Genomic DNA, 144,179 nt, shown 5'->3' on the forward strand with positions numbered 1-144,179 from the left:
ACAAGGAACCAAAAAAACAACCAAAGGCTCCTTCTTATATCATTGTCAGGAAGTCTGATCAAATTATTGGCTGCAGGAGATATTAACATGTTGGTGTCAAACAGCAGAAATGTAGCACCCTCAGGTCTAGACGGTGGCTAAGCAGCAGTTCTGACTGCTATGAGCACCAGACAATTACTAACATACTTAGTCCAGATCTGGCAAAGCACCTTAGGCAAGATCATAGACTAGTCTTTGTCAGAGCTGGGAACACAGTCTCATCCCTTGGGATTCAGTCTGTTTCTTTAACCACATAAATAAGCTTACTGTTTTCCTGCACCCCTTTTTCTTGAATTCTACTTCATTGAATTTTTCATGCCTACTTTGTTTCTGGTCGTAGGGAAAAAAACCCACCCCCTTTCAAATTCATATTGCGCCAAACGAGAAACAGATTCATGATCTAAGATCCCTAAAGCCTTTCCTGTACTAAACATCTGTGAAATATGTTCTTTGGGTGTCCATTAATTACAAAGATTGTAAGATGGGAATTTTAAGTACAGTAATAAATCTGTCCAGCTAAATCATGGCGCCGAGGATTTCAGCCAAGCAAGGTTTTATGCCATTAAATTACAATAAAAGTTTTCTGAGACAAGAGTGTCTTCAAGACTTCAGTGTCTTCAGTGATAAGGCAGTGAATGTGATGATGCCCTGTGCAATGTGTTTCCACTGGGCACAGAATTATGGAATCATAGAATCATTAACCCATTAAGATGATCTACTTCAAACATGAGGAGGCAAAGAGGAGGAATATGGTCCAAAAATACTGCAGCTTGGGCACCAAGGGGCTGCAGGTTGGCTGTGAAGTGGTTTTGACTAGCTAGGGACTAAGAGATCCCCTAAATTAAGCAAAGTCAGCTGTGAGAACGTAGTAGGTAGAATGATGTCAGACAGAGATTAAAGAGTGATCTAAAGAAGTGGAAAGCTATGGCCAGTCAAGCCTTAGTGAAGACACAATTCTGCAGTCTGGACTTTTCATGCTGTTCACTACTCCAGCCCTTGCAAAAAGACACAGTTTATTATATGTTGTTGGAGCTAAGTGCCTTCATATAGACATTGATATACATTTTTTGTCACTACCATGATGGCTGTCATCATGTTCTCTCTTGAATTTTCACCCCTCCATGGGGAAAGAGCATCATGATAGCTTTTCCTGTGGCTTCCCCCAGGCCCTCCTTCCACCAGCAGTTTAATTAATTTGCATGCAAAATTCAGCAAGCTACAAGGAGAAGGTGATATTCTTCATCTGTCCCAGACCTTCATGTCTTGCAAAAAGACATGAGGCTCTGAAGCACCAAATGTGCACATTGCTGTTTCACATCTCACCCGCACAAACCTTGCTGTGCACACTCAGAGTACCTTTTGTCTTCTCTTGGAAGCAAAGCTCTCACGAGCACAGTTTTAGATGCCCTCCTTTCTCTCTGTCCTTGCTCTCTGACTCTTGGCGTTTTCCATCTGTGCTATTTCAGCCACTCTGCTGTGTGTATTTCCAGTCCGGTAGGGATGAACTATAAAAGGGATCTGACTATCCTCCATCCTTTGGCTCACAGCCTTGGGCTATACACAGCTCAGCTCAATCATTCCACGCATTCCTTTCTCTCCCGCGGAAGAGAGTAATTCATTGCAATGGCTTTTTTCACCATGCCCTCTCAAGACAGAAAATTCTCCACTTCACAGCTGCCTTGACACGTAGGTCTTGGGATGAGTTTATCTTAAGAATCTGGTGTGCAGGGAGGTTTCGTTGCAGCGGCAAATAATAAACAGATCTTGAAAGTGTATGCAATGAGCACACAGCCAAGAAAATGCTCTGCATTCCCTGTGTTTCTAGAGAGACATTTCCACCCTGGTCTTCTTCCTGCTGCCATTACCCAGACAAAAATATATGGCCTGAACTATTCACACACGGATGCTGAAATGTCAGCATTTTTAAAAACCTGCTGCATTTATCATTCAGTGGACTATGATCCACCTCACTACAAGAAAGACGTTCAGGCACTGGGGCAGGTTCAGAGAGGGGCAGTGAAACTGTGAAGGGTCTGGTGCACAAGTCTGATGGGGAGAGGCTGAGGGAACTCAGATGGTTTCAGGGGAGACCTTATCAGTCTCTACAGCTCCCTGAAAGGAGGTTGTGGCAAGGTGGGGGTGGGCATCTTCTCCCAGGTAGCAGCAATGTCATGAGAGGTGATTGATAGCATCAGTTGAGCCAGGGGATGTACAGGTTGGATATTCAGAAGAATTTCTTCTCTGAGAGAGTGATAATGCATTAGAACAGGCTGTCCAGGGAGGTGGTAAACTGTCCCTGGAGGTTTACAAGAAAAGAGTGGATGTCACACTGAGTGACGTGGTCTAAAGCTGCCAATAGCATGGGCTGATGGTTGGAGTAGATGATCCTGATTGTTCTTCCAGCCTCAGTGGTTCTATGATTCCATGATTCCATGATCCAGCTGCCCTTCCCACCATTCCCAGGTGGTGGAGTTGCCATCCCTGGTAGTGTTCAAGAGGCGTCTGGATAGGGAGCTAGGATATCTGGTTTAGTGGTTTTCTATAGGTATGGTAAAGGGAGGACAGTTGGACTGAATGATCTTGTAGGTCCTTTCCAACCTTGTGATTCTATGATTCTATGAATGTTTCTGATGAGCTTATGTGTTGTTATTCCCAGTCAAATGCATGAGGTCACGTTGCATTAAAGTCACCTCCAGTTCCATGGGCGAGGAATAGCCACAGTCATACCTTTTATCTGCAGAAATTTGTAAGATGCAAACTCACAAAAGCACAGTGATGCCAACAGATTGTCTTGAAATTGGGTCTCAGGCTTAAAAAGGGTATTTGCCTGACTTTTAAAGGCCCAGGCAGGCTTCAAAAGCCAGTTACTTTACTGAAGCAAGTCAAGGGGACCACAGAGGGGCTAAGGGTTGCTCCTTGGAGAGCTTCAAAAGCCATTTGTGTGTGGTGCTGGACACCTGACTCTGGGTGTTAGGCCAGATGCACCCGGAGATGCCTACAGCCTCAGCCATACAGTGATTCAAGCAAAGGAAGTGATTCAAGTGAAGCATTCCATGAAGCAAAGCTTTAGAGCTGGATCACTGTTAAGTATAAACTGCATTTTTTTTTGTGTGAATGATCAGGGAAGTAGGACTGGAAAAACTCAGAGTGCTGTTATGGTTCAATACTGACAGCATTCTGAAGTCAGAAACAAAACTATGGACAAAATAAGCCAGAAAAGCCTTTTGAGAGTAACATGTCTCTTTTCTAGAAGATAGTCACATATATTTATCCATTCACGCACAGTGGTTTTTGCGTGTTCAGAGTGGTAACTGAATACGTTATACAACAAACACACATCATCTCTATGGCCGACAGATTTGGTTTGCTGGGAATTTGGAAAGACCATTAAAGCATCGTGCCTTTATGATCTTTTGTATTTCAGACTATAGATAAATATTTGGCTCTGGGTAGCTTCTGGAATGCGGCTGTTAGCTTTGCAAGGATGTGAATACTTGGTTGGGGTGGGAGGGCATAGCCTTGCTCCAAAGGATCTTGTAATCAGAAAACTAACTTCTTGAAACAGCCTTTCCACTGTGAATCGACTATGCTGGGTAGTCCTGTGAGGATGTCCTGGAAGAAATGGCCTTTCTCAAACAGAGAAATACGACCATGCATTCTGAGCTTCTCACTGAATAAAAGATGATGGGATTTTGAATGAGACTCTCAAGCAAGGAAGGAATGTTTTGTTTATTTTCCGGTCATCTCTTCCAGAACTATGGGGCACATCGTGTCCAAAGAGTCCAGTGTGAGTCAGCAAATATCTTAATTTCCATTTGAAGCGTGGAGGATTTAATGCGTCCCTCCCTGCTTTGCTAGATTCGTCAGAGGATTGAGCATGTACTCAGAATTTTGGTGACTTCAATGAGAAAAAGCTTCTAGGAGTCTGCTCAAGCGATGACTAATTAATCACAGACATACTAATCTAGATGTTTAATGCTGTAGCTTCAAGCCAAATGTGACTGTCGTATTTCTTGCTGCTGACTCTATCATCTCCATTTCTTTTACAAGTTGGTCATATGAATACGAAATAATAGATAATAATCTAAGGTTCCAAGTTTATTGTCTGAAGATAGTACCACCACTGATTTATATCACTGATATCTGAAAATTCTAATGTTCAGTGTTGTAAACCAATCTGTTTGGTATCAAGGGAAAAAGAGAGTATCTGGGAAGATCACAAAGTGCCTGGATTTGCAGACCCTGCTCCAGGAACTCTGGCTGTGTTTGAGAGAACTGGATCTCCAGGCAGTGAAGGATCTGTGTTTATTGCCTTGTCAAGTCATTTATTATCATCCCATGCTTTGTGGTCTGGCTTTTATAGGCAACATTTCACATGAGTTAAATAAATTCATCAGTGATAGAAGAACACACGGGAATCTGGCCACATAAATGGGCACTGGGTATCGTGCCTTCCCATAGAAGTAATTGCCAGATGTGTGATCTGTTATTCCACAGTAAAAACAAAAGAGGCAGCAAAAGAACTCAAGTTGGGAACTTCTTCCTAATGGCAAAACTTACTTAATTTCTGTAATCCTGTTAAAGAGATTGATTGGTATGAACATCAGGAGAAGCCTAATGCTGAAGAAAAGTCACCTTGTACTCAAGCCCTGGTTTTGAATTGGCATTTATTGTAGCAACTGGTTCCAGGTTCCTCATCTAAGCAATATCTAATCCATGCATTGGAATATGGCAAATGAGATGTTTCCTCATTGGTTTTGTGGAGGAGACCACAGCTAGAGCTTTCCTTCACACTGCTTGATTACAGCCAATGCTACTGCTAACCTACTCTGTAAGATAGGCACATTGTTCATTATTATACTGGGAATGACTGAGTAAGCATTAGCATGGGACACACATTAATTTACATATATTAGAATGCCATTTAGTTTAGATAAGAGAGATGAGACTTGCACAAAAGGCAGTTTAGCACATAGCCTGATACCACTTCTATATGGACAGGACAATACACAGAAATATGGAACATGCATTTTGAATCAGTAAATCTCCAAAAAGCCTGTTAATAAAAAGAAGAGTCCTCAACAGCCACCCTTTATGGATGAGTAAGTCAATGAAACATGCAAAGAGGTGTCCGAAAGTACCTAGTAGGGTGCATCGTTGTACCCTACACATGATGGTGAGAACAACCCATCCAGCAACCCTGTGCTGCCGTTCTGCAAACTATCAGTGCTACAAGTTCAGAACTGTGGCCAAAAGCCAAAAAAAAAAAGTCTTTTACTCCATTAAAGGAAACAGACATTTTTAAGGCTGTAAAAAAGCTAAGGTCAAGATGACCTGAAAGCCTGGAAAACAACAGAATTTTCCCATAGTATGGTCTTCAGCTTCAGACTTCCTCTGAGTTTTCCATTCAGACTACATACCATTTTGCAGACTCCCTTGTTATATATGCATGCATCCTGTTCTTACAGCATCCACAAAGGTGCTTCAATTACTGCAGCATCCTTTACTCTCACTCTGGCAAATATGCATCTATATGGATCTATTTGTCATTCCCTACACCTTTATGGAAATTATTATGTATGGGCTTGGAGGACCAGGTTCAGTTTCTGTTTAGAATCACAGTGTTAGAAGAGATCTCACTCCTTATGTGATGTTACTCCCACACATTAGTTCCCCAACAACATAAAAAATATAATTCCCACTGTTTCTAACAACTGCTGTTAGTTATGCCTATTTAATCCATGTTTGTACAACGTCTCATACAGCAAAGCCTTTCAGTGACCTTAGATGAAGTCTTCGGACCCCTTTGAAACCTAAAAACAATGACATTGTTTGAAAAATCAGTTCTAGATGGCCAATAATGTGAGCTATTCTGCTGATGAAAAGTGTTTGAAAGTATTTTCCTGGGTTGTAGGCTATGGTGGATAAACTATAGTCAATAGAGCATGGAGGCCTATTTTTTTGTGTAAGGCTGGACCAGGAGGCCTTGGACCCCTGGGGCTTTTTCTATACTTACATAATTTCTTTCCACTCATAATCTGATCGTCTCAATGTTTCGGGGAGGGGGGGGAAAAAAAACAACCAACTGGTGCAAACAATTACAGCCCCACGCAGTCAAGATTGTTTTCATTTACTCCATTACAGCACAGACGAGTCAGAAAATAATTCTTAGTCATGAAACGAATGCCGCATGAAGGGAAATTCCCGGGGAGTGAGTGAATGAACACAGCAATATCTCAAAGTCTGAAACGTCCGCTCAACCTTTCTCAATGATTTGTCATCATTTTAATCTGAAGCCACCGCTCTACGTCCACCTTCTGCTGTGCTGTCTGTACTCACCTTGCCTGTTCAGCATCAGGACCAGGTGTATTTTTGCTGGGAGCAGAAGGAGGTCAAGGTTTCCCTCTCCTTTCAGCCCCTATTAGTAATAGAAGCAAATGGTTCAGAACCTCCCGATGTAATGAAAACCTCACTTCCTGATTCAAGTGGGGGGTTGGATTTATTTCTAATTAAGCTGGATTCATATCTTAGCATCACAAAGAAATCTGGCCTATGTAAATAGCGCTATTTAGACTCAATGTCTTTCTCCATAGGAAGAAAGGCTTTAAGTTACTTTAAATGCATCACAGAAAATCCTAGAAAACAATGCAGGATTCAAACTGTCATTAGAGAACCGAAACAGCCCAATGTCCCATCTTTGATCTTTGTGTATCTGCCGCCCAACAAGTGCAAAGGCAGTAAAAAACACCCTTTCCCATCTCCTCTGGGAAAACCTGAGGACATGTTTATTGAAAGAGCCATAAAAAGCTGGGCTTCCTGAATCTTTCCCAACACCTATTTACAGTGATTAGGGTGGAAATCAATGTGCAAACAGCACTGGAATCTCTTAGATGTGGGGCTCCTGTGGTTTCATTTTTCATCCTTCTGGCTTTTTAAACACTACCACAAATTAATGAGTACGTAACCGTATGTAAACCATTACATCCCACGTTACCTTTCATCACTTCTGAACACTCTGAGTCCTTAATAGCGAAAAACAGCAGCTGACACTTACAACTAACTGCTAGCATTCAAAGAATATGGACATCCATGGAGTGACCACATGGACCCAGGGACGGCTGTAAAGCCATTTTACAGATGGGAGATAGAAACACAGACAACAGAGCTGGGATTAGTCTGACCAAAACCAGAGTGTAACTAAGGTTTGAGTCAGCTTGGATTCTCCTTATAGTCAAAGCAGAGAAACTTGCACTCCTGGGGTGCGATTCACATTCCATGGAAGCAGATATCAGATGAATCAAAACCTTAAGGCACCCATTTCTCTCCACTGACTGTGAAGGGGATTCATGGGTCTGTATTACATACAGATGTGTGGTACAACACACATCCAATGCTCTGTGTGAGATATCATATACACAGAAGTTTGCCCAAGACCTGACAGCCAGTTAGCTACTGCAACAAAATCAGGCTCATTTGAAAGACATCAATTTAACTAACAGGATAAGAAATATATAATTAAGAATGAGATAAAAGAAAGGGAAGGGAAGGGAAGGGAAGGGAAGGGAAGGGAAGGGAAGGGAAGGGAAGGGAAGGGAAGGGAAGGGAAGGGAAGGGAAGGGAAGGGAAGGGAAGGGAAGGGAAGGGAAGGGAAGGGAAGGGAAGGGAAGGGAAGGGAAGGGAAGGGAAGGGAAGGGAAGGGAAGGGAAGGGAAGGGAAGGGAAGGGAAGGGAAGGGAAGGGAAGGGAAGGGAAGGGAAGGGAAGGGAAGGGAAGGGAAGGGAAGGGAAGGGAAGGGAAGGGAAGGGAAGGGAAGGGAAGGGAAGGGAAGGGAAGGGAAGGGAAGGGAAGGGAAGGGAAGGGAAGGGAAGGGAAGGGAAGGGAAGGGAAGGGAAGGGAAGGGAAGGGAAGGGAAGGGAAGGGAAGGGAAGGGAAGGGAAGGGAAGGGAAGGGAAGGGAAGGGAAGGGAAGGGAAGGGAAGGGAAGGGAAGGGAAGGGAAGGGAAGGGAAGGGAAGGGAAGGGAAGGAGATATAGCTGGTATTCTGGTCTGAATTCTGAGTACTTCAACTGAGTCAGACCTTGTTATTTATCATTTTAATATCTCTGTAGCAACGGGAAGTCTAAACATTGTGAACTACAGGATATGTAGAAACTTTCTGCTGCAATAAGATTGCCAGCCACAATGAAAACTATGGGAGATCTCTGGGGGATGCACCTCATGCTTTGTGTACCAGGCATGCAGGAGGTGCAAGTGATTTCACATCCCACAGTATGTTGCACAAAGCGTGGAAGCCTGAAACACCATGACTGGAAAACCTGACCCAAAAATATCCTGGTATTTACCTCTTGTGTTACTTTTCATTCTCACAGTGGCTGCTGCCCTTCTGAGTTGAAAACAGCGATGGAGCAGCTGAATGGCTCTTCATGCTTCCTCCTGGCAGGAGAAATGGAAATCTGACAGATCCCCAAAGGATTTGAGACTTGAGACAGATGGTGTGAGCTCCAGGACCTGAGCACAAACCATACCCAACTGTGCCAGTGGCAAAAGCTGTGGGTTTTAAGAGAAAGTTGGTGGCAGAGAGAGGGTCAGGTCATCTATATGGTCATCATTTCCGCTTTCCAGCATCTAAAAGGGGTCAATAAGAAAGAAGGCAACAGACTCTTTAGCAGGGTCTGCTGTGATAGGACAAGGGGAAATGGTTTCAAACTAAAAGAGGAGAGATTTAGGCTGAATTGAAGGAAAAAGCTTTTTACAATAAGGGTAGTGAAAGAATGGCACAGGTTTTCCAGAGAGGTGGTGGATGCCCCCCCCCTGAAGACCTCCAAAGTCAGGCTGGATGGGCTCTGAGCACCTGATGGTGCTGTGGGCATCTGTGTATGCATTGCAGGGGAGTTGGACCAGATGCCCTTTAAAGGTCCCTTCCAACTCAAATCATTCTATGATACTGTGAACTGCAGATGATCTGTTGGCTTGGTTGTCTCAGGGGATTTCAGCCATGGTCAGGTGCCTGTAAAAAAATCATCACTCCAGGTAATGTTTATCTGGGGCAGTTGTTCTCATATCCTTATCTCAGGAACTGGGGTTTTTTTACTCTTTGTTGCCTGGGTAGCTTCAGCAAGCACAGCATGGAAACCTGCAGGAAATGAGGGAATTCCCAGAGCCTCTGGAGTAAAAACACCAGAAAGCTTGAAATGGTGGAGTGGTGCATTCAACTGAAACACAGAGTAAGAAAGGACCTCCCAAAAGGCTTTCTCTTCACCCTGGTGTGAGCTCTGCTCTTTGTTGGAAAAGTCCCATCTGTGTTCAAACCAGGAGCAGGAGAAATGCTGCAGTGATGCCTCTTTGATTGGTAAAGACTGTGCCAACCCCTGCCTCACTGGAACATGCAAAGAATCAATTAATATAATTATATTTTTCTTATTGTCAGTTACCTTTCCTGGAGGTGTTTTTGCCACAGTTTTTATGGCCAAATTCTTTGGTAAACCCACATTCCCCCATAACTGTTCACAACCACAACGCATTTGTTTCACGAGCTCCTTAATGCACTGAGGTTTGCTTCAGTAACAGTTTACAGTCTCTGCTTTGGAAACTCAAGTTTTACCATGAAAATTTCAGGCAAATGAGTCAAAATTGGGTGCCGACAGCCCCATTTAGGTATTCTGAGAAATGTGATGTCATTCGAAGAAGTGTCAAGATTGCTTTTTTCTGTGCCAATAGAAAGCAGAGGTACTCAGCATCTTTGAAACGCTGTCAAATTTGAAGTTTCTAAGTATAGATTTTAAAGCCTAATTTAAGAACACGGTTTTAAAATGTCAGTGTAGAAAATGATGTGGTTTCAGTTGTCTTCCCCTTTCCACAGAATGTAAAAGGTCTGGTGCAATGAGCTTTGAAATACTGTTGAATATTTCATCTCCCAAGCAGTTTTACCTTATTGGGGAATTTGTGGTAGAGACATCAGAGGCATTTGTTTGAGTTTGTCAAGTGTCAGTTAGGTGATGTCCCACTCCCCTTGAGAAGAGAGCATCTAAATGATTAAAAGGAACCTCTACTTTAAATATCCACACGTAAATTCCTTCAAGATGCAAAATGTTGTTTTACTTTTATTGCATAACAAAGCTGGAATAAATAAATACAAATATAAGGAGACACGGTTCCTTTAATACTATAGAATGTGAGTTTGGGAACATGTCATTTAACCATGAGTTTCACTATATGTTGACAATGCTTTCTTTGCTTTTGAGCAATACACTGAAAGAAACGTGGTAATTTTACCTGTTGCTTATTGATTTACCAGTTGTCATTTGCTTTCACTCAATTATTCTTTCATACGGTCTCACTGCTGGTAGGAAGTTAAAAAATAAATACTAAAAAAAAAAGGTTTATCTCACATGTAAACTTGATTATCTCATTTTAGGATCGGCTATGCTTGTTAACAACCATTTTTCAAAGTTACCATGGCTTTGATTACAGGTGTGAGTTTTCAACAGATACCTGCTGAGCATCTGTATTATCTTCAGTAAAATGACATGTTTTCTCAGGCTCGGATATTTTAAGACATACTAAGACTCCATTTACAATTTACATCACTTTTTCCAAACAAACTGTCCCATGGAAAGTCCCCAGCTGCAAAGGTTTCACACACAAAAGAAGTGATGAACTGGTATTTGGCAACAAACCCAACAGACCATTGTAACAATTAAACTCAAGGGGAAAGGGGTGGGGGTTTCTAGCTTAAAAAACACTGACCAGCTTATGTTGCCCCTCCCTGTAAGCCTACAGTCTTGCTGCACAACCAGTTCCATTCTGCAAAGAAACCTTACTTGGTAACACAGTTGTGTATACAAAAGAATGCTACCACACATCACAGCCGTGATGATGCATCCTGGGCCTGATCCAACACAAGCCAGTGCTGAAAGACGTGCTCCATGTTCTTCTGTGATTGCACACGTCGCTGGGCCAGATGACTTGACCTAAGGCAGCCTCCTGTTCCCTCCCTTCTGAAAAGACATGCACCCAGGTGTTAGTCCAAAGCACTATTGAGATTCCTTACCTACTTCCAAGAGGTGGTGGCATGAGGAGTGTTTCCAGTAGGAACTGTAGCATCATTAAGGCCACAAAAGGCCTCTAAGGTCATCCAGTTCAACTGTCCACCTACCATCAATATTGCCCTCTAAACCATGTTCCTCAGTGCCATATCTCCATGCTTCTTGAACACCTACAGGGTTCAGGACTCCACCACCTCCCTGGGCAGCCTGTGCCAATACATCACCACTCTTCCTGAGAAAAAATTGTTCCTAATATCCAACCTGAACCTCCCCTGATGCAACTTAAGGCAATTCCCTCTCATCCTATCAAAAGGAGACAAAGTAGGGATCAAACCAAGTCCTACAGATCCAACTGCCTTTGCAACAGCAGCCACATACACAACTAGCACCGCCAAAAAGTTGTAATGACCTCAGAACAGCATGCAGTGTGATGAGTTCTAAGCAAATGAATCTGAAGTATGGGAAGAATTCATGAAAGACAAGGAAAGCACGCAAAAGTCTAGTTGGAAGTTCTTTGGGTTTGTGCAACTAATATATCTGGCTCTGCTTTTGGCAGTCTTTGCCAATTCGAGGTGAAAGTGTGAGTCAGTGGTTTGCTTAGGTGGCTTTCTCCCTTCTGGCCTTGCAGTAGGAGCACAGCCCAGGGAAGTGTGGTAAGAAAGAGCAGTTCTGAGAAAGCAAAGACTTTCACAAGATGATTTCTGTTGGCAGCCATAATTTTGCAGAAACGGCTGTTCACTGCTGACACATCCCAACCTCCTCACAGTTTGGAGGGGGACAAAAGGACACTGGAGTTCTCAGCAAAGCCTGACATGGATCCATCTCATGCTAGAGCCTGCAAATGGATGCCTTCATTATGAAGAACTCAAGTGCTCATGGCTTTCAGGCTTCTCCTGTTGCTCTGTGAGCTTCAGAAGTGGTTATTTAAATGTGATAGTGATGGGTTGATGGTTAGACTCAATGAACTTTCGTAGACTTAATGATTCTATGATTCTGTGCTACGCTTCGGCCTCTTTTCTGTTAATGAAGACCTGGGCTCCACTAGACACAGACATGAGATGACATCAGCTATGGCTTAAAATGAGGTGCTGATAAAAACAACTAAATCGAAAGCAACCTCAAAGGTCTCTAGATGAGACTGAAATCAGAACACACCGTCGCAGCAGAGGAAATGAAGAAATGGAAGCAGCCTATGCAATGGGAATCTTAGATCTGAAGGAAACTCCGCATCATACTTCTGGTTGCTCACGCGGAATTTTGGCACCTGTGTCATCCATCTCAGAGCACTGCAGTGAGGGCAGCAGGTCTGGGGGATGTTCTCCCCCTTCGCCTCTGCTGACAGGGTATGTACCGACCGCAACTGGCTTTGTGAGGCTCACAATGAGCCCTCACTGCATGCGAAGGTGGCAGCGGGTTGGCAGATATATCTTGACCTTGTCAGAATGAATCTCACACGTGTCCCTGGAGGCGTTTAAGGCCAGATTGGTTGGGGCCCTGGGCAGCCTGATCAGGTGGGTGGCAGCCCTTCCTATGGCTTGGGGGTTGGGGCTCAGTGATCTTTAAGATCCCTTCCAACCTTAGCCAGTCTAAGGTTCAATGATTCTATCAGAAGAAGTCACACTGAAATCCTGCCAAACCTTTGCCAGCAGCAAGTCCTCTTAGTCAACTACAATTGAGATCACCCTGAAAAACCTCTAGAAAGTCATGTCCACAGTACTGATCACTTTTGCTTTCAATCCCAGTCTTTGCCAAGTCCCCATTCCAGCCACCTCTCCCACCCACCTCTCACACCATAAAGCACCAAAACATCAACAGCACTGCAGCAATGAGTGAAGTGAAGCCTAAATATCTTGGATATTTTTAAGCAGCTTGGATAATGGATATTTGGATATTTATAACCTGCTTGAATGTTTGGCTTAGTTATGTTCATACTTCTCCATCATTCATAGCTCCATTGACCTGCACAAGCTGAGGATGAGATGGAGCTTACCCCCGCCATGCTTTTGGCTGCAGTGTGCTAACCTTGCGGATTCCCCTCCAGATAAATGCTTCATTACTTCATTGTGTGCAAGGTGGGGACATCCCCAGCTTGATGAACAGGCTGGAAAGCACCAGCAGCGGTGAAAACACCGAGGAAGTGCTCAGCTCTGCATCCTGCTGAGGCACAACTCATCCGTGGAGCAGAACAAGGGTAACTCAAAATGCTGACAGAGTTTGCACATGGAGAGCTGAAAAATAGTTCCAAGTCCTTTTGCTCCACAGCATCCATGAGCATTATTGTTCTGGTACCCTTTGGGGCAGAAAAATATCAAACTCCAGTCCCTGTGGGCCTCCACTTGAGCCTCCTACTTGTTTCTTAATGGAGTGAGCTCACATGGTAAAAATGGTTTACATATAGCCTTGGAGCCTGAGGCTACTTTGATAAAGAACAAAAATATCAAGCTGACCAGCATCTCCTCCTACACATTATTCCCACACGATAGATAAGATTTGTCTTTCTGATTAAGAGATGGTGACATTTACAAACCTTCATACAGTGTAGGCTTCCTGATAAATAATTATTTCATCGCAATTCATCTGCTGTTTCAGGTCAAAAGCAAATGTTCAGAGAGAGAAAAAGAGACTCATGAGGCTTTACTACAGTGAGATAGGGCTAAAGGGCTTCTTCTGAAGCCAAGCAATGCACATATATAATTGGGCACAAAGATCTCTGTGTCACTTACTATGAGATGCACGCAGCACTTTAGTTAGACAATGAAACAGTGATAAGGAAAGAGATAGGTAGATCACGTCAGGATGAAGCCCGTGTGCAATAGTAATCTGTAGCTTAGTTCTGCGTTGTGCAATAAGAGATAGTGATGCATGGCACTGAGCAAAACCCCAAAGCGCTGTTAATAGTCATAGTGATGCTACGAGCAATTCCCAGATACATGGAGATTGCTCTGGGAAAGAAAACTCCAGGGTCACTGAGATTTCAGTAAATGGTGATGAACCTTGTTTGGTGCTGAGTGAAGCAGTGGAAGAAATCAGTCTGCTTAGTCATTAGTGAGGCAGTTGTTTCTATCCACAGATCCACCCTGGTTCATACAAAGGATTAGGCCATAAGTATTACATTTTTGGGAAAAAAAACCATACCACAATAGTTTTCATCCCTCTCAGCATCTTTGTATGAGGAAATGAAGGCCATGGTACTAAAGGAATTGTCCTCTTGCTATTATTTTTCAGCCCCTCTGAATCTTAATGCAGAGAAAAGGTTGGATAGTTACGTGCTCTGAAATCCCTGAGCAAGTTCCCTCTGTTGTTGTTGAGCAGGGGTGAGAATAAAGCTGGAGGAGGCATGAGGAGACATCATGGGGTCATCATGGAATCAAAGAATGGCTTAGATTGGAAGGGATCTTAAAGTTCATCCAGTTTCATCCCTATTACGGAAAGGGTTGCCATCAGGGTGCCATCATCCTGAAGATGCCGTGGGGTTTGGGAAAGGAAACCCACTTCTTTCATTGGGGTAGAATGAAATGATGAAATTTAGTCTAGGGAGGAGCTGGGCTTGGGAAATTAATCCCAAGCTATATAAACAGTCAACATTTCATAAGGTCAGAGATGGAGGCTGCATTTGGTTACATCTGGGTTGGACCGAGAAATAAAAACAGCTTAAATCTATGGAGTCATTGTAACCCAGAGGTCACCCACTCCTGACCCTGAGCCCTCCAGCACCCTGTTTTCTACAGGCCAGATCCATGTAGACGTAAGCCTTGCAACAACCGATGGCAGGACTTCTGCCCACCCTTTGAAACTCATACAGAGCTCCAGGAATAGAGTCACGTAGCCCTCTTCCTCTCCATGTGCAGTCCCTGTTAAATCACTGAGCAATTTACAGATGGGACTATTTTTAAAGCTTTGTTACTTTATGACTTCTGTTTATCTTTCTGTTCCATGACGGCTGAAGTAATCCCAGCCTTCAGGAATAAACTCAGTGTTTCACCTGTGTTTAGTTAAAGACCACGAGGTGCAGTGCTTCCCACAAACGCTGCTTGTCAAAGGGGCCATGCATCATGCATTGTGCTGGAAATTGTCTTACCCAAATTTGGTGTCTGTTTGATGCCCTGTGGAACTGGAGGAGATAATATTAAAAGTGCTGGCAGGAAATAAAGGAAACAAGCTCTTATTTTCCGTTCTGCCAAGATCTCAGCTGAAAATCAAAGAGGTCTCCCAGTCCATCTCCTTTTGTTACTGATAGGTGGCTGCAGAAGGGAGATTAACTTTGCAGAAAGAAGCAGTTCCCCCCCCCCCCCCCTCCCTATCCATAAAGGCTACAACAACAACAACAACATCTCCATAAATCTCTACTGAAAACATTACATCTGGGCAAACTACTGGCGTCACTTTCTGCTCTGAGATGGATCTTCATCCACCTCCCATTATGCCTTTTAGCCAAAGCCTTCATTGGCCAAGTGAAGCTTCTCCAGGAAGTTCAAGCCCTTAACCTCCAGTCCTTTTTCTGGCAGCCTCGAGCCTGAATATTTTGGGACAGATGTTCAGGGCCATGGATCATTAAGGGATAAAGATCATTAAGAAATATGAGTTTGCCTTTCTCAGAGTTAGTCTGGAACATTTCATTCAAAGTCCGTTTTGCTGCACACTCCATTTTTCATTTCAGTTTTTAGCTGAGAGATCTGTTACCTATTTTGCAGCTGTGAGTGAAATAAACCACAAAGAATCTCTTTAAAACAACAACAACAACAACAAAACTGTAATAGTGGTCTCGTGTGGACCTCTCAGAAAAAGAGCACATAATAACTGCAAAATATTCAAGGCAACTGGAGAGATTCATACTCTTCACCCAGCAGATGCTGAGTGCAGTCATTCCTGTTCCACAGTTTGAGCTTCCATCCAGTGGCTGCACTGTGCAGACTGTAGAGGGCCCATACTTGGGATATCTGTGTCAGCAATGCTGAAATATCCCTGTTATACCCCTGCCCTGGACAATCCATCCCCCCCTTTCATGCCATAGTTTGGGAAAAAGCACGGGATATCCAGATACCATTTGGTAGGAGCAGTTCCTGTTCAGCTTAACCCAAAGCAAAGGGAGAGTCCAAGTTCATCTTCTGATCTCAAGAAACAATACTTGCACCTTGGGGAAAGGCAGATAGTGATAGAAGAGAAGTTTATGCTTCATCAGGAGAGGTTTAGGTTGGATATTAGGAAAAATTTATTCTCTGAAAGAGTGGTGAGGCATTGGCACAGGCTGCCCAGGCAGGTGGTTGGGTCGTCATCCATGGACATGTTCAAGAACCATTTAGAGGTGGCACTGAGAGACAGTGGTTTAGTGGGTATGGTGGGGATGGTTTGGGGTTGGATGACTTGATGACCTTTGAGGTTCTTTCCAACCTTAACCTACAGTTGAATAACTCACAAAAATTGCAGAGTGTTTAGCTATTTGGGTTGGACATGGATGTTACATCAGAAGATGCTGAGTGAACACAATGAGATCCATTAGCATCCTAATTTTCCCTTCCTTTTGCTCTGCAGTCACCACTTTTTGTTCCATCAGATTCACCCTGGCTGCATAAAGCCAACAGAAAATGATCCAAATGAGCTTTTTAAGTGATTTTATTTGGGAAAACAATACAAAACTTGCATGGGCACAGGCTGATGCTGTCCCTCACGTTATGAGTGTAACACATTCCCAAAGAACCAGTGAGACACTGGCAAAGCCAGAAAACAAACTTAGAATTTGAGTCCTAGACTCAAAGTGTGACCAGCTGAAGAATAAAAGAAAATGCAAGAAGTAGGAAAAAAAACCAAACAAGCAAACAAAAAAAAGAACTTCTGATAACTTTTACATGGAAATGTGGCTGCAGTGGCTGTGAGTAAGTGATAAAAGCACAGACACGAAGTAGGCATGCTGTCCCAGTATTTGCTGGCAGGAATTGTCCACTAACTCCATCCAGACTGCTGAAGGGAGGGAGGGTGAGATGGGAAGGGAGCCTGCAAGCACTGCCCTGAGGAATCGCTATCAACACGCCGCGCTTCGCTTGCGGTGTTATTCCCCCACCTACTCACGCAGTAGGTTTGTGACTTCAATCTGTTTATTTTTAGTGGGAAACATGAGTAGGTAAATATGTGCTCTGAGCTGATATTTTAGGCAGGAAGGTTTAATTATGTATGTGCGCTCACTGTTGTTGTGTTTCTGAGTATTATTGATTTTGGACTCACTCCTGCACATCCCTACACACCAGAAGGGGAAATAAATTGTTTGGCTGATATCACAAACACTTCATGCTACTGCTGTACAAACTGATCAGGGTGCAGCTATTTTTCCCCCGGTTCTTTGCTAGAAGTCAGAGCTGTTCAAAGATGCCAGAAAGACTTTGGGAAGGAAGCCTCCTATTTGTTTGCAGAGGACAGGCATTGAACATGCACTTTTCCCCACATTACACCTGCAAAATGCAGCCACTAAGGTGGCCACAGATGGACTCAGCCTCTGTTCTTGTTCTGTACTTACTTCTTTTGCTGCAAGAATCACAGAATCATAGAATTACAGGGTTTGGAAAGGACCTCTGGGGATCATCTAGTCCAACCCCATGAGACCAGTGGTACCAGCAACAACAGTGGCCAAGAGCTTGGCCCACTCTGCCAAATCTTTTGATAGTTTACATCATATCACATGTAAGAGGTCAGTGAAGAGGATCAGAGCTCAGGACAGTGAGAAACTGAGTATTTCTCCCTCTGCTTGCTTGGTAAATCTGCAGTATGTCCAGCAGTTGTGCAAGCACTTGCTCCAGTCACCCCAAATCCCACAGGCAGCACAAGACCCATCTAGCACGCACAAATGTGTCCCTAGAGCATCCTTACATGGGAACTCTTATCTCTATAAAATGGAAAACTAACACTGAAATTGGGATTTGGGGGGGAAAGTTCATTTGGCACCTAATTTTGTTCATACTCTATGGGTGAAAATCTCCGAGGGTTAGCATTTGTTTTTGCAGATAATCTATAATTCAGTCCCAAACCTGATCCATGTGTCTTGGATCAGATCAGAAAAATAGGATCTTAGAATCATGGAGTCATTAAGGTTGGAAAAGACCTCCAAGATCATCACGTCCAGCTTTCCACCCATCATCACCATGCCCACTAAACCGTGTCCCTCAGTGCCACATCTATCCTTTTCTTGAAACAACGCTAAAGATTTCAAAGCAGACAGGCAAATAAAGGCATAAAAGATAGGCAGATAGTTGTACAAGATGGCACGATTTTGATTAAAACAGAATAGAAATTTGGACAGGAATTTACATTGAATGGCCCAGATGAACTTGCACTATCACCCATCACTATATCACCCATAGCTTTATCCTACATCATGGTTTTTTTTCCAGTCTATAATTCAAACAACCTTAATTAATGACCATCACCCCAAGCAGACATCTCTTCTAATCACACTATAGTGACAATACATATTTGTAGTATTGCAGATGTTCAGGAACATCTTATAAACAGGATGTAAGTGAACATCTATTAAAAAAAAAGTTAACTAGATTGCTGCAGTTGCTAAATATTATTAGATGTTTCATAATACCAAGTGTTTTATGGCCAACATATAAACCAGCAGCTGCTGTTGGACAAGTTTGTTTTTCCACTCATAATCAAATTTTGGCTTGTGAAATGGTGCTATTTACTACCCTTATTCTTTTTTTTTTTTTAATGGGAATTTCTGCAACAAGCACAGACAAATAGAAAAAGAAAAAAGAAAAAAGAAAAAAGACCATCTTAGCTTTTTTCATGAGTTTCTTTATTTTTTTGTGTTTTTAATCCACCCACCTACTTCCCTGTTGATCGCTGATAGCTCTCCTCTGTTGCTTTTTTGCTGCTGGAAATGGCTTACTGCATATGCATCTGCTGCTCAGGGGTTGTCTTCCAGGTCCCATAACTGGGTGGGTGCCCAAGGCTCCTTCTTGGATCTTTACCATTGTGAAGCTGGGCTGTGCACCAGATTTTCTACGTATTATGACTTCCCTACAAAGGAAAGCCTGGAGCATAGCTACATTGCAGCTATAGCAAACAGGTCTGTCATTGCATGGCTAGTAGGTCAACATTTGGGAGAGTCGTTGCATTTCTTACAAGATATGCACAAAGGGTACTTAGAGGTACAAGTATAGAAGAGAAACAATCTCATTTTTCTCAGGTTCTTGAGTAAATTACAACCATGTGAAGATGGAGCATGACTCTTGACATAAATTCATCCAGAGGAGACATCACCAGCAGACTGGCCAGGAAAAGGGTGACAACTCAACCAGCAGCAGCTATAAGAGAAAAATATCTAGCCTAGGATATGACTTTCTCACACTGCAGCACCCTGCAGGACTACATGGGGTCTACCTGGCTCACAGGCAAAGCACAAAGCAACTGGCAGACAGGGGGATGCAGATGGAGGAGTGCTGAGAACAATCAACAACCATCACTGTTCAACAGAAGTCATCAAGGTTTCTGCTCCACTGGTGATGGAGGTCTGCCTACAGGGGAATTGTCCCAACAATGAGAAAAAGACTAGAAAAGCACAGATAGATCTTGGGGACTCTTTTAATAGATAGATAAGTACAGTCACATCCAAGCAGCAGCAGTTGGTCTCTCCACACTGGGTGTGAGAATCATAGCATGGTCTGGGTTCAAAGGGACCTTTAAGATCATCTAATGCCAAGTCCCAGCTACAGGCAGGGACACCTCCCTCTAGGCCAGGTTGTCTTCAAAGGAGAGATGTTCCAGCCCTCTGATCATCTTCGTGGCCCTCCTCTGGACCCACTCCAGCAGTTCCTTGTCCTTCTTCTGTCAACACAGAAGCTTTTCTGAACCTCAGCTCTGGGCTATGACCACTCTGCTCCATGCTGCTCCTGGTTCCCCCTCCTTCCCACAGCAATCTCAGAACCTGCATCTTAAATACAGTCTATTTTGCCACATAAAAAGTTCATCTTCCTCCCAGAACCCACCTCTCCATCTCCCATTGACTCCCATTGATGCTTGACTCTTCCTCTCTTTGTTTCTTGGTTTTTTCCTTGGTTTCTAAGTCCACACTTTCCTCTTTGAGACGAGGAACCCAATAAGGTTTGCAGCCATATACTTGGTCACCAACACAGCTATGCTAGGATCTCTCCTTTTCTACCTTCAGCGATTGTGAAAACCTGTGTTTTTCCTGTAAAGCTCAAGATTGAGACCCTCATTCCAGAGCACACTGCCTTATCTCTATATTCTCATCTAATTTCTCTTTTCTGTCTCTTCACATTCCTTAGCCTTCTGCCTTTGCCCATTCCCCGTGTCCATGTGTCAAACATTCTCTGTTCTTCAAAGCACTGCTTAAAATGCAGCCCTCCAAGCAGCACTCCTCTTCTAATCACTGTTAGCCCCAGATAATCCCCACCATGGAATATTTTCCCATGTGTTTAACTTTGCTGCTTTAGATCTCAAAGCCTCCTGGACAGGGAGTATGTATTATCTGTAATCTATAAAGTACTGTTCACGTCTATGCTTCTTTACAAACCTTATCTAATACCTGGACTTCACTGCAGTGTATTTATGATCAGCCACGAAAGGATGGGGAGGACAAACTGAGATGTGAAGTTAACCATTTAAAGCCTAAAGCAAAGAACCCAAAGACATAGAATTGCTCAGGTTGGAAAAGACCCTCGAGATCATTAAGTCCAGCCTCAACCTAACCATAGTACCCTTACTCTTAACAACCCACCTCTAAATCATGTCCCTGAGCACCACATCCAGATGGTTTTCAAACACGTTCAGGGATGGTGACTCAACCACCTCGTTGGGGAGCCCATTCCAGTGCTTAAACACCCTTTTTGCAAAGAAGTTTTTCCTAGTTTTTCCAACCTAAACCTTCCCTGGCACAAGTTGAGGTCATTTCCCCACACCTTCTCACAAAGAGATGGATTTCACAGGAGATTCTGCTTTGTATTTTAAAGAAAGTTTCATTCACAGCTACTACATGTGAGCAAAGAGTTGGGTCAGCGATCTTTTGCTTCGTTGCTTCCATCCAGAAGGAATTTCCTCTGAATCACAGGTTTGTGAAGGGGTATCTCACGTTGCTTTATTCTAATGGCAACTGCCATGGTGGCAGATAAGGCCTGGACAACCACAGGACCATGCTCAGGACCAAGTTCTGACCCCATTTGGCTTACTGAGAGAGTTGTAGGCTGTAAAACGAAGCATGTGGACTGCCAAAGGTCAAGACAGTATGGAAAAGATAGAAGTGCTTTTTGCAGCTAAGAAGAACATGAGGTGACCTTCAGCTCTGTTATACTCAGTAGAGCAGTACCTCCTGGCCTACATGGCAAGATGATTATCTGAGAATAGAAGGAAGGGCAGCTTAGAGTATTAGACCCCTAATAAATCATGCTTGCGCTTGAACATCACTGCAAACAAACTCAGCAGTTGCCCAGCCACCAACAGTAAAAGGCTTGGCAGAACACACAGCACCAGCTGCTGCATCTTGCACACAAAGTCAACACCTAGGCTGCTGTAGCTTTACAAATTTAAGTTACAACGAGTGGCTGCTCCTAATGTTCTTATATTCCACCCTGAGTGAAGTGGCTCAGCAGAACAACAGCCAACATTGTATATCACTGTATATACATGCATATATTTCTACACATGTATGTGTAATATTACATAAGACATACATATGTATATATATACATAATTTCTTCTATTTTTTTTTCTAAAAGTACTGCATATCTAGTTTCTGGCTATTGGCCTTGAAGAGTCCAGGTTATCCTATAGAGCATACAGATACACGATTCATTTAAAACATGAATCTCAACATGCAATTGATTGGAACTGAGGTTCATAGGCAGGTCTGTGAGCTTGGAGAGTAGCTCTAATCTCTATTGAGCTGATCCACGAGCACTCTGTTTGAACACAGCCAAATGCTCTACACCGGGTCCTTCAAACCACTTTTAACTCATGTTACAACCACAAAAACCAAACCAGCCTTTAACATCACTACATATTTATGTTTGTATAGAATCATAGGATGGTTTAGGTTGGATCTGGTTCCACGGGCAGAGTTGCTACCTGCTAGATCAGGTTGCCACAGTTATAGATGCAACTTCTAACGATGCACGAGGCACAGGTTCTTTCTGAGAGAAACAAAACCTTTCACTGGACAAACTAGGCAGTTCTCAAAGGATAACATTTACAGCATGCAGAGCTGCCTTCGCATCTGAAACCAGCTGTGGAGATGGTGAGTTGGACACTGCAATCCAGAATTTGCCCACATACTTTAGGCAGTTAAGTTTGGCAGCGCCACTGATGGAGGGTGGGTAGATTTCTGCAGCCTAACTCATAATCTTGGCTTGGAATTAGGTAGTAAAGATTATATATCTATGGGTAATAAATGGTAATAAATATGACATCATAGACTGAAAAGTCTGGGGAAAAAACAAAAAGACTGAAAATGTGCACTGCTGTTCCTTGGTGGCACAGGCTTCCTCTTGGGAGATGATAATACAGGGAGGACTCTGGATGAGGACAGCAGGTGTATTTTATTGGTCAAGCATCATCTGAGGATGTTACAGGGTAGGGAGGAAGCGTGCTGGAAGAAGGTGACGATTTGTCAATCAAAAGTTGCTAGTTAAGAAAGAGAGTTGCAGTGACCTGAGGGAAGTGAGGACATCAGATGAGCAGCAAGATTGACAGCTCAGGATGGCAAACTGACCCCGAGGAAAGACACAGCAGTTGGTTAATTACATGAAGGTAGGTGGGGACCAGAGGGAAGACTTAAGAAGATACATTTTTCTCTTTCTTTCTTCCTTTCTTTCTTTTTTTTTTCTTTTGCCCTAAGTCTACGCAGTTTCCAAGCAACTCAGAATTACAAATGGATTTTATCCTCACGCTACCCTGCAAAGTGAGGAGATGGCCAAATGCTTGGGAGCCAAGGCAAAGAGCAGAGCGAGTGATGTATTTGCCTGGGGTCATAGGGACTGTCTAACTCCAGTTTGGCATTCTCACCACCAAGGCATGCTTCCCCTGAAGGAGGGAAGCTGGTCAGCAACTTGCTGGTGTTTGTTTGAGAAGAGTGGCCTGAGGGTAAGAAAAACATTAACAGAGAAGGGACAGAGATTTCTCTCTCACACTCACAGATCACCTTGTTGTTATAGAAGTGGAGTTACATAAGTTTTCCACTGGAAAAAGAATACATGAGCACTTTTTCCTCCTATGCTTACACACTGGAGCAAAGCTTGCCATGCGTAGCTCTGTTGAGTCAGCTTGTGAAAGAGGGTAGTGAGATGGGGGAATCTTGGTGAGGGGTGATAGAGCTCCTCTAAGGTCCTCATCGTGCTTTTTCCAAAGGTCGTATGAGGACAGTCCTTATATCTTTGCTGACATGGAGGCTTCACGTTTCCTCTTCTACCAGCTGGACAACCTGGTGATGGTATCAGTATGTATGTATATGATAGTATATAGAGACACGGGATCCTTTGAGTTGGAAGAGACTTTTAATGGCCATCTGGTCCAATTCTCCTGCAGTGAACAGGGACACCTACAGCTCCGTCAGGCACTCAGAGTCCCCCCAGCCTGACCCGAGTGTCTCCAAGGATGGGAACATGCACCACCTCTTTGGACAACCCATGCCAGTGCTTCACTACCTGTGTTGTAAATAACTTCTCCATGTATCTCTGCGGTTGGACTTGATGATCTTCAAGATCTTTTCCAACCTGAGTAATTCTATGATTCTATGATTCTATCTAGTCTGAATCTAAAACAGCTATCCTTCCTCCATCTCATAAGGACAAATAACAGAGGATTTCCCACAACTATTTTAACCCATCACAGTTTCTTCAGTTTTAGGGCTTCCGAGAACAGTGTGTTCAAGACACTTAGTTTCAAATAATGGCTTTTCTATTCCTCTGTCACATATGAACTGTTTCCCCTTAAGAACTGCAGAAAACATGTAAAGAACTAAACAGGGCCTGATTCCTTCTTTTTACTTTTGGGCATCACTTCAAATATCAAGGAATGAAGAACAGAAGAAGAAATTAAATGCAAGTTGTTGAATGGCATCATTTCTCTCTTCCAGTTGAGTCTGGGAAAGAAGTGAAGAATTCATGTTTGTAATGTCATGGTACATGGTGTGATGAGATTAAAGGATTTGGGGTTTTTCTGGTAGTAATTTGTTGTGGATTGTTGAGCTATTTACTTTGTGAAGTGACCATGAAGGAGACCAGCCTGTTACTAAACTCAAACTGCAACATAAAACAGTGATTAAGTATTATTGTTCTTCACAGGAAACAACACATCTCGCTGTAAACAGTTTGTGCTGTTCTGGTTTGAGTTCCCCGTGAACCATCTGCATAGGGTTGTTTACGCTCCTACAAAACAAGAGGGAGTTTGCAGCATGGCTGGAGAAACGTGGCTTCAGTCCTACAGGGCTTCATGCAGGTGGGATCTGAAAAGACACCTGAGGCTTTGATTTGTCCTTTACTTCAATAAGCATATGTTATTAGGACAAGAAAAAATAAATCACACATTTAAGACGAAGCTCGTGATACTCATCTGCCAGCTCAGCATCCAAACGTGAGGCCATAAAAGAAGAAAAACCGAACACACAATGTTATATGCTCATGTTTTAGAACTGAAGCACCCAGTTGAATACATCAGTCTTTCCCAAGCAGCAATATTTCTCCTTTTCCACTATAATCAGGGTCTATTATTTTGACAAAACCTTCGTTTGGTGAAACAAACTCCCAGTAGCTGATTTTAAAAGCAAACAGAACTGAAGCACAGAAACCCACGTCAATCCAAATGATGGTGGTCTTTTGTTTCTCAGCTCGACCTACTCACACTACACGTGAGCCCCTCACTCTCACAGGCATCAGAAATCTCATGGACTTCTTGCTTTTGTATTACCACAGGCCAGCAGTATCCCACACATTTCAGGAGAGAATGGAAAAAAATAAAATGGTATGATGATATAATGCAACAGCACGAGTTTTCCCCCAAAATTCCTCATCACGGCTCTGCTTGCTGCAGCTGATTACACATATTGCTGGCTTTTGTACCTGCAACACAGCCACTTCTTCAGTCACCTTGACTCTTAGACAGACTCTGGACAATTTGCATGGACCAGCTCCTTGTCATCCCCTCAGGTCCTGTCACTGTCACAGAGAGCAGAGATCAGCACTCCCCCTCTGCTCCCTATGAGGGACTGAAGGCTATGAAGAGCTCCAGGCCACCATGAGGAGCTCCAGGCTGCCATGAGACCTCCCCTCAACCTCCTCTTCTCTAGGCCAAACAACCTTAAGGACTTCAGTCTCTCTTCACACACCTCTTCCCCTCCAGACCCTTCCCCATTTCCATAGACCTTCTTTGGACGCTCCCTAATAGCTTTATGACCTCTCTGGCTTGGAGGAGACGGATCAACACGAGGCACTGTCATTCGGAGATGCTTTTCAGAGACTCTTCCAAACCTGATAGTTTGTGGGTTGAATTTGTACACACCATGACAGCAGAGTTCACTGTCGCAGCCTCAGAGCAGTAAGGCTGTAGCCAAGCCACCGTGCTCAGCACAGATCGTGTTGTGTCAGCACACAGCGAGGCTGGGTCCCTGCCAAGCCAACCAGAAGGTATCCACGCTACGTCCTCTTGGGTTGGATTATTTATGTTTTGGTGTTAAAATCTGACAAATAAACCTAGAAAATTTTTTGGCAAGGCTCCAGCAGCAGCAGCAGCAATAGCAAATGTTATGTTAACACAAGTTGCTGCTGACTGCATTGCAATACACGACACGTCTGGTCAAGGGAAGCAAAAGACAAGCCTGCAAGACGAGGCCAACCAGACAACACGACTAGAACAGGACTATCCTGCTCATCTGTTTTTGTTGGTTTTTTTGCTTTTTTTTTGGCTATATTTTGGTGGCAATGAGGGAAAAACACTGAGTGTCAAGTATAGGTAAGAAGGAATGAGTACCAAAAAATCATAGGATCATTAAGGTTGGAAAACACCACTAAGATCATCTAGTCCAACCATCCACCTATCACCAGTATTCATTAATGACACGCTAAGTACCACAACTACACATTTCTTGAACATCTTTTCCAACCTGAGTAATTCTATGATTCTATGATTCTATCTCCAGGGATGGTGACTCAACCACTTCCTTGGGCAGCCTGTTCCAGTGCCTAACCACTTATTCAGAGAAAAACTTTTTCCTGATATCCAACCTGAACTTCCCTTGGCACAACATGAGGCCATTCCTTCTCATCTTACCCCTGTTACCCAGGAGAAGAGGCCAACTCCCACCTTGCCACAACCTCCCTTCAGGTCATTGTAAAGAGCCATAATGTCTCTCCAGAGTCTTCTCCAGACTGAAACTATCATCATGTTCTGCAGAAATAAATCCAGGCTGTTCAGATGCACCCCTACATTCCAACTGTTTATCATCTTCTAGGGCTCAGAAGTGATCTCAAAAAACAGTGAAGGACCTACTATGACTTTAATGGATATTAACAGAGCACTGTAACAAAAGAGCAGTCCAGTGAATGTTTTTGCAAGATGGACTCATTCATTTGCAGGGAACAGCGTAGTGTAATCAAAAAGCCACAAAAATGTGAAAGAAAGAAAGAAAGCACATTGGAATCCTTGCAGGAGACTCCATAAGATCCTGGGGAATTGCATCATACCTGTTGTCACTATTGTACCATGAATCATAGAACGGCTTTGGTTGGAGTGGACCTCAAAGTCCATCCAGTTCCAAGCCCCCTTCCATGGCTTGATTGACACCTAATACCTCAGGCTGCCCAAGATCCCATCCAACCTGGGCCTGATTCCTCCAACATGGGAAACCTCAGCTTCTCTAGGCAGCAGTGCCAGGGCCTCACCTCCCTCTGAGTAAAAAATTTCTTCCTAACGTCCTCTCCTCTTCTAACTTAAAGCCATTCCCTCTTGTCCCATCATTATCTATCCATGTAAAAAGTCAGTCTCTCTCCTGCTTACAAGCTCCCTTCAAGTACTGGAAGGTCGTAATGAAATCTCCCCAGAGCCTTCTCTTCTCCAGGCTAAACAAAACTAAATTCCTCAGCCTTTTCTCATAGGAGAGGCACTCCAGCCTCCTGAGCATCTTCAAGGTCTCCTCTGACCTGCTCCAATAGCTCCACATTCCTCCTGTTCTAAAGGCCCCAGACTTGGACACAGTACCCCAGACGGGGCTTAATCTCATCACATCCAGGAGTCTTCACTCATCCCATTGGACGGAGATCATAATTTCAAGGTCGATGTCACACAGCTTTTGATGGTGTGACTGACAGCCTGCAATTTACAAGCTATTATGTCTTGATTCATATCTGACCTGCAGAGCTCACCAGACCTGGGCTGAAAAAGGGGCCCTTAGTTGCCTTGTCCTCCTCACTTTCTGTTTCTCACCAGCCCCATGGGCTCCATCTAACTGTAGGGTGGTATCTCAAAGACGATGTAGCATCATGATCTCTGAAGGATAAGAACCCAGGTCTTCTACACTTACAGTCAGGAGGTGGCTTCATGCTTTTCTGCAGGCACCCTAATAAACTGGAACTTTTCCATGCTTTCTATGGGGAATGTCACCCAGATTAGAGCGAATCTCTGTGCTGTAGACATTACTGCAACATGACCATGAAGAAAAGGACAGAGAAAGGAAAAGGTAACCATGCAGCCCTTTGGCAAGCACACAAAGGGCATCCTTTCTGCCAGAACCAAGAACGAGGGCGTGATTCATGATGAAAACAAACCTCACCCTCTTAAGAAAGTTGTTGGACAGGAAAAGCGATTTTTGGTGGCTCTAAGAACTTTAGAAAAAAATATTTTCTAGGTGTGGAAGGTGAGGAGGAATGAAGTAATGGGTCCACCTTGCTCAGGAATTTGATATCTTTGTTTTACTTTGAGAGCCATTGTAAGCTTTACAGACGAGTGTGCCACCACCAAATAAACCATCTTGGTCCAAGATAGGCTAGCCATGTCTCACTGTAATAGATCTGAGATCTGCAGCTCTCAGGGGGGATTTTGGCCTATTTTATTTCAAGACACAACACAAAACAACAAGGTGTTGTTTTGGCTGCCTCGGGCCCCATCTACTGCAAGAGAATTTATTCATCCCTGAGGTCAAATGCAATCTTAACCACCAAATGAGTTTGTATTTCCTCAAGGCACATAGACCAAAATCACTGCTTTACAGCCTAAAAACCTCCAGTATCTAGTAGATTATGGGCTAGCAAAAGCCTTAAGTCAGAACTAAAACCACGCTGTGGTCACCTATGGATCTGTATGTGGAAGACACATGGTGTTCACTAACAACTCCAGTTGTAGATGAATGCAATAGAGAAAACATTTCTAATCATCCAAATCCTTCTCCAGACATTATTTCCAATATTAAAGAATACTAGAAAGTGAGAGATCAGCACAGTGCTTTCTTAGTTCCCAGTGTTACCGTAGTCCAAATGTAAGGATTATATACAAGTAGATTCCGGAAAGGAAAACAAATATCCCTATTTCTGGGAACCCTGGAGCTACAAAACTTTGTTCTCACTAAACTCGTGCTACTTCCTACTTCTTGTGGTTTGTTCTCATGCTGTTTTTAACCTCTTCTCAATCCAATCCGGTATTTCCATTTCACGTCCAAAACAAACCAAGGAAAAAACAGAAGACACAGTGCATATGAAAAACAATTGAACAGAAACCTTTTCATTCCCAAAAGGATTTTAGCCACGATTTAGGTCAGTTCTATTTTTCCTTCTCTTCTAAATGAGTTCACATGTTACTATTTTAGCTTATTACAAAAGCAGCACTGAAGTGTCTGTAAATGAAACATAGGCTCTGTTTTCCCATTCAATAACAAAACATGCAGGTTTGGAAAATAAAATCACCTAAATTTCCAGCTAGACCATTTGGTTTAAAGGTGATTTTCCCTATCTTATTACTACATCCTCTCATTAAGAAAAATAGCTGTGTGGAATGAAAAGGAGATATCATGGAATCACAGAATTGAGTTAGAAGGGACTCCTCAAGGTCATCTGGTTCATCTCCCTTAGAGCGAACAGGGACATCTACAGCTAGATATACTCTATGTGCTTTGAGAACTTGGGAAACCGAGGCAAGCAGAGAGCAAAGACTTCTTTAAGAGCTACTGAAGAACCTTTTCTTGAGTCTTTGAGCACATTCAACCCCAATTAGAACACTGCGCACTCGTATCATCCACATGGAGATCCTACTCTTGCAGGCATCATACACGCCCCAAAGACCTTTTGAGTTCAGTCCTTTCTAGGTTGGGATGCCTTTTCATGATCTCTCATTTTTGAAAGCATGCTGCTTGCAAGAGGAAAAAGGTTTGGGTAAACAGCAGGGTAGGGATAGCAATGCAGGGCGGTACATCCTATCGTTGTGGCAACTGTTGGGCATTTCCATTCAAAAGCAACACAATGAACTGAGAATCAACCAGTCACATTCCCAGCTGCAAGAGTAAGACATGTCCAAGTCTTTGCTGGGATGGTCAAGGGGAAAAAAAAAGAAAGGCTTTGTTCCTTTGTTTCTCAGCAGATATGGACACTAGAAAGAACTGATAAAAGCAGAGGAGGTCCCAAATGTGGAAATGCAGAAGGAAGGACACCTTCATTCACCTGTCAGGACAAGGAGAAGTGCAATTACAAGAGAAAAACTTCACTTTTGGCTCAGGATTAGTGCTACTTTAAGCAGTGCAGCCATCCCAAAAGGCACTCACTCCCTCACAGTACCCCAAAGGAGCTGTTTATAATAAGGGCTCTGCTTCTATTGCTTGTTTCAAAACAAACCTTTGCCATTTCCTGACCAGAAAAGCTGTGCTTTTAATTCTGTGCTAGAGACTTTGAAAGTCAAGAGACTGCTGCTTTCCACTATAAATAGCCTAGGCTTGCTATGACATCTCACTGTGACATTTAGTTCAAATAAAGAAAGAAACCTTGACAGGAAACAAACAAACAAAAAGAGACAGAAGAGGAAAAAAAGCACATGCACACACACAAGAAAAGGAGTTCTTACATCTCTGGGGGACATTCATTTCTGGATAATGTCATAACCTTGAACAAAGTCCTAGTTTCCAATCCTTGAGACACACAGCCACTCCATAGAAGATGTCTGATCTTCATTCTGGAGCGTGCAAATCTTCTCCTCATGACAAACAACAGGACAATTTCCTTCCAGCATCTCTCAATATAATCCCAAAGAATTTTTTAGTATCATTTTCATACTCCCAAAAGTCCATGGTCACCATAGCTCGGAATTATTACTGTCTTTATTTCCCAGAGCTCTGAAAGCAGTGGATGTTGCATCACACGTGGTTGAAACCCTCCCATCAACTGGCACTCAAGGCAGAAGACGTAGGTCCCAAGATGTGCATCTTGCCATAGGCCAGGTTATTGAAATCTTGAAACAGAAGTGGTTTTCCAAGTATTTTACACCCCTAGTTTGGCAACCATTCTGGTTTCTTGAAGTACAAATGAAAGGTGATATTCTCTGTGTGTATAAATACCCAGTGCAGGTGTGGAGTGATTGTGGGGTCCCCACCTCTGAGATCTCCAAAAGCTGCTTGGAGGTGGTGCTGGGCATTCTGCTTTCACCCTTGGATATATTCAGTAACCCCTCTGGACACTGTCCTGAGCAACCTGCCCCAGTTGGCCCTGCTTTGGGTGGGGGGGGGTTGGACCAGAAGACATTCTCCTTCCAACCCCATTGACACACTGGGTGTGTGAAGAACCCTTCCCAGCCTCATGCTACATTCAGAGAAGAAAGGTCTCAGGCACTGGGAAGTTCAATGCAGGGAAAAACTGTATGATCATTAAGGTTGGAAATAACCACTAAGATCATCTAACTTAATTATAAGGGATACAAGCTTCCTCATTTTCCACCTGGAAATTGGGTTTATGTTTCTCTTCTTGTAAAGCAGATAGATCAGCTGGCAGGTCTGAAATAAACTGACAGGGGAAAGCAAATCTCCAAGAACATGGAGAAATGGGAGAACAGAGACCTGAAGAAGCACCAAACAAAAACTACCTTGCTTGCCTTCCTTTTCAAAAAGGCTGCTGCATCAAATAGCACTTCACACTCAGTCTTATACATAGAGACAACCAGCCTGCTATGCATAGCACATGCATTTAACTTGATAACCCAAGGAACCTGAGCTCCTCAACACCCAACCAACTCAGGCAACATGAGGTTAAAGAGCCACTGATGCCAAACTCCTTCTTGCATAGGAACCCACAAACACCTTTAAAAGCAATTCTTCCCTCACTTTCTCCTTGTTAAACTCATCCTAGTGATCTGTAAACTTAACCTAAGCCAAGATTTACATTGCTAAGGGAAGAAATCAGAATCACAAATTGTAGTATGGCTTCAGGACTGACTTTGGATGAGGGAAAATTTCTTCCTTCTATGCTTTGGGACTGAAACTTCACACGGGTTGTTCATTACCATTCTTAATGGGCTTAAGGGAGCAAGTCCTGAGCCTAGTATAGTCATAAAGGCACTGAATATGCTGTATGGCCAATAGAGGAAGGCCGCTAAGCAGTGCAATTTTCCTTGCTCAGTATCTTAATTGCAATCAGTCCTTTCTGGATTGAACTTTCACGGTGTGCCCACGGGGGTTTCGTAACCACCTTTGTCTATGAAACACTTCTTAGTCTTTAGGAACTGTTTATACAGCAGGGGAAAAGACACACATAGAGTCTCACATTTCCCCCACTTTGATTTTTTTGGAGGTCTCAGACTTTGTTTCTTCTCTTTTTATCCTATTTAGTCGTGCGTTCTGTTCAAAGGGTTTTTCACGTGTAAGATGACATTCGTAACATTCGTAAGCCCATTTTGTCACTGGTAGAAAGACAGAGACTAAGAATGCGTTTCTCCTAAGGGTTAAATCTCTCCAGGAAATATGCTGCCCGCTGGGACTAGAAGCATCCTTTAAAGTATTCCTGGCTTCTCCTTTATTTCAAGTACTTTCTCCCAGCTTTATATCAGGTTTTGAAGATCCATATACACACCAGTGCAGCACCGGAGCACATTTACTGAAATGCTGAATTCAAAGCAACTCAAATCCTTTTTTACTTGCTCTCCAACTCTTCCATATCTTCTCACTGTGTTACAACCCAATTAGCTGCCAATTCCTAGGAGCGTAGATTGTGATCATTGCAGCTCACCTTTATTCTGTTCCAAGGGGAATCATCACATTTATTTCAGGAAGGACGATGCAGCTTATTAGGGATAAGGGATATGCAAATGTTAATGCACATGGTGGTGGTTTATTTTTAGGAGCCGAGTGATATTTATAAGGCTGCAAGGAATGGGTGCGGGACTACAGCAGGATGCTCATCTGTAGGGAAGAAAAAGGAAAGAGGGCCACGTGGTTTATCCCATCTTGCACGTTTCTTATTGCTAAAGGTATTTATGAGGTTTAAGTGCTAGAACAATTAATTAATTAAGGGAATCTGAAGCAGCTCATTTAAAAAAGAACGGGAAGAGGAGGAGCTTTAAGTTAACCTGAACACATTGACTTCAAGGGTCTTTTTTTACATGACCCCCAGGTAGCTCCCCATGTGCTTCCATTTGCCAGCCTACGAAACAGCTGCTTCTTAGAGCAGTGCTAAAAGCTTCTGTCTTTCTCGAGACACTGCTGTCTTCAAACGACTGTCAAATGTGTCACTGCAGATCTGCTCATACCTTTGCTGCAAAGTCACTGCTAAAAGTGCAGCCAAAGTTCTTAGATAAAACATCAGATCCAACCAGGACTTAACAATATAGGCAATACATTAGCATTGGTGAATTCACCTTAGGCAGTTTCTTAGTACTCCCTCTTTGACCGCAGAGAGCATAGAATCATAGGATCATTAAGGTTGGAGAAGACCACTAAGATCCCCGAGTCCAACCCCAACCCACACCCTGCTGTGCCCACTGACCACGTCCCACGCTGGTAAGGTTCTTCTTTTAGCTCAACAAATGCTATGTTTTGCTTCATATAAATTCTTGTCCATCCTGAATATTAAGCAGCAGAGAAATCCATTCCAACATAAAGGTGACACAAAAAAGAAACAAAATTAAGCATTTGCATGTTGATAAATTCATCTCTGGACCTTAAGAAAATGTGTGACTTCAGAATCGACACCAATGGAAGGGAAGACAGAAGAAAAATCCTTTTGGAAGTCATAAGGACTTCCTTTAGAATATAACCGAGGTTAGATGAAGAAGCAACAGCACCATCTAGGGGATACTGCATGTTCTGACATACACGGATACATCCAGGACAAGGAAAATCAATATTTTGAGCTTTTGTATTTTCCGTTTGAGAGTTCACTCTAGTTGGAATTTAATCGTTAACTACAGTATGAACAGTAAAATCACAGCTTAAAAAAAAGACTGACGCAAAAGACCGTATTAGACTTTGGATGAAATCTACTTACAGTAGTACTCCAGCACCAAAAAGTGGGCAGTTAGGCTGATAGATGTATATACAATTAAATGATATGTCAAAAGTCTTAAAATGCTTAGTTATTTATAATGAAATCTATACAAAAACAGTTAAAAACGTGTTTTTTTTTTTTATATACATTTTGAAACAAAAAGTATTGTCTTCATTAGCAGAACGTATTAAAACCGGTTCTTGTAACCCACCTGAACCCACACCCCCCTCTCTGTGGCTTGTAACTATCACAGAAACCCAATGTATTGCTTCAACAAGCCAAGTCATAAGGCAGATTTCTGAAACCTACCGCTGTGTACTGAGCTAAGCATCGAAACTCCCCAAGTGGTCACTTTAAAAACAGCACGTAAGAGCAAAATACAGTATTTTTCAAAGCCTTCTAAACGCCGAGGTTCAGCTTTTAAAGACGTGGAACCACTTTATCCCCCAGTTCTGAAAAATGGATATCTAGCAAAATACATCCCCCACAACCCTCTTGTACTCTAGAATTTACACGCCTGCCTGTTTAACAGGAACTTTTTTAAAACAACTCGGACTCACTTTTAAGCTTTAAATAAATAATCAGAGATCAACTAGAGCCAATGAGCATTTCGCGTGCTGATGGCGCAAAGAAGCTGCTCATAGACAGATACCCTAATTCCTGTAAAGCACGAAAACAAAAACCCACGAGCAAATCCACACTGCTCCCAGTTTGTGATTTTGCTTATTTCCAAACATTCAACAACGAGAATTTTAAAAAAATAAACTATATCTTTCGGCTTATGAAAACAAAGAAAAAAAAGAAAATCTCTAAACTCTTTAAGTGAGCGCAAGTGCGAGAAAGCTAACCAATTCCAAAGCTCCTGGGGCTTTTCCAGCACTGTCAGAGACACCGTTTCTCTCTCACATGCTATTTAAAAATACAAATATTTATTACACATTCTCGTCTTTGATGGTGTTTCGCTCAGCAGCTAACAAAGAGACGCAGCGAATTAAAGATCCCTTTTTAGTGAATGCTCTTTCAGTACCTGGGCAAAGGGCTTCAATAGCACGGGCTGTAGAATTCGCTGCAGATTTGCTTGTTAACAGGAGTACATTCCACTGTCATGGGATTACTGTATCTCAGTAACTACACCTCTTTTGGAAACCATTTCTAAGATGCAGTTTTTTGCAATACTGTCTTGTTAAAACACACTGATGCTTCAAGGGTCCAATGAACAACTCTAATAGGCAAAGTGCTCTAAGACATCACAAAACAAGGGCATCTGGGATACTCAAATCCCCAGATAGGTTAAAGTGCACTCCAGTGTCCCCGTTCCTTAGGACTGTTCAGCAGAACTCTGAGAGGGGCTGGGCTCAGTGCCGTCCTCGGCGCTACTGTCCACGTCTTGCTCCACTGCAGTCTCCTCATCATCGAGATGCTGACTGGTGAAGTTGTTGAGCTCCAGGAGCCCGCTGGGTTCCACTACCACGTTGGAGCTGGAGTGACAAGGAATGGAATATCGAGGGATAGTCTGAAAGAAAGAGAAAGATTTAAGTTCTAACACGCGCAGCTTTGGCAGGCAAAGGCATCTGAGCAAACATGAACTCGTGGAAAAGGGCTATTCAATTTTCCAAGAGCAATTTTTCCTAGCTAACGCCCGTTGCAAACATTTGTCAAAGATTCAAAAGACCCTTTCACAAAATGAGATTGTGAAAGACAACACTGGAATGCTCTGTTAAGGCACGGATTGTGGGCTTCGACTTTTACCAAAGGTCTGTGACATAATTCCAGCAAAACAAACAGCAAAACCACTGAGAGCCACCACTCATCACTCTCCAAATGCAAAACAAGAGAGCATACTCTCCAGCCTCTTACAGGCTGAGCATTCAGATCTATGGAACAGATCTATTTCTTTTGCATGATACAAGCTCTGACCCTGTTCAGAGCTGCAGTAGCACGGAGTCTAAGGAAACAAAACAGATCTATGTTATTTATTTCTCTTTGTGCTTTCTCTGGTCCTGGAAATTCAGTCTACATCTTTATACAATTCAAGACCCAGGCGCTGATCTGACTTTGAAAAAGTTTGTAGCATGCCATGAAGATAACCCATGCAGATTTCCTTTTCTCTATTTAGGGCAATAAGGAGTAAAAATTATTTCTACAAAAGCCAAGTTAGCTGCAGTGAAGGTTTTACCAGGTGACAAGAAAAACTTGAATGCTCTGTACAGTTTTCCCCATGTATATGTTCCCCTATAACATGACACACAATTAAAACATTTCAACCCCTGCTATCATTTCTGTAAACGTATACACTGCCAACTTATCTGCAGCAATTCATATATAACACTGCGAGACCTCGGATGACTGAAATACTTCACCAGTTGACTTCCTGACCATGCATCACATCACAAAACATCATGTTTAAGACAGCAAAAATCAAGGAAAATATACATCATAATGTAGGCAATGATTCCAAGCATTTAAAGACTTAGAGTTATTTTTATCTTAAGTGAAAAGTCTGTTTATACACAGTTAACAAAATTCCTTGTGAATCCAGACCTCGTTTGCTGAACTCTCCCATCTGGTGAGCAGAACCCCTCTACTTCGTTTTCTGCCCAAATTAATTTTATACTCATTAAATGGCATAAAAAAAAATAAATGAAATTCTAGATTATAGTTCCATTGTAATCAGTGATGGACACGTTTTAATCATTTCAAAGAGAGGTACTTTGTAACAGATGAACTCATTTTGTTTTCTTAACAGAAAAACAAAGGAAGACACTGAGAACACCATGAATGACAGTGCTGAAGAAATCAAGAGCTCATTTTAACAAGAGCTACACACTTTGAAGCAGTAATCCGTTGCAAGCCTAAGAGTAGAAAAAGCAAAATCTGAAGAAAAAAAAAAATACTTGAACATTGCTCAGCTGCTATCATCACATTAGACAAAGCAAGTTTGCTCTGCTCAATCTTTGCCTTATTTGTTCTGGTCTTCTCTTACCTGGATAACAATTTCTGATGAACTCTCTTCAGCTTTCTTTTGTGATACATTCTGAATGTGTATAAACTGGTTTGTTGTAGGCATTCCTTGTGCATCGAGTTTCCTCTCTGTTATAGTAGGACCAACAGCAGGAGGACTTGAACGGGGTTCTTTACATGTCTGTTGCTGGGGGATGGAAGTTGCCGTCATCCCTACTGCAGCCACCCTCGGCACCTGGGTACAAGGTGACGACTCTGCTTCGCTAGCAGGTTTACTAGTGGACATGGCCTTGAATTGTGGATCCACTATCCCAGTTTCTACATCTGTATCAATCTGAGCTTCCACCAACCATAGACATTCTCAAAATGTCTGCTACTGCTCTCTTCATGGATGCCTGCGTGGGAAATGGTAACTGGCAGTGCCAGTTTGGGCACACAACTGCCACCTGCTACCTTTGAAACAGGAGGTTGATGCCCCTCAAAAGTTATCTTTGTAACAGTGGATCCTTGAGTTATAATTGGATGCTTGCTGCACCTGAAAATCAAATTTTTGTTGTTCACATTACAGCTAGATTATTATTTTTTATTATTGAAAAATCTAATCAGTATTTCCAAGGACAGTATTGGCACAAACAACATACTTGCTATTAAGAAGACAGTTGAAACTCAGTGTTTTAACAAAGGAATTAGCAACGAGATGGCAACAGGTACTTGAAGCCTGGGTTTACGCAGCTCTTTGGGCTGCCAGATAAAGATTGTAGCAGTTTAATATCACAGCAGCCTCGTTTTCCTTTGGGATTTACATCCCCAAGTGGTGTTTGTTAACTCTCTTGTTTTCACACGTACCCCTGAAAGGGACAAAGAATTTGTACTTTTCTGGAGTTAAAATATATCTCTATATTTTTCTTTCCATGTTCCTTAGTTGTTTCATTTTCCCCTCCCAAGGAAAATGAATTTACTCCTGTACATGAAAGCCACTGAACTTCAGGAAGATGTAAACTACAAAGGAAGATGTACAATGGAGAGCCTTAGGAGACTGCAGTGTATTCATCTTTATTTCCACAGAAATAAAAAGTGCTACGGGAACGTAAATTAATAATGTGTCATACCTAAAAAAACAACCCCAAAAACAAAACAAAAGAAAATAATTAGGGACAAATTCCATGCACCGGTGGTGGCAGAAATTCATAAAAACTGTCCAACAAAACACGTTTGTGAGCTCTATGGATTTTTTTCCCCTATAACACATGTGCTTCTCTCCTTCCTAGTGTCAACCTTCAGATGGGGTAATTAATACCAGCGGAATGAGGAGTTCTCTCTTGCCAGGACAAAACACTGCTACAGCGACAGGGTTGGTGTTTAGATTTTTTCCTTGAACAGCGACGTGTATTTTGCATGCTATCAATATTCCGTTACCTGGCTTGCTGGCTGTTTCTCTGAAGAGGCAGGTAGCTGCATTTGACTCTGGGGGGGTTGGGGTTGCATGTAGATTTTTTGTGCCGTTGGTGCCTGTTGCAGTTTGGGCAGCTGCTGTGTGGTTTTTACTGCAAGCACCTGTACTACAGTTTGCTGTGGCTGCGCCACTAAGGTAGGGAGCTGCCTTTCTTTGGCCATCATGTGGTGTGGGGGGTGCTGTGCATCTGGTTTGGTCTGTGCTTGCTCTTGCTGCAGGGGGGTTAGCTTTTGATGCCTTATAGAAAGCTGGGGCATTTGTGGGAGTTTGTGCTGGATTTGGTCGGCCTGCAGGTGGATTGTCTGCTTCTGCTTAGTCTGGAAACATTGCAGAGTTTTCACTTGCAGTTGAGTCTGTTCCAGCTGTGGCTGACTCAGTTTTTGCTGTTTTTGTGCCTGCGATTGTGTCAGGGCGGATCTGTAGAACAGGCCAGTCTGAGGATCTAAGGTGTCCATCTCTTCCACTTCTCCCTCCTCAGTTCCAAGCTGTTCACTCTGTTTGGTGAACGCAGTGTGACTGCTTAAGGCCTTAGGAAGAAGAAGTTGGAGCAAGTTAATAGGGAGAAATCTAATTGATAAGAACACATAATCTAAACATAATTTTTGACGCTTCAATCTTTCTACAACTGATTTTACTGATTCCCATCTCCTGTATACCCTTACACAAAAATTCACGATACCTATGTAATTAATATTACTGTCTCCATGGTTGAAATGTGGCAAGCCCCCATGTGAGAAAATTAACTGTATTAGCTGCTCTTCAGTGGAGAATAAACAGCCCTGGCTCGCATCACACTAGGTTTCAAACCCATTAAACCAACATGGCAGATACATATGAGAAGGTAGGGAGATGAAGAGGTGGTTCAATCACTAGCTTCTTAAAACCAGAGTCCACCTACACAACTTCTTATTGTGCCTCCTGAAAGCCTAGCCATCCTCTCCACGGATTCTGCTGCAGCTCCCAGATATGCCCAGAGAGGTGGTGGTACCCCAAACCCTTCAAGATCAGGCTGGATGAGGCTCTGAGCACTAATAGAGCTGTGGGTGTCACCGTTCAGTGCAGGGGAACTGGACCAGATAGCCTTCGAAGGTCCCTTCCAACTCATACAATTCCATGATTCTATAATTCTTTATATCTACTACTTGTCCCATTTCAGCACAGATCCTCTCTCTTCCTCAAAATGTTAACTACAGTTTTCCTTCTGCATTTCATGGAAGTGGATTGTTTTGGGTTTTTTTTGAGGGAGCAAGAGACCTGTTACTATGCTTTGTGTATCATGGTATAAACATACTATTAAGTGACTTCAGCAGGATGAAGCAGCCTATTCCAACACCAGTGAAAATATGCTCCTTGCAGTGGATTTATAATCCTAACACCACGCTGCCCTGTTCCACAGCTGAGGTTGCTGATCCTTCTACACTAATGCCAATATAATCTGCAATGCTGATCCCTACAACACAGCGATATAGGAAAAAAGCACCTTGTTGCACTCGAGAAGGTAACATAGACAGCAAGAACTAATCTAGGAAGGACTTCTCCAAAGTGACTGTGAATACCTCTTCTAACACTCTCAAGTCTTCCTTTTCAACCCACCATCCTCCCCCATCAAAACAGGCAACGTTGAACTCAGTTACTCATTTGCTCTCACACTTTGCATTTCCAATGACAGCAACATACTCATTCAGAATAAACCCTGCTCCTGCATCATTCACATAACCTACTGCTGTTTTACAGACTTGTTTGCAAAAGAAAGGGTACAACCTGCTGCATGATATGGGTAATTGCGCCTGTGGAGGATGCGGGGATAGATTTCACCACAACAGAAGTCTGCGTTGCTGTCTGTGACTGAGCCACGTGCTGCAGCAGAGTCCTCTGGGGCTGGGATGACTGCTGGTGGGGTTGGGACCGATGACTAACTGAAAGTAAAGAGGTCAGTGGCACTTCTCCAGAACTAACTGCAGTAACTTCAACTATTTGCTTTGCATTTATCCTTCAGCTGAAAGCACGAGTGAAATAAAGAGCTGAGTACAAAATATATTTGACTGTATGACGGCTTCAACTTTTATGTGAAGATCTATTCTGAGAAGCCTCTTAAAATAGCATCTCAGGGGCTTTGCTTTTGTCTCTGATTCCTAAGTCACCACAGTTGGTCCAAATCTCCTCTGGTCTCCTTTTCCCAGCACATCAACTTTGCAAACGGAATTTGTACTCTGTTTTCAGATGGGTTCTTTTTATATAACCCACACAACACAACGCTGTAGAGCACCAAGTATTCTGTCACCTTTACAGGTGCCAAAAGCATCTGCACAACTGACTGCAATTAAGAACGGCAACCCTTGCACACTGAATTTCTATCACTGTTAAATCGCAAGAAATACTCTCTCAAGTCCAAGCTAAATTTGCAAGATTAGCAATGAGAAAATGCTCAGGTATTAAGACTAGCAAGGCTGATCAGAAACCACAGACAAAAATTAGAGACCGTGCCATAGGTCTGTTAGAACAGACACAACCATAAGTTACAGAGCAATGGTTATGGCTCCATAATTCAATAGTGGATTGACAGAAAAGTGATTCCCTTGGCAATTAAAAATATAAAACATCAGTCATTCCATATTGCAGTCACTGATAAAGTATAAATCCACATTCCATGCCTATCCATACCAACATGTAAATAATTGCTTTCATTAACTGTTTGGTCATGCAATACTGAATAACTCAAGGAGAAAAAACAAAGTTTATACTCAGTTATAGTAAAACTGAAAGGTAAAAGACACCAGTGACCTTGCTGAAAGTTAGAAGGAAGGTCAAATTTTGCATCAGTACAACAATTTTACTTTCCCATTGCAGGAAAGGAGTTGGATGATATCAATGATATCAATACCAGCTTGCATGCTGCTCTAGATCCATTACGGATATCCCCCAACAGTTCCTGCACAATTCAAAGCTTCATTTAAAAGTAAAGTTTCTAACCTATGTGGTTGTGTAGATATTCTTCCGAATGTGAACCAAGACAGTGTTGTCTTCCTGAGTCTGCAGACAGACAAAAAACGGTGACACTAAGATGTGTGAACTGCTCCCTTCTCCTCACCAGGAAGTACACTTTGAATCCCAGCTCCCATACAGACAAAAGTGCACCTAATCCTTTGGTTGAAGCACATGCAGGAGATTCCACAATCAATTACAGCTTGCAGACTATCTTAACTACTGAATTTCCTAGCAGAAAATACAACTGTATGGATTACGATGAATCCTGAGAAGCAAAAATTAAACCAAAGGGAAACTCAGAACAAATTACCTGCATTCCCTGGCAGTGTGCATTTAAACTGGGTGAAGGGAAAGGGACAAAAATGTAAGAGCAAAATAACTGGTTTTGTGCTGTAGCAGAGACTGCTGTCAGTCAGCCCAGAGTAGCCTCTATTTCCCTGGCAGATTCCTGTAAACCATCTCAAGCTTTACCAAAAACCACTACTTTAAGCATTAATTGTTTAGGGAAACTTTCAGATTTGTACTCCATGTGATGAAGTCCCTACAGAGATCATGACTTTCTCTCTTCAACTCCCAGTACCCAAAGGGTTTACATCAACTTTTGTAGTAAGACCCAGTAACAAACGGAACTATATAAACACAATGCATGGCATCTATGTCAGTGAGCATGACTGACTTGGAGACTGGAGAGCAGTTGAAGATTATTTATTGTACTTCAGAGCTTGATTTAAAAAGGGTCAAAGAAAGCATCAGTCAAACATTCGAAACCAAAGCCTGATACACTAAGTGTTACTTAAAGAGTAACAATAAGCCCCTCCACTCCCAATTTCCCACAACTTAAATTTGGACTACAGAAGGGAGGGAAGCAAGAAAAGGAGTGTAGGACAGGAAAATGAAAAATGTAAAGAAATTAGATTGGATATTTAACAGTACAAACACTGAAGTTACAGATACATACTTATTTCACTTCCTCAATGCATATTTCAAACTCAACCGTGTTTTTCATTTTGCAAATAAAGACAGTAGGTAGACCAGCAATGAGGAATTAAGAAATTAAATCAAGTCATTTGATCCTCTTGTGTGGAGCCGGCTCGTAAGTAGGATTCTTAAGGCAACAGAGGGCATCCAGAGAGACATGCATTAATTGGAGAGTTGTCCAATGGAAGGGAGTCATGGGCTAAGCCAAATATGACATCCAGAAAGGAGGATTCAAGTGTTAAAATAAAACACAGAAGGTAAGGGTTGTCTCCCAAATATAATTTCAGTTTAAACCATTTGTTTATGAAGTGCAAATTTAGTAGTTCAAATCATTCCAGCAAACAAAGAAGCTGGGGACTACATTAGGAAGCCAAATGTACACCTGGCTGAAGAGCATAACTTTGTGCTTGTAAGCAAGTAGCATTTTGCCAATGTGGATGAAGCAAAAAATAAGTGTAGTTTCTGTAACTTCATTTTCTACTTCTTCCTTACTAGACATTTTCCCTAAAGACAAGATGGGCAGCATTTCCCCACCATCTAATCAGAGGACAGAATGCCTTTTAATTATAATTCTTGAAGCAAGAATCATCTGTTTAACTAAAAAGACTCCTGTATGCCCCAGAAAAGCAGATGCTTTTTCTGCCCCTCTTTGCATACGATCTCTGTAGTGAAAGAAAACACTCATTTACTCACTGGAGTGAAATAAAACTGAAAGAAAACGCCAAAATAAAGTCCCAAGACTTCAATTACAAAACTACAGTCTACTGTCTGAGTTACTTACCAGTTGTGATGTATTCAGCAACTAATTCTGATTCTACAACAGCAATTGAAGGACTTTCTGGAGAGTGTCTCTTCTCTTGGGTCATCTGTATTGGGACAGCCATTTGGCTCAAGTCAATGGTAGGCTGCCTTGGCTTCGATTCTAACTTCTCCTTCACTGCTTTCAAAGAAAAGTAAAGTAGGATGCATTAAAGCATCTTTAGTATAAAAGCAATAGTTTAATACATTATGTATGTTATATAATTGTTTCAAATGAGCTTTTACAGAGTAAAAATGAAACAAAACAAGTTGACTTAAGGTAGGTGCTTCTCAATTACAAATTTACTATAAATGCTGCTGAAGCAAGTAGTTCTGAAGTGACCCTAACCAACAACATGCATTTCCACACCTGTTGTCTGCTGAAGTTCTAGCAAAGCTTTTATTGTGGAAGTAGCCGATTGAGATTCACTGGATACATCCTGGTAAATGATTGTAGGGCTGGTGTCCACAGCTATTTCGTGTTCTGACCAATCTTGACTTCTTGAAGCAATCACATGAACTACAGGCTGAGAATCTGTTGACAAAATAAAACAACACGAGGCACGTGAAGTCATCATGGAACCAAGTGGGTTCAAGGTCCTTTGTCCAACATCTAGCTTGAAACAACAGTTGAGCTCAAAATTAAACTACGTTAGCCATTATTCTTTAGTTCTAAATTTGACAAGGATGCAAAGTCTCATACTGCAATGATTTTGTTTAGTTTTAATCACAAGTGACCCAATGTAAAACACGATTGATGTTATCAAGTTACCAAGATTTTAGTTCTTTATCCAAGCTTTGATAAATCAAAGTTCAGCGTCTCTCTCTTTGTATGCCAAATTCACACTGTAGGTTTTAGCAGTTCAGATTATCAACATGCATTCAGCATTTTGAATTCACACTGCCTACCTTTTGTTAATTTTTTCAGTCTTTTGTTTTCTTTAACCTTTATTGAAAATGACCATATCAACCAAAAGTTACAGTATTATACAGAAAAGGTTACTGACTGATAAATAAGTGCGTTTTACTGAGAGATGTTTCTTTTTATTTAATGCAGTGATACACTCTATGGTCACTTCAGACAAAAGGTCGAGTGTTACTTCATAAATACACTTATTATTTATTCTCTTCTTTCACATGAAAAGCTGCAACTACATCAGAGCTTGAAGGATTGGTGGCTGTACTGTCTCCACAACCAGCACACGAGCAAGTCAGAGCCCAGCAAGAAAATTTCTACTTTTCACAAAGGATAATAATGTGTCTATTAAATAGCTCATAGAAGATGAATATACCTACAAAGGAAGTGACAATGGCACACGGTGACAACAGAGTGGATGAAGAACTGTGCTAAAGAGATGCACGGAGTTACATGAAACTAATTAGCATGTTTGGGAGAAACTCCTCTCATATTTTAGGAAACACTGATACGTACCTTGAGAGCTCTGAGAGGACTCTGTAGAAGAAGAGCTGCTATCAGTGTAGCTTTGTGGTTCTTCTTTCACTTCTGGGAGAGACGAATTTCCTGTCTCTGCTACCCTTGATGCCTGCTGTAATGTTTCAGTTACCAACTGCCTAGTTTGTTCGCTCACAACTGTTGCTTGAAACGTCACTGGCTTTGGTTTTATGAGAACCTGGTTAGAAAGACAGATTGCGTACATAAGAGCGCTCATGAAAACAGATCTGAGCAATTAGAGAACAGTGTGGCACTAAAAGAGATCTACGTACAAGACTCAGACAATATTGATAACTTGCTAAAAGAGGTCTACCTGTAAATTCAGCAACTCTGATTGTTAAAACATGAAGTCCCAGTAAATGGCACTGCACAAGAATGTACTTCTCAGTAATTTTGAGCACTTTACACAATAAAGCACTAAGCAGTCATTCTTCGCAGCTGGACACAATGGTATGGACAAAAGAAAGCTAGGTAAGTGAGCTGGAACATGCACTGCATTGGTAAGGACAAACACCTCTCTTCCTTAGCCCATGATAGCCTTGAATGCTCAAGACATACAGAATATTACAGCTGCTTTTAGCTCTTTCATATACAAAAAGCAACCAGAGAAAAAGTTGAAACTGGGAGCATCCAGACAAAAGCCAGATTCTCTGCCTACAGCCCTGCCAACAATACAAGGCTGCAGGGGAAATGTGAAAATACATCAATGACAGAACAGCTTCAATAAAACTCTCGCATTTGACACAGGACCTACATTCAGTCTCCACATCTTTACTTTTAATGATCTAGTCATTAGCTTTAAGATGTAAGAGGCCTCCAGAGCCATGACCAGGCATCTTAAGTTTCAGCTACGTAATAGGCTTAATAATTCTTTTCAACTTACTCTATGCCTCCAAGAATAGCTAACAAATGCCAACACTGTGCTCAAGAAGCCAGAATCAAGGCCACCTCGTTACTTCCTTAAGTCTCATTCCCCATAGACACATTCTGCATATATTTATCTCGCAATAGTTGTGGCAACACAGTGAAAAAAATGATCTATTTCCCGTTAAAATTTAGGGGTACATTTCAAAACAGAAATGGGTCCTCACTGTACCTGCGTTTTCCCTTGCTGACCATAAACAATTTTAGTTGGGATGATTTTGGTGGCTGGCTGGACCGTGGACCCTATTCCTTTTGGCTGTGTAACAATCATTTTTGTGATGGGTCTCGTGGCAGTGATGATAGCAGGTTTTGCTCCTGCTGGCACTGCCTGAACAGTTTTCTCCCCCTGTAGAGAAGTCAAAGTTTACAGGTTAACTGAGTGAAGTTCTTCAGAGAGACCCACTTCTCTAAAAAAATACACATTTATTGGTGAGTGTGTGTACCACAATATCAACCTACTGCTGTTAGAACTAGATGTATTTAATACAAAGAACATCCAAGAATTAAAAAACCCTATGGTTTTGAATGGAAAAACTACCAAAATCCTCTTTTCCATTACTTTATGTTTCGAGTTGCTCTGAAGGGTCGAGTAAAGAGTAACTAAATGACAGTGTCTAGAAGTCGCTCCAAAGAATTCATCTAAGCTGGAACTTCCCTCAAATCTTCTGCAAATGTTTTTTTAAAGTCTCTTATTTCTACCAACACTAACTCTGGCACAACATCTATGAAACTCGAATCGAGAAACTAAAAGTAAATGACATAAATTTGTGTTATCCTCATGGCCAAGATATTAATTATGTCTGTTTTTTGTTGGTTTTTGGTTTTTGTTGTTTTTTTTTAACTAAAAGTTCATTTATTTTACAAATGCACTTTCACTGTTGTTCCATGGGAAACATTTGATTTTGAAATATTGCTGACGTATAACTAAACTCCTGACAGCTTAAGAACAGCAAGGAAATTGAGCATGCTTTTTTAGTTCTGCACAGTAACAAACTACATGAGGAACCACGTTAGTTGCCAATTCTCTCAGTGCTTCTATGCATTCCCATCAAGTAGATGGAAATTCCAACAACCATACTTTTTTTTTCCCTGAAATATCACCGTATTCTGGCATCTCCTACCACATAACATCATGAGATTCCTTTAGGCTTTGTCGTTCTTTAAGGCAGAAAAGTTGAAATCTCCAAAAGATATTTCCTGAAAGGTTTCAAAAAGATTCCTGCTCAACTAGCCAAGTAAACTTTAAAAGATAACAAGATGAAACCATTCAGTCTCACAGTTCTAGCTATAAATGAAAAGCAGGTTCATAACGCGTGAAGGAAAATCCAGCTGTATCTGGAAACTTGATTCTGTCTTTATTACACGTCATGTTATTCAAGAACTACACCACTACACAATACCCAGGAACAGGAAACCAAGTGTGGTACCTTTACTGTAAAGGAACAGCTTATTTCTGCCCAAAAGACACACTGATGGAAATGCAAGCTTGCAACTGGTCTAAGGTTCTCATTAGAGCACTAAGAGGATAAGATTCTACTTCTGCTTAATCTTCAGTGTTATACAAAAGTAACTGTAGAAAAAAGGGCAAATCATTTAACTCTGGGAACGATCCCAGCTTGTTTTAAAGATCTTTAATAACCCACAAAACATACTTGTTCTCCTAACATCCTTGACATTAAGGCATGCTGTATCTGCTACAAAGCTCATGCAAAATTTGCTTCTAATTGGGACTTTAGCAGAAAGAGCACAGCAGCTAGCACAATCTGTCATTTGGCCATGGATCTTTAGAGTCGAAAGTCTTACTTACCCCAGCATTCAACAACGTTGTGACAACGTTTTTGCCAGGAAGCCCTTGAATTGTGGTTCCTTTTCCAGTAGTTTTTTGCACAACAATCACATTGGGTTTTGATGTCATTGGAATTGTAGTGATTTTGGTTGTAGTTCCTAAATTGTAATGAGAAAAGAAGGAATGTGAAGTTTATCCCACTTATATTTCCTTTCACTTTAGAAGTTGGCTGCATAGAAATCGCTGTATTTAGATCTTACAGCACAACAAAGAAAGCATCTGGAACGGAAAGTTACGCCACTCAACTCAAAACATTAATATCAACTGCTTGCTCTATGAATCTTTCATCTATAGGCATGTGCTGGACAACAGCAATTCATTCTGTATCAGAACAGACAACTTCTTCTCATGAATTACACAGCAGACTAGTGCAAGTTTCTTAGGATAAGACATCTAACTTCTCAAAAGCTAGAGTTAAGGGAGATAAGGGCAACACTAATACTCAAGTCAAGGCCCTACCTGCACAGATAAGAGCTGACTTAAATGACTTCAGAACTCAACAGATAACTTTGGGAGAAGAACCTATGTGTATCAGCAATAGCTGCCTAGCAAAGAGAAAAGCCATCTCTTCCTAGAATTGAGCTGTTGCAATGTAAGTGACTAACAGTGAACTGAAAAAGAATATAAAAAAAAAGGAAAGAAAGAAAAATATGCTACTGTGTTAAAATCAGTACTTGAAAGTTGAGTTCCTAACCATTTTTATTTATTTCAAAGAGCTGTGTTTGCTATTTTTCTCCCTCTCCCAGTATGTAATAAGATCCATTCCCTGCATCAGGTTATCTTGGCAATACTAGATCACCCTCTACAATCTACAACATTACCCACACTCATTTTTACCACCCCTACCATTTTCCCTCTGCAGAAAGTACTGCTCAGTCATAGAATTATAGATTCACAAGGTTGGAAAGGACCTACAAGATCATCTAACCCAACTGTCCCTCCCATTACCATTGCTACCACAAGCCACTAAGTCATCATAGCTGTAATCACAAGAATTCCTCTCATTACCTTCTGCCCACAAGTCATGCCTGCAGATGCATCACTATACAATTCAATACAATAACTGTACTAATTGTGAGAAAAGAAAGACTTGCTGAGACTTGACCATTATTTCCTTAGCTTAGGAAGCCTCTAGCTGGCTGTTCCATTAGCAGAAAAGGAAAAGAATATGAAATAATAAATAAATAAAGGCAAAAATCGCTTTTAAACTTGTGTAATATCAGGACAAATTGGTATAATCCTTATCAAGAAAAAGCAAGGAATTCCCTGCATAGTCTGCTGGTTTGGAAAACAATAATACTCGCCTTCGTTTATAAACTCATTCGTCTACCTAGAAATCTCCTCAAGAACTCATCATACCTGCAACAGGATGAAGAAGTTCCTATATTAGCCCCAAATAAGATTTTGTAGAAATTAGGATTTGAAAAACTGAGGTATGTCTGCCAGACTACACTCCAGGGTGGCTTCACCCCAGTCTCTGCTGTGCCTTTCAGTGCCAGAATCTGGCTGGTGATACTTTGGGTCTCTGCTAAGAACCAGCAGCATGAGCTCTTGAGTTATCTAGGGACAAAAGAACCTATACCTTCTACCTGCTGTTTATATCTTCACTTTCAGCTGTTTTTCTTCTGAGTCAATTCCTCCAATAAAAACCCTGTACATTATTCAAGGATGCAACAGACAGAAAAGCTCTGAACAATTTCAGCACGTATAGACTTGCTTGTGAATTCAGTCCTAATATAAAAAAAACACAAATAAAAACCTCATGTGCCTACCAGAGACAATATTACTGCTGATAATCTTGCCTCCCAGCGTAGCCAGTGATTTTGGTACTACTGTAATGATGCTACCACTCGTGGTTTTCACATAAGTTGCAGCCCCTGGAGTTCCAGCCATCCGAGCCCCTATAGAGGGACTAACTGTTGGCCGTGTGTATGTTGCTTGAGTTCCTGTGTGAAAGAACAAAAGAGAAAAAAAAAACAATAACTGAAGTTTGCTGTTAAAAGACAATTCCCTATTAGTGGTAAAGCAGGGGGGGGGAAAGGGGGAAGCAGTTAGAAGTTAAGCACTAGATTGTGTTCACACAGTCCCTACAATGCAATTTATTACAACTCCTTGTGAACCTACAGGTAGTTTCTAAACACACAAAGCAATTTTCAAGCATATGCAACCTTTAAATGAACATAAAGAGTTTTGTGAAATATTGTACTACGTGCTCTATGACTGACACACTTTAATTCATGTCCTTGTCTCCAGGCTTTTACTTTACAATGGGTGCACAGATTCTGCCTGAATGTTTGCCACTTACTCTGCTAGCCACCCAAGAATTAGTTCTCTGATGAAACTATGAGAACTGATTCCTGTTCCCTTTGAAAGAGGCCTAGACTCCCACTTTGCCCATGAGACAAATCATTTAAGAACATCATCAATTACTCCCCTCAGAGATATAATTAGACCCAAGTATAATTCACAACGACAACACGATTGTATAGATTTAGTATTTAGCTAAATCCCATTTCCTTCTACCTACTGGAAACAAAATAAGATGTGAGTACACAGAAGAACATGCTCAAAATAATAACAGAAGTCAATAGCTACACTAAGAACACAATTCCGTTCTGCTTGTACCGCTGCCAATAATTTGCTATAGACATTAACTGCTAAACATCACAGAGAAAACCAACTTGCTTTACCAACAAAGCCATATGTTCAAATCTAAGAGAGAAGAGCAAGGTTATACAAATTAAAAGAACTGAAAAACTGTTAATTCTTTTTTAAATACTGGGAAATGTTTGTGTGAAGCAGGAGTTAAAGGTTTGTTTCTTTTAAACATATCATTAACCATCAGCTAATAATCCCAACTCATGCTAAGAATTAAGAAAACTGGATAGAGTTGCTTTGCATGTTTTCCTCATACAAGATTATAACTTGCAACACCTGCATCATTTCTGACCTCCAATGAAAAAGCAAACACAAATACAATTAGATCTCCAGAAAAAAAACAATAAATGGGATTTTAAAATTCAGTTTATTGGCAAGACTACGAGCAAGTCATCTGTCTTTAAATTTCATGCATTTAAAATAGAAATGGTGATGACCTACCTACTTGAGGCACCTAAAAAAACCCAACTAAGGTAAACTGCTTAAAGTAAGGTGCTACAGAAGTGCAAAGTATCAGTGTAACTTGCAAAATATAAATGCATATATATTTTGAAATCAACTCAATGAGGACGGAATTTGCATTGTTTTCTGCATTAATTCAAAGAGATCACAAGAGGAGTGAAAGAGCTTAAATCCTTATCTAGAATCATGATCAGGTGTGTGAACGTGATGTTGTGCTCACTGTTTACAAGAGAGAAGTGACTTTTTTTCCCCCTAGCAAATCATGTTTTGCTGCCTGCATGCCTGGGTTTACCCTCCCTTCCCTTCTCAGAGTCATAACTTACCAGAGGGAGTAGTGACCAGTTTAGTTGTCATGACAGTCCCATTACTGCTAACCACCATTATAGGTGAATTGCTACTGCTGGGCAATGCCGCTGTAACTGGTTTGGGAAGGATTTTACTGAGCTGCACCTGTTGAGTGATTATTTTAACACCTAGGAAAGGAGAAAGGTTACTGTTAAAATACAGGCACGAAAAGTTACTTCCTGAAATGCTTTTTCAGACTGAGCCCTAGTGGGCAGATAGCCTCACAAGGCTTCTATTCTGAGCCCATGTATTCTTGATTATGGAAATACTTTTCTTTTTTCTTGGGCCATTTTCTTTAAATCGTTTGTTTATTGTTTTATGGATTATTATTATTATTTTTAAGATTTCTTTGCAAACAAGATATTCATCATCTTTGTTTTCATGTGCCTGTTTCAATTGCTAGCAACTCCTACTGAGCCACGGGATTACATCCCATCACTGAGTTACTTCATTGATTTTTAATCTTTCCAGGTTTGTGACTCAAAAACTAGAATACATTTCCCAGGCCAACAGGTTACAACCAATACCAAATTGTTTCATGTACCATGAAGCATCTAAAAAGGCAGCAATTCTCTATGAAATTAAGTCTGTTAAGTTTTAATGTCTTAAACAGCCCAGCTGAATTCCATCCTTGTGTATATATAAAAAATCTTCTTGCACAATCAGTACGGATGGGTGTAAGGAACTAACTGTGACACTGGCTATAGGAGGTAAACTATTATCTCTTCCTTTGCGTTATTGGTTATCTTGACATTGAGAGGAACTGGGCTGGAATAAACTGAGTAGAAGTAGCAAGGATAGGGACACCTCATTATGGCAATGATTTTGCTCACTTTCACTCAGTTATCGTAGAGAAATGGGAGATGCATGAGATTCACTTCTCAGTTGCAAACCAAAAGGTCACTGTTGTCTGTTCAAAAGTATACCCAGGCTGTGTGCTTCTCAGGTGGTCAAGTTCTGTGTTGTGATTCCACTGTGTTGGTTAAATGCTACGAAACACCCAGCCCTGAATTAATCCTGCCTGAATGTAGGCATTTGTATTTATACATAAATGTTCGTAGGCGAGCAATTTGCAGGCTACAAAACATCCTCCAGAGATGTTTGCTTCTTCTGCACTGATTATAAGCACCATACAAAGCAAGCAAGCTCCAAATCGTTAAAGAAAAAACTGAAGCCTTTCCATGATCCAGACACAACACTGGGTAAAAAGCCAAACTTTCATAAAAATCAGTTCACATCTGCAACAAATAGTATTTCCAAAGAAATTTTAACTAAAAAGCACTCTAAGATCAAAACCATAGCAAATAGCACAGAGTGAAGCTCTTACTGACAAAGTGTTGTTTAGTAATTGAAGGATGGAGGCATCCTATTTGTTTTCATTACAGGGTATTTTTTTCCTAGGCAGTGGTGTTGTAATCCAAGAAGTTTATTAAAGAACAGGGATAGGTTTGTTTCTTCACTCCACAGCCTGTTTTAGTTATTATCATTATTTTTTAACTAAGTAAGACAAACAAAATATAACATTACCAATCACATTATTCACATAAAATATGGATTTAAAAATACTTTGCACTTTCATAGCACTTCTTGTTTCAAAATCTGGTAACTTTGCAAGCATTACTCCTTACCACTTCTCACTAAGAACTGTAGTTTACAGTAGAGTAAAGCCAAGGAAGAAAGATTATGCAACTTGCCCAAAGTCAAATGAATGAATCAACGTCACAAAAAGAACTGAGATCAACTCCCAGACTCAGATCTAATTGTATTTCTGCTGTGACAAGTACCTCAAACATAGATTTCAATTTTTGAACCAGAGAAAAGAATTGAAACATGGATTAACTTTTTTTTTCTCCAGTCTGAACAGCACTTGGATCCTCAGAAAACCGGTGTCTTCATGTTTCAGCTAAATTACTTTTCAAGATAACTACATACCTTTCAATGCCTAATGATAAAACACTTACTCCTAGAGCACGGTATGCAATACCTGAACCAAACAAGAAGAATGACAGAATGAAATTCCTCACTTACTGTTAGCTGACAACATGAAATCATCCTTTTCTATTATTCAATTTTGAAATACAGTCCTTAAGCAGTTATGACTTCACAGCTCCCTCTCTATGTTTGGGACAGAATCCGGCCCCTACTTTCTTGAGGTTTGAGGTTAGACCACAGTTGGAAATATGACTCAAGCTTAACTCCAACTACCTGATTCCTGTTTGATCTGAATGGTGGGCTTGATGCCAGGTGGAAATTGAGATTGCTGTGGCTGCTGTTGAGCTACAGAAGACTGTGCCAGCTGTTGCTGCTGAGGCTGCTGCTGCTGTTGTTGCTGTGGCTGCTGTTGTTGTTGCTGCTGCGGCTGCTGCTGCTGGGTCTGTTGCATTTGGTGCAGTTGCTGCTTGGGGGACTGCTGATGCTGTTTGGGGAACTGTGCTAAGATTTGTGTTGGATTCCCAACCAAACCTTTTGGGGAAGGTAGTCTGGTAGAGGCTACTTTAATCGCTGATGTGGATACACCTATAAAAGAGTAAATGGTTTGAGATTTAACAATGCAATATGAAAGTACGATTTCTTTATATATACTCTTTCATTTAAGCTGTCCTTACTAGTGAAAAATGCAAATAAATAACAGCACTTGCGCCAGAAATGTTCTGTTCAGTGTCAAGGGAACCTCATGCAGACATTCAGTGTGACAGTAGAATATCTTCAGGAAGATAACACAAAGACCACAATCCTAGCCTATTTCCTGCACCTTTTGTAGTACAAATAACTTCATGAATCTTCTCAAAGCCAGATCTTTAATCTTCAATAAAGCAAAATATTTGTAGCGAATAAAAATCAACAAGCTAGGAATGCAGGAATGAGAAATGTCAAATCCAGCATTATAAGGCAGTATCTGTTAGTGAGCAAAAGGTATCTTACAAAAACGAATCAAGTAATGGTCCGTGATTTAGAAAACTATGGAACATGTCTTTTTCTGATAAAAGGTTAAACAATCTTACAAGTAATAGAGTGGTGCAGTCAGATAAAAAAAAAAAAATCTTCTGAATACATAAGGATTTGGGTTATTTCCTTGCACAGCTGGCAGAGGTGTCAGAACACTGCCAGCAAATCTGTGCTTTATCTCAAATTCTGCACCATCCACAAGCACCAAAAAAGCATCACAGAATGGCCCAGGTTAGAATGGACCTCAGGGATCATGAGGTTCCAACCTCCCTGCCATTAAGCAGGGCCACCAACCTCCACATTTAATACCAGCCCAGGATGCCCAGGGCCCCATCCTACCTCGCCTTGAACACCTCCAGGGATGGACGGGGCATCCACAAGCTCTCTGGGCAGCTGTTCCAGCACCTCACCACTCTCTCTGTAAAGAACTTCCCCCTGACACCCCACCTAAATCCTCCCTCCTTCAACTTCAAACCATTTGCCCTTGTCCTGCTGTTATCTGCCCTTTTGAAGAGTTGAGAAAGTCAAAGTCCATGTCTTAATGCTGGCACATTTCAACCAACTCCACGCTGAAGTGGAAGGCATTAATCTCCTTACTTTTCCTCTACAATTATCGATAGCAATAACACAAACAGTCATAGCAACCTACAATTCTGACAATCTAAATAAGCAACCTTTTCCTCACTGCATGATCTATGAGCTTCCCCCTTTTCTTGGTCAGCCATTATTGTTTACTGATGTCATTTCTCCATGGTGGGAGTCATTATCAGTTTGTCACGATGTTTCATCAGTATCTTCCATAATTGCATTGAATCTTTAACCTGTATCAGTTACTTTTGAACTGTAGCTGCCACTTCCAAGACCAAATCCAATTAAAAATCCATGGTTCAATATGAAACACTGCTGTAAGCTCTTTTGTGCTGTAGATCACTGATGTACCTTAAGGACCTGATTCATGGAAGCAATATGGACTGCAGAATACCTCCTGAGCCCTGATTAGGCTGAGCAACATTTTATGGATTGAAAAATGGAATGGGAAATATAGACCCAAGAAAAATGCTATGCAACAATTGTCATTGTCAGGCACAGTAAATGGTGGCCACTGAGATCCTTTCAGTCACTCACACCTTTTCACCCAAAGAGCCAGCCAATGGGCACAGAATGGAATGAATCACGCTAGCAGGCATAGATGGAAAGAGAAACCAGCAACTCAGGTGTTTTAAATTCAAGCCCACTCAGATCTTAAGATTAAGGACCTGAAAGTTAAGCCGTCAATAAAACATGAAAATAAAATGTATAGGCCTTTTATAATACTTCAGGACTATTACAATACTGCGTATGTCAAGCATAAGCTTAATATACTAGGTGTGAACTCTGCATGTTTCTGTGAAGGCATTAAGAGAAGCAACCAGCATTATATTCAGATGATACTAGAAATACCAATTCTTTGTGAATAAGACAGATTTCTCTGAAGACAATCATTCTGGAGCAATGTTTTAAAGCCAAAACAATCTTTTTTTCCCCCCAAACTAAAAGCTGTGCCTCATCAGATTATCTTTATTAACTGAATTTACACATCAGTGGTTGAATAAGGAAAAGAGCTGTGTCCAGTAAGAATTCCTCCGCAGTACCTTGGATTAGTTTCATCAGTGGAGTGTTTGTTTTTTAACAACTCCTCTTTTGAACCCAGCGTACATAAATACAAACCTCATCTCTATGCTGTTCTCAAAGCAAAGCCTCATGTATCAGCAAGAAAGCTCTTACACATACGATGTTTTCACCATACCTTGTGCTACCGTTGACATGACCACGGATGGCGTTGATGATACCACAGCAGTCACAGCAATTGTACTTGCAGTACAGGAGGGAGTGGAACAGCTACTGCTGCTGGTGCTACTGCTGACCAAAGAGGATTGAGAAGCAGTGATAACCACCGGCTGTTTTTGAGTCGTCGAGGCGATGACTGATGTTGGAACAAGTTTCGTAACTGCTGCATAGTTGTGGGACTTGGACAGGATGTTAGGTACAAAAGTTGAGCTTGGAGATGTGGTTACTATTATCACCTGAAAGGAGAGGAAAAAAAAGAGAAAGAAAGAAGAAATTCATGTGTTCTTTGCACTTATAAAGAGCATAAAACTTCTGTAACATATTGGCATATAAGAGCATTTAGTTCGGGGATACACATTTATCAAGACCATTTAAGAGTGTGACTCATGCTTGCTGGCAATTAAAAATTTCCCTCAGTTTGAAAAGACAGTTATAAACATTTCCTTAGAAGGTTTGGTTTTGTTTGTTTGTTTTTTAAAGATACTTCTACTTTAGTTAGATAGCAATTGCTTGTTTGAAGGCAAACAGACAGGAATTAAGTGCTTGGGTTCAGTTAACCAAGCCAGGAAGCCCGAAACCCATTTTAAACTCAACAGCAGGGAGTTGAAGCAAGTTTTAAACACCATTCTCCCTAATCTAGCAGAAATATCAAGAGAGGGCAATGAAGAGAATAAAGAAATGTCTTTTTCTCTTCAACAGCTAACAGCTGCTGAGTCAGTAATGGGAAATGTTGTTGATCCACAAGGATGTAAGCAATCAATATTTCATCAGTGGAAAACCTGTTCTAGGTTCAGAAACAATCTGTTTTAATTATAGTCCTCAGTAACAATAAATTCTTTCATATCTGCCTGAAAACTGTTTGAAGATAATAGGCACGACTCCTAATATGATCTTCGCTTACAAGTCCATGCTCTGATTTGACATTGACATACATAGAAAGAGTTCTGTCCTTATGCAACTGACCTAGAAAACTGCCCATCTCTTACGTTTTTAACATGGGAACTACTTATGTAAGGAGGTTTGTGTTATTCTGTTTACTCCTACCTCCTTGTATTTACAAACACACGGTTGAAACAGAAACACACAGGACAGCAATACAAAGCATTCAGCTTGCCATGCAAGAACTTCAAGAAATGATTTCAATAATCCAATTATCCCCGCATCGTTTTTAAACTTCTAGATTTGTAATAACTTAGTAATGACTTCATAGAACAAAATCAAATAAGAAAAGGTACATAAGGAGGAAATAAAATCTTGACCAGAACAAATTGAAAGTCTTATACTACTTCCCAACACTACTGAAGTCTTGCTCAGAATTGATGGAATGGATGGAATCAAGACAGCAAAGTTCACCACTGTGGTTGCCTCTGCCTCTCCTTTCTCCCCACTATACCTACTTGTATGATTCCTGCTACTTAACTGAGTTTTTAAACATTCAGACATGGGGAAAATCAAATCTTCACTAACTCCCACCGTTGACAGCACGTTAACCACACCTCATCACCACCCAAACGATAAGTTCTCCATACCCACTGCTTTGCCTCCTTATTTCTTACTCCAGGAAGAATGGTTATGCTTTGCCCCCTTTATTTTTGCCCTCTGCCTTACCCCGATTTAATCATACCACTCTTCAGAATCTGCTCCTGGGCTGTGGCCATGAGCCTAATCTTGCACGTGAAAAGACCCTAAGGTATGACTGTGGAGTTTAATTTTGTTTCTTCAGTAGTCAGATGGCACTAGAAATAATTCAGGTTCTTGAATACTAGGGCCAGCTCCATTCCATATTGGATAACTAATTTAGGTGAAGACACAATAAGATGCAGGTTATGAAGGAAGATTACTCATGTTAAACTTCATATGTAATTCCTAGTGCATTAGGGCAACTTAAGCATCTCAGCTAAGTACAAACATACAGGATGCATCCGGGTGGGTATAATCACCACTCCTGAACAGTGTTGTTCTTCAATCAAAGCAAGAGATAAAACCATCAGTTTGAGGTTATTATTTAATAAGACTCTGTTTAATCGTGCAAGGGAAAAAGTCTCGTCAAGTATTACAGTTCAGGATCAACTGCTGTCCTGTGACTAAATAGGTTCGGATCTCTATGTTCTGCTGTATTAACTCTGGGAGAAGAAATGCAGTGATGATTAGTGATCTTCCTGCATGAAATATAACAAGAAAGCAGGATTTTCTGATTTAAAAACAAAAAAACAACTACAAATCCCGAAACTTAAATCACAACAATTATGTTTTTGAAATCCTATATTTTCACATGTCCAAACATTCAATGGCACAGAAATGCACTAGGGAAGGGTCAGGCTGGGTGTGGGGAAAAGGTTCGGCACCAGAGGGTGGTGGGCATGGAACAGGCTGCCCAGGACAGCGGCCATGGCCTTAAGCTCAGGAATACAGGGTTTGGGTTTTGGGTGGTCCTGTGTGGAGCCAGGAGCTGGACTCAATGATCCTTGTGGGTCTCATTCAACTTAGGATATCCTGTGATTACATGTTGTCACAGGTACCAGAACTGCACCACATCTTTCTACAGCAGAAAGACTGACTGGTGACCAACAGCAAGTTGCCTTTTTTGCTTTTATTATAGTAAGATATAAATTCCTTACATTCACTGAAATTAATCCCATCAGCTCACTTTCGAGAAACGTCAAAACCTAATTCCTGAAGAAATACATGAACCAAACTGCCAGAAGCTGAAGCTAGATTCCTTCTGCGTCCTAGACAGAGGATTTTATTATAGGAAGAAAAGCCAGAAATTGGAGCTGTGACATTATTAGTTGTTACGGCAAGTCTTTCTCCAACCCACTGAGATGTCAAAACAATTCTGAAAGCTGGCGTGCAGAAACTGAAAATCTCATTCATATCCAAGAACTTCACTCATACCCAGCTGCACTTGTTTAAAATGGTGCAGTTCCAATTTGAGTCTAACAAGTCTGTCATTTAGTTTAAAACCACTCAGAGGGATTCCTCCCACCAAATTTATCCAGTGTCGTATCTTAACATACACAAATCCAACGAAAGAGGGCAGTGTGACAAGTTCAGAAACAAACACTACTACGGCTCGCTGATGAAACAAAAGATTTTCCCATTGCTGCAGACTGGCAAAGAGTCACACAATGCAAACTAAGACCTAAAATTTCCAGGTTTGAATGAAGCAAAAGCACAACTGCACAAAAGATCCTACTGACAGTCCTTTCTCTGCCTTATGCAGGTTTAGTACACTCCAGCTTTAAACTACCATGCATATTTAATATAACACTATAGATACTTAGTGCAAAGAAAATTCTTCCTGCACAAAAGGTGAGCCTAAGAAGAGCAGCAGGCTAGGTAGGTTAGTCAGGCTCTAAGCTAGCTGTGTGTTTGCTGCAGTGAATGCAAGATGTTCTGTTTAATGATGTATGATCACTCACAGATTTCTATGCATGTCCTCTGAGGTGAAGATTGATTTAGGACGCTGTCAAAGAACAGCAAATCAAATGAAAACAAAGAACTTGGAAATGGAAAAAAGGCCAGAGAGCAAGTTCCTTATTGCATATTACTCCAGCTTCATCATCCTTTTTTTTTCATGTTTCCAAAACCAGGATATGGGAACTCTCCTAACCCAGAGTGATAAAACAATTAACAAGACTAAAGAACAAATACCGTGTGAGGGTATGAGTTCAAGTGTCAAACTCTCACCATTGGACAAAAAATAAATGCTCGTTAATAGCCAGCCTACAACCAGCCTGTCAGTATCAAGGCAAAACTCATTATATTTTTCTCCCTCACAAGTCTTAATAACTGCACCAAGAGTTGACTTGGTCTGAGGCATTAATCTTTTTTAAACCTTCTTAAGGACAAAAAAAGCAGACAGATCTGAAATGTACTGTTAAGCATGGGAAAGTAGTCATGCAATAGAACAGCCACATGAAATCGGAGTCCAATAAAACGTTTCAAAATGGGTAAACCTTCACATACTGCATTCTCATGAAACCTGGGCATACCCAGCTGAGATAATGAAACTGATCTGATCACAGTGCTGTTTATGTAGAATGAGAAACTGCACACTAGAACTAAAAGGAAAATAAAGCCCTCCCCAGTCTTCCATCAGCTCCAATGGCAAGCCTTATAGACCCCCAGCACGTAGTCTCCAGACAAAAGGCATGGCAAGTAAAAGCCCATGCCACCTCTCCTGGAAATCTACTACTGCAAAGAATAATTATAAGTAAGGAAAATAGAAATAAGAAAGATTACCTTTGACCAATAGTTGTTACCATCTGAAGGCTGTTCAGTGGCCTATGTGATCCAGTTCTCAGTGGATCAGTGTCCATATCACAAAACCCAACACCACAAATGGTACTAACTGGCAACCTTGTTGGCAGTCTCACCAGAGAGGCCAAGAATTGAATGAGCATGGAGACTGAATCCCCTCTCATCCCTAGAAGTGGTCCCTTCAGGTCAGGGTTGAGGCACATTGGTGGGGCAGTCTGGGGGAAGCTTGCACTCCCGCTGCCTGTGCTGTACCTGTTCTGTGGATAAAAAGAGGGCTTCAGTCTCCACAGCTGTCAATCCAGGTCCTTTCACACACAGGTGAACTAAATTCATACACGAGTTTGGTTTTCTGTTTGTTTTAAAGAGGGATTACCTTATCCCAAGCATAATCCTTAAAATAAAAACACAACAACCAGCTAGACAGTTCACAGAAAGAAAGAGTCGAACATCACATCTTATTCACCAATAAAACCAAAATAAAGTAACATTTGGCAGCTTCCCCCACATACCTTCTGTGTTGTTGTGTTTGTTGTCTGTGTTGAGGGCTTAGTGAAGGTTATTTTCACTGGCGACATGTGTGGTGGTAAGGAGTTGGCAATGCTCTGCATTATATTACTCATCTTGGGGCTGCCACTTACAGGCACTGTGATAGTTTTAGTGACAGGAGTCACTGCCTTCGGGACTTCTTTCAGGAGAACAGGGGAAGAACTAGAAGAATTAGTTCGCCGTCTTTTGCGGGGCTTTTCATCATCATCTGAGCAGCTGACACCTGGAAGAGAAGTGCTTCTCTAAATTAGTATTTGCCCCCACTTGTGGTTCTCGGTGCTTTCTAGAACCTTTCTCCTTTTTGTGTCAACACAGCATCTCATGTTCTATTTTTATTCATAACATACCTAAACCTCACTTTGCAAGTTTATGCCTGGTGCATTTTGTGCAATAGTAAGGCATCACCTAGCATACAATTACAGAAAACAAATCTAGCCTCAAAGAATTTCACTCATCCCCACAATTGCCTACTGCACAAGTACGAACAAATTGCTGCAATATTCAACTGAGCAACAGATATTTCATTCTACGGCATGAACAGGGGAACTTAAATGCATATAAAGCTTCCTTAAGCAGGCAAGAGGTTCATAAACTGGTATGTGCTGCAGAATGACACAGTTTAACTACCTTGTAAATTCTTAGTTACTAGGTAACATGCATGTTTACCAAAATAGCCAGGGATAAACAAATAAAAAGATAAACAGAAAGGACTCAATGCTCCTCCACAGAACAAGCCTGAAGATCTTGTTTTGTATGCCTGTGGCTTATAGACAGCAAACACTGCCATGGTAAAAAGCAGCCTTGCTGGTAACACAAGGAAACATGGTCGACAGGCAATCTCTAATTAAGGTCAGGATCTAACTACATACGATCTCTAAAATAACTAAGGACTCAGGCATTCAAAAAGTAAAGAACTAGGAATCAACATGGACAATAAAGTGCCTATGTGGCACAGCATAAGGTTTCCAAAAGATGGCATTCTGTATTAGCCCACAACCAGCTCATTGGCAGGTACACAACAGAGCCAAGCAGAAGGCTGATGGTTGCCCCCCCATACACACAGATGGGAAACTGACCTAGAGGAAGGCTTGCATCTTCAAAAATTACCCTTAGCAAATTGAAACATCATGATTAAGCATGGACCTGCAAGTCAAGGCTCCAAACAATTTCCTTTATGTTCCTGAATAAGCCTAAAGGTGAACCTCATCCCTACGATACCAAGAATATCTTTTAGCAACAGGCTCTAGGTACTACACGAAGCACACTTTGTAAACTTGTAATGCAAAGTCACTGATCACACTGAAAGTGGGCAGGAGTTTCAGAAGGAGATGAGAGAAGTACTCAATTCAATTAAAAGAAGAAAAAACAACACATGCAGCATGCATGTTAGTACAAAATTGTTACCTTGGTGCATTACAAAGAAATACTGAAGGTAAAAATGTATTTTTATCCATCCTCTTTCACAAAACAACAACAAAAGTGCAAACAGATTAAGCTAGCTGAACATTATCTTTTCTTTTGTACAGCTCATTTCATTCCTTGTTTTCACTGCTGGGGTTTTGTAAGAATGTTATTCCTGTAATTTCATGCTAGAAGCTGAACTTCTGCCAAGTGTTCCAGAAGCACTTAGCTCAGAAGTAATGCAGCTCGATGTAACTCACGCATGACAAGCAAGGCAGCAGAGGACGGAGAGGTTAATGGCTCAATCAGGCTGCGACTTTGGTGAGGTCACAACAGATCAGTGGCAAAGGCAGGACTATAACTCAGCTCGCCCAAGTTTACTCTTAATTCAAGTTTGTTAAAGCTGCTGTGACTGAATGGAACACACTCTAAAAGATGGGCAGCTCTTTTAAAAGGCAGAACAAAAGTAAAGCAAGTGACATGGGAGAAAAAAAATCTATGAACAGTTAGGATAAAAATGAGAACCTATCCTTACTCTATCGTGAGTCTAGACTGGTTTTATACTCATTACCATGTAATAATTCAGTAAGTCTAAATTTAAGAGGTTAAGAACCTTTTACCCCTCAATCTTTAAACTAAAACTGAGTGATCAGCACAATAAGTCAGAAAAACTGGGGAAAAAAAATCTTAATGAGTTTTGTTGGTTGATACAATCAATACAGATGATCGTTTGCAGGTAACATTGCATTCATGTACAATTTGTTGCCTCTGGCTAGCAGACGTTACACAAAATAACTGGATACAGTAAACACTGTAATCTGTTCAAACACTGAGTTACACCTTAGAAGGCAGTACAGAAATCTCTGCATTCTCTCAAGCTACTATTATTTGAATATAGAATGCCAAAAGCCAAATTCTTAACCAGTGCAAGGCTAGTTTAGATCAAGTGGGGACAAGCATAATAACTCTCCAACTGAAATTGTAGAACCACAGAATAGTATGGGTTGGAAGGGACCTTTAAGATCATCTGGTTCCAACCCCCCGGCAGGGAGACCTCTCACTAGATCAAGTTGCTCAAAGCCCTGTCCAGCCCTGGTCTTGAAACAATGGCACAAAAATATTCCCAAAATAATATATAGATCAGCTGTGAAAGCGGAAGGGAGAGATCTTTCTAACTCAAATAAGCAACTATATGCAATACTTAAGCAGGACAAGGAAGAGCGAAGCCCTCTGTAGAAGCAACCTGCATGGCAACATTGAAAATAACCTCTGAACAAGCTGGATTAGAAATCCAGTGAAATAAAGCAATGTCTATATGTCACTTTAAAAATATTTCACAGTCCTGTTGTCTTTGCCCCTTAGTGCACCCTGCAGCAATTTCCCTGGAAAAAGGAAGCAATTATACCCACTCTTTAGACTAAACTAAAGCATAAAGGCATTAAATGACTTGCCCAAGGCTAGAGCATCTATTTCAGTCCAGGCTTCAACCATAAAATAGGCCTTTTCTTTGCTTTTTGTTAATCAGTTACAATTATCACTTTTGATGTAAACTGGTGGGTCTAGGGGACTACACTGTTGCTACTTTGCTACTTAGAACAAGGGTAGATGTTGGAGTCAAAGTGGTACTTGTGCAGGACTAGCAAGCCACCACTGAAGAGGAGAAAAGTCACCTTCCATGTAACTGAAGAGCAGAAATCTATCGTTCTTTCACTGTCTCAGCAATTCGAATGGAAGCCTAAGACTTACTGTGGGGCATATCCACATACTTGCCTCTGCAATCCTGTTATTGTTGAATACTCCGAAGTTTACTTTCAGCATGGCCATGGAATTAATTGCCTTCAAAGGAGAAATCTAACCTCCCCTCCTCCTACACGCAGAAACTTGTGCTGCCAATTCTAGGGTTCATCCTTTCATCCTCCTTTACAATAATCAGGTGCTTTACATTACAGTTCATTCATTTCTCTTTAATTTTAGCATTCATTCAGTATAATGACCTCTTCCATTTCTGTAAATGTTTATCTAGATTGGTAACTGACATTAGCTGTTAAGATTTGTGCTGCAGATGCTACCAAGGTACACTAAGGAAATCCCTCTTATTTCTATAAATATTGTGCACTAAGCAAGACTTGGATTGTTAAGGCATCTAGCACTAAGAAAACAATTTAAATCATGCACATTTTGTGTAGAACCTCAGCATTCTCTCACCTTCCTTGTTTCCAGTTTCAGCAGGGACCGGAAGAGATGCGTTGTGCTGAACAGCTGCATTGGCAACAGCATTAGCTGTAACAGTGAAAGCTGTTTGTGGAACAAGACGTGGCATCAGCGGCACCAGTCGACGACCTTCTATAGACCATTCCGAAGAGCTGTTTGGCCCAGACATACTAAACAGAAAGGAAAATCTTTAACTTTTCTGCTGACTTTCCTAAGCACTCACTACTCTTAAGTTCCTCTTTTCAACAGTGAAAATTTAAAAGGTTGTTTCTAAAGACACACTAGAGAAATATCTCCGGTCTTCTTCCTTTCATGACAGCCCTTACATTTTTCCCAACTGATGCAGAAATCCTCCCATAGCATATCTGAGAGTTGCTGTTTCTTTTAATATTATCTTTCTTTTAATATTATCTTTTATAAAGCCCTTAAGGGGCTGCAGACGTCATGCTCAGCTCCCCCATATTAGATTATCTACTACTCAGGTATAGCTAGTTTACCCTCCACTTCTGGATGACAAGAATACCTACAGATTCCATAGATTTCATGAAAGATTACCAAAACTGATTGTGTTGCAAGAGAAAAACCTCAGCTTCTGAGGTAAAACAAGAGTTGCATTAACAGAAATTTCTCAGACTGATTGAAGCAGTCCCAAACAAAGTAACAGAACATGAAATGATTTAAGTACACCCTGAGCATCTTTCTCTACAGAATCCAGTCTGCTCCTCCCTGGCCTGCTGTAGAGACTGCTTTGCAAAGGGGTTGGACTCAATGATATCCAGACGTCCCTTTCAATCCCTACAATTCTGTGATTCATCTCATTTTCTCTCAACCTTAGCTCTTATACACAAACCAGAACGCTTCAAGAAATGCTTGTCTAGGTAGAGAGCTGTTCCTGTTTATGACTGTTTCACAGCACTCATTTGAGAAATCAGTAAAATCAGAATAACAGATTATTTTTCAATGCTTTTACGTTGCTCTTAAACAAACCAACCCATCTGATGTATTAATATATTCTGAGAAACAACTTCCCACATGAACTACTGCAAGCAAGTTGCAGTGAAAACTACAACAAATTAGTTCACGAAATGCAGAGAATCTGCTCTGCTGTTAAATCTTGATATGCTTCAGCATTCTTCATACATATTCACATAGTTCAAGCAGAGCTGCGCCAGCTGAGGTAAAAATAAGACTACAAATGTTGCACAAAGCAAAGCTAGCAGAGTCTGTTTTCCTAATGAGTTAGATAATTTAAGCCAAATACTACATTACCAACCATCACTTACAAAGATTTTACCAGAGGAAAAATAAAGAGATGCAGCACTTTACAGTTGCACCTTGCCTGGATTATAATATCTCGTCCGTTTGAAGTTCGATACTTCGGGACAAACTGTACTCTTGCTCTGGAAAATGCTAAAAACAGAACTACTACTTAAAAAGGATACTTAACTCAAGGAAATAAGCCAGAACTTGACAATATAATGCTTATTTTTCTTTTATTATTTGCGCTCTTTCTCTAAAGAAGTGCTAAGAAGTTGGTGGGTTTTTGTTTGGTAAACATTACATTTCTGATTCTTTAAACATGAAGCATTAAACCACTAAAATGTTAAATATCCTGCAGCACTAAAGCAGTATGGTGATCTTGGTAAGTCTACGATCAGACAATTGCTAACTCCAAGCAGCTTGCTAGTTGCATGATTTCCATTTGTTTTTCCCTCACCATAACACATAAGCTACAGGAGGCAAACTGAAAATCAATAGTTATAACACAAAAGTAAATAGGGAATCATCAGAATCCATCCCTCTTTCAGCACTCTTCTTAAGACTATTAACTACCAGAGATACGTAAGTGCTTGTCCTCTTGCTCCTCTCCATCTCTCAAAGACGAGTGGAGCCCGGGAAAGCAAATGGAAGGAGAAACCAGCCCAACTGATGCCAGCACAGCAGCTGCATCAAGCAGGGAACAGTGGACACTGATGTCATCAGACAGCTTGCTGCAGTTCTTTTTTTTCCACCTCGCTGCTGATGCATTGTTTTCCACTAGTCTCTCTCATCTCTTTCCTTCCTTTTGTCTTTCTACATAGACGAGTATCTCTTAATACGACCTTTACAAATGGATTTAAACACAATTAAATTTAAAAACAATTATAAAACAAAGATGAAAAACTGTACAAGCTGCTCATCAAGTTTACATTTTATCTCTTTTCTCTGTTCTGTTTCTTCTGGTCTATTTTACAGAAAGCTGCTCTTGATAATAAGACTTTCCTATGCTGTGCCATACAGTGAACGGGATGCCCTAAGATCCAAAAGGTTAAATCCGTTCTTGCACCCTGAATTAAATCTGATACAGTAATTCTTTCAGTCATACACTGCTCTTTAAACCACCATCAATTTTGAAAGTTCTATCGTTCAGTTAAGACATAATGGATTTTCCAAAGGGTACCTTTGGAAATCATGTAGGAAATGACCTATAACTTACTTGTGTGCAATAGTCGTTAGCCGTTCATCATTTACTGCTCTTCGAACTTCAGCACGATGTCTCTCTGTTGAAATACTATTAAGAAAATACCAATATATTTTAGTCAGAGGGAGACATGAACATTTATTGAGAATTTTCAGCTAAAACGAAACTTATGAATAATCCATTCAGGAGACAAAGGGGGACAGGCATTTACGTTTAAGAGACTGTCACTTAATTTTTGCTATCGCAGTGAGAAAGAACAAATGCATCACTGCACAACAAGTGCTAATGAAGAATAAAGAGAACATTACTGAATGCTGGGTACCACTGCAAAACAGCTAATTTCCAACTTCCTAATGAAAGATGGAAATTTTAAGGTAGAAAAATTTATACAGAACATACAGTGTTCTTCCTTGCTACAGTATGGCCCCAAAGACCTCAAAATCCTACCTTGATGGAACTTGGAGCTAGCAAGCATTCATGAGATAGACGCAGTCACTAGATATCTCAAAAGCCACCAGCAAAACAGTAAGTCTTCACCCACAGAAGCTCAAAACTCAAAGCCAAATCAGAACCAAACACCCGTAAGAAGGAGAATTAAGATTTGTTTTAAAGTGTTAGCAATACAAAAAGCATGTTAAGTTCTTAAAGAGGCCACTAGCTCTTACTTTAAAAAGGTCAGGGTTACCTAAGAACTTTAGAGAGTTCTCCAAGAAGATCCTTCTTCTCCTTCGTAAGATCTCCCTGTGCACGTAAGGCACTGATGACACCTGCATATGCCTCCAGCTCTGAAGAATTAGAGCAAACAGTAGTTCTATTTAATGCTCACAACAAAGGAAAAAAAATGTTATTTTCAGTATTACTGACAGTACTCTTATTAATTTCCAAAAATCATTACAAGGAACATGTCTTTCAATTAGTTAGTGCTTTTCAGAAGAGATTGATGGTTTAGAACTCTTTCAGTCAATTACTCTGCAGCCTACAGCTTTTCTATGAAACAACTGTATCATCACAGAGGATTACCTCGTTTTATAAACCCAAGCTGACAGTTCAACAAAGAAACCTTGAAAAAACAGTCCAGAAATTTGAGTAGTAGCTTGGAACTCTCCAGAAGCAGAAGAAAATATTTAATACATATCACTATTAAAAGTTCCAAGGCTTAGAGAAGAAATACACTATCAAAAGAGTAACAGACTTGTTTTCCCTAGCACTGCTCCTTAATTAGCATGTTGAGCATAAGCTCCATTTTGCTAAACAGGATCATTATTATCTTTCATGCCCATTCACCTGATGTGTACAATTGCTCGAATCTGAAAACAATGCACTGCAGTGAATTACAGCCATACAGTACATCAAACAATCCAGCCAGTCTTAAATGTAAGGCCATCATGAAAGATTAGCATGCAAAAATGTTAACTCGGATGTAACATCAACATGAAATACCAGGTGACTCATGAGAACACCATTCCATCAGTGCTTTCAAAATAACAGCTAAAAGCTAATGAAATATTGGACTGTTGTCCTATCGAGCAGGGTGAAAAACACCTAATGCACATAGATTTGGAGTCCGTTAGCTTGCTATTCCAAGCTTACCACTAAGTGTTAAAGAAAACATTACTAATGGCCGTGCTTTGAACCAACAATACAAATTCTTTTGCTGTTTCTGCAGATGACTTTCATTCAGAGCTCCATTTCAAGAAGCAGCTAACCCACCCCCACAACAGATCCCATTTAGCCAAAAGCATTAAAAAAAAAGAGGCCAGGCCGAAACCTAACAAGAGCCCCAAAACACATCTGAATTTTCCTGCAATTAAAGAAGACCGATCCTGCTCAGACTGGGATTTCAAAAAGCCAATTAACAAATCAAATCAAGGAGTTGTGTTGAAAAGAAGCCCTGCTCTGCTGCCCTGATTAAGCAGGCAAGACACAAAGCAGAGTCGCCTTGGTTAACTCCACAGCCTGCACAGGGATGCTGAGAGACCTACAGAAGCATTTACAGCTTCGCTTATAAAACATTTGCTAATTAATGCAATGGTTATTAGTAATATCAACATTTATTTAGACAACCACGTTACAATATTTAAGATACTAATTATTTTCCTCTGTTAACTACATAAAACAGATACAACTGTGTGATTACTTAGGAAAGAGATTCATTTCTTCCTTTTTTTCCATTTCCAATACAGATACTCTACATTAAGACTAAGGCTTTAAAAGTGCACACTCTGGCTTTCTGCAAGTTAGAAAAGATTACACAGAAGCTGTAACCAGCTTCCTCACCCTTCTGTCTACACAGCATTACTAACTGACGTGCTGTCTTTTCAAGATGAAACCACCAAACAAGCCAATAAATGCTTCAAAACCCGAGTTTCACAAATAAATACCATTATTTCAAGTGCAAGGTGATTCAATTATAAGCCACGAAGGCTGCAGGGCAACACAAGGCACTGCACACCTCAGGATACATTTCAGCTTCCCCTGCACCACTGTATTTTGCCTTGAACAAGATGCTGGGCTGAGAGCTCAACTGATCTGCTTCATGGCTGGCAGACGAGCTATGCTCCATCTACCTCCAGCCTTCTGGTGCGCCTGTATAAACTGAGAGCTCCTCTACTCTAGAAGTGACGCGGCTGCTACAAGCTCTTATCTCTGTTATGCTGGCAGGGCCCTCTGGCGGGGACACAGCTCATGCCAGCAAAAAAAAAAAAAAAAAGAAAAAAAAGATTTTTATTTCTTTTATTTTTTTTCCTGTCAGCCTAGGTTATGTCACTGGAGGAGGTGTAGCTGCAGTTCTGTTTGGCTTAGCTGCACCAGCAGGGTTCTGCCAGCACACCGCCGTCAGCTGGGCTGGAAGGCTTTATTTTTTCCACCCTTCCAGCCAGCAAAAGCTACGTTAGCATAATTTAGTAGCACAGATCCGGTCTGCATTTTTTGGCATCCTGCACTTTCTCTTAAGGTTTTGTGGCCCTCGAGTCTCTCTCTTCAGACCTACAGCTATCACCTTAATGGATGCACGGCTTCATTTTGATGTCGTGTGCAACAACTGCGTCACCGCTCCAACAGAACACATATCCCAGATTCTCAAAGAAGCAAAGTGAAAAAAAGAGCAAGGTAAAAAAAAAATCACATCTCTCAGAACACAACAGCGACGGCTTCACAGTGTATGAGAACCTTTGCATAGCTAAGGAATACAACACACAGTCTTTTAACTTTCAAAACACGAGCAAGAAAAGCTGAGTGACTAACTCGACTGTCACAGGAAGTTTGTGGTAGGCTCAGCTTTCTTCCTGACATCACCTCCTAGAACAAACTCCTCTGAGGAAAGCCTGAAAAGAAATCTATGCTCCTTTTCTTCTAATGCTATGCATCATTTAACTCTGAAAAAGCCCTTAACTTAAATAAAAAAACAAAACAACAAACAGAAAACAAAACAACAGTTTCTTAGGAACACATAATCCACAGTGTAGGATCAGATCAAAGGATCCTCTATCCTATGGTAGCCAAAAGCTTGTCAATATTTTATTAACTTCTAAAACATAATAGGACGTCTCCTTGCACATTTGCAATTAGAGAGCACAAAAAATCTCAATATATATACACACACACATTTGTTGGGCAAGGTACACAGATATTAAGCTAGATTTGAAACAACACAAAAAGCTCCTGCTGTAAAGTTAGAACGCTTCCCACATTTCTCCGACAACTCATGTAAAGTGAAGGTTGAAAGTCACAAAATACCATACAGACTACTTTCTTATTACATTTCAAGTCTGTGCAGGGCCAGAAGCAGAGCTCCATGATTCTCACAGGTCCCTTTCAAGCTGGTATAGGCTACGAATCTGTAAGCCTTTACTACAGAAACACCATGGTATCAAACTAGAACGTTATGCCTCTTTGGTACAAATGGGTGTCTTAACACAGAAATGAAGACCCTCGTCTTGCCCAGACATGATGTCGCACGTTCATAGCCATAAACACTGCAACATCAAAGCAAAAATGGACAGGGGTATCTATGAGAGATTCAGTCAAATGAAAACAATTCTGTTCTATCCCTTTTGCTCAGGCAGAGCGCCTGCCCAACATCATTTTAAGCCACGGCTGTCAGACTAATGACACATGGAAAAAGCAGGAAATCATTTGTAAGTTGCCTGTAGACATAATAAAACATTAAGTGGAAGCAGCAGGCAGGTGTCTCTTAAAAGGGCAAACATACAGACCCACAAATTGCATCTTACTGTACCCAGTTTGCGAAGGATCCTCTTGCACTCATCTCTGCTGAGATCCAGAAGCGTTGGCCACACCACAGGCATCTTGTCTCTGTGCTCCCGCAGAGCTCAGCCTCCCTGAGAAAGGAACAAAAAAACGCAGTAAGCTTGAGCCCCCCTCATCTATCGACCTCCCAAATGCAAAGTCTCCTGGTTGCTCACAACACTACATTCCCTCCCATCCCTGCCCCAACCTAATGGCACGCGTTACCATGCAGGAATTCAGCAGTTTCACAAAGGCGTGGGGGCTTCCTATGCTCTCTTCCCACCAGCCAAAGCCTTTTCTCCTGAGTTTCCTACCTCCTGCCCCAGCCTTTTTTTTTCATGCCGAAACACTCTCCGAATTGATGCTCGAGTCTCCTCCCTCTCTTTATGCACAGAGCACCTATTATAAGAACTCCTCCAGCGATCCGCACGGTCCCCAACCCCCCCCCCCCCCCCAGCATAACGCATTTAGCACCGATCTAAGACAGAAAAATAAAAATAACGTGGAAAATCTGCTTTCCGTTTCCCCTAAAATAATAAAATAAAATTAAAAGAAAAACCATTCAAATACGGGGAAAAAGCCCTACGAAGGTGAAGATCCGGGGGGATATGGGAAGAGGGTGGGAGCATCTCCCCCCCCCCAAGGAGGACGGGGAAGAAGGGAACAAAAGCCCCGGCCCCATCCCCGGGCTTGGAGCTCCCCAGGAGGGAGCCCTCAGGCTGCAGCCAGCTCTGGGCTCCCTCCAGCCCTTAGCGGGGTTCCTCCGGTGCCTCAGAGAGGGGAAGAAGGGCTTTGAAGGCAGAAGGGAAGAGAAGGCCGCGCAGACAGGGAGCGGGCGCCGGGCCCATGAGGGGGCGGCGGGTCCCCGGCGCCCCAAGGAAGGAGAGCAGCTCCGTTGATCCCAAGGGAGAGCACCGGGGAAGGCAAGGAGGTGCTTCTGGGGAGAGGGACTCACCTGCCCGGCCGTGCCCGGCACATCGAAAGACTCCACAGCAACACGACCCCTCCTCCCCCCGCGGTGCCGCTCTCGGGTTTGTTTGGCGGCGGTGGCGGCAGCGCTTCCCCGGCCAAGATGGCGGCGGAACGCACTGCCCATGCGCGGGTTCCGCAGGGCACGATGGGAGTTGTAGTTGCGCGCGCCCTCATCCCTTCATTCAGCCACTCAGCTTGAATGAGGAGATGGAAGGAGCGGGCGCCAAGATGGCGCGAGGAAAGTGCGCCGCGCATGCGCAGCACCGCGAGGCACTCCTGGGAGATGTAGTCCGCTGCGCGTTTGTCTACGCGGTGGGAAGTGGCTCCGGCCGTCCCGCCATAGCCCTGCGGGCGGCTACGGGAGGCGAGAAGGGACAAAAAGCCTCGAGCGTTGCGCTTTGGAGCGGGGGTAGCGGTTGGGCTCTTAGCACCCTACAGCTACACGGCGAAACAGCCATAGGCGTAACGTTCCCATCTAAACGTTTTTACTAGGGAAGTGTGCGGTCTGGTCCTGGGGAAGGGGACTTGAAAAGGTGACAAGGACATATTTTATCTCATAAGGTATAGATGGAAGCTGGACGTGTGTGTGTGTGTTTATTTATGTACGCTCTCCACCCTCATGCAGTGAATTCTCCGCTAACAACGCAGCTCATGCTGGTACCTTTTCAAAGGGAAAGCAGGAATAATGTGTTTGCTCAGCCTGGCTCAGCAGCTTCACTAAACTTAAATGAGACCGGTTAGGTTTTTATTTGCTTAATTCCTCGAAGGGATGGAAGAATGATATACAGAAGCCATGCGTAACCATTGATAACAGCATATCGCTCAGCTTATAAAGAAATGGCTCAATTATATGCATTCAAGCAAAATCCATTCCTACCTACATTGAGAAACACTGTGACCATCGAGGACTCCTATATTGTTTCACGTTCCTTAGGACCGGATATAATAATTCAATTCGCATCAATTACAGGCACTGGGGTCATTCATTACAAGTTTTTCACTTCCCTGTGCCTCCTAAGAACGGAAGGGAGAAGACACGCTGTAGTTTGGAGGCACCAGCAGCCGGATGGAACAGCAGAGGGGAGAAGTGGTGATTTGTCACTTGGCAGAAAGTGATTTGTATGCAGCCCAGGTCACCAGCGACAAAGCCGTTCCTCGCAGTTCTTTGGGGGCTCACACGAAACGAGCGCAGCAGCCTCTCTGCTCTTCTTGCTGGGGAGAAATAGCCGAGGGTTCTAACGGGAGTGAAATCCTTTCTTGGTCTTTTTCTTTCATCGTTGTTTCCATGTGAAATGGTCTAACCAACAGAGTTTCCGCTTCTCTTTAGAGATCATTCAGCGACTCGATACGTTCTCTTGACATAAGCATCTCCATCTTCATTTCTATTCCATCACCCTCAGATGACTTCTAAACTCTCTCCTTCCTCAGACCTTTTCCCATCACATTTTCCTCCAGGCTAAAAGATAGGAACAGAAGCCTCAGCAACATTCAGGCTCCGGCAGCTTGCCAGGGGAGCCTTTTATGCACAGCCTTGTCAGAAGCAGGGATTGTCACAGCGGGCTCAGAACTATTTGTACTCGAACCCACAACGATATTTCACTGGAGAGAGCTTTGCATTGCCAGTTATTTCCCCCCCCCCCCCCCCCCCCCTTTTATTTTAAGTAATGCATATCACATTCAAAACCTTGTATGAAGTTAATTCAGCGCTGGAAGTAGCTAAATAGAGCGAAACCTAACGCGTGGAAACACCACTGGAGTTAAGCTTCTATTTTAAACACTGCAGGGAGGCAAAAAAACTTGATTATATAACCTAAAAACAACATTAAGGAAAACCACTTCGTTGTGTCGTTCTGAGGCATGACAGAGAGCAGCTTAAATCACAGCTTCTGTGATTCAGGGAGGCAGGTGCATACATCCATGGTCTTTGTAATGTATAGTACTAGGTAACAATGCACTGAGAAGGAAGCAAAGGCGCTTCCCCAAACAGAAAGCATGGGAAAAGGATCAAAGTTGTCATTAGAATTGCTAAAAATGCATGCTGGAGCAGCGCTGTATCAGCTGTGATCACTATACAGAGTCTGGACAACAAAAGCAGCTACAAAAGTAGATAATAGGAGAAATAATTAAACGTTGTAACACCTAGTGGCTAATGAAACCAAACATTTCCTCATCTGGATGGCCATGGTCCTACTTTTTCTGAAGACTCATCGTATTGTTGCAGGATATGGATATGTTGCAGGACCTGGATAGACTTGATCGATGGGCCAAGGTGAACGGAATGAGATTCAACAGGGCCAAGTGTCGGGTCCTGCATTTTGGTCACAACAACCCCAGGCAACCCTACAGGCTTGGGGAGGTGTGGCTGGAAAGCTCCCAGATGGAAAGGGACCTTGGTGTGCTGATGGACAGTCGGCTGAATATGAGCCAGCAGTGTGCCCAGGTGGCCAAGAGGGCCAATGGCATCCTGGCTTGTATCAAGAATGCTGTGGGAGCAGGACTAAGGAAGTCATCCTGCCCCTGTACTCAGCATTGGTGAGGCCTCACCTCGAGTACTGTGTCCAGTTTTGGGCACCTCAGCACAAGAAGGACATGGAGGTACTGGAGCAGGTCCAGAGAAGGGCAACGAGGCTCGTGAAGGGCTTGGAGAATCAGCCCTATGAGGAGAGGCTAAGGAAGCTGGGGCTGTTTAGTCTGAGGAAGAGGAGGCTGAGGGGAGACCTTATTGCCGTCTGCCAGTACCTGAAAGGTTCTTACAGTGAGAGTGGGGCAGGTCTCTTCTCACTAGTGACATGTGACAGGACGAGGGGAAATGGCCTCAAGTTGCACCAGGGCAAGTTTAGGTTGGATATTAGAAAGAACTTCTTTACAGAAAGGGTGGTTAGGTACTGGAATGGGCTCCCCAGGGAGGTGGTTGAATCGCCATCCCTGGATGTATTTAAGAGCCGTTTGGATGTGGTGCTCAGGGATATGATTTAGCAGAGGGTTGTTAGAGATGGGCTACTGGTTGGGCTGCGGTTGGACTTGATGATCTTCAAGGTCTTTTCCAACCTGGGTAATTCTATGATTCTATGATCACATAAGTGAATATATATATACAAATATATACATATATATATATACAAAAGTCCTTCTTGGTGATATTGAGGAAAAAAAAAGAACATGGTGAAATGGGAATACGGCTTACTGTACACATCTTAAGTATTCATTTGGCACTGCCTGATTAGCTAATGTCTATATTTTGAAAGACTTTTCTCTCTGAATACTCATATCAATATATTGTGCAATCAATGCAGTGGGTCAAGGAAACGAGGACTGCAAATTAAGGTTAGCATCACCAGCTAAAAACGAATGCCTTGAAATGGGCAGATGGGCAGGAATTTGTTAGGTTGCTGCTTTGTGAATCTCTGCCAGTGCCAGAGATGGCTCTGCTAGCGTGTGCTGCCCACAGACCAGGACAGGAGGTTGTAATCATCTGCTTTGGCTGGAGGAACTTTTCAGCAACTGCTTATAATTAAGAAAGCTGCTTCCTCTATGCAGGGAGGAATAGCAGCAACCCAGAAAGCAGAGAGTTTTTAGCTTAGCATAAGTCACTTGGAAAAGCTATGCCAGTGCATAAATAACATTGTTTGGGCAGAACCTTGACTGACACAGATTGTAGCCCTGCATAAAAGTTGAGCGGCCCAAAGCCAATCGTTCTGTTTTCTCATAGCACAGACTTGATTTCTGTGAAAGAAAAGATCCCAGTAAAACAGGGACAACACAACGGGAGTTCATCTGATGAGCCTCAAAAGATATTCATTAACTTTCATTTGCAAAAATGGAGCCAGAATGCAGCATTACTTACAGTCACAGTTAAGCTGCACGTTGGTCACCAGCCCTGCATGCTTCAAATCACGCTTGCGGATGTCCTTCCTTGTAGCATACAGCCTTATTCCCCACCTTTGCCTTTCAATCCTGCAGGCGAGCTCTGAACACAAGCAGTGTTTTATTTCATCCTGTCATTGCAAATTTCATCACGTTTCAGCAGGGATGTGGATACAAATATACAGAGACATCTATGGGATTAAACTGACATATGTTTCTTCCTGACAGTTAACCCGACAACAGAGTGGCCACATTGCTTGCAACAGACCCTACAACAGACCACACAACAGAAATTCATTAAAGGATATTAGACTTTAAATACTCTCTTGCAAATAAACTTTCACATTTTGCTAACGGGAAACGTGTAGAACACCACAATCATTTCTGAATGCTATTAGAAAATAAAAGCATATGAAGCTGCTCCCTGTGAAAAAGGCATTCATTTCCCATTCATTTCCAGAAGCACATTAAAGAGATTATTTTGCAACTGCTATAACGTTACATAAAGCCCTACCTAGAGATCAGCTGACCTTAGCAGCGGTAAAATAAAGCAATTAAAAACCCACATGAACACACACAATTCCTTTAATAATTTATCTGGATGATACAGACTGTCAGCATAGCCCTACTGATACAGTACATGATCTCTATTCAATGCAAACAGTATACAGATAAGGCTGGAAACACGTGGTGAACTACATTTAAGTAACTCAGAGGATAGTTAGAAAACAAAGAGTAAAACAACAGCTGTAACGTTCTTGTATGGTGATACTTTGATCAGAGGTTGTCATTGGGAAATATATGCCAAGGTTAATTTATTTTAAATACCATTGTAGCCTTCTGTAGTGCTCAGGGATATGATTTAGCAGAGGGTTTTTAGAGTTAGGGTACTGGTTAGGCTGCAGTTGGACTTGATGATCTTCAAGGTCTTTTCCAACCTGGGTAATTCTATCATTCTGGTTTGGCTTTTCAGAGTCTTAAGTATTTCTGCATGCAATCCCTTGTTTGATGGATCAGTTCTGAAGGGAAAAAAAGGCCCTTCAATCCTGGGCAAAGTATATGAGCACTGATATTACTAGCTAAGGGAGAAGAGGTATTTTTTTCCACACTGAAACAGGCTTTAAAAGTGTTTTAAATTAGGAAGCTTCAAACTATTATTACATGTTCATACTGTTAAATCACTACCGTGATTGAAAACGATCCTGCTCTCTTGTGCGTTTCCCGACATCAGCATGAACATTTATGCAATCTGCAAAGCAAATCAAACAACAAATTCACCTGAGTTAAAACTAACCTATCCAAGGTAACTTCGTGTATTTAAGAACCAAAAAGAAAAAAAAAGCTATTTCTGATCTGATTAATTCCCTCAAACAGTTCACTAGATATGAACGTTGATGATCGTCTAGACAATGAGAGCAATTAGATGCAGCTAAACACATCTTCAGCATCAGCTGAAGCTACTCAAATAGGATGAATAGAGCTAAATGGCAGAGCCAAAATCCTGGTAAAGAATTAACATCACTTAAACTCATGCTATTAGTCCAAATGAGACATGCTTTGAGAATCCCAATTTGAAGGGCACTTTATAACGAGGCTTCCATATCTAACAGAAAAAACATATAAGTTTTCAGCCCATCCAAAAGGAACCAAATGAATTAAACAAACAAACAAAAAAAAACCTACATAAATTGCTTTGGAAAGGTATTTACTTTCATTTCTTCGGCTTATGCTTCCAAAATCCCACCACGTTTATCTGTCAGGATTCTGTGTGTGTCATTAAAGCTCTCTAAGAGATGCCCATAGCAAAGGGGACCTATTGCCCTTGAACAACTCTTGCTTGACATCACTGACTCAGAACAACTGTGCTTTCTTCTCTCGCTATGAGCAGAACACATTTCATGTCTGAGCCTTTCCTCTAACCGTTCAGATTCTTACTCTTTTTGTTTTCTAAACTCAATTCTGGTTATGCCAATGAGAAAGATGAAGTCTTCAAGGGCAGGTACTCTCCTTGTTCCCATTACTTCTCAACACTCATTGCCCAGCTCTCTGTTTACCTCAACATCCATCCAGTCTGTATTAACGCCTTCCTGAAGAGCTAAGCAGAAAAGAGAAAAAGGTTATGGCCTTATTCTGTAACCGAGGCTTGTTTTCTGGCTAAATACAGTATCACTCTGGTTATTTTAAGTTCGTTTGCATCTATGAGGTAAATTTGAGGTTGCAATGTTTCTCCTCAGTGCACAACAATCTTTCTACCATGAAATAAAGGATTTCAACCCTTTGTCCTTCTGCTTGATGTACTTCCTCCTTTGGCCCACGAGCTGTCCTGTGGAGATTCAGCTCCCTCAAGGGAAACACCGCCGTGCGCATGCGCCACGCTCCCTGCGGCTGCCTCACTGCGCATGCGCGTCGCCTTCCCGCTACGGCAGGGCGCGCGAAGGGCCCACGAGCAGCCCGCATGCGCACCGCACATCCGGGCTCCGCAAGGCGCATGCGCACTGCGAGCGGCCGGGCCCAGTGCACTGTGGGAAGGAGGCGGCCCTTGTTCCCGGCGGAGGGTGGCGGTGAATCCTCCCGGCCGCTCACAGCAGTGTGGAGCCGCTTCCCCCCCCTACCCCTCCTCCCTCCCTTCCCCCCCGGCCTCCTTCTCCTCCTCCTCCTCCACCCCACATCCCCCCCCTGCGGCCCGGAGGATTTAAAGGGGCAGCCCCTCCGATCCGGTGGGGGGGCCATGCCGAACTTCTGCGCGGCCCCCAATTGTACCCGCAAGAGCACGCAGTCCGACCTGGCCTTCTTCCGCTTCCCCCGGGATCCGGTCAGGTGAGAACCCAGATCGGGAAAGACAACAGGAGAGCGACGGGGAGGAGTTGGATGCGAGAGGAACGTGAGCGAGGGCGTGCCTGGCTCTGAGAGGCTGTGAGGGACTGTGAGAGGTTGCCAGGGTGTGAAGGAGTGAAGGGTTGCTTGGCTCTGAGGATGCTTTGCTTTTACAGGTGTCTCATGCTCACCAGTAGCCATTTCCATGCCAAGGTGGTTAGAGAGGTTCTGAAGCATCCTCCTTCAAGCCCGTCTGGATGCTGATGCTGTGGCTCTTGCTGAGGCAGGGTTGGGTCAGGAGGTCCTTGGGGGTGTCTCCAGTCTCAGCCATTTAGAGTTGCCTGTAGGCAACCCTACGGGCTTGGGGAGGTGTGGCTGGAAAGCTTCCAGACGGAAAGGGACCTTGGTGTGCTGATGGACAGTCGGCTGAATATGAGCCAGCAGTGTGCCCAGGTGGCCAAGAGGGCCAATGGCATCCTGGCTTGTATCAAGAATGGTGTGGTGAGCAGGACTAAGGAAGTCATCCTGCCCCTGTACTCGGCATTGGTGAGGCCTCACCTCGAGTACTGTGTCCAGTTTTGGGCACCTCAGCACAAGAAGGACATGGAGGTACTGGAGCAGGTCCAGAGAAGGGCAGCGAGGCTCGTGAAGGGCTTGGAGAATCAGCCCTATGAGGAGAGGCTAAGGAAGCTGGGGCTGTTTAGTCTGAGGAAGAGGAGGCTGAGGGGAGACCTTATTGCCGTCTTCCAGTACCTGAAAGGTTCTTACAGTGAGAGTGGGGCAGGTCTCTTCTCACTACTGACTTGTGACAGGACAAGGGGAAATGGCCTCAAGTTGCACCAGGGCAAGTTTAGGTTGGATATTAGGAAGAACTTCTTTACAGAAAGGGTGGTTAGATACTGGAATGGGCTCCCCAGGGAGGTGGTTGAATTGCCATCCCTGGATGTGTTTAAGAGCCGTTTGGATGTGGTGCTCAGGGATATGATTTAGCAGAAGTTTGTTGTTGTGGTGTTGTTTCGTGGTTGTTTTTTAAGAGATAGGCTACTGGTTAGGCTGCGGTTGGACTTGATGATCTTCAAGGTCTTTTCCAACCTGAGTAATTCTATGATTCTATGATTCTATGATTTGGTAAATGGCCAAATGGTTCATTGCCCAGACAGTTGGATGGATAAAGAATTGGTTGGATGGTCACGATCAGAAGGTTGTTGTAAATGGTTCTGTGTCCAGGTGGAGCCTGGTCGTGAGTGGTGTCCTCCAGTAGTGTCTGTCTTGGGACTGGTGCTGTTCAACATCTCTGTCAGTGACATAGATGATGGGTTTGAGTACACCCTCAGGCGAAGAACACACTCAGATCAGCCCTGCAGAGAAGGACATAGGGATCCTGGTGGATGACAGGTCATCCATGAGCCAGCAGTGTTCTCTTGTGGCCAAGAGGGCTAACAGTACCCAGGGCCACATTGAACAGAGTGTGGTTTGCAGCCAAGAAGGCCAACCATACCCAGGGCTGCATCAAAAGAGGGGTGGCGGTGGAGAAAGGGAGGTCATTGTTTCTCTCTACCTGCCCTTATGAGACCCCATCTGGATTACTGCGTCCAGAGACTTGCAGCCTCTGTGGCAAGCAGCTGACAGTGAGTTAGTGGTTGATGGTAGAGCATCCTAAGCAGCAGCAGAAGTGATGAGGTATTCATGTGCCAAACAGAGTCTGTGCGCTGGTAAAGCAACAATTGCATGAGTGATTTAGGCCACAGAAAATGCTGTGAGAAAGAAGACATGTTTAGATGTAGAAATCAACCTGTCAGTTTCACCCCTGTTGCCAGTGTAGGTCATAGAGGTGATCCTCCTGGATGCTGTGCTAAGGCATATGGAAGGCAGGGATGTGGTACAGGATAACCAGCTTGGCTTCTCTGAGGGCAGATTCTGCCTGACCAACCTAGTGGCATTTTATGATGGCCTAGCTGTGACAATGGACAAGGGAAGAAGCACTGGTGTAATCTACCTGGACTTTGGTAAAGACCTTTGATACGGGCCCCCATAACATCCTTCTCTTCAGGTTGGGAAGATATGGTTCTGATACATGGCTTGTTTAATGGACAAGGAACTGGTTGCAAAATCAATGGTGGTCAGTGGCTTAAAAAGGTGATTAGGATCAGTGCTCTTTAACGTCTCCATCGGTGACATCAACAGTGGGATTGAATGCACCCTCAGCAGTCGGTGGATGACACCGAGCTGTATGGTGCAGTTAACATGTCCAAGGGATCCAGAGAGACCTGGGCAAGCTGAACAGTGGGCCTAAGAGAGCCTCATGAAGTTCATTAAGTCCAATTGCAAGCCTGCACCTGGTTCATGGCAACCCTCACTATCAGTACAAGTTAGGGGGTATAAGGATGGAACATAGCCCTGCTGGAAAGGACCTAGAGATACTGGTGGATGGCAGCTGGACATAAGCCAGTGTGCCTTCACAACCCAGATAGCCAAGCGTATGCTGGGTTGCATCTAATGCAGTGTCAGAGGGTGAGGGAGTGATCCTGTGCCTGTGTTTCAAGTGTTAGCAAGTCTGAGACAGCTAAGCAGTGGTTTTAAGTCTAAGTCAATGTTGCTACCCGTGGAAACAAGAACTGATGCACAGAGGAGGCTTTGCAAAAGAACTGGCTGCATATGATAGATGGTATTTAGTATTTTCAAATCATACATGAATGTAAGTTGCTTCTTATACCAATAAAGATGTGTTTAATGCAGTCTAGGCAGTGGTCCTCACAGCAAGATCCACACCAGCACAGCTATGCCAGGTGTTTTCAGAGGTCTGACCTCCTTTTCCTTTGTTCTTTCTTATGTTTTGAGTGTTTGTTTTGAAGCCAAACTCTTAATAAGGCAGAAGTGCCAAACTGGAACTCAGTGTTTGCATGTTTGAGTCCAACCTTGTAACGTTTACCATTTCCCTTTAGTTGTGTGGTCACCTGACAGAACACCAATGCTCCAGCCTTCTCCACTGAAGTTCCATAGATGTCTGGGGCTCCAATTACAGATCTTATGCTCCAATGGGGTGAGGATCTTGGTGCCCATGCCTGATCAGGATCCACAAATTCAGGCTCTTTGTGCCAAGGCTTCTTTCAGAGGCTTCAACTAGTATGTACTTAATTTGTTCTCTGGGTGGCAGTGACATTGGAGATAGGGGGATTTGGGCTGACTTTGCCTTGACAAATATATGCCAGCTCCTTTATATGTGCTATAGACATTGCTGCCACCAGTTTGCTCCTATGTTTGCCAGGAGGTGATTCAGAGTAGCTATCATAAAGCAAGGAGCTTTGACTTCGCTCCGTGTTGGTCTTCCTCAGCCTCCCTGAGTCAGTGAAGAGATGCAGGTAAGGTCAGGCTCTTGTTCTGAACATCCCTCTGGACCGAAGCCTTCTCCATTCACAATCAGGATGCCCATCAGCCTTTGTGATAGCCAATATGAATCTAAGTTGAAAAGTTGAAGTACGTAGCAAAGTGATTTGTTGTAAAAGAAGTTATTGAGAATGTTGTGAAAGTTCCTTCTCGTTTTTGTTGTAGGATTACTGTGGTAGCATTGTAATTCTTGGTAGTGTAGCTGTCTAGCTTTCTTCAGTTTGGGGAGGGCTTTGGCCCAGGACAGATAGGAGCTTGTGTAACCTCATTACACAGTTAGAGTTATCAATAATAAGGCTTCTATCAGATTATAGTAAAGCTTGTGTTACAGCGAGTCTGTGGTGCCTCAAGGTGCACGTGCATTACATCGGTGCTCCTTCAGAGAATTGTCTTTGTGGAACTTGTTTTTATTTTGAACTAGTAAATTCTGAGATATTAATGACTGCTGGAATCTTCTTAACTTACATGTATAATCTACTGAGCAAATGAAATAGTAGATGAGTTTTACTGGATGCTGCGTGCTTCCCAAATGTGGTTGCGTAGACCCCATTGAGGGAAATACAAGCTGTCTAATTTACATCAGATATCGATAGTAGCGACTCCTGGGTGATATTGAATGGTAAGCAAATGGCTAAAAGCAGATCTTTGAAAGTTCTTGTGATTCTTTATAGCCTTTCATGAAGGGCAGGGCTCACTGCACGCTGGTTCTGAGCCAGGCTTCAAACTGTAGGGCATGTTGTTTGAACTTAAAATTAGCTAACATTTTCTGCTTCCATACAGGTGTCAAAGATGGGTAGAGAACTGTCGAAGGGCCGATTTAGAAGATAAAACTCCAGATCAACTCAACAAGCACTACAGACTGTGCGCTAAACATTTCGAGACCTCTATGATATGTAGAAGTGTAAGTAAAACCAAGCATTGGTTTATTCCACCTTGCAGAACGTGATTAGGATTCTTTTCAATCAGATTGCTGCATTTAATCTTTGATCTCCTGCGTAAGGGCTCTCTGGGAAAATTAATCTCTTAGTTTTAATTGATATCATTGTCGTGGCCCAGGGTACTGCACAGACTTGCAGATGTCTGTACTGGCACAAAGGGTAAGGTGGAAGCAAGCAGTTTGGGATTAGAAATGCAGAACTGCTTCTGCTGGCTTAACAGTTGTGTAGCTCTGGTCTTCGTTACAGATCTTTCCTCATGCAAAACAGTGTTCATTTTGTTTACTGTTTCTACGTGTTACAACATTATTTACATTTAAGAGGTGTTAAGAACATATGTTTGCATACCTCTAATTATTTTAAATCATTAATGTGCTGTTACTGAAGTGTGTACATGTTGTCATTCAGTTCAGTTGCGCTCAGCCGTGGCCAAGAGGTTTAAACATTCTGTGTATCTGTCAGGCTTTTGGCTCCTGCTATTTTCTATCCAGCAAAAATCATGGTACTGTTTCCTGTTAGCATGAAGAACTGAAGTCTGTTACTTCATTAAGATGATGCTGATTTTTATTTTTTTAACAGTTTACTTAGCAGTAGGAAATGATAGATTTGTGGCTTTGAACCAACTTTCGATTTCTAGACTGAAATAGGCAAAGTTGGTCTTCTCGTTATGTAGAATAATTAAAACAAGCAGGTCAGACTAGGAGCTCCTAGTGGTAGTACACATGACAGGGTCTTTGTTTAGCCTGCATTTCAGAAACAAACCAGAAAATGCACATTGGAAGTAATTCTGGATGTGCAGTGAAGCTTCATGAAACTCTGTTTTAAACCTTGGGTCCAATAACATATCCAGACATGGTCAGTTAAAGCTCTGTTCTTTGCCCAGGTGGCCAAGAAGGCCAACAGCATCCTGGCCTGTATAAGAAATAGCGTGGCCAGCAGGAGTAGAGAGGTGGTCATCCCTGTGTACTCAGCTCTGGTGAGGCCGCCTCTTGAGTACTGTGTTCAGTTTTGGGCTCCTCACTATAAGAAAGACGTTGAGGATCTGGAACGTGTTCATTAGAAGGGCAACAAAACTGGTGAGGGGTCTGGAGCACAAGTCTTATGAGGAGCAGCTCAGGGAGCTGGGATTGTTAAGCCTGGAGAAGAGGAGGCTCAGGGGAGACCTCATTGCACTTTACAACTTCCTAAAGGGAGGTTGTGATGAGGAGGGGCTTGGCCTCTTCTCCCAGGCAACAAACAGAACCCGAGGAAATGTCCACAAGTTGTATCAGATGAGGTTTAGACTGGATATAAGAAGGAATTTTTTCTCTCTGGGAGTGGTCAGGCACTGGAATGGCTGCCCAGGGAGGTGGTGGAGTTGCCATCCCTGGCAGTGTTCAAGAGGTGTCTGGATAGGGAGCTAGGAGATATGATTTAGTGGTTTTCTGTAGGTATGGTAAAGGGAGGACGGTTGGATTAGATGATCTTGTAGGTCCTTTCCATCCTTGTGATTCTATGATTATTTCTATGATTAATTCTATGACTATGGAAACAGTTCAATTTAGACAATATATACTTGCATATACTTTGAACTTAAATTTCTATTTAAAACACTTTATCTGCTGGAAATATTTATATAATCATCTAGAAGCCTTCCTTTTCTTCATCTGACAGATGTGTTTTTGTTCGTTATGACTAAAGTGTTTTCTTTCTGATGTATAAGTGTCTGTATGTCCAGAATATTTATTATAAAAAAAAAAAAAAAGTTAACATTCAAATAACTTAAAATTGTTGCACCAGGGATCTGTGATATGAGGATAACGGGGAGGAAAAAGTGGTTGTACTTATTTTCTTAAGCATCTCTTCTCATTTTTGGTCTTTGGCATCCTTGAAAATGGGTATTGCATAGTAGAACTTCGTGTCTGTTCTGATGCATCAGAAAGTGAACATGATTAACTGGAAAAACAATCTTTGTATAAAACAGAAATTCATAGATGGCATTGTAGACACAGCACAAAACCCATAACGTTTCAGAAACCAAAGCTTTCCTCCCCAAAAACACAAGATTTCACAGACTTTGATTACTTCCCATAGGCAACACTAATCTATATGTCTTTTTACAGAGCCCTTACAGAACAGTTTTAAGAGATAATGCTGTGCCAACTATATTTGATCTTACAAGTCATCTGAACAATCCCCACAGCAGACATAGAAAACGGATAAAAGAGCTGGTAAGTTCGTAAAGTAAGTTTGTTTAGGCTTTGCTTTAATGTTAAAACTATAAAAGCAAGTAAGTTCGTGTGAAATTTTATATGAAATGTCTAATGACGATTAGCACTTTGGTGTTTTTAATTTCTGTACTGCTATTTGAATATAATGTTATTAATTATAAGTTAAAACCCAAATGTTACACTGAAGTTTTATCTACCAAGAGATGTTTAATAAATAATCTGGAAAATGAGAGCTGATTGTGTCTTTCAAGGGAAGTTTATTGCTTCCTCTTACTTGTTACTGCAGTGCTAACTGAAAAACACCTTACAGCTGCGACCCTGCAAATCTTGCTCTGTGTTGACTGTTTATCTGAGCCACTTCTGTAATTCAGACATCCTTCAGAGTTCTACAAATACAATCCATGTGTAAAAGCAAGGTCAGGCGATTTCTTGTTGGAGCTGTAACTTGTCAGTGGCTCCTTTGTGACGCTTTGTGTCTTTAGGTCTCTGTGGATTTCAGTGCACTGAAAATTAAGATGAATTTAACTCCTAAAGTGTGTTTGTACATCAGAATACAACAATTTCTAAATGCATTTGATAAGTGTTTGTTAACAGGAAATCAGAAAATAATTGAAGGCTACTGCTATCAGTACGTGTTTATAGTAGAATGGATTTCTTTAATGTAGTTAATGTGTAGTTTATGAGTAGTAATCTACTCATAAAAATGCAGATTGAACAAAATCCTGATGTATGTATGGGAACCTTAGCAGTAGTAGCAAATCATTCTTTTGTAATTAGTAAATATGTGTCGTGACAGCAATAAACTACCTCAAGAGCCTCCTTCTCTTAGACCTTCTAGCACCTTTTTGGTAGGTATTAACACTCTGAAAATGGTCTCGTCTGCAATATTTGCATCTGACCTTGATATATTTCAGTATTTTAAAGGGGTCACGTGGTAGACAATAACATCAATATATCTTTTTTTTTTTTTTTTAAGAGTGAAGATGAAATAAGAACACTGAAGCAGCAAAAGAGTAAGTGGGCAAAATAATCAGTTCATAAAGACTTTGTTTACTAAGGCTGATGAGGAACTGTAGGGCACGTAACTGTAAACTTACTTATTTGTTCAGGAGGATAATTTAGTTGCTGCTTGATTCGGATAGCTCATCTAAGCTCATTCCAAAGTAGTCAGTCACTTTAAAACTAGAAACATTCTTCTGTGGATTCCAGTAACTTAAAGGTAATAAAGATAGTAGGGGAAAGCAAATGTTACATTTTAGTTGTCTTACAATATTTTGTATTTTGTAGTTAATGAAGCTTTTGAACGGGAACAGGCAACTCAAGAACTGAATGAAAGCAGTGCACAAAATGCTGTCTCAGAGGAAGGTGGGGAGCAGCAAGAGGAAAAATGTGCTCCTTTAACTCTGGAAGAAAGAGAAAACAAGGATTACCTTAAGTCGTTGTTTGAAATTTTGATCCTTATGGGTAAACAAAATATCCCCTTGGAGAGCCATAATGCGGATGGGCTTCCAGAAGATATTTATACTTCAGATAACTTTCAGGCTCTGCTGGAATACAGAATCAATTCTGGAGATGAAGTTTTAAGGAAGCGGTTTGAGATGACTGCAGTCAATCTTGAATATTGTTCTAAAATGCAGCAGAAACAAATGCTTGAGATCTGCGAGAGCTGCATTAGAGAAGAAACATTGAGGGAAGTAAGAGACTCGCACTTCTTTTCTATTGTCACTGATGAAGTAGTAGACATAGCAGGAGAGGAACATTTGCCAGTCCTGGTGAGATTTGTTGATGATTCTCATAATCTGAGAGAAGAATTCATAGGGTTTTTACCTTATGAGGCTGATCCTGAAATATTAGCTGTTAAGTTCCATACGACTATTACTGAAAAGTGGGGTCTGAACATGGAATATTGTCGGGGTCAAGCCTACATTGTCTCCAGTGGGTTTGCTTCTAAAATGAAAGTTGTGGCTACAAGACTCTTGGAGAAGTATCCACAAGCTGTGTATACGCTGTGTTCCTCTTGTGCCTTAAATGTATGGTTGGCAAAGTCGGTTCCCGTTGTTGGTGTTTCCATGGCCCTAGGAACAATCGAAGAAGTTCGCTGTCTTTTTAGTCGATCTCCACAATTACTGGTGGAACTGGACAACACAATTTCTGCTCTTTTTCGGAACAACGAGGAGAAAGGTAATGAGCTGAAGGAGATCTGCCGTTCTCAGTGGACGGGCAGGCATGATACTTTTGAGGTTTTGGTGGATCTCATGCAAGCTTTAGTGCTGTGTTTGGACGCGGTAAGCAACGATTCCACTGTCAGGTGGAACAACTTCATTGCTGGTCGAGCATTTGTACTTTCAAGTGCTTTAACAGATTTTGACTTCATCGTCACTATCGTCATTCTGAAAAATGTTCTGTCTTTTACGAGAGCATTTGGGAAAAATCTGCAGGGACAAACATCAGATGTATTCTTCGCAGCTAGCAGCCTAACAGCAGTATTGCATTCTCTGAATGAAGTGATGGAGAATATTGAAGTTTACCATGAGTTTTGGTTTGAGGAAGCAACAAATTTGGCTGCAAAACTGGATGTACAAATTAAACTCCCTGGAAAATTTCGCAGGTCGCAACAGGGTAACTTGGATGCTGAGTTAACGTCAGAAAATTACTACAAGGAAATTCTTAGCGTCCCTACAGTGGAACATATAATTCAAGAATTAAAAGATATATTCTCAGAACAACATTTAAAAGCTCTGAAGTGTTTATCTTTAGTGCCCTCAGTCATGGGTCAACTCAAATTCAATACGTCTGAGGAGCATCATGCTGACATGTACAAAAATGACTTACCTAATCCGGACACGCTTTCTGCTGAGCTTCATTGTTGGAGAATCAAGTGGAAGCACAGAGGAAAGGATATTGAACTTCCAGCTACTATTTATGAAGCACTTCACTTGCCAGACATAAAGTATTTCCCTAATGTATATGCACTGCTTAAAGTCTTGTGCATTCTTCCAGTGATGAAAGTGGAGAATGAGAAATACGAAATAGGACGGAAGCGCTTAAAGGCATACCTGAAAAACACCATGACAGAGCAAAGGTCAAGCAACCTAGCTTTGCTGAACATAAACATTGATATAAAACATGACTTAGACTTAATGGTGGACACCTACATTAAACTCTATCCAGGTAAAGTGGAATTTCAAGCAGACTTTCTTCCCTCGAACAACTCTGAAGTAACAGAAAGCGCTTAATTATTTTTTTTTAAGCTCTTACCAGTCTGATTAAACAGCTTTTTGCTAGTTAACTGGCAATGGAGGGGAGGAGGGGAGTTAAAAAAAAGACTTGGAAATGTGAAATAAATAATCACCGCAATCGTATTTCCATTTTTGGTCTCAGATTTAAGAAGCTGTGGTCAATAACCCACATTATCATAGTATCATAGTATCATGCGAGTTGGAAGGGACCTTAGAGATCATCGAGTCCAACTCCCAGAATTCGAGCCCTCTAGTGTAGCAGAGCGGCAGTTATCCACTTGCGCCATAGGGGGGATTCGAACCCGGGCCCTCCAGTGTTGCAAGCGGTGGTTCTAACACCGTGTGCCACCGGGGGCGTTTTGTTATGTTTTGTTATGTTATGTTTTGTTAGTCTGTGTTAAATGTCCTATGTGAACAAAAACAAGTCTGAAAATAAGCCCATGGTCTTTGCAGAGGTGCTTTCTGCATCTGATTGGCTTAACTGGGTGCTTGCTTGCTGCATCTTGGAAGAAGTACGTTGTGATGATTGTAGATCTGATGGGGCTGTTACAATATTTGCTCATGAAATAGGTTAAGAAAAAGCTGAAAGTGTTAAAAAGGGTATAATCCATTTCTGTTCTGTTACTTAGAATTTGACTTTATGCTTTTTGAATTTGTCTTTAACTGATACCCATTCAGTTGGCATTTTGGAGAATGAATTCAGCAATTGCACTGGCCTCATGCTGTGGACAGTTCTTGGTGTAAAGTGAATGTTTGTGGTACAAAGATACGTTTAAGGTTTCACTGGAAGAGTCAACCTCTTTAATCTCTTGACTGTTTACATTCCTTTGTGTGAGACACACAACTTTAGGCTTTTAACAAGCATGGCAGGAGTACTGAAATACCCTAAAGACACTAAAAACATTAAGATTTATTCCAGAACAACGTAAGTATGTTTGACAAAAAAATCCCCGTGAATCTTATTGTCTGTTTACTTGTGAACTCACCCAGGAAAGATTAAAATAAGAGTTCGTTGTTTGTCTAGAAGTAAGATTGAAAATATTGCTGTTATTTTTGGCGAGAATAAAACATTTTTGTACAGTTTATTGCAATCTAAAATAAAATGTGAATTGCTTTTTACACAGTATTGAATTTATTAGTAAAGCCTCTTGGAGAATGTATTTACTTCTGTAAAGTACCTTTTAGTTTGGTTGTGTTTGCTTTGTTTTGTGATCCTAGTGAGTAACCTTGTCTTAAGACACAGAAAGAATGGTGTGGTAATGAATGTTCTGTATGTTCTGCTGAAGGTTTTCTGAAGCATTTTGAAATACTTTTAAACACAGCCTTCTGAATTGTGGAAGTTTCGTTGTACTGAAGCAGTGACAGGTGGAAATAGCTTTAACTTGAATGGCTGAAAAGTTTTGTAGCTATCCTGATGCATGCCAGTTATTTAACTTACAATTGTGCTTCTATGTATTTTCTTTCCAGTGGAGGAAAACCCCAGCAACAGAGAATTGAATGACTGTAGAGACAGTGGTAAATGCAACTCCCAATGTGACCACAGGCAAACAATAAGAATAAATTTGGGAAAAAACAACCCCTACAACTCTTTAGTTCTAGTAAACCTAGTTATTAAAATGGTTATGTACATCTTAATTGTTTTCAGGAGGTTTTATTTACATTGGTGTAGTTAAGAATTACTTTTAAAAAGGGTTATCATTTCTTCTGCTGCTATTTCTTTCTGATGCATGGCATGCTTTCCTGTTCATGCAGTTGCTGTCTCAGCCAGTAAATGTAATAACTTGTAATAGTCAGTAATAGCTTATTCTTCTCCTGAAAAGGATATATGATAAAAAAACAAGTTAAAGAAAAATCTTTGTTTAAGAACATCTGAATTACTATCTTAATAAACAATAATGGAGGGGAAGGAAAGGACAGGAGCTTGGGAGAAAATGATTTTCTATCCTGGGAATGTTTGTCACTTCTAGTAAACACAGCAACATGAGGTGAGCCTTGTATTGGTCGTCTATCAGGAATACTTTAAGAAGGGGAAAAAAAAGCACAGCAAAGTGACTTATTTCAGTTGTTGGAATCCTCACTGCATAGCAGACTGGTTGAGCTCCCTGAGTCTTGTGACATCTTGTGAAGCAAATTGGTTTCACCTAACTTCTGTTTCTGAGCTGTAATAATTACTGCAGGCTTGTCTGCCGTCTAAAGAAGCTGGGTGGATACAGCAGAGGGCTGCTACTATTTGCTTTTCATTACTGATGAGACAGAGACCACAAAAAACTGCACTTTAGCTGGCAAGGTCTGTTGCTCAAGTGCAAGCTTATGCGCATAGTCAGAGAAAGAAAACTTATCCCAGTGCCCTCTGATTGACAAAAGTGCTGAAGACTCTTTCTGACTATGTAAACGGGATCTTTTTGACTGGTGTACAGAGATAAATGGAAGAAGAGAAATGCAGTAAAACACCCTGCTAGCTTTAGTCTTCTGGAGCCAAATTGTGACTAGCTTTGCTAATTAGCTGGCTCCATATGCCTTGATTGCTTGCTGCGCTTGATCATCACTCCGCCTTTCACAGCAATGCCTATATTGTAATCAATGAAAAGCTCCCTGCTAAGGCTACTTGAATTGTTCCTTTGCTGCAGAACACCTCACTTCTTTTTGATGTCAGCACATCACTTGAGAACCTGTAGCAGGAAATCTGAACGGTGATGGCTTTGCAAGATCCGTAAGAGCAAAGAAGTAGCAGGTGGTGGTGGTAAGTAGCCCTCAAACTGTGTGGAAGAAACCATTTCCTGAAAATATAGTGGCTCCCATCTGCTTGAGGTACAGACAGGAGACAAGGAGAATCCAATGATGCAATATCAAAGAGAATATTACTGCTAGAGCAGGCCAGAGATCAATAAAATAACTGAAATTGAGACAAATACTCACTGAGGATAAACTTTGGTTTCATTTTTTAACAGATTTTTGAGACCGAGGGAATTGTCATCTTAAGTATCCTGTCAGTACAGGACAGTATGTGTTCCCAAGGTGCACCTGAGGTACTTGCCTAGTTTTGACCTGGCTTTTTTGGAATACTCTATGTAACAGAGCAATACGTTTGTTTTGATTCTTTTAAGTGTCCCTGTTGAAATACTCATATTTTAGTGAAAGCGGACTTTCCTTAATTGATGGCATTTTGTGTAAATGGTGCTTGTCTTAAGCTTATACAAGTTCTTTCCTTTTCCCATACACAAAGTTTTTGTTAGAATGCTCTGTTGCTCCTTTTGAAAGTAGTGTGTAGCTTTCTATCTCCTGTAGTGCTTTTTCTGTCTGGCTATAGAAATGCTTTAACTGCTTGTCTGGCTGCCAAAGTTCTGCTGTAAAGAAGCAGAGGACCAGAACCACTTAATGATTCTGGGTGCAGCTATCCATGTTCCCCATGCACTCTGTTCTGTGTGAAACGCTGCAAATCTCAGTGTTGCCAGAAACATCCAAATTAATCTGAAAGGATGAAAATAAATCTCTTTACTGGATCTGTTCCAGGCAGCAGTTCCTAATATAGAATAACAATAGGTGTTATCCCAAAGTAGGCTTAATATTCAATAATTTCCAGCCCACTAAAGCTCCCTTGTTTCCCTAAGGAATCTACGAAGAATCATTTTCTACCCGCTATTTCACATATGTGTAAGCAGTGAGGCATCAGCAAAAAATTGAATTGGGAATTGTAGACAGTTCTACAGCAGTTTCAAAATACGTGTGTGCTTATTATATGGCTGTCCTTACTTTGCAAAATCATTTTAATTGAACAGATCGTGTTCCATAACACTGTAACTGTACACTTTGTTATTGCCATAGTTGTTTGGTTGGGTTTTTTTTTTTTTTCCTATTTATTTACATGTAGCAAAGCAATCTTTTCATAAAACCTTACTTCTGTGTCTTCAGTTTTAGCTTGCATCATAGTTACCCCTGGAAGTGTCTTTGAAGGCAAGGCAGGTACAAGTAAAATTTATTCAGAGATATTGAGAATCAGGAGCAGTGCCCTGGTGATAGAACAGGACCTTTGCAGTTCCCTACTCCTCTGTTTTGCAGTATCCTAAAGTTAGACATCATCAAGTAAAACAGGTAAGTAATCTTACTGTAAACACTGATGCTTTTGTGTTACAGTGGATGAAGTTTTGCATGAGATTCCTGCATAAGTGATAACTGGCATCAAACTCTTTACGATTAGAAAACTATGTTGTTCTTCCTAGATCTTGAGGTACAGACAAAAGATGGCTTTTACCAGGTCAACGTGTCCTCCAGCTTCACCTGCACACTGCCCACCAATCTTCAGGCATTCATGACCACCATCTCCTCCATCAGCAGGAACTCTATAGCAAAGCACTTGTAGGGACAACTAAGGTTCCTTATTTCATACTGTGAGCCTGCAAGCATACCTTACAGGCAGTGGTTAGAAAGTACGGGCATGTGACAACTCCAGCTTTACTAAAAGATAATGAACAACAGTGATTTACCTTTTAAAAATTGAGATCCTTGTGATTGCCCAGAATCTGCTAATAGTTGCGGGTGTTCTATGGCATTTTTCACTACAAGGTGGCTACTGAGTCTCCAGTCATCTGTGACAATCTACGGTTGAAGCCTGAACTGGAAAAGTACCTTTAACTCTTGGAAGAACATCCGGAAGGTCTTCTCAGCAAGACGACAACTCTGACATGGTCCAAGAACTGCAGTGGGATTTTCTTGTAGGTAAATTCTGGCCACCAAGAGACTTCAGTTTCTACTGTCAGCAGGATGTGCTGTTTGAGGGGAAGAACTGAATGCCAGCACCTTGCTGTTTTGTCTCCTTTTATCCTTTTTATTCCCTGAAGAGAGGAATTTCAAGCTTTGTGGCTGGTTCCTTATGAAGAAATCAGACACTTCTGTACAATGTATAAAAATATCTGGTATTTATTATGCCAATCCTGAAGAAGCAGATGGAAATTTCTTGACCATTCCTTCATTCAGTCCTCAGATTCACTGTAGCAGAGGGCATCTTTAGTGCCCACCACCACAGGAAATGCCTCCTCCTCCAGAATGCAGTGCTGGCAGATGTGAAAAAGGCTGTGAATAACCTTCAGCAGTGATGCTGGTCATCCACACAAAGCCAATGAAGACTTCTGAGCTCTTTCCTGAAGTTTGGGAGACGGAAGTTGGCTGCTTCTTGTTGTATAGTTGACTGGAATCAGGACAATTTACCAGTACTGTAGACGGAAAACAATTTTGCTCTTAAGGATCTTAAGGATCCTTGGAACAGTTGCTTACCACCTACTTGATATCAGCCTTTAGAGTTGGAGTATTTAGTGTTTTTAGTGTATTTATCTTTCACAGCAGGTCCAGCAAGCACTGGATCAGTGAGAGGAGCCAGTAATGATGAATGTGTCACACCTGTGTTCCTATGAATGTACCAAAAAGTGAAAATAAGAGGATATCATACACAAGCTGCACTGCAGGTAGCTGGGACTCCACCTGCAATCTCAGGTCCTCGGTCCACCTACATGGGAATGTTATTATTGTCCTTACAGTGGGCTACAAAGGGATGGTACACGCAAGTGCATGGAGCTTCTCAGCAAAAGCAGGCCAGTTCCTAACTCTCTGCTTGTCCATACTGTACACCTCCCTTCTTATTGTATCCTAGCAAACTGATGAGGGTGTTTGGGGAAGTCTGGGGAACAGAAACATCCTTATTTATATGTAAAAAACATTTTCAAGACTATCTCAGTTGAAGAATGGTTGAGGTAGGGAAAGACTTTTGGAAGTCAAGCAGGTCCAACTAGAGCAGGTGGCCCAGGACCACATCCAGGCAGCTTTAAATCTCCAAGGAGTTTCTTCAAGGTTTTTGTGTTTGTTTTGTTTGTTTTTTGTTTTGTTTGTTTGCTTGTTTTCAGATAGATCAAGAATGGGTGGCACCAATACAAGGTCAGCTGTATTTCACAGTGAGTCTTAACCTCCACTGGCTTTTCTGCAGCACAAACCTCATTGCCTGGTGAAGCCATGTTTGGTACAGTATGCTCTTTGTAATGCATGACTCAGTTCAAGTTTTTAAGCTGCATCTCTCAACTCTGGCATCCAGATGCTTATAGGAACTATCATCACCTCTTTATATCAGCTGTCTGAAGGTACATTTCTTCTGCTTATCTTTTATGTTGGCTGTGTCTCTTTGGGAAGGTCTGGTTTCCACTAAGGGTCTCATCAACTGCTAGACCTCTTCTCCAAGTGAACAACATTGACCAACAGATTGACCTGTGTGGTAGGATGCTGAGTTTAGCAATGGGGAGTGGGGAAGAGGACAGCATGTGACTTGTCTTGAGGTTCCAGGTAGAATTGTTTCAGTATCTTTTCTTTCACAGTCGTATCTGGTAGAAAAAGTTTGGCTTTGGCTGCTTGGAGACTGATTGCAGTACTCACAAGATCCTGAAGCAGCAGATTGCCTGGCAAAGGTCTGTTGAGGAGAATTAATGAAGAGCTCTTGGACAAAGTGGGCAGGCCTGTGGGACATCCTTAGGGAGATCTGGGAATAGGAAAGATTGGAGTATGAGTTGACTGAACCTCTTCTTTGGTAGTTATTTGGTCAAACTCCCATTCTGGAGCCTCTTGGACAGCAACTGAAGTAATGATTAAAATACTGATGGGTGAGAACATATGAAGATGGAACCAGAGGAGACACATCTGCAAGATCCTCTTCATCCCCCTAAGCAAATGTACTTGCACACATCCTTAGTTCCCCTTGATCCAGCATGCCCAAAAAGCAGTCGCATGAGCAATGTCTGTGCAAGACTGTGTCTGCAGGGAAGAAGGAATAAGGAAGGGGCCAAAGCTAAACAGACAGAGAAAAGAAAGGAAAGAGAAGCTGCTTGGGAAACAATCTGCAGTCCTTCTAGGAAGAAAATTCCCTGGTGTAAAGGGAGGTGGACTGGTGATGCTGGTGGTGGTGATGCTGGTGGTGGAGGAAGGATGTTGGTGAGCTACTGGGAAGGAGGGAGCATGGGTTTGGAGCAAGTGGAAAGCACAAGAAGAGTTTGTGAAATTCTTCAGAGAGAGCATGGGTTGGTTGGTGTGTGTTGCTGTGAGCCTGTGTGCATCCTAGAGATAAGCACAGATATAGTTTCTTGGACCTCTCCATCGCCATCCACCAGTCTGCAGACCAGAACTGGGCTGGAGGGCTTTGTGCTGCTGACACGAAGTGTGTTAGGGGCAGGATGACTATACTAGAGAAGTTAAACCTCTCTGTCCCCGTGGACCCACCATTGTGCAGGCAGCCAGCTGAAGGCACCCTTGACCTAAGCTGAGGGACTTAACAAATGGAAGGTGAATCATCTTTTTCATTAAATCAGAGGCCACTTGGAGCACTGCAGCCCAATTATGCCACATGTTGCGCATAGCCTGAAAAGAATATTGGTGCAGAAATAGGATCCATATGGGCAGATCTTTACTGGGGAGCATGTCCTGCTGAAGAACAGCTTTGGGTATCTGCCTGCACGGGTCAACTGAGCAGGACTTAGGCCTTAACTCTTAATTTATAGCGTTGAGCAGCTCTCAAGAAGAGGGAATGATCTGTAGGAGGTACAGCATGAAGTGGACAGTGCAGTGACGTGTTTCCCCTCCAAGGAGCAAGGCTTGCTGCTTTTGCTTTGGTGTAAGGCTGTGTGCTCCAGGAATAAGCAAGAATATCAAGGTCTGGCCTGGATTCTTCCCTTGAGGAAAGAGACAGATGATATCATTGTTGGAGTTGTTTGGACATCACAAAGGTACTACTTAACTGAAATGAGAAAAACATGGTTTCAATTCATTTCTTAATAATAAAAACGTAACAGAATGCTATGAGGGCCAGGAACCTCACTGAGAACCTTTGCATCCTGAAGAACTTCTTTTTGCCAAATGAATAAGCACTTCTAGGTCACTTTTTAGTTCATTTTTTTGTATGTATACATATGTATATAACATATACAAAGCCAGATGTCAAGAAGTTCCTTGCTTGTCTTGCTGACATCAGCTTTCTTGTGCAGCTATGATGAAGAAGCAATCCCATAGTGAAATGCACACAGCTCATTCCTGCAAGACATTGCACTGTTCACAGCTCCTCCTGTACCCTGCTCCCTAAGATCCAAGTGGAAAATAATGAGCAAAATATTAGCAAAATCCATGAGTCTAAACACATCTTAATTACCAGTTTAGAATCCGTTCTGATTGAACATTGGCTTTAAGTTTTCAAGTACACCCAGTTAAGCTCCACCTTCCAAACATCATGCATAAGGCAGGCGGTATCCTGTTCAATGTCAGAAAATATGGCAGAAAGCTTGGAGGAATTACTGTTTGGCAGGTGAGAAAAGCTCTCTGCATTTTGCTGCTATAAACTTTAATCCTGTAAGTGTCTCATCATTGCAGAAGATGTGTCTGTTGAGAAACCTGTGGCTTCAGTGTGGTTTGTCAGCCTATGTAAAAGCACCCTTCTGCTGGATATAGAAAGTGCTAGTAACACGTACAAATTGAGTTCAGGTATTCCTGTGTTTTCTAGACTATTTCTCATTGTAACAGGGACAAATGGGACAGATTCACAACTCTAATCCTGCGTCTTTACTCATTTCAGAATGAGAGCCCAAATGCAGCTGGCCAGCTGAGAGCACACTGCTGCTCCTGCAAAGCTCTTCAAGGAGTTGTGCTGACACAGCCATTTCTAGCGCTATTTGCTGCTGCAAAGAATACTTAAGGTACTGCATGCCTTGCTGCTTCGTGCTTCTTCAGGTCGCCCTGCTGTTCTTTTCTACCAATGCTGATCTCTGAACACTTGTAAAGGGGACAGGTCCCTCTAAGGCCAGGTGCAAATTTCTACCCTGATATGATGTGTGGTTTCACACGTAAAGACATTCTTTTAAAAGTGAGTGTTGCTGCAGGCCTGTATTTAAGATTTCTCAACTGGATATGCAAAAAACCTTGGTCTAGGAAGAAAGTTCAACATCTGGGTCAAGTGCTGGGTCTGTGTTTGTTTTGCTGCCTTGGTACTGTATTGCAATCCCCAGGTGGCTTTCAGGAGATACTGTGTTAAAATCTTTCCAACCAATTCTGCCTTTTTTGATGCATCCTCCCACTGTTTTAATTACGGTTTGGAGAATCCCGCTGGATTCAGTTCCGTGAAACATTACATGTGCTGTTCTTTTCTACTTCATTTATTTCCCCCTTCCCAAGTGCAGCCCAACAGTCCTTCATACTTTTTGTCTACAAAGTTGCATTCTCCTTCCAGTTCCAGTTCACGTTGGTCATTGCTTCTATCTTTACTAAATTCTTTTCTTCTACGATATATTTGCAAGCAATGTGTAAATTCTGGTGCAAACGTATTTTCCTTTACAGAAGATGTATTTATTTCTTTGTGATCAATAGATGCACTGTTAAGAAGTGACGATACATAGACACGCTTCTTGGATCTATTGGACGTGGCTCGTTAGTAGGAACAGAGATGAAAAAGCAGCTGAGTCTCCAATGGACGGTATCCTAGAAAAAAAAGAGAAAAAAAGGGTTTGGGACTTTGAGAGGAAATGAACCAAAAGCTGCAACAAAACTCCCTTGTTCCAGGTGCTGTTGTGTCTCTCTCCACAGCAACAACGTTCAGCCCTGTCAGAGCAAGTTTGGTAGTTGACTGCTATGTCATGTAGCTGGGAATTGTGCTGCTTGTTGAAAACTGTGTATTCTAGTGCTGGCTTTCAGTGTGTGTGCTATTAATTCCTTTCACCTTGGCTCTGTGACACGTTATAAGCTTCCCTAAAGAAACAGACATTGAATTCTGCTCATTTTCAGCACTTGGATGTGTTCTCATTGCTTCCCAGTTTGTGAAAATTCCAGTTAGATTTACCCTCTACTGTGAGTACAGAAATCAGCCCTTACTATAGGATTATCAATACAATCCTAAATAGCATAAACCCCCAAGGGATGCTTTACACACTGACTATAGCAACCTGGTCTAGAGCAGTCACAGGCATCAACTGATGGTTGGACTTGATTATCTTATTGATTTTTTCCAACTGTAATGATTCTATGATTCTGAATAGAAAGCAGAGCAGTGGTGAATTAGTTTGGGATAAATTAAAATACAGGCAACGGTGTTCATGAAGGCTAAATGACAACCCCTCCTAATAACAGCAGCATTCTTGAATTCACTCTCAGTACCAGACAAAGAAGGATCATCAATAGAGGAAAAATCTTAGAAGCTCACTCCATGTGGTTTTGGTTATAGGCATCTTCATCTCCTCTTACAGTGACGGCAGTCTGTGGATAGTCCCATTTCTTATCTTCCTCATTGCATTGGCACTCACAGTATACGACAGAGCATCGCTGCAAAAAAGGTTAGCACAAGTGTACAGAAAGAGCAAGGGTTTGGTAACATCCACTTGTAATATCAAATATCCACAGCTGACTCAGAAACCTACCTCCTGTGTTTATCTAATTACAGAAAAAAATTAATATAGCCGTTTCTTCATTTTCAACAAATTGGCATTTCCTGAAGTATTGTGATACTTTCCCTGAGCTAAGTATGGCTCCACTGGGATTTTCATTTCCATTCTGGTAATATCTTATTACTTGTAACAATTGTGCTAGGTCAGATAAAAACGTGTCTTGAATTCCTTGTTGTCTCAGAGGCTGCTGCACAGTAGATGATTCAGTGTGCTAAATGCACTTACAAGTATGCAAGTTTTTTTTTCCCTTTCCTTTCCCTTTCCTTTCCCTTTCCTTTCCCTTTCCTTTCCCTTTCCTTTCCCTTTCCTTTCCCTTTCCTTTCCCTTCCCTTCCCTTCCCTTCCCTTCCCTTCCCTTCCCTTCCCTTCCCTTCCCTTCCCTTCCCTTCCCTTCCCTTCCCTTCCCTTCCCTTCCCTTCCCTTCCCTTCCCTTCCCTTCCCTTCCCTTCCCTTCCTCTCTTCTCCTCTCCCTTCTCCTCCCCTCCCCTCTTTCTTTTAATCTGATTATCTCAAAGCCAGTACAGAGTAACCAGTTCTCGACTGTTTTATTTTCAACATTAATCCTGAAGAATTTTAAAACTTGTTTTAAAAATAGATGAATCTGGTGGGAAGCATCATTATATAAATGACTAAATTGAAGTCATAGTAGAACAAGCTTGTGTGGTTGGCATTCCTTTTCCATGTGGAATAGAAGGATACATTGTGCTACAGAGCACTCACCTTAGATCTAACGTTTTCTTCTGTATTAGAAAAGCAAAGAGCAAGAAAGAAAATGATGTATTAAGGAGCAAGATGGCAGCAGCAGCTTCTCAGTAGGAATGCAATGGGCACATTAGCTTTGCTTCCCCACACAGGTGAGATCCAAGGTAAACACAAAGTGATTGTGTGTGCAGATTTCCTGGAGTCTTTGAAATGAGTGCATTTCAGAAGCAGGCTTTCCAGATGCTGCAATTAAATCATGAAAGGTTCTCTAAAGCATTGATGAATCTTTACAAGGGAATGCAAATCAGCACAGTGGGAAAGTAGAACTTCTTTTTGTGCTCTCAGCACTTTGCTGTGCTTGTTCCTAATACGTAAGAGCAATGTTCATGTTGATTGTGTGATATTATTTCATTGCCACTTCTTAATACATGATTCAGCTTAAACATTTGTCTGTTCCTGACCACAAAAACTCAACTTCATTATTAAAATGAAGCCCTTTCTGTGTTACATAGGACATTTTAACCACTGCTTCTACAAATTTGTCTAAAGGGCACCTCTTTTGCAGTGAGCTTGAAAGTACTCCAAGTATTGAAGGCAAAGGAGGCAGCACTGTGTTCGATAGGCACCTTTCTGGCTCAATCTTGGATTGGTTTGCAGACTTTATGGGATAAATTAAGCCCATCTTCCATTGTGGATGAAGAGTTACTGGTGCATCCCTGTGTTCTTTGCAGTGTGTCGTTCCATTGCTGTCATCACACCAAAATCAGGACAAGAAATGGGAGCAGAGGTAGAAGACTGCTGATGTGGCATCATTAACTTCCTAAAGCTGCTGTAGCTTGCAGAACTTGGCTGTGCTCGCTGGTAGCTTCAGCAGAGCCCTTCTCTGTATTTTTTTGTTTTGGGTTTTTTTTTTGTGTGTGTGTGTTTTTTGTCTCCAAAACCTCCAGGATCCCTTTTTATGGGATGTGTGACTTTTTCCACAATGCACTCCAACAGAGCCGCTTTGATCCTGCCTACCAGAAAGATGACCCACGGATCTTAAAAGCTGTTTGCTCAGGTGTGTCCCCTTTTGATTCCATAAAACGCTTCATTTCTCAGCCTTTCTTCTTTATTTAAGGAGAGAGATTATTCAAGTGAATTTCCACAATGGGTTTTATTTGGCTCCGTGTCCTTTATTGACTCGATTGCGGTGCTGCTGATGCTTTTCCTTCAATGGGGCAGTTGTGACAGGTTGGAACACCTAATCTGTGCAGACTGCCCAGAAAATGAGGAAAATACAACAGAAAGAGAAATCCAGCTCTTTCCAGGCTGAATGGTTTCCTTCTGCAGATTTCTCCAAGTCACAGCCCCTTCTTACGGGACATGGCTCGCTGAGAAAATGTGTGCCCTGTAAAATAAAAGGATCAGGAAACCACTTTATGGCTTGTGAGATTTATGGGTTCAGAACAAATGCCTGTCGTTTCACTTGGCCTGCAGCTCTTTTGGAGGCCAAAACAAACCACTTTAAAGATTTGGTTCAAAAGGAAGACTCAGATCTCCCATTAGGAGGTTCTTTGTAAACGATGAGAATGCTGGAATAAATCTGGTGTGTCCTGCAGCACCTATAGGCTACCACTTCAAGCTGTCAGAATGCAGCAATATAGAAAGGTAAAATTTGTTCCAAATATCCCAACACAGTGGAAATGTCAACCCAGAAAGCCAGTGATGATGCAAATCTAAAAATAAATATACCAGGGGAGAAAACAAAGAGAAAATGCATTATTTGAGCTTTATTTGCTCTCTTAGATACATCAGCATAAGCCATGGCATTGCTTTGCTCAGCCGAAAAGAAGAACTGAAGTTCTGGGATTAGCACAGCCAGTGAAATTTCATTTCACCTTAACTTGTGGAACCCAAGTGGATCCTGTGATGTCTGATGAAGAATGAGGTCATATTCAGATGTTTCCTATAACAAAGGGATTTTGAGGGTCCCTGTCCTATCTTGTGGCTTTGTAGGGCCTGTCTTTCACCGTATTTATGTGAAATTGGCCTTTTTTTTTTTTTTGCAATAAGCAACTCTGTTTCTAAAGGATTCACTCTTCCAACCCAGCTGCATGAGGACAGGTATAGCAATGTGATGGGGCTGTAGGTGTTCCTGTTTGTTGTAGGAGAGTTGGACCAGTTAGCCTTAAAGGTCTCTTCCAACTCAAGCAATTCTGTGATTCTATAATTTGCTCTAGACTGTTGTTGTTCTGGTATAGGGGTGTTCTGTCTACTTGCTTCAGCTTCATTCATGGTGCTGGGAGCCCAGAAGGACTCCTGAGTTGCTGACATCATTTATCAAGCCCAGCTGCTGAGGAAGGATGCTGATTGTAGGCAGTCCATAGCATGTAATGGGGAAAACATTTCCTTCTTCTCTACTTTCCAAGTCACTGAGGGCTTTCTGTGCAAATGGAGACAACTCTGAATTCCTCCTCGGCAGCCTTCAGCATGGCTCCATGGAGCTATGTATGCCTACAACAGAGAGCCACCTGCATTTAGATATACTCACCTTCTTTGCATTAATCAAAATGCACTCAGGAACAGTAGGGATGCATTGGGCAAGCCAGGCAGGGTAGCATCTGTCATGAGCAAAAGCATCCAGATTTTCTAATGAGGCTGGTGATCATGGGTTTAAGCTGGTTTCATTGCTGTCCCTGCTGACACTCATTCAGTGTTTGAGAATGCCAGTGCCTTTGAAATCAGATGCTCTCAAAATGCTTTCTTCTGTGTATTTTCAGATTTCTGAGTACTTTATCCATTCTGAGACAATGTGGCCTTGGGAGACCACCAAAGGGACTTAGAGATTGTAATAACAGGGTTTTAGTGCGTTAGAAACTAAAATAAGTAAGCAAGTGCTCACCTTTTGGTGAGTGATTGTATGTTTCAGTGCTCGTATCTAAACAGTTGGAAAAATGACCTGATGTAAGAATGCTCGGGGATTGCCTGTCAGCTCTCCCTCTGCCCATCTTTTTAGATCAATTGTTAAAGCTGGTTCCAAATTTATTCCTTCAGAACTACATAGAATTTCTTTAAATGAATGGTAGTTTTACTGCTCAGCCTGAGTTTAAGCATTTGGAAGTATTGTGACACCAGTTCCTTATTTATGTTTTGGGCAAGTGCCTAACCCAAAGGTAGCATAGAAAAAAGAAAAGCAAAATAACAACCTTTGGCTTTGCTTCATGCTTATAAAAATACATCAAGCTGAGTTTGAGTTCTTTTTTTTTGCCTTGGTCTTCTCTGATAACTGCTCGTCACACAGCTCTCAAACATTTGGTTTGGTAGGAGGGCACTGGGAAAGCAACATCCCTCCTACTGTAAGCAGATCAGGTTTGTGACCATGTGGGGAACCTGAATATCCACAAGTCTGTGGGTCCTGGTGAGATTCATCCCAGAGTGCTGAGTTGGAGAGGTGATATGAGAGAATCAGTATGGCTTCAGCAAGGGTAAATCCTGCCTTACCTAGTGGCCTTTTATGATGGTGTCACTGCATCAGTGGACAGGGGAAGAACTACTGGATTCATCTATCTTCAGTAGGGCCTTTAACATGGGACCCCACAACATCCTTCTTGCCAAATTGCATTGATACAGATTTGATGGGTGGAGTGTTTGATGGACAAGGAATTGGCTGCTGGATCAAGTCCAGAGCATGGTGGTCAATGGCTCCATGTCTGGATGGAGATGGGTGATGACTGGTGTCCCCCAAGGGTCAGTTCTGGGGCTAATACTCTTTAATATCTTCATCAGTGACATCAACAGTGGAGTCACTTGCAATCTCACCAAGTTTAGACTGTCCTTATAGTAAAAAAACATCAATATTCATGTTGGAAAAAGGATATTTGCAGTGGGTTAGTAGTTACAATAGAGTGGGTCAGACTCATTTCAGATGATGTCCCCTTGTCTCTCATGGGGACACGATCCTTTTTTGCTGGCACAGCAATTGGCTTTTTTGTGTCTCATCTTCCACAGCTGTGCTTGAAGGTGGAAGAGACTTTCTCTGCTGTGTGGTGTGACAAGTCAGAGGGATAGGATTAACAGGGAGAGACTGGGATGTTTGGTTGAGTACCTATGAGCACAGCTGAAAGGTTTCAAATGGTTTAAAACTGAGCTTCATCGCTTGCATAGTGTAGTTGATGTGGGCGCTACTCATAAAACTGGTGCTTTACTTTACAACTTAATATGTCCAGGAATCAAAACAACCTACAAAAAGTTGTCACCAAAGTTGAAATGGTTAACTCAAAAAACCTCCTCGCTTTGCCTTCATTTTCCACTGAATTAGGCTCTCTATGTTTTAATGTGCCACAGCTGCTGTGGAATCAAATCAAATATCTGGTCACAACTGCTTTGGAGATCCCTCACTTTCTCTTTGGCCCAACCAACAAGTGATTAGGTGTTTCACTGTTTGACTTTGCAATGCCTAATTGACTTCAGAGCCCGAGTTTGGTTTTCAACATTCATTTACTCGCTTAAGAGCCTGTGGCTTACTGGCATTCACTGAATTAAAATATGTGATTTTGTGTGTGGTAGAGGTAGGACCGCATGTGTTGCTGTGTGCTACAGCCCAGGCGATGGGCACAGCTTTTATCTTCATTTGCATCCTCCTTTTATTCCATTGTCCATGACCAGAATCCAGAATCACTGAGGTTGGAAAAGACCTCTAAGACTTTAAGTCCAACCACAACCCATCCCTACCACTGACCACGTCCCTTATGCCACATCTCTATGCTTCTTGAATGCCTCCAGGGATGGTGACTCCACCACCTCCCTGGGCAGCCTGTGCCAATGCATCACCACTCTAATGGAGAAGAAATTTGTCCTAATACCCAACCTGAACCTCCTCTAGCATAACTTGAGGCCACTCATTCTCATCCTAACCCAGAAGAAGAGGCCAACCCCCAGAAAGGAGTTGGATAGAGTAAGTACTGCAGGCTTTAATGATAGACCAGATTTTCCCTGCAGGTAAGCTGGCTCTATTACCTAAGAAATTTAATTTTGCCATTGCTTTGTTATGTACTTAATGGATTTTTTTTTTTTTAAAACAGTTGCCAGAGCTGGATAAAGGCTGGTTTGTGTCCAGTGAAGACTGGGAATAAATGGAACAGCTGCACAAAGATATCCAACATAATAGGTAATGCAGGTCTTCACATAAAACTCAGTGCCATCAAAGCCAAAATCTGAAAAGCTCTTAACAAAAAACATATTTGTAAAGAACAGATGGAAAAAAAATTGTTCTGAGCTGTATAACAAGAGCACATCAATCAGCCCAGCAGCAATGGCATACAGAAACCTTTGCATAAGACCAAAGAACGTAACCAGAACCAGATACAATTCCAGCAGCTCCACACTCCTCAAAAAGCAAGAATGTGGGTGAACCATGTCCTAAGAGACTGATGATAGACAGGAAGCACAGTAGTTTGGGGAGGTATTTTATCTCCATAAAGTTGGGGTTTGGGAGAATTAGGAAAGCATCATTCCAATACATTTTTCAGCAGATCGGTTAAATATACAGCCTTGAGCTCTCAACCAGTCTTTTTTATGCATGCTGGAAAGCCAGTGATAATCGAGCTGTCTAAAAGAAGCAGCAAACGCTTCAGTATGCATGCATTCCCCTGTGTATTTTTATGTTATTTTTGCCACTAGATGTCTCTGCTGACTTCACAGTGCATTGCATGAGCTGCTTTACCTGGTGAACTGGAGATTGCAAGGTGGAAAACCAAGCTGTGACAAAACCTGCTTCTCACTGTATTTACTAGGGTTTTATTTCTCGTTAATGAAATCATCTGTTGGAGATGGCCCTTGAGTTGTGAGTCTGTATGAATTTCTCAGCTTCCTTCCTTTCTTTCAACTGGGAATGGGAATAAGACAGTTGCTCTCATTCATCATTACTCCTGTTTTGAAGAACTTGCTGCCTCCTTGCCACTTTGATTCTCATCCTCTTCCCATCTGGCAATCTCTTTGCTTGTGCAGATCATTGCAGGGATGTGTATGCTGATACCAGTGAATCATAGAATATCCCAAGTTGGAAGGAACTCACAAGGATCATGAAGTCCAACTCCTGGCACTGCAGAGAACAACCTAAACCCTACTAAAAGCATCCTAAACCCTGCTAAAACTAAGAGCATCAATTCCTTTAAATCACCCTGTCAGCAGCACAAAGGTCTGTGGGATGTCACATAGAGCTCAGGAGGCCTAATCATAGACCAACCTGCATGATCAGGTGCGGATGCTGACTCTAAGCTCCTGTGCTCAAGATGTGAGGTGGCTTGAGGCTGGAATCTAGATGGTTCTGAGCTTTGCATTGGGCCAGGAATGGGTGATCTGATGACAGCACTGGCTGTGTGTCCTCTGAAAGAGATCTGGTTTCCTAGTGCTGGCTCACAGCAAGGTGCAGAGGCTTAATTCAGAGAATCACAGAATGGCCAGGGTTTGAAGAGACCTTAAGGATCATCCATTTCCAACCTTCCTGCTGTGGGCTGGTTGGTTGCAGTTGGTAAAATTCAGAGGTTTGAAACCTGACTCAGAATGGCTTTTTCCCATTGATATCACTACTATCCTACCCTTGAGGACCTCGAGGACCGACTTGAGCTTGGCCCAGAAGGGCTCTGTGGGGGAACTTGAAGTCTCAGGGTTATAATTTCTTCACCATTACCTTAAACTCCACAAAGAACTTCAGAAAATGTATTTTATTTTATTTTATTTTATTTTATTTTATTTTATTTTATTTTATTTTATTTTATTTTATTTTATTTTATTTTATTTTATTTTATTTTATTTTATTTTATTTTATTTTATTTTATTTTATTTTATTTTATTTTATTTTATTTTATTTTATTTTTGTCTTGCAGATCAGTGTTCTATGCGCCCATTAGAACCAAACTGGGAAGCTTTCAACACCAAAAGACACCTACCCAACTTCATCATTTTCCCACAACAGTTGAGGGCAGTGGCCAAGTGCAAGGAAATTCCAGGACTGCTCAGAGGCGTATCTCAGAGAGCTTATGTTTTAACAGGCTGCCCTTGAGATAATGGTGAGAATCAGCAAGTTCTGTCCCCACTCCATTATTTTGCTCTGTATATCTGCAGCAATTATCAGAAAGGAAGCCCTGCACGGGATAGGTGGGACTTTGAGAAACAACTGCGTGATATACGTTGTGGGACTGGCAAGTGTGGCCAACGTATCTCTGAACTCACACGACAGCACTTTCAGTCTGAGTTTAAAACCAGTAACTGCAGGAAGAGAAGGTGGAAACCAGAGCTTGGGCTGGCCCCTGGGTCTGATATCACATCTTCAAACAATGACCTGAATGCAGGAGGTTTTGTAGATTTCTCAGCTCTTTACCTATTTGTGCCAATGGAAAAGCTGCATCTGAAACAAATGTGTGTTGGAGTACAAAATCTCTTCTTTCCCTTTTGATTCCATTTGCTTTCTTTGTTAGAATCACAGAATGGTTTGAGTTGGAAGGGACCATCAAAGGCCATCTGGTCCAAACCCCTCTGCAGTGAACAGGGATGCCCACAGCTCCGTCAGGAACTCAGAACCCCATCCAGTCTATCTTGAATGTCTTTAAGGATGGGATATCCAGCACCACTGTGGGCAACCTGTGCCAGTGCCTCACCACCCTCATTGTACTGTTTAGCATAGTACTGAGTGTTCTGAAATGCAAAGGGATTCACTCCCCCTTTGTCATCAAGCTGCCATGTGATGCAGGGATCCCACTTACAGCATCCCTGTTCCTCGGTCTGACCACCTTAAACAGGGAAGAGCAATATGGACTGAAAGAGATATAACTGCTTGAGGAGCCCTGGGGTCAGGATACAGAGATGTGTGAGCTCCTGTGACACAGTGAAAAAGAAGAAAATGAATGGGTTGATGGTTGGACTGGATGATATTAGTGGTCTCTTCCAACCTTAATGATTCTCTGATTCTGTGAATGAAGTTATAGGTGTAAACCATGCTCCAGCATGGAGACTATTTCCAGGAATTACACAGTCAATCCCAGATCCCATAGGTGAAAACAAAAGAAAGCTAACTTAAGCCTGTGGTTACGTTAAATGGGATTTATCAGGGAGAGCTGATAAGGACCATAGCAATTAAAAGGTGTTACATGGGGATTTATTCCCTTTGAAGGCTGGATGAGCCTCACTTAATTACCTAACCTGATCGTGCAGATCACTGACTTTTGTTCTGTGGCTCTTAGAACATGCTCTAAAACTCCAGTGCTTGGACTGCTTGGATCATGAATGGATCCATGGTGTTACAGCCATGGCTTTGAAGAAGCCTAGTTGGCCAATTACTTCATTAGATTAGAGCAAAGAGTTGTTTATGGTTGAACTTGGAAGGGAAAAGGATCTTTGGGTCCATCTGGCTATGCTCTAGCAGAGATACCCAGAGTAGGGTGTCAGTGTCTAGGCCACAAAGGATCATGTCCAGATAACCTTCCCAGAGACTAGACTGTGTCTAGAAGTTGTTCTGGTAAGTTGAGTCACATAGGTTGCAACATTTCAGCTTTCTATGGACTTGTTCAGCTCTGTCCATTGCCACATACAAAGTGCATTTGGGAGTTTAATGCTAGAGCTGGGAGGGGAGGAGATGGGAAGGGAACAGAGCAGGATTTACTGATCACTTTCATTTCCAGGCTGCTGTCTCCAGCATTTTGGGGGCACCTTGCAGCTCACAGCTCTGTTGAAGCACAAAGTCAAGCAGCTTGGCAGCAGCAATCACTCACTCCTATGCTTTAAAACCTTCCCTAATGCTCTGTTTCAGTAAGAACCATTGAACTCAAAGTGGGAGATCATATCCAAAGTGGATGCTGAAGGTTCAGTGGTGGACAGCTACTCTATGCAACTCTGTCAAAAATAAACAGCTATCTTTATTGTCTTGCTGCCAATGAGGATGGGTACAGGGCCAGCTGGCCAAATGGAAGTTATCCATGGAAATTCAGTCCAAAAGGCAAAAGGTGGATAAGTGAGAGACAGCAAGAGTGCAGGACAGGATTGACTGTGCATCACCAATTCGATCCAAGGGGAAGAAGAAGAGTTTTTCAGGCAGTCTCCCCTTGTACAGTTAGAATAATGTTACACACAACCTGGCCCACTCAGGTCAACTTTAGATGTCTAGCAGTTCCAAATAGGCATGGTTGTCTGGACCCCCACCACGGTGCTGGAACAGCCTACCCAGAGAAGTTGTGGATGCCCCATCCCTAAAGGTGTTCAAGGCCAGGGTGAATAGGGCTCCAGGCAACCTGATCAGGAGCCTGATCTAGTGGTTGGCAACCCTGCCTGTGGCAGAGGGGTTGGAACTTGGTAATCTTTGAGGTCCCTTCCAATCCAAGTCATTCTGTGATTCTGTGGTGCATGGAAAAAGTGAACTGCTGTAGTTGGGCATACCTGGGGTGAGCTTGCTTTGCCTCAGTAATTCCCTGCTCTCCTTTTTCATTGCTTGATAGCACCAGCTGACTATCTTGTGCTTGGCTTAATGCATTGAAAAAAAGGCCCAACCCTCCATCAGAGGAAAAAAAAACCAGGAAAATCCAGGCATGAATGCCCAGGTGACATCTTGTGAGAGAGACGGCCTGCAATCAGCTGTGAGAAGTGTGAGAACAGGAGGCTGAAAGGGGGGCTGCCTTGGGTGCCAAGCAAGAGAGATTATTTGTAGTGGATCAAAGGGAAAGGGAAGCAGGAGGTGATAATTTGGGACAGCCCTTCCCCAGGATAGGATCTGCAGGGAAGCAGCAGGAGCCCTAGAGACCAGGGCTGTTACAGCAGGAACAGAGGAAGAAGTAATGCATAACCTCTAAAGGAACAGTCCCAGAACAATCAGGGGACATCTGTATTGAACAACACCTCTAGCTCTTATTTCTTGTCACTGCTTTAGAAGGAATAGTGGTTCATTTGGGGACTGTAGGGATTATTGCCAAAATGTTTGGCTCCAGCACAAGAAGGACATGGAGCTGTCAGAGAGGGTCCAGAGAAGGCCACAAAGATGCTCAGTACCTCTCATATGGAATGGCCTTCCAGCGCCTAAAGAGGATGCAGGAGAGCTGGAGAGAGGTTCTTTATCAGAGGGCATAGGGACAGGAAAAGGTGTAGTGACTTTAAACTAAAAGAGATGATACTTAGATGGGGTGTAATGAGGAAATTCTTAGCTGTGAAGGTGATAAGGCCCTGACACAAACTGCCCAGGGGAGTGTGGGTGCCCCATCCTTGGCAGTGACTAAGGCCTGGCTGCATGTGGCTTTGGGCACTGGGCTTTGGAAGGTGTCTCTGCCCACGGAGGGGTTGGAATTGTATGACTTTTAAAAGTCCCTTCCATCCCAAGCCATTCTGATTCTAGTCTATGATTCTATGACTCTGGGGACCATGAGATGGCGCAGTTCCCCCGGACATCATACACAGCTGGCTGCCCACCCCAGGCATCCTCCCCAAAACCATCTTCCCAGCTGAGTGATGTGTTAAGGAGCTGCTGCTTTACACACTGTATAATTACATCACCTAACCCCCTTTCTCTTTTCCATTCCTAGGGAATAAGTGAGGTTCTGCAGGACAAGAAAGAGCAATCCAGCACAGCGTGCTCTGCTATTAGCAAGTGTGAGCCTTGCAGAGGTCCCTTTCCTAAATGGAGTTTAAGAACGGGTAAATTGATGGCAAACACATTTAAAGTTTTGTTTTGTTTTGTTTTATTCCCCCTGGAAAGCACTACAAGGACATTTTACTAGCCAATAATGAATGGATGCAGAATATATGGCAGAGGGTATTGGACTTCTGTGTCACATACTCTTATCTCCAGGATTGGGAAGAAAAGGTCTGAGGTTGCAGATAGTGCCCATTGCTGTTTTAGGGGTCCTTTTTGGGTTGATGGAGGAGTAGCAGCCCCAGTATCCTGGGTGATTTCCAGTCAAAAGGGCTGTGTTGATCCTCCCTTAGGTTATTCATCCATTTGAACAGGATCTGGGTGTTTTTCTTCTCCTGCTTCCCTTTCCAAGCAGTTGGGTCATCTTGTTGTGTGTTCAGGTTGCCCCCCAAATGGTTGAGTGGTTGTGTTTGGGTGGAAAATCTATGTCTGCTCATGAATTGAAATGCTTATCTCCATTGCACAGAGGACCTGTGTCCTGTGGGCTCCATCCCGCGGTGGTTTGGGATATGAAGAGGATTTCATCCCTTAGGGATTGTATTTCATAGAATCATTTGAGTTGGAAGGGACCTTTATATGCCATCTAATCCAACTCCTCTACAATGAACAGGGACACTCACAGCTCCATCAGGTGCTCAGAGCTCCATCCATTCTGGTCACACGGTGGTTGCAACCAGCCTAGATCTTACCTTCCTTGGACATAATTTGTACATGGAGTCACATAGCATAGGCTCATCATGGTGCTGCCTCTGGCAGTGGATGGGAATGTTCCCTGTCAGGAGGGTTTGGTATTCATTCCCTAGAGCATCACTGATCCCCAGTATGATACAGTCCGAGCTCACCCTCCTGTTGCACCAGCACATTTCTCTCTACCTTGAAATATGTTTATAAATGCCCTCCTGACGCGTCAGGCCCTGATCTTTATCACCCATACACTTGAGAGATCAAAACAGCCACAGGAAGGCTTCTCCATGCTGTGCTCTAAGTGTCCCCTTGGCCGCATTCCTGTGCATGATTGGAGCTTTGTGTTGCTCTGTGTCAACACCAGCTTGCAGCACAGGAAGCACAGGAAAGCAGAACAGTTTCACCTACAAACACAGTGCTGAAGTCTAAGCCAGGTGCCCACCTAAACCTTGAGATCCAGGTCTCCCCTCAGGGGTGCCCTTCTCCATCTATCAGGTGCCCAGAACACCTGACCAAACACTTTTCAGTGTGTAATTCCTTATATTTAATGTCTTGAGCAGCCTATGTTGCCATCCAACTTCCCCTACCAGTTTTCATGATACTGATTCCTAGGCCATCTACCCCAAATCTGCTGGGTTCTGAGACCTGGAAACAAATGGGATCCCCCATTGGGATACAATAGCAAGTGCAATAACAAGGTGCAATAGCCCATCCTCTATTGGGATACAATAGACAAGTGCAATAGCAGGGACATGGCTACCCTTGGCATCTCCAGTTGGATTGCTCCTGAGCTTCTCCCTATGCTTTTTCTCCACTGCCCAGTGAAGCTTCCTGACTCCTGATTGTGAGCCGAGCTGTGCAAACCTCTGAATTCCTCCTTGCTTACACACCACAGTCTTTATTTGTTTAATCAAAGGGGGCCCTGATAATTATTAACATATTTAATTATTTTTATTCTGAGTCACTCTGCTGGGGCGTGGAGTGATCACAAAGATCTCCACTACAAAGCCCAGAGCCTGGAGCATTTGCAGCACCAAGGAATCAACCCATGGAGCTCCCATTTTACTTCTCTGGGAAGCCCTGACTCCCAAAAGAGCAAAATAAGGCACATTCAGACAAATGGTTTCAAACTAAAGCAGGACATTTAGAATGGATATAAGATGAAGGGTTTTTACAATAAAGGTAATGAAGCACTGGCTCAAGTTTCCCAGAGAAGTGGTGGGTGCCCCATCCTTGCAGACATCCAAGGTCAGGCTGGACAGCACCTAATGGAGCTGTGGCTCTCCCTATTCATTGGAGGGGAGGTGGACTGGATGGCCCTTCAAGATCCCTTCCAAATGAAATGATTCTATGGTTCTATGATTCTACAGCCAAAGGAGGGAGGTGCTGACCTCAGAGCAGAGCTGGCAGAGTGATGCTCATCTGAGCTGTGCTCTGCCAACCCGGCTCCCAGCTGGGGTCTGTCTGTCTGCCCCCACAAATATCACACCGTTCCACCCCCACCCCTAGCTTGGCAGAGGCAATCGGAGCACAGTGCAATTAGCACCGTTTGATGAGGAAACTCCAAATTCTGCATTTCCACATGATTTATGAGGTTCCCAGGCTGCAGTCATTCCCATTTCTGGCAGTTCATGGTGAGGCTGCCCAGATTTTCCTTCTCTGCTATCCATCAAGGCTTTGCAGGGTATTGACTACTCTTGTCAAATACCCCTTTGAGACACTAGGGTCATTTTGTGCCCCCAGCCCCATCATTGCAATGTTGTGAACCCCAAACCTCAGGAGAAAAAGGATAGAAGAATATCATTGTTTGGCTTGATCCATGCTGGCACCAACCTGGGTGGGTTTGGTTCCTCCTCTGTGCCCAGAGGGGTTCCAAAATTGGAGAGGAGCAGGATTGTGGTTCCTATGGGACTGTCTTGTCATGAGCCTCCAGCATCCAAAGAATCAGCATCGCTGGCAAGCAGGAATTATTTTAACTCCCTGTCCTGCCAATGGAGCAGAGTTGCATTAGCCAGATCTATGGAGCTGAAGATGAGAATTGCAAGGATAAATAAAAGAGGAACTGAGCAAAAAATCACGTTAAGAAAATTTAGGTGCTTGTTGAAATCTTTATTTGAGAATAAGGTTTTGGTTAAATGCATCTATAAATGTTTATGCAGAGGGAGAGTGAAAGAGGCAGAAAGAAAGATATTTCACAAACAACAGCAACAAAAGAATTAAGCAGATCTTTTAGTACAAGCCAGAACACTGATGCTACTTAAAAAAAGAACACAAGATAAGGGCTGGCCTCTCCTTTCCTGCAGGGAAAATGTTGGAAAATAGTGATCAGGCTGTTCCTTCCAAGGTTGGGCTCTTGTTCAGAAAGCCTTCTTTTTTTTTTGTTGTTGTTGTTGTTTTATTTGCTCTGAAGCATTTTATCAGCGTTTTCATTCATTCTAATAACATCAGCACTTCTTTTGTCTTGGCTGTTTTCACTGCAGACTCCAGGAAGCACAACTGGTGTCCTGGAAAGGCTTCTCCACTCCAAAACCTGTTTGCAGTTCCACTGTGGATCCCACTATGGAGGCCTTGCAACGTTGGTGTTGCCTTATCCCTCTGAAGTCCAGAGGAGCTGTGGGTGCCCCATCCCTGTAGGTGTTGAAGGCCAGGTGGGATGGGGCCCTGGGCAGCCTGATCTAGTGACTGATTTAGTGGTTGGCATCTCTATCAAATGGCAGGGGGTTGGAAGTAGATGATCTTTGAGGTCCCTTCCAATTCAAGCCATTCTATGATCCTGTGACGTCTTTGTGTATGTTCATGCAGCCTCCAGAGCAGGGAAGAGTGGGCTTTGGAAACAAAATAAGGACTCTTCTTGCTTAGGGATGCTGCAAACTGGGATGAGTGTTGAAAGAGAGAGCAGAGCCGAGCCCTGTATGCAGACTGTTCCAAAGTCAGACCCTATAATTTGCTATGGGATCCTACAGAAACCCTTGTGATTAGTGGCCAGGGGACAGAAGTGCAAGAGGTGGGATGGAGCATTGCTTCTGCTTGCTCCATCAGACAAACTCCCATTGGAATGTAAATGTTTGGAAAGTCTCAGCAGCTGAGCATCTTCTCAGGACATCTCAGTATCTTGAAACCTCTGTGTTATTTGAGCCTGGGCTATTTTTGATCCAGTTGGGCTGTCTGAGTTAATTCCTAGCTTGCACAAGCAGCTGTCGTGGGAAAACAGAGAGGTTGAGATGAAAGACCCGAGGCTGTGGCTGCCTCATTGCTGCTGCTGCTGGGAACAGTTCTGTGCCATCGCAGCCTCTTCAGCTCCCACCACTCCCAGCCCTTCCACAAACCTCCAGACAAAGCTCCTTTATTGCAAGGCCAGAGCAGGGAGGGGAAACACAGGGCTGTGAAAGCTGCAGCTATATTAAGCCATGGAAAACCACAAGAATAAGTGCCTGCAATCCCAGCCACACTGAACCTGTCTGCTGACTTCCTCTCCAAACCCAATCTCAAACCTGACCCAGGTGGGAAAATGCCTGTGGTCGTGACCATCCCCCTCTGAAAACACAAAGCCAGGCATTTATCTGAGCGGTTGATTGCAAAGCTCTGCACTGCAATTTGCTCCGCTCTGCAAAATAACAAAGCCAAGACGCTGCAGGTAACAGCCAGGCCAAGAAGTCTGCGAGTTTCATTCCCTACAAGTGAGTTTTGGCACAGTAGCTACTTCACACCCAATTAATTACTTCAGCACCAGATTATACTTGCAGGCTCCAATAGGAGTGATAATAGGAACCAATTAAATTAATTTATATTTACTTTGTAAGCATATTTTCCTTTGGTAAATCTTTGCTTTAATTTGACAGATTGGACTCCAGTATTTTGTTTTTGTTACGAGATACGGTCCTAAATCCAGAGGAACAAATCCAAACCTGTAAAGCCAAGAAGTCTTTCCCTTTCAGGTTTAAAAACATGTAGGACAGGGATTTAAAAGAAAAGAGTAATAAAATGTATGCACGTGCCCAGACTAATAAAACATACTGTGAGATGTATGGGGAGGTACTGGCACAAGTGTCTTCCTAGAAGAACAAAGTCGTCATTAAATCAGTGTAGATGAAAGATGAGGAGCCCGGGTGATGCAAAGTCCCCAGGATGCACCAGGTTGGTTCTTGTGCTGTCACCTTACCCAGAAGCGAACAATTTACAAAGCGTTGCAATATCTCATCCACATCTCAGGCAACAACACTAAAAAAGTATGTTTTTTCCTTCCTTTTCCAGCCTTCAGTGGTTCACAATGCAAAGTTCTTTTCACCTCTGTGAAACCTCCTGAAATTAAGGCACCATCTATCTTTGGATTTCCTCTCCTCTCCTCTCCTCTCCTCTCCTCTCCTCTCCTCTCCTCTCCTCTCCTCTCCTCTCCTCTCCTCTCCTCTCCTCTCCTCTCCTCTCCTCTCCTCTCCTCTCCTCTCCTCTCCTCTCCTCTCCTCTCCTCTCCTCTCCTCTCCTCTCCTCTCCTCTCCTCTCCTCTTCTTTCCTCTCCTTGGCCCCATGAAAATGCAGCAGAGCTAGAAACAGCCAAGCCAACAGCATGATCCTATGGCTATGAAACGAGGAGAGAAACCTCTGAATAAGGGGAGGATATGGGCTGAAGCCTCTGCCCTCCTCTGTGCTTGCAGCAATAGGGACATAGTGGGAAAAACATGAAGGACAAAAGTCAAGTGGCTCACCTAAGTGTCCAAAGAGGCTCTGGGGACTCTTTAATGCCTTTGGAAAGCAATTTTGCTCCTTTTGGGCTCTAGAAATTTGCTACCTGCAATGTTGCTGCTTCTTCAGCCTAGCATAGCACATAGATTTTATAGCCATAGAGTTGCTACTCATTTTTCACCCTCTGGATGGTGATTTATGGCTTCTGGAACAAAGGTTAAACCCTCTTCCTCTCTTTGTTAGTGCTATTTCACACACTTCACACAGCTAAAGGCTGTTGTACTCAGAAGCGTTCCTTGGCCGAAATCCCATAAAATCCAATTTACTCTTCATTTTGGATCTCCCATGCTTTAATTCTGGGAGATGCGTGGGTATTTCACCTCAGCAGACCCATCACCACCAAGTCTCAAGTGCAATGCAGTGGAGAAAGATCTGAAAAATAACAGCATCTACTATTGGACAACACAAGTACTCCTACCTCCTTTGGCATGTGCTAGCGAGGCAATAACACCAAGCTGCCACAGAGTGCTGAACAGATCTTTGCTTTCTCTGCGTGTGCAAAAGTTCAGGTCCCATCCATTGTAACCCACGAGGATGGACAGCGGGTGGTCAGTGTCCTGAGCCCACAGGAAGGTACAATTCTCCATCCACAGTGAGACACTTAACTGCGTTACCACCACACCCCGTGAGCCATTGTTTTTCTTGGCTTGCTCTTTTGCCAGATGCAGGTTTTCTGTTTTACAGGAAAACTCAAAAATGAAAACTATGCAAGCAGAGATCTGTGGGCTGAGTTACCATTGGGCTAGGCAGCAACAACCATATGAGCTGAAATAAGTCTGCACAAATATGCAGGTTCTGTGTTTCATCCTCCATGAACTCCATTAGGTTGACTGAGAACATCTTCTGTGCTCATAGAGTCACCAAGATTGGAAAAGACCTCTAAGACCATCCGGTCCAGCCATCCACCTATCACCAGTATTTCCCACTAAACCATGTCCATCAGTACAACTTCTAAACGTTTCTTGAACACCTCCAGCGATGGTGACTCCACCACCTCCCTTGGCAGCCTGTTCCTGTGCCTGACCACTCTCTTGGAGAAGAAGGTTTTCCTAATAACCAGCCTGAATCTCCCCTGGAGCAATTTGAGGCTCTTCCCTCTCATCCTATTGCTAGTTACATGGGAAAAGAGGCCAACCCCAATGAATCACAACTTCCCTTCAGGTAGACTCTCATCTGGTTACTGCAGTTGTATTTGGATATGCTTTAACACAAGAGATGAGAACTAGCTAGATTATGGCAGAAGAACCTTCCAGTATCTATAGAGGGATTATAAGGGGGTCTGCCTCTTTTCTCGGGTAACAGTGATACGGTGAGAGGTGATGGCCTTAACTTGCATGTAGAGAGGCTCGGGTTGGATATTAGGGAAAATTCTTCTCTGAAAGAGTGGTGATGCATTGGCACAGGCTGCCCAGGGAGGTGATGGAGTCACCATCCATGGAGGTGTTCAAGAAATGGGTAGACATCACACTGAGTGACATGGTCTATTGCAGTCACAAACATGTTCGTGATTGAACTAGATGATTTTAGCGGTCTTTTCAGCCTTAATGATTCTATGATTCTTTGATCCTATGGTCCCGTTGGTGATCCTCCTCTCCCCAAACCCATCCATGACCTCAAAGGAGAAATGTTCACACTCCTCAGACCCGAAAGCTAATCCAGCCCTGAAGTCTTGTTGCCTGCTTGGTCTGTGCGGTGCCACTTATGAGGTGGTCCTGGGACATGTACAGCAAGCAGTGAGAATTTCATTTTCTCAGCTCCACATCTTCACCAGCCCTTCCCTGTCCTCTTTGGAAGCCTCATATGTGTTGTGTTGAGGGACATGGCTTAGTGGGAGCTATTAGTAATAGGTGAACGGCTGGACTGGATGATCTTTTTGGTCTTTTCCAACCTTGGTGATTCTATGATTCTATATGAGTCCTGAATGTGCCCCTGTTTCTTCCTCTTAGTTCATCTGCAAAGCTGGTTTCTGCCTTAACAATTCTGGGAGTTGAGACAGATCTCACACAAGGACACAAGGGTCCGCATCAGACTGAGAAACAAGGCTGTTGTTCAAGGGTTGTTTGAATTCTTGCCTCTTCACCCCTCACCCCTCTCCCTGCTTAGGACCCCTCGTGTGCTTTAACTGGACCAATAAAAATCTGTTTTGTCTGTTTTCCATGCTATTGCTATGTCACCATTATTTTGAAAAACTCCCTCCCAAGAAAGGTGAAAAGTCACAAAGAAAGTGTAAAAGGCTCAGAAAAACATGTCTTGTTCTAGATCTCCACTTGCTTGACCTACCAGGGGAAGGTCAAAAGGAAGCTCAAGTGGGATAGAGGTTCATCCTCATGAGAAAACACCCAGAGGCAACAGAGCCTTGTAGTCTACCAGAGGTCCAAGGCTGGAACCTAAAAGCAGACATATTTCATTTCAAAATGAGGCCCGGAGCTTCAACAATGGGAATGATTAAGTGTTGAGACAAAATACCAATGAAAGCAGTAGATTCTTCCTCTTCAGATATATTCAAATTGTGAGCAGATGCCTGCTGGAACTGAGGTTTTAGCCAAACGCAAGTTATTGGGTTCCTTATTGGAGTATGCAATTTTATGGTCCATATTATATGGAGCTCAGAATAGATGATCTTACGGCCCACTGTGAGTTTTAAAATCTATGAAACAGGTAGTTCTGGATCGAAAGGAGCCAGATTTCCTCTGGATTTGTGTCTTGAGGCTAACTGACTTGTGTGCCTAAGAAGACACACGAAATATGATTGAAGCCTTTCTCCTTTAACAGACGTGCCATTAAAAATGCAGACTTTGTTTCCAAGTTGAATTTGTCTGGCCTCGGAGTGATTATTTATGGGTCTGCCTCTCTCTGCTTGACTGGCTAGCAAGTCTTGCTCTCAGAGGGATCCCAAGAAAAGGCTCTTTGGCCTCTGCTTTCCATCCAGTGTGGTTGAACTTGGCCAACGCAGTCAGGTGCTGTTATGGAGGGGACAGACAGATATGAACATACAGACACAACAACAGTCTGGCAGAGAGGAGGCTCCAATAGCTTCATTTCTTCAGGCTGAAAATAGAGGATAATAAAAGTTAAAATTAGATGAAATGAAAATTTATTTCTTAAGATAGAAGCGGATATGTGGAAGGACATCCTTAGTCAAAGCAGTTGTGTCTGGTAGTGGGGGATGACTCTGAAGATCTTGTCATGTCTTTTGGGCTTACAGCACAAATATTTCTGTCAGCCTGACTTTATGTATTCTTGGGTTTGTAAAACATGAGAGCCATTCAGTGCAGAAATCTGGTCCCTGCTCAGTTTTCATGAGGGACTGGCAGCTCACCTTCTAAAAATAAAAGCTCAGTAGGTATTTGCTGTCCATACTGTCTCAGCCAGTTAGGATTCAATTAAGAGCATTTCTAGGCTGTATTTTAGGAGTCGGTTCATCAAGAATTTACCTTGGGGTTCTTGGGTTAAACTTTCCTGTCTCGGTGTCGTGCTGGGTGGAATGGCTTTGCTCTCTGAAGGGATTCATCTCCCTGTCTTCTCTCCCGCACCCTCCCACAGGCACAAGGACTAGCTGATTTTTGGTGTGTAGCAATAGCAGTTTGTCAGGATGCCAAGTTCAAAGCCCCTAACCTGCTGCCAGCGAGGAGCCCAAGAGTGAGGTCACAACTCGTCTCAGACTTCTGACCTCCCAGTCGCACCCACCATTACTGGATCAGAGGAGAGAAGTGGAAGGGCTTATTTTGAAAGGTTTTAGGTTTCAGGTGAGGTCAACTAAAGATTTGCCCAGATGGAAGAAATCAAGGGGGCAATATGGAGCATATTAGGGAAGATGAAAGGCGTTGTGTAAAGTAATCTCCTCCTTAGCCTAGGAAAGAAAGTCTAACTACCAGTTTAACCTTCTGGTTAGACTGACAAAGAAGTCTGAGCCACCAGAAAATGTAGAAGAAAACAGGCACTGTCCTGCAGAAAGTACAGAATCATAGCATACCCTGAGTTGGAAGGGACTCATAAGGATCACTGAGTCCAACTCAAGCTTAGAGAACCAGAGTGATGTTGCTGGGATTATCAAAGGCTCCTAGAGTATTCCCCAACCTCTTAAGCCAATGGGATTTAGACACTTTTGCATGAGGCTGTGGGCTCAACATACTACTACTCTGTGCTCAAAATTTCTGCATAATGTGAGCCACATGGAAATCAAATGTGTTTGAAGGAGGTGGGGAATCCTAACAGAGATATAACTGTGTTCCTGGGACATGAGTAGAGTTCTCCTCTCCCCCAGGCTTCTCCCTGCTGCTCTTTGCCTCCATGTGCTTTCCTACAGCTTGCTTACACCTAGATTTACCCCAGTCCCCATGTCCTAGTGGTGCTGGAGTATCTGTTTTAACAGGGGATTTGGACTCTATGATGTCTTGAGGTCCCTTCCATTCCCTGCAATTCTGTGATTCTACGATTACAAGAATAAGACAGAAATTGTATTAATTCAGAATAGCTGAGATGTGAGTACTGGTCAACACACAGATTTCAGGGTCACTGGAAAGGGATCCCAGCCCTGAACTTCATTTTCTGCCCTATGACCAATGTACCAGAGGTCCACCTTCCATTCTCTTGCCTCTCCACACCTGATTGAGCTGTGGATGTCCCTATTCACTGCAAGAGAGTTGAACTGGAAGACCTTACAGGGTCCCTCCCAACTCAGTTCTATGATTCTATGACTATGACAATTTTGTTAGTGTTTTGGACATAGGCAAAAAAAAAGGGGGGTGTGCTGTCCTGTTCTCTAAACATGGTCTTTTCTGGGGTTTTCTAGGCTGTTTTCATTGTAGAGGCAGTAACTGCTTTTCATGGGGCTCTCATATATGTGTTGCCTTTATCACTATAAATGCAAATGTTGTTACAAGCATAAATCAAATTAAAGTTTTGACTTTTCCAAGCGAGTTCAAACATGTATCACAGCCAGCCCCATAGCTAGTTCCTCTTAGGTTTCTTAGGGTTTTCACAGGTCTGGACAAGAAAACAAATCAAATCTTGTAACAGACAGCATGCCACATGCACAAAAACAGTCCTTCATCAGCAAGGAACATCACAAGTGGTTTGAGCTCAACTCCTACACTGGAAAATGCCTCCCCCCAGTAGAAGAGCCCACCACATCTCAGGCAGATGACCACTGGACTCACACCAGCATGATAAGTATGCTATTGCAATCCAAAGAACCTTCAACCTGCTGTAGAAATAAGACTATAAATTATGACGATGACGAGTTTCAGCAGGAAATGTGGGTTGCCCTGTCCAACAATAACAGCAATAGCACAGTGAAAACAGAGCATGGGAGGGGAGTATTATTCAATGTGTGGACTTTTTAATCCCATTTTACTCATTTTATTGGATTTCAGGGGGAATATTAGCAGCAGGAGGCACAGTTTTTCTTCAGGAGCTGTCTGAAGAGCCATCTGAATCTCAAAGATTTTCCCAGCCAGTGGCATGCTGCTGTCTTTCTTACATATCTTGTATTAGCAATGTGAAAGGCAAACGTTTCTTTAGATGTGATTATACTATATATAAGACTTCAAGTGCTTTATCTGAATATATGATGTATTTCTTAGGAAGGAATCATGTCTTGCATTGACAATGAATGCAATAAGAGGAAGGTCCCTTCCGCCACTAACTCATGGCATTCTGTTGCATTTGAATTCACTTCTTCCTTAAGACAACAAAATCTGTTCTTCACTCTCCCCCATTGCCAAACAGTTGTTTCCTAAAACACTGTTGACCACTGAAATAGTTGTGATAGAAGAGATGGAATAAATCCAGTCACAGATAATGGTTCATCTGAAATCCCAGTGAAAGATCATCCCTGGAGGTGTTCAAGAACCGTGGAGATGTGGCACTGAAGGACGTGGTCAGTGGGCAAGGTGTGGTTGGGTTGGGTTGGGCTTGGGGATCTTAGAGGTCTTTTCCAACCTTAATGATTCTATGATTGTATGGCTCTAAATCTTCATCGATCCTTCTCCCTTCCCTACTGCAACAACATTGACAGTATTCATATCTCTCATTTTCCTTCATATCTTTTAAGATGAAGATGTAAAAGTAGAGTTTTCTTCGTTCCAGCTGTGTATTCCTGCTTTGGTTTTGCTCAGGAAATAGTTTTCACTCTTTATAGAATGGCAAGCAGGGAAAGATTTACATTTCCCCATTAAGGAAATGCAAGCAAGTTACTGAGTTTTTCTGAATCAGCCTAAACCAAGTTTTAAGAAAAGCAAAGCATAAATTAGGAACTGACAATTTTCTTCTCCATCAGATTTGATGGAAGATGGAAATGACAAAATAAAAAGTAGATCCGAGGTGAAATAATAGCAATACTGACAGAACTAATCCTTATCATGCTGGTTACTTTGCAAACATATATATATATATATATATATATATATTCTGACTCATTCCTCAAGTTCCAAAATGTTAATAATAACAATAATAATGAAGTAAACCATAAATGCCATTCCTCAACCGGTTTGTCTCCATGGGAATCCTTGAGTGATTCAATCGACTTTGTTGAGTGCAGCTTTTGTCTCTAAATTCACGTTTCTCCTCCTCAGAGCAAAGAGTTGGGCTTAAAAAAAGCCCCACCCCTAACTCTGAAAAACACAGTTTGGGGGTCGTTTTGAAACCAAATCCGTGTTTAAAATGAAAGTGGGTATTTTCTTTTTGGTGATATTACTGAACACAGATGGCTCTAAAGATACCGGAGTAGGAAGGACTGTGAGAAGTGTGCTCAGTTCTGCATTGCCATCTGTCTACCCCCACTGACAGCTCAATTTATAAAGGTAAAATTACTCATCCAGTAGCAATATCTTTGGCACGAGCAAGAGAAACTCACGCTTCTGTAACCAAATGCCCTGGCAAGCAGCAAAGGCATTGGGAAGGCTCGTCTGAGTGATTTTTGCTTGGCTTCACTTTGGCACCCGTCTCCAGCTCATGCTGAGCCCACATTAAATGGAGCAAAAAATCCAACTGTTTTGTACCCGGAGCGTGTTTCAAAGGAGGCAAGTGTTCACACTCCCGGGTCATTTCCAACAAGCTGTGCTTACAGTTAGGTCCCTTCTGATTCTGGCACAATTGCCTGTCAGCTCCTCCACCAAAAACCAGTAGCCCATGACTGATGGTGTATAAAATGAAAGGTTGCTCAGCCTTTTTCTTGGTGTTCCTTGCTGAGCACGAGGCCAGCTGTAGGTCCTTTTGTTCTGGGCAAGAATGGGGATTAATCATTTTTAGAACGAAAGGCAGAGTTTGGATGTCAACCTTGGAGACAGCAAAGGTGGTTGTGGGGTGGGCTGCAAGAGCAGTGGGCAAGCAGTTGGATTTTTTTCCTTTTCTCATGGCTCTTTGCTTTTACTGGACAAAGCAGAAACCAGGGACTGTATGTGGCAAATCACAGACAGGCTAAAATGAGCTGTTTCACCAACAGAATATCAAGTTGTGTCTCCTGTGGATGAGTGCTTAGCTTTGCCTCCATGCATTTCAAGGCACATCAATTAATCCAGAGATCCAATCAATACATCTCTCTGTCCTGGCAGTGCTGCAGTACCACTCTCTGCCCATCTGAACCTGAACATTTCAGAATGAACTACACGATGCTTTAGCTGCTTGCATCGTGTCAGGTTTTCCAGCATGTGTTTGTGCTTCCACAAATGCAGCAATTCAGGTTGGATATTAGGAACACTTTCTTCTCCAGAAGAGTGGTGATGCAGTGGCACAACTGCCCAGGGAGGTGGTGGTCACCATCCCTGGATGTGTTCGGGAATCATGGAGATGTGGCTCTAAGGGATGTGATCAATGGACATGGTGGGATGGGTTGGGGTTGGACACTGTGATCTTAGTGGTCTTTTCCCACCTTAGTGATTCTATCATTCTATGAACTGGATTTCCTGCCAGTCTTCATACCTGCTGTTGCCTGCGTGGCCATAACTACAACCCTTGGATAGAGCATCCAGGAATGCGTCCCTGTGTGGTGGAAGATATTACCTGTTCCCTCTGTGCATCTGTATTACCTTGGGTTAATACCATGAGAGCAAATCCTTTCTTTTTGCTTGATCCTTCCATGGAGTGAATAGACTGATGTGGGTCACCCATCTCGCGATATTACCATCACAATCTTGTTATTTTTTCTTGGCCTGCAGTTCGTGAGAGGAAAAAGCTTCAACAAACCAAATTTGATTCTCCTCCTGCTCATCTTTGGGATTTTTTCATGCATCGTGTTCTTTCCCTTGCTGGGATGGGACCAATTCGTGGGAAGATTTGGACTTCACCCCAAAAAGTGATTCAGCCTTTCCAGTCCCAGACCAAACAGCTGCAGCCTTCTGTGCCAGTAGTGTTAACTCACCTAAACCAACCTCCCACCCCCAGCAGCCAGCACATGCAAAACAATGGAAGTTTCTGATTAACAAAAAATAGCATTAACACACATCTTAAAACTATAAAGCACTGCATTATTGTCCTTTAATTGCAGTAACAGGAGCTGCAAGCGTTTTAAACACTTTCCCATTCACAACGTCAAAATATTTCACAGCCTACAGCTATTGCGAAAGACAAATATTGGGAAGGCAAGCTGTATAAACTGTGTCATTTAAATCCCAGTTTAAGTTGTTCCTAGACCTCAGTATTGTGGTGGTAGTGTCAAGGTATCCACGTTGGCCATAGCTGCATTTGTACTAGCCATGGGTGTTCTTTCCATGGCACAGAGGCAGGACACAGAGTTCTGTGGCAATACAGTGAAATTTGAAAACTATTCCACATATTTGGGCTCTACATCTTGTTTGGCCACACACAGGCCTATTTAATGCCTTCGTGGGCCAGAGTCTGCTGTGGGGGCAGCCCCACTGAGACAGCTAGCTGGTGACTCAGGGTTTGTGGTTGCATAACCAAGATTCAAGCCTGAAGGCAGAGATCTAATCTTTCACATTTTGGGTGTAAAAACCTTGAGAAATGCAAAGCAATAGCTAATAGTGGCCATTGGAAATGTTCATGTTAAAATGTGGGGGGAAAAAAAGGTATAAGGAGTGAAGTTATTGCTCCAATATGGACTACCTCAGGTGTTGGCTGATCACATGCATCCATACTCTGCAGTGCCGTCTCCATCTCTTCATGCAGGTGCTTTTCCCTTTGGCTGTGTTCTCCAGTGTAAATCAGACCACAGTATGGCTCAGCTGTGGTGTCAGGTATCTGCCCAGTGCTTGGTTTCATCCCAGCTCCTGGAAGTTAACCATAAATAAAGATAGATTGTCATGAGAAGCAGCAGGTCGACTGTATTTTTCCCCCAGACCTTTGTGACTTGTGTCGTAAGTCCTTCAAATACAAATAGAGACTATCAGAAGACAAAGAATTGAGATAGCAATGCATAAAGGCAATTTAAAACCCAATTAAAATGCATTTAAGTTTCTGTGTTCTGTCTGTTGTTTTGATCTACACCAGCGTGAGGTGAGTTGGGAGGCTTCTTCCAGGGAGGAAGCCTAGTGTATGACCCAGGTCAGGGATGGAAGACAGCAGAGGATGAGTTTCTCTTCTCTGGCAGATAATTAACACATTTAGTTCAACCCCAAACACTTGCTAGTGAAGTGTAACCATCACATGATTATCTTACCTCTACTAGACCAGGGACAGCCTGGTTTAGTATTAGATATGTAGGTTGGCAGCCATGCCTACAGTGGGGGGCCGTTGGAGCTTGATGATCTTTGAGGTCCCTTCCAACCCAAGCCATTCTATGATTCTATGTTTTCAGACCTGCAGAAGACCTGCTTTCATGGAAACGCTGCCTACTAAGAAGTAGCAGACTGGTGGAATAGCAAAGATGCCATCTGTGGGCTTTGATGATAGCAGATGTATGGGTACCATGCTTATGCTGTCACATCACCCTGTGTGTCCTGTCTGATGGAACCTGTGTAACCCTGCCAGCTCTGCAGATGCAATTCAATAGCCCATAAGCACACTTGCAGGATTTATATAGAGCTGGAAGCTAATCCATAAGGTGTCTACTACACAAAGTGAGTTGAGGCTTGGGCAATACCATCCAAAAATACCTTAAATTAGGCTTTCTGGATATGGGATCTTTGATCATCACAGAGCAAAGAGGAAAACCTACAGTACTGAGAAGGTAGGATTGTGGAAAAGATGACCAAAAACAGATGCCAAACTTATCTGGGATCGAAAGCACTGATCCATGTTTGAGATACTACAAGTCTGAGATGGTTTGTAGCTCCTGGGCAACAAGAGCTTGGTCTGATCCAAAACTTTGATGATCTCTTTGAGGAGACAATCACTCACCTCTAAACGTTGCTGAGATCTTGGAATTAGATGATTGGAATGGGGAAAAAAAATGTGGAATTTAAATGTTTGAAATAACTTTGCAAATTCCTGTCCCCAGGCTGGTGCTCAGAGACAGGTCTCTGTTGCTACTTGTCAATTAGATTCTTACTTGAATTATTTAGTATATCGTTACTGAAGATCAGTTCCATAGGCTAAATCCTCTATTAGTGACTAGAGAAGGTAGAATGGAAAATGGTTTTAAACTAAAAGAAGGAAGATTTAGATTGGATATAAGGAGAAGTATTTTATGATAAGGGTGGTGAGGTACTTGCACAGGTTGCCCAGCGAGGTGGTGGTTCCCCATCCCTGGAGATACCCAAGGTCAGTCTCTGAGCACTGATGAAGCTGTGGGTGTCCTTGTGCATTGCAGGGGAGTTGGACCAGGTGACCTTTAAAGAGTCTCTTTCAACTTGAAAGATTCTATGATTCCATGAAAATGAAGTCCCACAGAAGCAGCTTATGCTGGTAAAGAAGAGAATGAGGCTGCAATCAGTCAAAGAGAGGCAAGGAGGACAGATAAGAGGAGAACGGGAAAGGAGGAGGAGTAGATGCCCTGAACTGGAATAGATTGAGACATTAAGGTTTCGTAAATAACTTGTCTGAGTTTGTTAAAAGAGTCCCAAGTCTCCTCACAGGGGTTTTCTGGGATCTAATTCCTTTGTCACCTAAAGCTGCACCCAATGCAGAGGTCACAGCACAGCAGCAGAGCAGAGCAGGAATGGTGGGAGAAGATGGTAGACACCTGCATGGTGCAGAGAGCAAGTGGTAGAGGCAGGAAAGTTAAAGACCAGGCAACACTCATTTCCTAGCAGTAGCCCAGGGATAGAACTGTATAGCCGTGAGATGATGGCTTTGCCAGCCACAGCTTTGCATTGCTGTAATGTTTTTGCAGTTGAACCATCTGGTATTACGGGTAGTTGTCACAGATGTAAAAGTTATCGGTTGATACCTCCTCGCAGCCCCCCTCTCTCTTTCAGTCTCATCCTTGTTGCCCTGCAAGAAACTTTTGCTTTCTTCTTTTTATTCAGCCAGCTTCTGTGTTGGACATGTTTTACAAATGCTTCCCTGCTTAAATGTCAGTTCTGACTATCTGGGAGATGATCACTGAATAACAGAATCATAGAATGGTTTGGGTTGGAAGGGACCTCAAGGATCACGAAGCTCCAACCCCCCACCACAGGCAGGGCCGCCAACCTCCACACTGAATACCAGCCCAGGCTGCCCAGGGCCCCATCCAACCTGGCCTTGAACACCTCCAGGGATGGACGGGGCATCCACAGTCTCTCTGGGCAGCTGTTCCAGCACCTCACTGCTCTCATAGTAAAGAGCTTCCCCTGATATCCAACCTCGATCTGCCCTCCTCCAACTCCAAACCATTTCCCCTTGTCCTGCTGTTATCTGCCCTTTCAAAGAGTTGATTCCCTACTCTTTGTAGGCTCCCTTCAAGTACTGAAAAGCTCAGGAAGAAATAAAACACATTGTAATCATGGCCATGGCTCTGGTGCATTCTTAGCATGGCAGTAAATATTTACATAGAATATGAAAGTATCAATAATTGAAATAATTAGTTTTCATGCAACAAAGAAAATAAGAATATCTTAAGGGAGATAAATCTCCTTTCCCTGGTACAAATCTGATGTAAAACTCCAATTGCTTTCCTGAAGTCCTTTTAGTCCTTCATGGTGTTTTTGTCTTAGAGGGCAGTGATGGGATTTCTAAACACACAGTCCAAAAAGATTAAAATACTTGAGTTCTCTTTTCAGAAGATTCAAAAATGCAGAACATTCAAAAGGAAAACCAAACAAAAACAGGGTAGATTTTCCTTTCCCCCCCCTATTGAAAGGACACTTTTAATGTCCCCAAAAGGACTGATGAGACAATATTTGTCCACGTCTGAGCTGGGGGTTTAAATCAATATTTGCTAGAGGTTGGAAAGAGATTCCTGCTATTCCTGCTATCCTGCTATTGATCCACATTTGCTTATTCTGGATTTTCTTGCAATTCTTCTGACACATTTGTTCCTTGCCAGAGCCCGAGATGGGACATGAGATTGCTAAGGGGTCTGTTCCCAACTGACAGCCCTCCCCCCCTTCTAAAACACATTTTGCACAGCCAAGAGGCCAAAATAGGGTTCTGCTAGGGTGAAGTGGGGAGGAATTTGGAAAACTGTGGTCCAGCTGAGAGTAGAGCTCAGTTCACACTGCTTGTGGGTGAACTGCAAAGTATTATCCCATTTACTTCATGCCAGACCACCTGGCTGGTCCCAATGGCTGGACTGGGCAGTGCCCTACCCCATCTGCATGCATTCAAGTCTGCAAACTGTAACGCTGAGGCAATAATTTATAGACGTTTGCCAGGAAGGAGTTCCACATTTCTTAACATCCTTGTCCATGGACTATTTCTTTCACCTGCCACATCTTTCAGCACCATCCTCTTCCATCATGTTGGTGGTTAGAGCCTCCCGAGAAGAAACACATGTAATTGCAAGACTTGGAAAAGAATTGGACTGAACACATTAAGAGCTCATTGCGTACGATGTTCTTGAGACACCCACCCCGAAAATCTTCTAAGAAAAATATCCACTGCTTATGCCCCTTACTTAATGCTCTTCATCTGGAGAAAGTCAAAGAAATCCCATACCTCTCTTAATAACTTTGCAAAAGGTCAACACTGATTTATTTGTGAGAAAATAGCATGTCCCTCATGTATGAGTGATTTTCTTCCCATCATTTGAATTCTGGTTGGACTGTGCTTAGCTGCAGCTTGTTCCCATGTTTACGCATAGCAGATATGGACAGACACATGCTAGACATATTCATGGAGTTGATATGTTTCCCCGATTAAGACACAAGAAAAGTCCCAGCTCCCCAAACCAAGAAGAAAGTTAACTTGCTATAGAGCAGCTGTGGGAGATGAAATACAGCCTTGGTGTGGAGAGATGAATGTACACTGAGTTCTGAGCCCGTATATACAAGACAGTGTAACCCCTACACTGAAATATAGGGTTTTAGTTAGGGTCATATAGGGGCAAGTGTAGTTCAGAAGTCATAGAGCTCCTCGAGGTGTGGTCTCATACTACGCTGTGGTATCTCAAATCAAAGTGTCAGCACATGGTGAGCCTCTTCTCCTTCTTTGGCTGTGTTCAGGATAGCTCTATGCCATTCAGGTCTGACCACGTGCCCTCTTTGATACAATCACCATAAATTTGTGATTGATTTAGACTACCAAGCTTGATCTGTGTCTCAGAAGACCCAGCTAACAATCTTCATCTCTGTGTCTCAACAATCCCTGTATAAAGCAAGCTGAAGGTGACTGTATAACATGCAATATCCCTGCTGCTCTTGGTGTTGTGGTGCTGGTGTATGCAACATCACCATATTGCATGAAGGAGATAATAGAACTTTTACTGAGGACTCTAAGTGTCTGGTGGAGATGGACATAGGCTGCCTTTGATCCCTGACTGTGTCCCACTCACAAGTTATGAGCTGCTTTAGGAAGGGACACATTGAATGGGCCTGAAACAGTTCTTCTCTTATGAGGCACAAAATTAGTTCAGGCTCAGCTTCACATTTGTACAGAAGTCAATTGGACAAAGAGAGACACAGGTCTGCAGTGCCATATTTGAATCAAAATGCTCCTTGATCCTGAGCTGAACTGGAGCCAAGGACAGTGGGAGTCATCCAGGACATGATCCATAAAGGTAAAGGTACAGGTTTGTTGGCTTTTGGCTCTGTATCTCGTGCTATTTACTCTCTTCCTGGTTCACATGGGTGAAACTCAGGAGCAATGAGTTCACACTAAACTCACACAAATAAATACAATAAACTGTCTGCAAGGAACTACCCTTGCTCTTCTCCAGCTCCAGCATGAGGCCCAAGTCTTCAGCCAAGGCAGATCAGTGCGACTTCATAGCATGGGAGACACTGAGAGCTATAAAGCATCTGTGGTCTAGGCTCGAGTTTCTCAGCAGTGAGGGCTGAAAAGGACTTATAAGAATTTCAATCCATTTATCTTGATGAGGCAGGATTGTTCCTTAACGGTATATTTTCTCTTTCCCTGCCTTGGCTTCTTTTAAAAACAATGGGACGTTCCCCAAGGTGCTTTTGGGGGAATTTTTCTTCAGCTTCTGAAACAGATGAACGCAGCAGTGTCAGTGGCTGGGAAACCAATCAGGTGGTGTGGAAAGAAACGCAAAGTCAGACCCCATCCAAACCCATCAGAAATACCAAGCCTTCCTCATTGAGATAGGCTAGGATAGGTATTGGAAGCAGTCTCTTAATGTGCAATGTGCTGGTGAAGCTGCCATCTGATGTTTGTACAAGATGCTTCTTCCTAAAGTGATGAAAGGGCTTTGCTGTGCTCTGCAGGAGACAGCATCCCATGAGTGACTGAGACCTTTTAGGGAGCAGTTCTTTACCATAGGGGCAAATTGCATTCTTTCCCTGCTGCTGGGTTAATTTTCCTCAGTGTTTTGGGCATGGTCCAGCTGTCCCACATCCCTTGCCTGTTTCCTCCTGTTATATGGCTTGGTGTTGAGTGCCTCAGGGTCAAGGCTGCTAGAGGAAAGACAGGTTTCATTATTATTTAGCATTAACAAGATCAGTGCGGGCACTACTACTGCTAACCCCAGATAAAACGGTGACCATGAAAAGCCTTTGCAGTCAGTGGAGAAAGAAGCCTTCTTTCTTCTCTGCATAAAGATCTATGCCACAGATCTATGGCATTCTTGTAAAGATCTGTGCCTAGCCCTGCTTGCTGTGGGGTGATGGGCATTTCAGCCCTCACTCTATATTGTTTGTGCTGTTTGAACCCAGACAATTGCATACAGCTCTCATTTGGGCAGAGGAGGGTAAACGTGTGGTGTTCACATTGATAGAAAAAGCACTGGGTCTGAACAGACTTGTGGAATATGGGGGGAAAAAAAGCAAATGAAATTGTCATAGGAGGTCTGTAAGCTAAAGTATGATGAGGGGGAAAAACGGCTATCCAGAGGGTTATAATAAACCAAGAGGTTTAAGGGAAAACGGGAAGGGTATGGAAAGACCATGGGTTTTGCTCCATCATGTCCATCAATAGTTGGTTTTGCCCTCCTGTAGCCTCCTTGACTCTGCAGCAACCCGTGTTTCTTTCTCATGCTCAAACGCCACTTTGTTCATCAGTCAAAGGCAACTTTCTTGTGACCCTGTTGTGTGCTGCCCAGCAAATCTGGAGGGCAGAATGAAATATGACACAAAGAAAACATGACTGCAGGAAATGGAGGAGGAAAAAATCAACCCTCCTCGAAATGAGCTGAAGGACAAGTCTGAGAGTGACTTTTCAAAGGACCACGTGAGATGAGAGCTTGCTCTGGGGCTGCTTTTCCAGGCACTACAAGAGAAGGTTCCAGAACTATCATAGGGTACGTTTTGCTTTGTGATGAAATGAAAAGTCTTGGGTTTGTGCTGAGGTGGGAAATGATGGCACAACTCTTGCTGAAATATTTTATTTTATTTTATTTTATTTTATTTTATTTTATTTTATTTTATTTTATTTTATTTTATTTTATTTTATTTTATTTTATTTTATTTTATTTTTTCAGACCAAGTAGGTTGAATCATTTGGAAAGGCAGATGCGTTTCTGGATACTTGTCAGCTCTTGACAGGCTTTTTATGGTTCTCTGCAGCTCAGCTTTCTTTCAAGGCCTTGCATGGAAAAGGAAGGCAAAATTTCAGATCAGTGGATTTCTGCTGCTCAGGTGAATATATAACTTTGTTATATATATATATATTGTTATATACCTCTAACAGTGTGGATATACACAGCTTTTTCATGTTACTTTGGAACCGGTTTGTGCTGAATTTGTCTGAATATGTCTGAAATGATCTTTGGGTGCCGGAATATCTTGGGTTAAAAGCCCTCCCTGCAGGAACAAGTGGCTGTGCTGGTGATTGACTGCATAGCATATGGGGATGCTTATTTCTAGCCTGGAGTCTCCACTGCATTAGCTAAATGCTGTCCCATTGACGTGATTCAAAGTCTTGGCTCCCAACAGCCACAGCAGGGCCCTGGTGAAATCCAAAACTGGGTAATGAGAATGGTGTTAGTCACAAAATATGACTCCTGCAGACCCAGCTGAGCCTGGGCCAATGCAGGAAGCACCATGACCACACTGCACAGGAGCAGCTGGTGCTTTCTGAGCACTGGTGTGCACAAACAGGTCACCACTGTGGTGCAGATGTGTGTTAGGCCCCAGCTCAGCATCCCACTTGCAGGACACAACATTCTGGCTGTGATTATAATGGTTACAGCACTGTACTATGATAAAGGTACAGTCGTGATTAGGTCTCCTGTTCACTTCCTGACATGCAAGAATTTGGAAAGGGTATTTAATCCATCCCTTTTTATGCTCTCCAGCTCAGCTCCTCTTCAGTGCTCTGGTCCCATAGGTGCCCCACTCCCTCCACATAACTCTTTACTTCCATCTCCATGAGCCCAAGGAGGCATCACCACCCAGCTGAGCCCATGATGTGTCCCTGGGGCATTCCTGGCACCTTCTGATGTTAAAATTTTTCCCTCATTCCCTTTGTTTCCAGCTCAGAGATTGACTTGATTTCAGGATATGGTTTTAATGTGGTGCTTGAGGTAGCCGGAGGTCAGTGTTTGTGGCTTGCATGTTTTAGCAATTTTATTCAGTGATCAAAGCTCTAGGAGCCAGGAATGCTGGGATTTATATACAGTGTGTTCGTTGCTGGGTTCTTCAAACTATAACATATACACATTCAGCTTTATCATACCTCTAGTAGCCTTGAGCATCTTCCCTTCCCTTCCCTTCCCTTCCCTTCCCTTCCCTTCCCTTCCCTTCCCTTCCCTTCCCTTCCCTTCCCTTCCCTTCCCTTCCCTTCCCTTCCCTTCCCTTCCCTTCCCTTCCCTTCCCTTCCCTTCCCTTCCCTTCCCTTCCCTTCCCTTCCCTTCCCTTCCCTTCCCTCCTCTCCCCTTCCCTTCCCTTCCCTCCCCTTCCCTCCTATTTTCTTTCCTTTCCCCATACTTTCCCTGCTCTTCTTTCCTTTTTTCCTTTTTCTTTTTTCCCTTTTGCCTTTTCATTTTCCTTTTTCCTCCTCTCCCCTTCCTTCCCCTCCCCCTCCTCCTCCCCCTTCCCCTTCTTCTTCTTCCTCTTCCTTTTCCCCTTCCCCATCCACTTCCCTTCCCCTTCCCCTTCTCTTGCCTCTGTCTTCCCATCCCTTTGAACTCTGAAACTGATCAGTCCAGGGAGGTGTCTTTTATTGGTCAGAACACATCACCTTTCTGTTAAGCACATTTATAAGCAAAAATAATTAAACAAATAGCAAACCTAGAGGACTGAACAGAAATGCTCTGCTTAACCTCAGTTCTGGGTGCAAGTATTGTTTTGGATAGAGGCAGCCCAACTGGGCACCCTTCATTTTTCCTAGCACAAGAAAACAGAGCCTGGGCTGGGTGTGCTCCAGCCCCATCATGAGCAAAATTAATCTAAATCAGTTCATGACAAATCCTTGAGGTACGGATAGTTTGGTGCTGGGGCAGGAGAGGAGCTGTGTCAGTCTCCATCCATCCATGTGTTTTCTGTGTGTTCCTTACAGCTCCGTCAGCTTGATAAAATTTGGTGTCCTGGGTGGGTGTTGTGTTGGGAGGAGAGATTTCTGTTCTGGTTTACGTGGCTCTTCAAGTGGAAGAGGATGAATTTTCATATTCTTAAAGACATGGGGGATGATTTTGTGCCTGAGGTGGAAGGGAAAGGGCAGGAGAATGTGGATGCTCAGCCTTCCCAACCACTCCATCCATTTCCTTGCTTTCTTATCGGGAAGCATGGATCGGCTCTGAATTAAGAGAATCAAAGGGTGTTGGGGCCAGTTTTAAAATTAGAGCTGTAAGGAGCCTTTATCTCCAGCTAGGCTTTATCAGACGGGTAGGCAGGCCTTATCCTATCCTGTAATCCCCTCTTCTGGAGGCCCTTGAACACCAGTGACAACAAAACTATGCTGTGTTGAAATCGTCGCCTGAGGAAACGTGAAATATCACACTAAGAGGGACGGGTGGAAAATGTGGCAGTTCATTCACCCCCCCATCCCCAGCTGTGGTGATATTTCAACAGTAGAAAATTGCTGCAAGATAGGAGTGACTTGCTTTACTACAGCTGCTTTAGGGAAACCAAAGCATCTTCCCACTCCAGCTTCCTTGCTGTCTACAGTGCGTGTAGGGATTATCTTGCTGGTTGTCCCCCTTCAAAGAGCTCATTAATATCACCAGGGAGATTTATTTATACATTTATCTATCTATTTATTTATCTATTTATTTATTTATTGCTATAATAATGCTGGTGTTGTTTCAAGCCCTGTTGTATTTGATTCTTAATGTTTTACTTCAGATCAGGTGCTAGTGTTTGATGTGGTGCTAGCCACAAACCAAAATGTTTTCTGCAGAGGGAGGCCTGGAAGGGATAAATCCTACCCTGAGACAAGGGCCCTCTTGCATGGAAACCTCAAACACAAATGGCCTGGAAAAAGATGTATTTAAGTCTTATGCTTAGCCCTGAGGCCACAGATTCTGAAAGCAAGCAACTCTTGCCCCATACCCTGGATCACAATATGGGTTAGATTGGAAGGGACCTCTGGGTCCACCTGGGCCAACCCTGCTAGAGAAGGGACACCCAGAGCAACATGCCCAGCTTCAAGTCCAGGTGGCTTTTGGAGATCTCCAAGGAGGAGATATCAGAATGTCTCTGGGCAACTGTTTTGCTGCACAGTACTCCACCCCTCTTTTCCTGGGGTACTTCTAGTTTAGCATCATGCACCTTTGCAGTAACAGCAAAGGGACAAGAGGGCTGTGACTCCTGTCTCAGGAGCATGATGAGGACCACAACCATTCCTGCTTATAGCAAGGCCATCTTCTGCTGTTTCCTGTCCAGGTCATGGGAGTTTGGTCTTTGGAGGTGACCCTGGTGTCCTTCCAGTATTTATCCTAGCTGAGGTAACACATATACCCTCCAGGTTTTCTCCAGCTTGAAGCTGATGATTGAAGGTGAAAATCAACCAGCTGATGAGCTTGGCTGGGCCTTTGGAACTTAACTATCTTTTACAAGCTTTCTCCTCTTTCAGATAGGTCAGCAGTCCATCCTCAACTCCTCAGAGCTGGTAGACTTGATGATGGGGAGGTTTCCTCCTCTCTCCACTGAAACATGGGTTATGAAGCAGTTGTTTGCTTACAGAGCAGCTCTTGGATTCAGTAATTTGAACTAAAGTGCTTTCTACAGGCTGTTTGCGTTCACACTCCCACAGCTTCTATATTTTTAATGAGCTCTTGACATTTTTACTCTTTCCCTCTCTGCTGCAGGGATGAGTCTGTGATCCACAGCCCACACACTTTGCATCTAATGGGACCAATTTCCAGGTGTCCCACAGATAAAGCAGTGTAAGAGCAGTAGGATACACATCCATAGACATCCCCCACCCCAGCCCAGAGCCTTCAACACATGCATCTTGTAAAGCATGTTGTACATTTCTAGGGCTTCATAAACAGCAGCCGTTGGCTGCCAGAGAAGCTGAGCTGAGTAATCTCTCCCCTCCTGCTGCCTTCCCCCTCCATGTTGCGATCTGATTGATAAACCAGCAATATACAAGGATAAGCATTTACTCTGCAATTTCTCTTAATCGCTTTGGGTAAAGGGTGGTGTTGGCTTCGCTCCTGTTTTTTTTTTTTTTTTTCCCCCTGAAGAAGACGTTATTCTGTTTACTCTGTTCTATTTCTCCCCCACTGTTTACAGCATGGCTTTTGCCAGGAAGACTCAGAAATGCTTCTTCCAGGCTTTGTGAGCAATCAACTTATCAAAACCCCAAGGAGAAGAGGGAGAAAGGAGAGGGGAACTATCCCACTTTGGCTACTGTAAACAGCTCCATCAGCATCCATCATTCAAGAGCCTACTGTGATCTCATCCAGCCTTTGGAGACCTAATGTGGTCTTTTCAAGCTCCCATTGCAGTCAGCAGATTCCTCCAGCAGCTGAAACTTTTAGGAGGAAGTTTTCCATTCAGAGGGTGGTGATGCACTGGAACATGTTGCCCAAGGAGGTCATGGATGCCCCATCCCTGGAAGCATTCAAGACCAGGATGGATGTTGCTCTGGGGAGCCTGGTCTGGTTGTTGGTGACCCTGCACACAGGAAGGGGGGGTTGAAACTAGACCATCTGTCACAGGTTACCCTAAAATCTACCTGCACCCATGACTGGGGTATAGACGGCCTGCAGGGCCGCTATCCCAAAAGGAAAAGAAAACAAGGAAAGAGAAAATAAATACAGCGGCAGCGATCTAAGGAGGCACACTTATTTACTAAATACTATATCGAAATACAGAATAGCACAATATAATACAATATAATTGGAATTAAGGCTAACGAATCAAGTAAAATAAGAGAGAGTGAGTCCCGAAACCGAGAGGCCTACTGTAACTCTAGGCGAAACGGCTGGAACGCTCCCACACGGCTCTCCCCCTGGCTGGCAGGATCCAAGAGAGCGAGTCCAGCACTGAAGTGAGATTATATAGTCCTGGTCATATGACTGACCGTGGTGCTCCCTGGGACATGTAGTCTTCTTTCTGTGAGCAGCAGATTCGTCAAAATTATCTATGCTTAACATGATGTTATGATGTGGAATACTGATAGCAAAATTACAACATTGCAAAACCATGACATTCCACCCCTTATTCTACATCATTACATTATGCTTATTACACACACACACACATAGTTGTGAGAAATCAGCAAGCTTATTGTTCTTAACAACTTATATCTATTTTCATGCAAATCCTTAAGCTGAAAATAAAACTCCGTAACTTAACACACTATTATTTGCTAACTCGAGAAAATGGCCAAAGTGCCGGAAAGAGGAACATGATAATGGTGGAGGGAAGAAAGGGAGAAAGGCAGCACTAGCAGGGCGTCCCCCACATCAAGGTGCACTCATCCTTTCCCTAAGCTACAGGGCCACTGCACAGAGGACTTCTTGGGACTGTCCTCCTCTGTCTCCATCACTGGATGTCAGGGCAGGAGCCCAGAGCATAAGCAGAGGGGAGAAGCAGACCAGCATCACTGCTGGTGGTATGGCCATCCTCCAAGTCATCTGTTCCCTCCAGTGGAACAGAAAACATCAAGGAGAGACTCATCAAGAAATTCCCCAGCAGGTGATCACAGTATCACAGTATTGTGCGAGTTGGAAGGGACCTTAGAGATCATTGAGTCCAACTCCTGGGATTCGAGACTTCTGTGTAGCAGAGCGGCATTTCTACCACTTGTGCCACAGGGAGAATTCGAACCCGGGCCTCCGGTGTTGCAAACGGCACTTCTATCACCGTGCCACCGGGGCACACGATTGTGCCAGCAGCTTCACATCCTGGCCTGGAGAGTTCAGCTCCAAACCCTCATAGGGGAACAGCGAACTCAGGCCTCGTGGCTGCAGGATGACCCCCCTCACTGCGGGGTGGCTCACTTGGCACATCCACACCATCCTCACCATGGGCTTCTGCTTCATGCCCAGGTGACAGGGATAGGAGTGGAACTGCTGGGGCAGTGTCTGGAGTACCATGCCTCCATAGAACTTGCTTCTCCAGCCCTAATATGGTATTTCGGGTGATAGCATGGGGTACTGCGTATGTTTCGAGCCACTCAGTGGTTGCCTCCACCATGGTGAGCACATAACGCTTACCATTGCGAGATCATGGCAAGGTGATATAATCAACCTACCATGCCTCCCCATATTTATATTTTTGCCATTGCCCTTCCCCCCAAAAAGTTTTCATCCTCTTGGCTTGTTTAATTATGGCGCATATTTCACAGTCATGAATGACCTAGCAATAGCATGCATAGTTAAGTCCACCCCTCGGTCACTGGACCACTTATATGTTGCATCTCTTGCTTGATGGCCCAAGGTCTCATGGGCCCATCGAGCTAGGAATAATTCAGTCTTGTTCTGCCAGTCTAAGTCTATTTGAGCCACCTCAGTTTTGGCAGCTCGATCAACCTGATGGTTATTTTAATGTTCTTCAGTAGCCTTACTCTTAGGCACGTGAGCATCTACATGGCGCACCTTTACAACAATGTTTCTTATTTGGGCAGCAATGTTTTTCCACAGTTCAGCAGCCCAAATAGGTTTACCTTTTTGTCGTTGCCAGTTGTTTTGTTCCCACTGCTGCAACCACTCCCATAAGGCATTTGCCACCGTCCATGAATCAGTATAAAGATGAAGCATTGGCCACCTCTCCCGTTCAGCCACATCTAAGGCCACCCCTCATGCCGGACAGCCGGGCCTCCAGTGGGCTGGATGGGGGGCAGCATGACCTCCTGCCCCGTGGCCATAGCAGCGGGTGTCTGCTCAGCCCGGAAGCGCACCAACCCCTTCCAGATATGGAACAGACCCACCGGGGGAGCCGAGACCGGTGTTGTCCGCTTGGGGTTGCGCTGCTCCGCTACAGGCTGCCTCGTCTGGGCTCGGGAAGGAGCCTTGCTCTGACCAGAGGTTGTTACACTCGGACTGGAGGGCGTCGTGCTCAGACTGGAGGGCGTTGCGCTCGGACTGGAGAGTGTTGCACTTGGACTGGAGAGTGTCATGTCCAGACTGGAGGGTGTCACACTCGGACTGGAGAGTGTCACACTCGGACTGGAGAGTGTTACGCTCGGACTGAAGGGCATCTCGCTCAGACTGAAGGGCGTCTCGCTCAGACTGAAGGGCGTCTCTCACAGACTGGGGTGCGTCTTGCCTGGACCAGAAAGCATCAAGTTCGGACCGGAGGGTGTCACGCTGATATAGGAGGTCATTTCTCTCAGCTCTGAGACTCTCCATCTCAGCTCTGAGACTCTCTCTCTCAGCTTCAAAAACTTTTTCCCTCTCTGCCTTTTCAGCTCTGAGACTCTCTCTCTCAGCTTCAAAACTGAATAAGGCCCAATAGGCATTAGCCAGGCCCCAAATCATTTGTGCCTCCTGAGATCTGCCTGTGCCGCAACATTCCTGCCTCAAATATGCGATCAAGCTCTCAGGATTCTTCAAGTGTTCAGGAGTAAAGCTCCATGACACTGAAGATGTCTGCCTTTTTAAAGTCTCCTCAAAGCCTCTCCACACTCCCTGCCACTCAGTATTCTCTGGTTCTGGGGAAGACTTCCTCAGAATGTTATAAATCCAGATACTGAGTGAGATTAATAAAATAACCAACAGTATGTTCAGGGAAATTAACAGTGTGGTCAAATGGGCATTCAAAAACTGCATTAAGGATTCAGGGAAGGGACGAGGAGCATACAGCACCCTGAAAAGCAGTTTTACTAGCAGTTTTAACAGAGCACACATTTTTTTTCCTCTCTACAATAACGAGATAGCAGAGCTAAAAGTTTACAAAATATTCCGGGGTATTGGCAGTCCGCCTGGACTTTCAAGGTCAAGCTCCCAGGTGCAGAAACGTAAACTTCAGATAGCTCCTTAACGAAAAAAAAACTCGTAGCTCTGTAAAAAACTAAAAGGACAGCAGGAAAAACAGCAGCTTTTGCAGTTTTTGCCCACTTTTGCCCCTTTTTGCCCAAATTTCTTGGCAATCTTGCCCGCATTCTCCACCAATTATGTCACAGGTTACCCTAAAATCTACCTGCACCCATGACTGGGGTATAGACGGCCTGCAGGGCCGCTATCCCAAAAGGAAAAGAAAACAAGGAAAGAGAAAATAAATACAGCGGCAGCGATCTAAGGAGGCACACTTATTTACTAAATACTATATCAAAATACAGAATAGCACAATATAATACAATATAATTGGAATTAAGGCTAACGAATCAAGTAAAATAAGAGAGAGTGAGTCCCGAAACCGAGAGGCCTACTGTAACTCTAGGCGAAACGGCTGGAACGCTCCCACACGGCTCTCCCCCTGGCTGGCAGGATCCAAGAGAGCGAGTCCAGCACTGAAGTGAGATTATATAGTCCTGGTCATATGACTGACCGTGGTGCTCCCTGGGACATGTAGTCTTCTTTCTGTGAGCAGCAGATTCGTCAAAATTATCTATGCTTAACATGATGTTATGATGTGGAATACTGATAGCAAAATTACAACATTGCAAAACCATGACACCATCATTGTGGTCCTTTTCAACCTAGGCCATTCCATGATTCTATGAAAGCATGGTCTTAGTGTTGCAGATACACACCTTTGTCTCAGAGGGTATTTGGGGCCATTCTGTCAAACGGGCCAAATAGCTGCATCTGTGGTTCTGCCAAGGAAGTCAGTCCCCGGGACTCTGCTTGGCCATCCATTTACATAGACTGAAATCTCTCTGCAAACCCTGTGCCTATTCCAGAAAGAAAGAGTAGTGGGAAGGATGTATGTGTGGTCCTGCTCAAGCAGATGGACACACAGATACCCCCAACTCCAGCCATTCTGTGATCCTATAATTCTGATTTCCTATAAGCACAGATCTGGTTGAGGTGGGAGTTCTGCTGCCAGATCATGAAAGCCTTCCACCTCCACCTCTGGAGGACAGACAAGGATGCTGGTGGACCCAGGCTGAAAGGAGAGGTCAGCCCCATCAGAGAGGCTTTTGGGGCCTTCTATTGGAAGAAAGGCCAGCGAATACCTAGGAAGACAAAATGCCAGGCTTTTCTAAATATACTCATAATGGATAAGACCTAAACTGATGTTCATTGGCAGCAGGGAGAGAAGAAGGATTTTCCTGTGCTCAGAGATACAATGGGAAGGTGCCCTGATGGATCCATCCACAGCCTGGAGAGGGTACTTTGTGTTCACCACCTGCTTTATCTATATATCTGTATTAGCTCCGATGCCAGCTGCAATGTTTATCTTGCAGGGATGGATGCCTGTAGTCTGAATTACTCCAGCAGTGGGAAGCCACTTGGTACTACAGGCACATACTTGCAGCAAAAATGGCATCACATAGAGAGGAGTGAGCCCCACACAATTTGAATGCCGGTTCCTTGCAGAGGACATGAGTCTTTGTTTTCCTCCTAGAGTCTGTATGAAAGTTCCCCTTGAGCTCACAGGAGGAGTCTGGCCCACCCCACTCAATAGGAGCTGTAAGATGGGAGGTCTTTGTGGGAGCCTGTTTGCAGAGGGGCACAGCATTGGCATCTCCTTCAAACGGACTCCACTCACTCCAGCCTCCCATTTTGAACTGTAAAGAAGTTAAAAACCTTTGTCACTCTTTCTGGAAATGGAGTGGGCTTACAGCTCCCCTCCAAGAATGAAGGGACCCACAGACAGTATGGGTTTGTTTTGTTTCAAGGTTATGTGCCTGGATCGAACCCAAGCAAGACAAAGCATATTTATGCAAAGTGCACCAGGACAGAAATGAAAGCAGCAGTGGGTCATGGCTTTCCCCACTCTGGCTGATGTAAAGCATCCCTCAGATTAGTTTGCAAGGAGCACCACAGTCCGTGAAACAAACTCCAGCCTGAGTATTTGTTGACACTGGCTGTCTTAAACTATCTCATTCACACATTGCCAGCTAGTTTGGACAAATGACTCCATGAATTTTCAAAAGAACAAAATATCTGCAGTCCTTGAGCTTTCTAAACAGAGTTCTTAAAATCACAAGAGTGAGAGTGAGGGTTAGGTTCACTTGTGCATGTCTCTTGAGAAGGAGAGGGACAGGGTATCCGGGGTAACAGGGTGAGGAAGGAAGAGGAGTAGATGTCATCCAGGACTTGAAATAGGCTGTTCTTTTTGCTTTGCTTTCAATATCCCATTAGCTCTTCAGCTGGGAGCTGTATGAATGGCATTGCACAAGGCAGGAATCCTTCTAATGTCACCAGGTCTTGCCTTCTTGCCCTCCTTCACTCTGCTAGAAGAAATAACCTAAATGTGATGCAGGTGAAACCTGGATTTAGAACTTGCTGTTGATTTTGTGGTGTCCTATAGATGTTCAGAAGCATCAGATTTCATATGTAGGAATCTGCATGGGCTGTAAATGGAAATTTGCTGAAAAATTTAGCCAGAAGGGAAAGACTGCCTGCAAAGATGATAAAAATACCACCTGAAAGGGTGTAAATTGTCCCTCCAAGGCATAACTCTGTAGAAAGCTCATAACACTTTTAAATGCATGTACCAGTTGTCTTTCCCTAGAGGTATCATAGAATTACAGAACAGTTTGGGTTGGAAGCTCATCTAGTTTCAACCTCTGCCATTGACAAGATCTTCCCATAGATCAGGTGCCCAAACCTCCATCTAGCCTGGACTTGGGCACTGCCAGGCATGGGCACCCACAGCTTCTCTGGGCAACCTGTGCCAAGGCCTCACCACCTTCATAGTGAAGAATTCCTTCCAAATTAATTAAATCTACCTTTTTTTTTTTTTAGTTTAAAGTAATTACTTCTTGTCCTGTCACTACACTCCCTAATAAAGAGTCCCTCTCCAGATTTTCTGTAGATCCTTTAGGTATACTAGAAGACTACAATAATGTCTCCCCAGAGCCTTCTTCCCAGGCTGAACTTCTTCCCAAGCCTTTTTTGGTAAGAGAGACGCTCCAGATCTCTGAGCATCACTGTAGCCTCCTCTGGACCCACTCCAACCTCTCTGTGTCATAGAATCTTCACGTTACAGAATGGCTTGGGCTGAAAGTGACCCTAAAGATATACTAAATCCACTCACCCCTGCTGTGGGAAGGGTTACTACTCACTATCTCAGGTTGGCCAGTTCTCATTCAACCTGGCCTTGAGCATCTACAGGGATGGGGTAAAAAATATCCTTATACTGTGGCCCAGAGTTGAACATAGCACCAGAGGAGTGTCTGAGAATGGAGCAGAGAGGACAGTCCTCTCCCTGACCTGCTTTTGGGGTGGACAATCAACTTCATTTCTGATGAGACTTCCCCAGATTTTATCCTATTCCTTGATGCTTTGAGTACGATCATCAGTGTGAGTTGTGTGTGAGGAGAGGAGAAGGAGAGAAACTGCAGAAAAAAAGGAGCTAGGCAACCAGAGGCTGTTTCACATTGACACGATGACCACAATGATGGGATATTTCTGGGGCAAAGACAACCTACCCAACTGGAAGCATGTACACTGAGAGTGGCTGCTCTTGTCAAGGACTACAGTAGAATGACTTCACTTTCCAGTGGTGGATGGAGCATCTCAAACCTTAGACAGAATCCCATCCCCTCATGCTCCCTGCACAAAACCCCATCTCCCCATGTGAGGTATGCAGGATGGATTTTTGCTCTTTGCTGATGTCTTTGTCCTGGTAGCTCCTCATAGCAGCCTGCAGCTTCCTCATGGCAGCCTACTTGTAGCCTAAGCCAGTTCCTGAGCCCTTTCATTTCTTGTTACCCAGCCATATTAACCCCTAAAACAACTCCCCACCTCTTGCTTGACTTGAACTACACACAGCATCATAAACAGAGCCACAGTGGCATGAGGGGACAGCAGCAGTTGGGGGAAATGGCTCTCTTTAATGAGATGCATCCCTCTCTTGCCTCCCCTCCATGTGCCACACTGCCTCCCTCACCCTCTGCTAGGTCTGGATCAGAAGCAGAGCACGTCTCCCCATTCCTTTCCAAGAGACAGACCCCTGCAGAGGCGAGGAGATTAACACCACTGGGCTGTGCCAAACGGCAGGCTGATTCCTCAATGTGGGTCATGTCCCATGGGACTAGAGCCAAAAGCAAACCAGTCTGTCATTGCAGAGTATTTATAGGAGGGCTGAACCTACCCCGCAGCCCCTGCAAGGCTTCCCCACCCTTCTCATCCGCTTGCTGAATGCTTAAATTCGAAACAGTTGTTGGATGTTGTTTTATGGCTGCAGGGGTATGGCTGGCTGTCTCCCTTATCGGTGTAAAACGGGGAGCTGTCAAGTGGGAGGGAATGCATGAGTGGTTTGGTTGAAGTTTTTCTTTTCTTCTGTGCTTCTGATTGCCCCCAAGCTGGCTTGGTTTGCAAGTGGAGACACCAGGAATGGGTTGTAGTGGGATGCTCTCGGCGTTGATCCAGGGAGGACTTTCTGGTCCGGTGAGCCTGGTAAGCAATGACATCATTCCCATTAATGTCAGCTCTGTGGAACTGCAATTCATCAGGCACCTCTCTGGAAAAGTTTTGGGGTCCTTTACGAAATGAAGCTGAAGGAAATGCCTGAGCTATAACTGTAAACAATATAAATTACTGTAAATGTATCTTTATCATCTATATCTAATGCAAATGCTGACTGTCTCCAAGGCAGTAAAACATCACCCCCAGAGGAAATAGTAACAATTACCTTATATTACCTGCAGCCAATGTTTCTGTTAAAGCTTAATATTTAAGGTACTACATAAAATAGGTATGCATTTTTAAACCAGAATTTTAGCACCTCTTGAAAATAGCTCTGAGCACAAAGCAGTCAATCCTCTGTACTCCAAAAACCTTTCAACTGAATGGAAAATACAGAGAATTATGTTCATACCTCTGATAATGTCCACAGAGGAACTGATTATTGTTGGCAAACAAGTTGGAAGTCAGGAGCTCAGTGCTCACATCTTGAAACATCAACACACAGGCCTGGGCTCAGCAGGTGTAGGTGGATGTATATGCACCTATGTTTAATGTAAGGAAGGTACTAATGGAGTGAATGCACTATGATGTGCAGATATAGATCTGAGGTGAAGGAGCAATGAGAGTTTCAACAAATGGATGATCTCCAGACATGCATATGTGTTCCCATCAATATGCTGTTGGTAAGAAATTGGAGATAATCCTCATTTCCCACATCGGGGAAGCCTGAAATGGCTCTTCATAAGCAGGTCTGTAAAGATCAGGGGGAAAATGGACTTTCCTCTGCATCAGAAGCTTGGATGCAAGGTCAGAGCAATGACTGCATTGGAGACCTGACTCCAAAATGAACCTGACTCAGGAGAAGAAGTAAATGCAACTGTTTTGGAGTCCTTGCA

At 42.8% G+C, this 144,179-nt stretch overlaps 2 protein-coding genes and 1 long non-coding RNA gene across 4 annotated transcripts; 1 reads left to right on the top strand and 2 right to left on the bottom strand.

Annotated features, from left to right (window-relative positions):
• Positions 1-33,331: 33,331 nt before the first annotated feature.
• Positions 33,332-71,383, bottom strand: EMSY (EMSY transcriptional repressor, BRCA2 interacting). Its single transcript, XM_072326994.1, is given in 21 exon segments — positions 33,332-35,043; positions 36,514-36,840; positions 36,842-36,899; positions 36,901-37,016; positions 37,908-38,471; positions 39,706-39,860; positions 42,689-42,844; positions 43,076-43,240; positions 44,138-44,336; positions 45,255-45,428; positions 46,890-47,026; positions 48,701-48,874; positions 50,372-50,521; positions 52,599-52,910; positions 55,126-55,402; positions 59,939-60,198; positions 63,582-63,757; positions 66,064-66,138; positions 66,734-66,833; positions 70,286-70,388; positions 71,252-71,383. Coding segments are annotated over 20 exon segments (3,840 nt in total). The 5' UTR covers positions 70,356-70,388; positions 71,252-71,383; the 3' UTR covers positions 33,332-34,848.
• A 4,547-nt stretch (positions 71,384-75,930) lies between these two features.
• On the bottom strand, positions 75,931-77,938 carry LOC140247373 (uncharacterized). Of its 2 annotated transcripts, none has more exons than XR_011902645.1 (4): positions 77,915-77,938; positions 77,187-77,227; positions 76,318-76,381; positions 75,931-76,151 (listed from the first exon to the last, which is right to left on the bottom strand). It is a non-coding gene; the product is annotated as an uncharacterized lncRNA (long non-coding RNA). The 2 variants fall into 2 exon arrangements; XR_011902646.1 differs by lacking the exon at positions 77,915-77,938 and adding an exon at positions 77,407-77,480.
• On the top strand, positions 77,627-89,347 carry THAP12 (THAP domain containing 12). The gene is made up of 5 exons (XM_072326995.1): positions 77,627-77,949; positions 82,111-82,231; positions 84,368-84,475; positions 85,452-85,488; positions 85,763-89,347. The coding sequence occupies exons 1-5, from the start codon at positions 77,861-77,863 to the stop codon at positions 87,709-87,711; spliced, it is 2,304 nt and encodes a 767-aa protein (XP_072183096.1). The 5' UTR covers positions 77,627-77,860; the 3' UTR covers positions 87,712-89,347.
• The last annotated feature ends 54,832 nt before the right edge of the window (positions 89,348-144,179 follow it).

This window comes from Excalfactoria chinensis, chromosome 1 (assembly GCF_039878825.1).
Source record: "Excalfactoria chinensis isolate bCotChi1 chromosome 1, bCotChi1.hap2, whole genome shotgun sequence".
NCBI classification, from domain to species: Eukaryota; Metazoa; Chordata; class Aves; order Galliformes; family Phasianidae; genus Excalfactoria; species Excalfactoria chinensis.

What these genes read in the sequence shown, in the direction of transcription:
- THAP12 (XM_072326995.1), top strand. Translation starts at nt 77,861, where the DNA reads ATGCCGAACTTCTGCGCGGCCCCCAATTGTACCCGCAAGAGCACGCAG. An exon ending in CCTCTATGATATGTAGAAGT is followed by an intron (nt 82,232 to 84,367) that starts GTAAGTAAAACC and finishes GTCTTTTTACAG; the next exon opens with AGCCCTTACAGAACAGTTTT. An exon ending in GAAAACGGATAAAAGAGCTG is followed by an intron (nt 84,476 to 85,451) that starts GTAAGTTCGTAA and finishes TTTTTTTTTAAG; the next exon opens with AGTGAAGATGAAATAAGAAC.